The sequence below is a fragment of the Arvicanthis niloticus genome, chromosome 3 (genome assembly GCF_011762505.2).
Source record: "Arvicanthis niloticus isolate mArvNil1 chromosome 3, mArvNil1.pat.X, whole genome shotgun sequence".
NCBI classification, from domain to species: Eukaryota; Metazoa; Chordata; class Mammalia; order Rodentia; family Muridae; genus Arvicanthis; species Arvicanthis niloticus.
Window position 1 is genome coordinate 40,808,746 of NC_047660.1, and position 144,179 is coordinate 40,952,924.

The 144,179-nt window shown below is 41.0% G+C and overlaps 4 protein-coding genes and 2 pseudogenes across 14 annotated transcripts in view; 2 read left to right on the forward strand and 4 right to left on the reverse strand.

The window, feature by feature from the left end:
• Positions 1-7,680: 7,680 nt before the first annotated feature.
• Positions 7,681-12,276, reverse strand: Kbtbd7 (kelch repeat and BTB domain containing 7). Its single transcript, XM_034498854.2, has one exon. The coding sequence runs from the start codon at positions 11,940-11,942 to the stop codon at positions 9,870-9,872; it is 2,073 nt and encodes a 690-aa protein (XP_034354745.1). The 5' UTR covers positions 11,943-12,276; the 3' UTR covers positions 7,681-9,869.
• Positions 12,277-13,026: 750 nt separating this feature from the next.
• LOC143441667 (fibrinogen-like protein 1 pseudogene) lies at positions 13,027-16,441 on the reverse strand (annotated as a pseudogene).
• Positions 16,442-16,678: 237 nt separating this feature from the next.
• Positions 16,679-47,982, reverse strand: Mtrf1 (mitochondrial translation release factor 1). 8 transcript variants are annotated; one of them, XM_034498214.2, is made up of 11 exons: positions 42,356-42,620; positions 40,046-40,134; positions 38,134-38,559; positions 37,210-37,301; positions 35,486-35,567; positions 35,192-35,299; positions 31,204-31,376; positions 29,824-29,941; positions 25,767-25,903; positions 21,440-21,538; positions 16,679-17,040 (listed from the first exon to the last, which is right to left on the reverse strand). In XM_034498214.2, the coding sequence occupies exons 3-11, from the start codon at positions 38,549-38,551 to the stop codon at positions 16,927-16,929; spliced, it is 1,341 nt and encodes a 446-aa protein (XP_034354105.1). In that variant the 5' UTR covers positions 38,552-38,559; positions 40,046-40,134; positions 42,356-42,620; the 3' UTR covers positions 16,679-16,926. The 8 variants fall into 8 exon arrangements, with proteins under 8 accessions (XP_034354105.1, XP_076786800.1, XP_076786801.1 ...); XM_076930685.1 differs by having other exon boundaries at positions 40,046-40,188; XM_076930686.1 differs by having other exon boundaries at positions 42,318-42,620.
• Positions 47,983-48,027: 45 nt separating this feature from the next.
• Naa16 (N-alpha-acetyltransferase 16, NatA auxiliary subunit) lies at positions 48,028-104,216 on the forward strand. 4 transcript variants are annotated; one of them, XR_004606436.2, is made up of 21 exons: positions 48,028-48,223; positions 52,392-52,476; positions 54,462-54,566; positions 55,881-56,038; positions 57,714-57,848; positions 61,056-61,209; positions 63,741-63,860; positions 68,655-68,750; positions 71,332-71,438; positions 79,832-79,904; positions 82,971-83,140; positions 83,443-83,595; positions 86,741-86,869; positions 87,418-87,559; positions 93,655-93,868; positions 95,478-95,671; positions 97,884-97,992; positions 98,838-98,936; positions 99,229-99,372; positions 102,425-102,522; positions 103,027-104,216. XR_004606436.2 is itself a non-coding variant. In XM_034498209.2 (20 exons), exons 1-20 carry the CDS (start codon positions 48,170-48,172, stop codon positions 103,222-103,224), a joined length of 2,595 nt encoding a protein of 864 aa, XP_034354100.1. In that variant the 5' UTR covers positions 48,028-48,169; the 3' UTR covers positions 103,225-104,216. The 4 variants fall into 4 exon arrangements, 2 of the variants coding, with proteins under 2 accessions (XP_034354100.1, XP_034354102.1); XM_034498209.2 differs by lacking the exon at positions 87,418-87,559; XR_013109249.1 differs by lacking the exons at positions 93,655-93,868; positions 97,884-97,992; positions 98,838-98,936; ... (1 more) ...; positions 102,425-102,522; positions 103,027-104,216 and having other exon boundaries at positions 95,478-95,611.
• On the reverse strand, positions 67,228-67,644 carry LOC117705107 (6-pyruvoyl tetrahydrobiopterin synthase pseudogene; annotated as a pseudogene).
• Positions 104,217-139,904: 35,688 nt separating the features above from the next.
• Positions 139,905-144,179, forward strand: part of Rgcc (regulator of cell cycle) — a 13,107-nt gene continuing 8,832 nt past the window's right edge. The window contains exons 1-2 of the mRNA XM_034499208.2: positions 139,905-140,082; positions 140,626-140,811. Coding sequence (XP_034355099.1) covers positions 140,034-140,082; positions 140,626-140,811 — 235 coding nt within the window. The 5' untranslated portion in view covers positions 139,905-140,033. The remainder of the gene's footprint in view (positions 140,083-140,625; positions 140,812-144,179) is intronic.

The following is a 144,179-nucleotide window of genomic DNA, read 5'->3' on the forward strand; positions in this document are numbered from 1 at the left end:
AGCTATCATCTCATCACTTCATCTGAGGAAATAAAAGTGACATTTATATTTACACTTACACTCAGATGTGGAGGGAATGAAGCATACAACATGCCCTTGTTAACAAATATGGTGATGATTAAGTTTCTCCCTTAGGATACTGGTCTTGAAATCACAATGTAGCTAAGAATAACCTTAAACTTCTTACCCTCTTACCTCTAACTCCCAAGTGCTGGGATTACAGACATGCACCACTATGCCTTATATATGTGATAGTGGGGATCAAATCCAGAGTTTCATGAAGCAATGCAAATGGGTTATATCTTCAGTCTCTTAATGATCTTTTTAAAGGGGAAAAATTGCACTTGTTTTCCACTTTTTTTTTTTTTAAGCTGAAAGAGAGATACAATTCCAGAGAACATGATTTATCCATGAAAATGCAAAAACCTGAGCTCACGGACAATCTCATGGGAAAGAATCATTCTTCAAATCCCCAACTGCTCATTCTGGACTGAATGCAAAGAAAAGGGGTCCTTTGATACAGAATATTGGCCTCTGTTTTAATAACAACATTCAGGAAAGAAACTTTGTCCTTCGTTTCTCATGGGACCTTATTTCAAAATATACAGTTAGATCCAGGTCACTTTCAGCTCTCAGATCTGCTCCTGTCCCATTAAGCCCACAACTACTTAATCCACTGAGGAGGAAATCATGTCACTGGTTAATAATAGCGTTTTAGTTACTTTTCTATTGTGATAAAACACTATGACAAGAAGCAACTCAGAAAAGGAAGTTTTTATTTGGGCTTATGGTTCCAGAGGGACAAGGGCTAAGAAGCATGGCAGCAAGTAAGCCTGGTGGCTAGAACAGCAGGCTGAGTGCTCACATCTTCAATGGCAAGTATGAAGCAGAGAAACCAAACTGAGAGATGAGGTTATAAATTCTCAAAGTTCACTTCCCCTACCCCTGTGACATACTTCTTCTAGCAAGGTCACACTTTCTAAACCTACCCAAGCAGCATCACCAAAGTGGGGACCAAGTATTCAAATGCCTGTGAGTATGGGAGATATTTTATCATTCAAAGCAACATGATCAACATCCCTTTAATCTGAACTTTTAATTTGTACATTGTCAACACATTCAGGACAGGGTCACTAATAAAATGAAATGGTGTCAAGTCTCTACTTAAAAATTTTTCAAGGAGGGGCTGGAGAGAGAGCTCAGTAATTAAGAGCACGTGTTGCTCTTGCAGAACACCTGGCTTTGATTCCCAGCACCCACATGGCAGCTCACAAGACCTGTAGCTCCAGTTCCAGGGGACCCAACACCTTCTTCTAGCCTCCAAGAGCACTAAACAAAAACATGATACACATATATACATATACATGCAGGCAAAAATTAATATACAGAATACAAGTTTTATACATTTTTAATTAAGTTTTAATTGTATCATTTCCTATCTTCCCTTTCCTCCCTCCAATTCCTCCCATGTTCCTTACTCTCAAACTGAAGAAGCTTCTTCTTCCTCATTGTTGTTTTACACACACACAACACACACACACACACACACACACACAAATATATATATCCTGCTCAATCTGGTCAGGCAGTGGTGGTACATGCCTTTAATCCCAGCACTTGGGAGGCAGAGGCAGGCAGATTTCTGAGTTCGAGGCCAGCCTGGTCTAAAGAGTGAGTTCCAGGACAGCCAGGGCTACACAGAGAAACCCTGTCTCAAAAAACCAAAACCAACCAACCAACCAAACAAACAATCCTGCTGAATCTGTTTGTATATGGCTTCAGGGATAACCACTTTATGTATCGGACTATCTTCCCGCTCAGCGACTGTGCTGTATAAGAGGTAGGCAGAGTGAGGTGAGAAGGAGGAGAGGAGAGGAAGGGGAGGAGATAAAGAAGGTGGGAGGAGAGAGAGAAGGAGGAGAGACAAATGGTGTCAGATAGCTGAGTGTCTCTAGCAGAGGTAGTTATTAATATCAAGGTTAGGTAATTGGGTTTACAATTCTAACTGTGTGTGCGCATCTTGTTAATTGAGCATTTCCAAATATATAAATATTGGATAATCTTTAAGCATTAAGAGTCTTCATTCTACCAGGTACTGCGGGCATGGTGGGTATTGTCCAGCTTTGTGGATGGACAGCATGGTGGATTGGCAGAGCTAGACACCATGCTGGCATCTCGTGGGTGTCAGGACCAGGGTTTCTAGATAGCCGGAGCTGCAGTCCAGAGCCGGAGTCTCAGGAAAATGGCAACTGTCTGGGAACAGCCTGGATTGAGCACCGACATTTAAATATTACCCACAACTGTGAAGTGGCATTCACATGTTGGCAGTAACCAACCACTGTCTAACTGGACTGAAAGCTCACTCAATAAGGAAACCTAGCAAACTTCCCAGAGCTTGTGAGGTCATCCATCTTAGAAAAGACTAATTCCTAACCTCATTCTAAATCTTATCCTTCTACCCACAGATGAGTGGGGCTATCACCCCTTATCAAAATAAATTTAAATTTTTGGTTTTTGTTTGTTTTGTTTTCTAAGACAGGGTTTCTCTGTGTAGCCCTGGCTGTCCTGGAACATCCTCTGTAGACCAGGCTGGCCTCAACTCAGAAATCAGCCTGTCTCTGCCTTCCAAGTGCTAGGATTAAAGTGTGCACCACCACTGTCCAGTTTGAAAACTTAATGAGTAGGGGAATATAGCTCAGAGGTAGAACATGATTGGCATTTGCAAGACCTTGGGTTCAAGACCCAGTGTCCCTTCCAATCTTAATGAGAATCAAGTATGGTAACACGTGCCTGGAACCCTAGCACTTAAGCGACAAAGGCAGGAAGATCAGAGTTCAAAGCCAGCCTGGGTCACAGGACAAGACTGGATCTCAAAAATCCAAATAAATAGACAAACAAAACCCTGCAAAACCCCTCAATGAATTCATACTGTGTAGAAAAAAATTTTAAACTCATTAGTGGTATAAAAGGTTTCAAAATTTGATGCCAACCAATTTTTCTTGCTTGGTCCCAAGTTGGAAGACATCCCAAGATAATTCTCCCTTTCTAGAATCAAATTACATCAAAATATATGCTATTTCCTTGTTTGACACTTTACAAACACCTACTCAACCCAGAAAGGAAACTGATGACCAAAGTAAGATACCACTAACCACCAATTAAATGAACGTAAGGAATTTATTGGGGGTTACCTACAGAATCATGGATAACTCAAGGCAACCTCTGTATGGTTGACAACTCACAAAAGCTGGAATCCTGGAGTCTGGCATTCTCTGCAGGATTTGCAGCCATCCTAATGTGACAGAGTCGCCTCTCTTCAGTGGTATTGTTGTGCCAAGAAGCATTGTGAACCCCAAAGACCACCAAGGAGCCGACTCTGATGCAATTGCACTACAGTCTTTATTAACAAGTTCGAGTTTGGGTTACATTGCCATCTCTGACAGTAGACTGAGAGGATGTAATTCCGAGCTCTCAGCAGGACAAGGCTTTATAGGAAATGGCCAGCAAGCAAGGGAGTTTCAGTCTGGTAGGCATCTAGTTGTATGACTATCGTAAGCTTCCATCCCAAGATGGAGTAGGTTCTCAGTATTTACTGCTTATATAGTCTTGGGAAGTGAGTGACCTTGTAAATCTGGTTAAGTTTTTGTGTCTTGAGACTTGTGTGTTATTTCCCAAGTCTTAAGGAGCCTCCCTTTAGAACTTCCCAAGTCCTAAGAGTTATTTATGTATATGGGTGTTTTGTCTTGCAAGTATCTCTCTGATCATGTTTCAGTTAGGGGGAAGTTGCTACACAGCACTTCTGTATAGCAAAACCCATCTCTGGAACTCTACTGCTTCTGCATTAACCTGGTAGGACAGGAATGATGACTTTTAATTTCATTGAGGTTATCTCTTCATCTATCCATCTCTCTTAACATTTCCTATCTCCATCCATCTCCAATGACCAGAATTAGCTATTGAAAGTACTAAGCAGTCAGAATTCTTATTTCAAGAGATAGATAACTCTGCCTATTTCCACTGAGGTTTAAAAGATGGTGTAATGTGGGTCTCAGGAGTCTTAGCACTGTCTGAAATGCCCTTCTGATGAAGTCTATTCTGACAGAAGATTTGTTAGAGACTGTTACTTACATTCCATTATTACTCCTCAGAATTTTACAAGAAACCTCTAAGTTTTAACTAAGTAGACACTGACTTGGAATAAAGACTACCTCTCCCAAGCTATTTGACTAGCTCTCCTTACAGCTATGATAACCATGCCATTTAGATATAATCAATGCTATGTTACCAAAAGGGATGTGTGCATTCCTTATAGGGACAATTTATGCATTCCTTTTCCACTTCCTCTCTTCTTGGTGGCCAGGATATGGACCACCTTGAGCCACATGGAACCAATTATCAGCCTAAGGACTGACGAGGAAAACTGATAATCCTGAGTTGGGTAGATCAGTATCCAAAGAGCACAACTTTTACATAAAGTTTCTTTCTTTCCTTCTTTTGAGACAGGTTCTCTCTATGTAACCTCAGCTATCCTGGAACTTGCTATATAGACCAGGCTGGCTTTGAACTTGTAGAAATCTGCCTGACTCTGATTTTTTTTTCTTTTGATTTTTTCGAGACAGGATTTCTCTGTGTAGTCCTGGCTGTCCTGGAACTCACTCTGTAGACCAGGCTGGCCTCGAACTCAGAAATCTGCCTGCCTCTGCCTCCACCTCCCAAGTGCTGGGATTAAAGGCGTGCGCCACCACTGCCTGGCCTGGCTCTGATTTCTTGAGTGCTAGAATTAAATGTCATCGTGCCTGGCAGAAAATGTCCTATTTAATTAAACAAATACAGAATTTCTGCATATACAAGTGCACTTGGACCTTAATTCTTTCTTATCAGGAGAGGAAGCATGGCTTCCCTTGGCTTGCTCAACTTGCTTTCTTATAGAACCCAGGACTATTAGCCCAGGGATGGCACCACTCAAAATGGGCCCTTCCTCCTTGATCACTAATTGAGAAAATGCCTTACAGCTGGATCTCATGGAGGCATTTTCCTCAAGGGAGGCGACTTTCTCTGTGATAACTCTTTCGAGACAGGGTTTCTCTGTGTAACCCTGGCTGTCCTGGAACTTGCTCTGTAGAGCAGGCTGGCCTTGAACTCAGAAATCCACCTGCCTCTGCCTCCTAAATGCTGGGATTAAAGGTGTGCCACCACTGCCTGGCTCAACCCTTACTTTCTAATTCATCCCCAAGATCTAAATAACTTTAAAAGTCCCAAAGTCTTTAAAAATTCTTACATATTAAAATTTCAATCCCTTTAAAATATCCAATCTCTTTTGAAATTCAGAGTCTTTTAATTGTGGGCTCCACTACACCACTTTCTTACTTCAAGAGGGAAAACTATCAAGGCATGATCAATTCCAAAATCAAGCTCTAACTGTCCAAAGTCTGAGTGTCTGAGATCCATCCACTCAAGATCTTCTGGGCTCCTCCAAGGGCTTGGATGACTTCTCCAGCTCTGCCCTTTGTAGCACATAGCTTATCTTCTAAGCTCCAGCTGCCTGTACTCCACTGCTACTGCTGTTCTTGGTGGTCATCTCATGGTACTGGCATCTCCAAAACACTGCTGTCTTCTGTTGAAACATTGCTCTCTTCATGGTGCCAAGCCTCAACTCTTTTACATAACTCCTTCAGTTCTAGGCCATCAAGTGCAACTAAAGCTGCACCTTCACCAATGGCCTTCCATGGCCTCTCACAGTGCCGAGCCTCAGCTGCTCTTCATGACCCCTTCATGCCTTCAAAACCAGTACCACCTGGGTGACTCTTACACATTACCAAGACCTGCTGCAGCACGGATACAATCCTTGGCTATCTCTGGAACATAGCTTCTTTGTGCTCTCAGAAAACACTTCCCAGAAGATTTCACCTCAATGATGCTGGTCTCTTATCACTAATTTCTTAGCTCCAGTTGACCAGCATCAATAGTCTCAGGAATGCAGAAGTTTCGCTTTAGTTCTGGTATCTTGTTAATCACAGCTGATTCTCCAGTTCCAGCTAACCAAAACCACAGAATCTTCACAATCAAAACAGCAACAGCCCTGATAAGAGTCTTTAATCTTCCCTCTGAAATTTCACAAGCCAGGCCTCCACCATTTGCACTGTTCTCAACGTTATCTTCCAGAACATCCCACAGAGCTCTTAACACCCAATGGCTCTTCTAGCTCAAATTTCTAAAGTCCTTCCACAGTCCTCCCCAAGACATGATTGTCACAGGAATACCCACCCCACTGTGCTGGTACCAATTGTCTTAGTGTTTTACTGCTGTGAACAGACACCATGACCAAGACAACTTATATAAGGACAACATTTGATTGGAGCTTGCTTACAGGTTCAGAGGTTTAGTCCATTATCATCAAGGCTGGAATTTGGCTGCATCCAGGCAGGCATGGTGCAGGAGGAGCTGAGAGTTTATCTTCATCTGAAGGCTGCTAGAATACCTACTTCCAGAAAGCTAGGAAGTCCACCCCCACAATGACACACCTACTCTAACAGGGCCACACATTCTAATAGTGACACTCCCTGGACCCTGAACCAAGCATATACAAACCATTACAAGTGTCCTTTTCTGATGACCTGTTTTCCTTTTTTTTTTTTTTTTTTTTTGGTTTTTCGAGACAGGGTTGACCTGTTTTCCTAATTATGAAAATTATTACTCTTTATGCTTATAATACAATATGTAGTCACAACATCAGCAACAAGAAACAACTGAATCATAAATTTGCTTTATGATCTAAAACATACATGGGCTTCTTATGCAATAACTCTATTTCTTACACTTATACAGTGCTTATGTGTCAAAGCCTTCATAAAAAGCTCATTTGAGATCAAATCATTTGCATTTAAAAACGAAGTCCAAATTTCAGACGTCAAGTTTGCCTTTGTTCTGAGATTGCTATCATTTTCTCATTTCTTTCAGAAATAAAGGTCATTTTTCCTGTTTTAGGAATGACATCATGATGCATTTTACTTAAATATTTGAGCCTGTGTGAAATGCTAATTCTTCTTTGTAGAGGTGTTGCTGTCATTCTGTCTTTCTCAGAAGCAGGTGTCCTTATACTCTTGAAATTATGAAAAGATAAACATACAATTCCATAGGGAATGACTCAGTTCTTACCATATTCTCAAGTACAATTTAGGTCCAAAACAGAAAAAAGTTTTTCAACTACAAGAGATAGAAGGTAACTCACAACTTTTTAAGTTATTTAAGTTTAAGTTATTTGCTAAGTCAGTCTCCTATCATTTTGAAAACAATACTTTATATTGCCTTATCTTTGGTTGTGGCAGGGTCTCAACTGTAGCTCAGGCTAGCCTGAGAAACTTGCAATCCTCCTGCCTTAGCCTCCCCAGTGCTAGGTTAAGTGTTCTACCACCATGCCTAGCTTCAACTTACCCAGCATTTGAAGTAATTTAGGTTCTCAGAACTTCAAACTATAGGTACATAGACAGAAAAGTAGATGTATTTCTAAATCTTATAAATGGCAGCACTGGAAATGACAGTACCCCGAGCACTTACTGATTAACTGGCAAAGTCAGCATGGGAGAATTCTTGTTGAGAAAAATTCAATATTGCTATACCTATATCACTGACCAGGCAATAGTTTTATATACTTAACTAAATAAAACATAAAGCCAGAAAGTCTCCAGTTTAAAACCAGCTTTATTTGGAACAAGCAACATACAAATCATTTATCTATAAAATAATAGCATCTATTCTCTAATTCACAAATGTTTCACAAAATCAAAATCTTTTCCAAGAAAATGTGACAATAAGCCAGGATATTACTAATATTTAGCCTAAGCTTTAACTCAAGAGTTGAGAATGATGAACTTGACAATTTGACTTTTATACATCAGTTGCAGACCTTAACTGTACAGATCAATAATCTGGTTGTAGTAAGCAATGCCAAGTTTCCACCTTACAAAACAAAAAGCTATCAACAGAAGTTAATGGGGAAGAAAAAGCCTCCAAACAGGGGAAAATAACTTTCTAAATAAAGAGTAGTTCTTATAACATTCCCCAGTATAAATGGAAATGAATTTAGACTTGAAAGCCTGACTACACTTTAGAAGTCAGCAGGCTCTAACAGGAATATTGTTGAGCTGACCTTACACTCTTCAGCCAGCCAATCAAAATGATGAATAACACACTATCCGTGGCATTTTGTTTTGTTTCTATCATTTTATTTTTCATGTCTTTTCATTAAAAAAGTCACTTCCCCATCTTGGACCAGATTCTTTCCTCTACCAGAGTGTAAAAACATTAGTATTTTGCAACTAGAGAATAAAGGGGAATTTGCATGGTATTGAATAAAGACAGAGGAAGAGTATAGAAAACTTTATATAGCATGAAACATCTGTTTATGTACACCATTTGTCATGTATATGAATTATGACAACCATATGTATTAATAAACCTTCAAACGGTAAGCACCTATAACGTAATGACTGTTTTGTGTAGTTTACTACTTCTGGACTTTCTTTTACATATAGTAACTGAGACAGAAACTAGAGAGTAACTTACAGAGAAATATAAATTGGATACAGATACCATAATAAAATGGCTGAGTATACCGATTAGGGAAAGAACCGAAGAAACATACTTTAACTACTGGCCCCAAATGCCACCCACCATCCACTTAAGTTCCTTAACAGTCAACTTTTAATACAAAAATATCTTCAAGCTGAAAATCAAGAACATTTATAGTAACTTTAAAAACTGACAATATTTCAATACTACACAAAACAGTTCTATACACAGCTTGAAGTTTTAAAATTCTTTGCTGGCACTTGAGTTGATAAAACAGTATAACTACTGATCTCAATAAAATACTGCCTTTAGCTTATACATATTTTCAAAACCAGTATTACTTCATAACATTAAAGAATAAATCACTTTCTGCTGATAAAGCCTCTAAAATGAATACTAAAACTATATAGCTAAAATATTTTAGAGAAGCAGACATTTTAAGACAGTGCATGACCAATGATGAAAAATTTACATTATTTAATCATGTCCAGTGAAGAAAAATGCCGTTCTTCTGAGACAACAAAGCATTTAACATGTACAGATCAAAACTGTGAATTTATAAAGCAAATTACCTCTCTCATTTTTTGGTTTAGAAAGGTGCTTAAATAATTGATGACACTACTAGAGTGGTTCTTTTTTCAAGAAATAGGTCATATTTACCACATTCATATTTTTAAATTTTAAAGTAAAAACTTAAATTCTTTGGAAACAGTGGAATCCTGATTTTTTAAATTTTCTGTGACTTTGTAAGTCCACTGAACACATTATCAATATAGAATCACTACTTAGTAACCTGAATATTTTTTTCTTTGTAGAAAGGAAGGAGCGCATACTAGATTTTTAACAAACTATAACTGAGGACACTAAAAATTTACTTTAAAATGTGATCTTTCATCATTCTGAAGGAAATGAACACCTTCAAAATACAATTCTCAGTCCAGTTTTTCTAATAACAAACAAGACCTCATAGCACTAGGCAAAATTTAACTAAAACTAGAAAAATCAAATATAAACATACTAATTAACAGCAAAACAAAATCCACTAAACACCTTAATCAATTTATGTAGTTCACTATGCACATTTTAATCATGGACTTTTTGCACAGCAAATTATGAAATAAGCTGATTTCAGGGACTGTATGAATTTTGCATATTGTATTACTATTCAAATTGCTACCCTTTCTAAACCAAATCTCCAGTCCTAATCAACTTTGTCTTTTCAGGAAAAGGGGTATCATTTTAAGATACATTCCATACAGTAGAAACAACATCTTATTGTCTCGAAATATTTACAAAGAACCCTACTGATCTGGTGCATTTCGCTGAGGTGCAACCTGTACCCAGACTTCATCATCAGAAAAAGAACTTGAACTTCCTGACTCAGAGTCCAGTTCACTGAATCCATCTAAGTCCCATTCAGTGCTAGACTCACTCCTTGCATCATCTTCCTCAGTGATGAAACTCTGACCAGGCTCAAGACAGGAAGGATAAACTCGAGCACACAGGCAAATAAACCCAGAGTCAAACTGCAAAAGGCCTAACATGGTACCTATATTAATCCATTGGTCTTCCCTAGTATCATATTCATATACTGTCACACGGTTCTTTTTCCACTGTGGGGTGGTAGAAGTAATGAGCAGCAACTTTTGGTCATGATTGACAATCTGGTAGTTGTGGGTTTCTGAGTCCAGTGGAATATTACTAATCCGCCTCCACTCTCCTCGAGCTGGGTTGTAGACCTTCATGACTGGGATGTCACAGATACAATAGATTTCATCTTTGAAGACACAGGCTTCTTGAAAGTCACTTCGCTTAAGAGATGCGCAATTCAGCCACATATTATGGCTAGGATCATAGCAGAGCATGCGCTTACTGTTGACAGCGTAAAGATAATTCTGAACCACTATTAGTTCAAATGAATAAAAGGAATGCGGTACAGGAGCCACCAACGCCCACTGGTTCCTCTGAACACTGTAGCATTCCACTTCCTTCAATTTAACTCCAGTAATCGGGTCTCGCCCACCCAAGATGTAAATGTAGCCATTCAGATATGCCACATCCATCCCCTCTCTGCACAGCAATCGGTCTGCCAGTTGATGCCAACTATTTTGGGCTGGTTTATACACCCATAGGTCTTTCCTAGGTTGGGCAGCAAGATAGATGTCATGGTCTGGAGAGACACAAACGGCTGAAGATGTAATGGTCTTAGTGTGTGCCAGGCTAGTCAAAGGAGACGGCATTGTGTAAATATCTCCCGAATAAGGGTCATAACAGAGAAATGGATCTCGGGGGTGTCCAAAAAAAATTACCATCTCTTTGGCACACATACCCAATCTTTGGGGTGGATTTTCTGCTACTGATACAACAGAGCTACTGGTGCTGCTGCTGTTGCTGCTATTGTTGCTACTGCTGCTGTGGCTGCTATTTGGCTTGGACACCACTGACTTGTACAACCTATCACCAAATCGCAGCTGCAGGAGGGCCCCTTCAATAATATCCAGGCAGTATTTCTTCACAATAGGCTTGGTCAGCAGCCCTCCCAAGTAGTCCTGATCTTCTGCAGGGAAGTGTGCCCAACGAATACACTTAAAGACTTCCGCTGCACTGGGGCCACGCTCTTTCGGAGCAGCCTCCAGCCACTGCACCGCCACATGACACACAGTCTTCTCACTCTCCACATCCAGACTGTCCAGACGCAGGACGGCCAGCAGCTGGGCCAGGGTCAGATCTGCCAGCGTCTCCTCCAGAATGGAACCCATCCTGCTGAGCTGCTTGAAGTTGTGGGCTATGAAGGACTGGGCCTGAGATCGCAGCTTGTGGTGGTCAAAGGCATCGGCAAACTTGAGGATGGCAGTGCAGTTGGTCAGGTCGAGCCGGCGAGCCAGGAAGGAAGCACAGGCTTCACGCACGTACTCCAGCTGGAGCATATCCGAGGCCGCGTACAGGCGCTGCACGTTGGCCTCACTGAGCGACACGCGACCAGTGTAGCAGTAGTCCACCAAGACCTCGAAGGACTCGGCATCCACGTCGTGGATGGTCACGCTGGCCTGCTGGCTCTCGTACATGCCCCCTGTGAACATGCTCTTGAAGTAGGGGCAAGCCGCCGCCAGCACGTTGCGGTTGCACGAGAAGAGGCGCCCCGTGCCGGGCCCACTGCCAGGCGTCACCACCTCGATGGTCACATCGCACAGCAGCCGCGCGTCGTAGAAAGACTTGAGCTGTGCCAGCAGGGCTGCAGAATGGGCCGTGTCCTTTAATTCCTCCGGGCCCGTGAAAAACGCCGACACCGAGGGCTTGGAAATCCTCTTGGGCCGCCTCCCGCCGCGGGGACTGGCGAGGCGGCGAGAGCGCGGGGCGTCTTCCCGGGACTGCATGGTGGCGATGGCGGCGGGGCGCCGAGGGCGAGAACGGCTGCAGACGCCCGGCTCCTCCTCACGCCTCCCTCGCCGACGCCGACTCAGCGGCGTCCCAGAACAGACTCCGCTCGCGGCCGCGATTACTCAGCTGGGCCTTCGCCGCGGTGCCGCCTCCCTTTATCGCGTAACCCGCGCCTGACTCACCGTTTCCCTTCGCGCCCTTTCTCCCGTCAGCTCACCCTCACACGACCCTGGGATCCAGCCACAGGAGCAGCTTCTGCCGCGCTGGCGAGACGGGTAGATGCCCGGACGAACTACTCTTCCCAGGTTGCCTTTCGCGCGCCTCGATGCATGATGGGATCCTCGGGCTCGCGGGTCCATATAAATAGGTCGAAGCCACTTTGCATCTTGGGAGTTGTAGTTGACGTAACCTCTTAATCTTTTGTTTTATTGAGGTAGAAAACGTTTAGTATCCTGAATTTGATACTTTAGGTTTCAGCCTTGTACAGTGGCATACGCCTTTAATCCCAGAACCGAGGAGGCTGAGGCAGGAAGGTTTCTAAGAGTTTAAGGACAGTTTGGTCTACATAGTGAGTTCCAGGACAGTTTGAGCTCTGTAGAGAGAACCCCATCTCACAAAAAAAAAAAAAAAAAAAAAAAAAAAAAAAAAAAAAAAAAAGGCTTTCAAGTCCAGAGTAAAAGTACCCAGTCTATTATTTGACTGTATGACTTCCACTTGAAAACTTTATATAATTTGAAAACTGAGGACAATAGTATTTTAGTTTGTGTGGAGACCGAATGGTATGTCCAATTTACAGAGGTCTTTATTTTTATTAGAATAATTATTAAAGTGATAGACTGTCTTTAAAATACAAACTCAATCATTATTGTTTTACTTATTCTATTATAGATATACACCCACTAATTTGAAATCATGAGCCATTAAAAAAAACTCTTTAGCCGGGCGGTGGTGGCACACGCCTTTAATCCCAGCATTTGGGAGGCAGAGGCAGGCGGATTTCTGAGTTTGAGGCCAGCCTGGTCTACAGAGTGAGTTCCAGGACAGCCAGGGCTACACAGAGAAACCCTGTCTCGAAAAACCAAAAAAAACAAACAAACAAACAAACAAACAAAAAACTCTTTAAATGTCAGCAAATAACTTCTGATTTTTTTTTAATTTGCTGTTTAAATGGAATATATACACACACATATTCGGGATTTCCTCCTCTTTTCCTTTCTCTTCCTCCTCCTCCTCCTCCTCTTCTTATCCTCTTGTGGTGAGGAGACAGGGCTTCTCTGTACAGCCCTGGCTGTCCTGGATCCACCTGCCTCTGCCTACCAGGTGTTTAGGATTAAAGGCATTGCTGAGATTAAAGGTGGTAGCACATGCCTTTAATCCCAGCACTTAGAAGGCAGAAGCAGGGCAATCTCATTTCATTGAGACCAGCCTGCTCTACAGAGGAGTTCCAAAAGAGCCAGGGCTACACAAAGAGAACCCCTGTCTCAAAACAAACAACCCTGTCCCCAGAAAACCCCCCAAAGATATGTAGATTCATTAGGAAGTATTGAACAACTTATTTGAGGACCTAAGAAGAGCATTTATGGATGCCCTTCAAGTTTGTAGACTAGGTTTAAACAAATAGGTGATTTGTTTCTTCATTATTACAGTTTGAATAGGAAATGTCATGTAAATACTTATGTATTGGTGAGTTTGGTTGTCAGCTAATGGGCTTTTGATACGTGACTAGATCCCAAGAGCTCACCACTATGCAACTGATGGATCTTTTCTAAAAGTTTAATTAATTTGAAATTTTTTTTTTTACCATTGCCATGAGTGTATTATTCAGAATCGTATTTTTCAAATATTTAAAACTAAGATTAATTACAGAAAGGAGATCCCAATGGGAAAAACTAAATGATATTTGGAATAAAACCACTTAGCCTAATTTTCACAACTACAGATTTCAAGGAATACCACCACCTATGCCAGGTGTACCAGACAACACCATTATTTGAAATAATGTGTTGGAACCATGATAGTGTACACCGATCAAGTTTGAAGAGTGACACCTGTTAGACCACCAGCCAGATTGCTCTTCCTCAGCACAATTCCCTTTGTACTTGTCGTTATCTCTGTCCCATGTGTTGAACTTCATTCTTTGTGCCCACCACTGCACTTCAGGGTGAAAAGTTCCCAACAGGGAGTCTCCAGCTGTGCCAGAATATTCTCCAATATTCAGTTCATAAGGAGACTTTTTATCGTCACCTTTAAAACTTTCGTATTGTGTGAAGCGGCTGTTTTTCTCAAAGTCTGTTAGGCTGATTTTTAAAGTGTAGTCTCCTTGCATAGTCAGCAAGTTAATGTCTTTGTTACCCAGCCAGTATTCACCGAATTTTTTGGACAAAGTTTCCAAAGCCATTTTTATAGTCATTCCAACCCCTGTTAAAGTTCTCGCTGCCATCTCTGAATTACAGTCCATACTCCTCCATCAGACATGTCACAATAAACAGAGAATTCTGCCAGGTTTTGAAGAGGTTTGATTTTGTAAAATCCACTCTGCTTAAATCTGTGATTGTAAATCTCTGAACAATCTGCATAATGCCTCTTGCTTCCAAGGTCAATGAAATTGTTCTCCTATCCTTTATCCAGGAACTGGACTTCCTTCTCATGCAAAAGTTGTGCAATCATGGTCTGTTGTTGTTTGACCTGGGTCTCAAGCTGGTGCACCTGAGCGCCGAGCCTCACCTGCTCCTGCAAACAGTTCTCATTCTCAAGGGCCCAGCTTTCCCTTCCCATTATCAGGGCAATGGTGATGAGGACGAGGCTGCAAATCTTCCCCATTCTTCCCACTCTGAGAGAGTGCAGTGGTTCCTCTAGGATGGCTCAGGATATGGTGTCTCCACAGGAGCAGACCAGCTAGGTGTCTGCCCCAGCCAAAAGGACCAGGCGCTTAATTTGAAATTTTATTACACTTGAAAGAGTTAAAAAATTTTAAACCTTCCACAGATGGAGTCAAGAGTGCAAATCAGCTTGTTCTGCGCTCTGGGTTTTAGGAAACTAGCTATCCACAAGACAAAATAGATGATAGATTGAATAGGGTTTGAGCTGGGAGTTCAAGTTAGCGTGCCTGTGCACCCTGGATACCAGTAACTTGGCTGATTATGTATAGGCTCTTAGAGAATAGCCTGTTCCTTGTACCCTGTCACAAACTGAATAATGGTCTGGGACTTATCACAGGTGCTCTCCAATAGCCCTCCTTTACTCCCCCTGGGTTGTGGTTTCCTCCCTGAGTTGTGGTTTTGGGCTTTAGAGTCTCTATGTCTCCAAAGCCCCGGGGTCAGACCCCACTGCCCCTGCGTGGGTCATGGGTCTTGACCTCAGTATACTGATTAAAATATGCCTCTTGCTGATCGCATCAAGTTCAGTGTCTTGTGGGTTACTGGGGTGGCCGTGAGTTCCCGAGGCTTGGGTGAGGTCCTCCATTCGTGGGGGCCTTATACACTTACTTATGTTGTGTGAGAGTATGTGACACATGTGAAGGTTAGAGGATAATTTAATGGAGTCTGGGTTTTCCTTCCACCATGTAGGTTCTGGTGATCAAACTCAGTCCTTGAGGCTTGTTAGCAAACAAGCACTTTTCCCAGCTAAGCCATCTCACCCACCCTCCAGGTTAAATGTGAGAAACCAGGAGCATATAGCAATGCAATGCAAAAGAGAGTCTTTTCAACAAATTGTTTTGAAACAACTAGGTCAAAGTCAACAGTGTTAATTGACTCCCTTCTGTAAACTCTAAAAAAAAAAAAACAAAAACAAAACAAAAAAAAAAAAAAAAAAAAAAAACAAGATAAATCTTAGCCCTAAAGAGAAGACTAAAAACTGCAAAGCTGCCAGGTATGGTGGACCGCCTTTAATCCTAGCACTAGAGGGGCAGAGGCAGGGGCAGGCGGATCTCTGTGACTTCAAGGCCAGCCTGGTCTACATAGGGATTTTCAGGACAGACAGGGCCTGTCTGGAAACAGACAGACAAAAACTACAAAGCTTCTAATTGGGGCTGGAGTTCTTGGGAGACATACACAACATTTTAATAAAACAATAAAAACACAAAGTGACAATCAACCAATTCCCAAGCTTCTGCTCTTCCAGTGTGGTGAAATAAGTGTAAATGTAAGCACTGGGGAAATATCGGGTTCCATACTGTATGTATACTGGCAAATAAAAACATGCAAAGATGTCCAAGTCATTCATTATCAGGCAAATGCAAATTCAATTCACAAGATTTCACCACACACTCACTAGAGTATCTAAAAACATTTTTTGTTGTTGTTGTTTTTTCGAGACAGGGTTTCTCCGTGTAGCCCTGGCTGTCCTGGAACTCACTCTGTAGGCCAGGCTGGCCTCGAACTCAGAAATCCTCCTGCCTCTGCCTCCCAAGTGCTGGGATTAAAGGTGTGCGCCACCACTGCTAGCTGAGTATCTAAAAATTAAAAGGATAAACAATGCTTAATGTCTTTTGGTCATTAATTGCCATGAGAGTTTCAGTGAGTCCACTCTCCCTCAGTTGAAGCATGCCCAGTGAGTGAGCTCCTGGCAAGCATCCCGTCTGTTTCAAATATTTAGTAACTATCAATTTGTCCTGAACCTGTCATGTAATTTTTTTTAAATGTGATTTTATATAAGCTCAGCATGGTGACTCATAGACTCCCTTTGGAAGAAAATGCTTATGATTTTTAAAAGGCCTAAAAGAAACAGTTGATTCATCTTATACAATTCTCAATATTTTATTTTGATGTTACAAGCTTATTTTCTATTTGGAGAGCTGGATTATTTACTGAGACTTAAAATAAACCTCTATGTCAAGAAATTTTTCTTTTATCGAAATGATTTCTATAAAAACCCTGTAGATACATCTAGACTTTATGAATATTCATTACAATTTCCACACCTGTTTGTTTCTTGATCAAAGCCCACTTCATTTATATAACAATAAATAATAAACCACGTTTATTTCACTGATTGAAGGCTTTCATCCAAAAATTCAGCTATGGCCTCTTCATCGGCTGATTGAAGCAGTCTCTCAATGAGCTGATCCAGGCACTTCTCACCACGTAAAAATTCCTGATAAAAAAAGGAGTTATTATGACACCTGACTATACAGCTTGGATGTCAGGTGTTTCCCAAAAACATACATGCATGAATACATGTGAAACATCCATATACATAAATCTAAAAATTTTAATTGGACAGCCAAGGGCTGTGATACGGCGATGCATGCCATGAAGACCCGAGTGCAGATCCTTAGGTCCCACGTAAAAGAAAACACACACACACACACACACACACACACACACACACTCTCACTCACACACATTTGTAACCACAGAGCAGGGTGTGTGTGGTTAGACATAAGCAGATTTCTAAGGTTCACTTTGGCTAGGCCGTCTAGTCAATTGGTGAGCTCCCAGGTCATAGAAAAGACCTTGTCTCAACAGAGGTGGAACCTGACACTGACTTGTATCCATGTGCACATACATGTAAACAGTCATACAAATATGTCTACACACATGTGCACATACAATAAGTGAAAAAGAAATAAAAAAAACCGGAAAATGTACAAGTCTTGGATTATTGCAATGGCTCAGCTGGTAAAACGCTTTCCTTGTGAGTATGAAGACTGAGCTTGACCTCCAGAACCTGTAAAAATCTCAGTGTGGTGACATCCACGTGTAACCTACACTGGGGAGCAGAGACAGGCAGATCCCTGTGCTTCACTGGCTAACCAGTCTATTATAATTTCTGAGTTCTGGGCCAGTAAGAGACCTTGACTCTAAAAGCAAGGTGAATGGAGTCTAAAGACATCAGAGGCTGATCCCTGGCCTCGAAGTGAGCATTCCAGACACAGATACAATCTAGCAGTCCAGTGTAACTGCAAACTATTTTGTAATGGTAAAGGTTCAAGTCTCTTTAGTTAACAACCTCCTTTATCTTTTCTATCTTTTTTCTTCTTTCTGTTTTTTGTTTTGAGCAGGTTTGTAGCACAAGCTGGCCTAGTACTCCTTAAGTGGCAGAGAGTGACCTTGAACTTCTAATCCTCCTGCCTTCACTTCCCAAACAATTTGCTTTTAAATGGTTCAAAAGCCAAACAGATGGATATAGAGAAGGAATGGAGGGATAAACAGAAGGCACATTCACTGCTCAGCCCTGACATAGGCTGAGTAGTATTCACTGCAAACAGTATATATGTCTGAACAAACTCAAAAATAAAGTTGAGACAAACAATTCTCCAAATACTAACCCTGGGGAAGGTTGCTTCCTTTAGACTTCCCTGTCATTTCCCTCTCTCAGTTCCTCTCTGCAAAATGACTAAAAGGGTTTCTTCAAGTATCTTTCTTCAAGTATCTTTCCCGTGTAGAAGTTTGTATACTAGACTTGGGATTAGTGAATCCACACGTTCTATTTTAGAAATAATCAAACTTGGCTTAGTGGATATATGTTGAGGTGGCACATGGAACTCTAAACACTGAGAGCTGTCATGTGCTTGTGTTTAGTCTCTCTTGAGGATTCTTAAAGTTGAAAGTTAAGGAAATGTACACATCTTTCTCTTTAATTAAAGGAATGGGAGTGTCTTAATATATATTTATTCTGGAGGTGCCAGCATAGTGCAAAACATCAATCAAATCCCAAAATAGGAAGAACAAGCACTATGATTCAATCTTAGAATTAATATTTAGCTGGAGAGATGGCTCAGAAGTTAACAGTACTGGCTGTTCTTCCAGAGGTCCTGAGTTCAATTCCCAGCAACCACACAGTGGTTCACAACCATATATAATGGGATCTGATGCCTTCTTCTGTCATTCAGACATACAAGCAGAGGACTCATACATAAATAAAAATTAAAAAGTTTCACACAACTAATACATGCTATACACCTACTTATTAAAAGCAAACATACCTGGAGCTCCAATTATTATGGCACTGCCACTTGGATTTCATTTGGGGAACTGATGTAAAAGTATTATGATTACTGATGATCAACAGTAATCATAATACCTTGGGAGTTGGTTTGGATCACCCAGGGAGTTGTAGTTATATAAAGATTAAAGGGTTTATATAAAGATTCTAGTGCTGAACTGTCAGAAGCTAACAAGCTAGTGTCAGAGTGAGACAAGTAAGCAACCAGCATAGACTAATGCAGACAGTGAAAACACTAAGGAGAAGGCAAGGGCTGAAAGGACCTGTTAACAGGAGAGTGGCAGCTGGAAAAGACTGAGTCTTTAAAAGAAATGGGTATTCTCCGAGTACAGGGCTGTTCAAATGACTAAATGTGGAGGGGGGAGAGGGGGAGAAAGAAAGAGAGAGAGGAAGGGAGGGAGGAAGGGAGGGAGGGAGGGAGGGAGGGAGGGAGGGAGGGAGAGAGAGAGAGAGAGAGAGAGAGAGAGAGAGAGAGAGAGAGAGAGAGAGAGAGACACGAAGTACAGTCACAGCTCGGGCCAGGGCAACGTTCCAATTGGCAGCCTGGACTACAGAGTGAGGAGCTATCTCAAAGAAGGGCTTAAGAGCCAGCTTCAGCGGAACTCTAAGTCCCCTGGGTGCTCTCCGAAGTGCTGGAGCATTGGGGTCTGCTGCTGCTCCCCGGAACTGAGACTGCGTGCCGTGCGCCTCGGAAATGAGTGTGAGGCATTGACATCGTGACTATGCACTCTTCTCCTTGTGCTCCTTCTCCCTGCCCCCCCCCCGACTCTGCAAGCTGAGAAATGTGCCTTCTGACCTCTTCTCACAGTTCATAGTTCAGGGTTAGCCACCAAGAAGTGGGCACAACTCTACCTCTAGTTTAGAAATCTTGGGAGGCACTCCTTGGGGGCTGCGGCTTGTTCAGCTGCCTGAGCCAAACAAATCAATTGTTGTCAGGGTCATGATCATGCCCAGGCGCAGCTGCTCCATCAGGAATTATGTGGATGAAGTCAGAGCAAGCTGGAGTTACTGAAAGGGGTGGAGAGCCAGGCAGAAGAGCCCCTACATGTTCACTTTCCCCCAGCCTACCCTCTACTCTGTCTGCCAGCTGCCACTCTCCTGCCGAGGTCCTTACGCCTTCTCCATTCTCTTCTGGATCATTTCTAAGCTACTGGCTCCTGTCAATCTCTTTGCTATCTTTCCTTCTGACCCTGGCCATGGTGTGTTTTTTACTTTTTGGTTTGAGACAGGCCTTGCTATCAGGCTGCCCTCTAATTCATGGTGATTCTCTTCCCTCGGCCTCTGAAGTCCTGAAAAACAGCTGAAAAAATATGATACACTTGAAACAATATTGCCAAATATCTTTGCTTACTATTGTGTTTTATCTACGGAAAGAGAAGTTAACAAACATTTGCTCCATCTACCAGGTTGGTGGCTCTCCCTTGTAACCCAAGGAATCAGAACATAAGGCCAGAGCATTACTCTGAGTTCCAGGCTAGCCTGAGCTACAAGGGTAAAACCCTATCTTAAACAAACACAAGAACAACAGTAAATTTTTTTTCTCATTTGAAGGTCATATGCAAGATAGTTGTGCGCCACAAGATGACAGAGGAAGTGGAGTAAGATACACAAAACTTTATAAATATAAAAAACTGGACCTCTCTCTTGTAAAACCAAGACTAGTTTTGGGTACAAAGTGGACAGAATCAAAATTATGAGGCTTTAGTTTTTCCACTGGGTTTCTTTGCTGATGTATTAATGTTAGTAGTCCTAGCTAGAAGGATTTTAGGTAATGCTGTTCAAGCAATGTTTACAGGATATTTTCTCCAACAGCTTGGCTATACCGCTTACATAAAAAGAAGATACATTAGTTGGGTGTGACGCTTCATGGCTTCACTCCCAACATGTGGAGACGTGGAGGCAGAGACAGGGAGATCTCTCTATGAAGCTAGCCAGGGCTACATAATCAGGGGAAAAAAAGAGCAAACAAACAAATCAACAAGCGCGCGCGCGCATGCGCGCGCACACACACGCGCACACACACACACACACACACATTGTAATAGGTCTAATTCTATGATGGTGATGCCCTGGGTGTTTTAACCATGTATAATTCTCTATCTTACAGATGGAACCTGCAACAATAAAGAAATAGTACTTCTGGAATTAAGTAATCAATAAAGTGACTTTGACTTAATAAAAGATAATGCCATCCTAGAGGGCTTCACCTAATCAGATGTACCCTTAAAAAGGCCTAGCCATTCCTGCAAGAAAGGATTAAAGGTGGGGAGAAGGTGTTTGGAGGGAGCCATTCGTGAAGCAACTTGTAGCTACATTTAAGGCTAAGAGCAGCTTCTACCTGACTTATGTGTTTTGTGTGTATGTGTATGTATGTGTGTGTGTACATGTGTGACATGGTGCATGTGTGATCAGAGGACAACTTGCATTGGTTTCCTGCCTTCCATCCTTTGGATCCTGGGAATGTACTCTTAGTCAATAATCTCTCCAGCCCCTGACTATATTTCTAATGAAGCAAAGGTACATAAAACATAGTCAGTAATATTACCTTAATGTCACGAACTTCATATGCTATCCTGTGGTCAGTGACTCTATCCTGGGTGAAATTATATGTCCGAATTCTCTCTGACTGGGCTCTTGTTCCCACCTGTCTCATAACAAAAAGAAATTTGTACTTTTAATTTTAAAATAAAAAATTATAACATTTATAAAATCTTAATAAATCCTTATGTGAGGCCAAATCTTTTAAGTTCAGACTCCATTTTAGAGAACCTGACCTAAGTTTGAACTCAAGTAAACTAACAGGCTGGTACCTAGCATTGGTTTCCACTATTCTCTAAGCTAATCCCCAACAAGACCAGTGTTTCCAGGTTACACCCTCAACAAGACCAGAGTCTCCAGGTTATTCCCCCAACAAACCTTCACCTGCAGGTTACAAGCTCACCCACCCCCTGCCTAACAACCACCAATGCAGAGGGGAACAGAAATTAAGTTTATGATAAGGATCTCAGCACCAGCCAATTATGTTAAAGGCCACAGTAGCTTTCCAATGAAATGCTTGCACACGTACTCCCTGCTTGCTGCTTACCATGAAGCCTTGCCCCATGGACATTCGGGGCTCCCCGACCCGAAATCCATCCTGCATGAAGCTGGTGCATTGGAGGAGCCTGAGCTAACTCAAATAGAATAAAGACTCTGCTGTGAGTTGCATCAGATTGGCTCCTGTCTGTTTTGGGGGGAATCACTAACATTTCCCTGGCACTACACTTACACTTGATTTTCCTGTTTGAAGGGATTAAGTATCTATTTTAAAAAAAAAAAAAACAAAACCTTATATCCACAGAGCAAGACAAGAATGGGTAGGAGGTAATCTTAAGACTTCAGGTTTGGGGTTGGGGAAGGAACTTAGGGGTGAATGCATGCTAACCCAGCAAAGGTTCCATCCCCAGCCCACCAGACAAGTAACCAAACACCTGTGGAGAGTTGATCTGTGAAATAAGAACAAATGCCTCTTTGATGGTTCAAGTTCCTTTTTTTTTAACATTTAAAAAAATTTCCTATCCTTTTTAGAGTTGTTTTTTTTTTTTTTTTTTTTTTTTTTTTTTTTTTTTTTTTTTAAATATATTGTGTCTCTGTGTAGCTTAAGGTAGCCTCACAGCAACTCTCCTGTCTCAGCCTCCCAACTACAGGCAGTACAGACGTGAGGCCCATGCCTGGCATGTTCCTTTTTTCCCAGGTAGGAACCCTGAATTCATTGATTTAACAAGCACTTGCTAGGCTTGATGCAGACCATGCAGACAGGGGAGAGAGCACTTTCCGTTCAGTCTGCCGTCTGGATGCCCGTTTCTAGCTGGTTTCTTAGTGTGTCCTGGCTGCATTTCTACTATCACCTTCTCATACACTTCTACAAAACTACAGACTAACGTTGTATGTTCCTGCTACGTGAGCGGGCTTGCCCCATCTTCCCAAGGCATCTCTCTGAGAAGCTTCCTGCTGTCTGCTAAGAGCACGCACTTAAACTCAGCATTCCAGGTTCTTAACATGAGCAGCCTCCCAAACGTTATTTCTGAGAACCACATGAACCTTTACAATACCACGTGTTATAGCATGCCGATTTCACGTTATCTAGTTTATTTGAAGGGATGCCCTTTCTTAACATGTATGTCTCTACCACCCTAGCCCAGTAACTGAAATATGTGTCCTCCCCTCAGCCTTGAGCAGGCCTGAAAGACCTTGTCTACCACAATAGACCAAATAATAGGACCTAAGTGGAGTTACCCACGTTGGCTGCACGTACAACCTGCTAGCTACAGGAACTTAGAATAAACTGCCCGCTGAGCTTACCTCAAGACATCTCTGGCTATGACTAAGGATGGGTTCCCCAACCCATCTCAGGCTGAAACAAGAAGGGGTTCAGTGCTGGGGCTTTCTCTTTAAATTAAGAGCTGAACATTAAAACTTCAAGCCTTGATCAGAGAACCTTGTCTTGGCTTCATCTTTCTCTGGACCTCCGTCCCTTTCTTCATTTCCAGCCCTCCTTTCAGGAAAACCTGGTTGGTTCGTGGCCACAGGCAGATTCAGAAATATGTTCTCTGACTCCTTTAAACTTACAATGTGGACTCTCCGTCACAATCACCACATGTGATGGTTACTGGCATGCTCAGTCTGCTCCTGGCCATGAGATGGTTACTGACATGCTCAGTCTACTCCTGCCCCTAACGATAGTTCCATACACAGCACTCTCTCAATTGCTTCATTTTTAAGATGAAAGAAATGTGTCTTTGGATCTGCCCTTCCTCCCCATCCTCCACGGCCTCCAGCTCCCTTGTTCTTTCTCCATGTCCTCACTATACAGCACAGGTTGATCTGCAGCTGCCAATCCTCTCACCTCAGCCTCCAAATACTGACTCTTTTTCTTAAAGCCTGAGGCAAATGGCATGAAACCAAACATCTGATCAGGAGAATTTTGAAGAATTACAGATTTCTAAGCTCAATCATAGACATATGAACAAGGGACTGTGTGTTCTGAAACAGTCTCTCCGCTATCACTTCTGCCAGCTCAGTTTAGAAAGCACCATATTAAGACTCCAGTCTAGACCAGTTGGATCGGAATCCAGTCTGCAAAACTTTCTGGGTGATGAGGGAACCAGGGTTGACCACTGGGCACTGCATAAAGACTACTGTATGACTGACTGATGAAAAAGTTTCCAAACAGTAGAAATTGCTATTAAACAGGCAAACAAGGTAGTCAGAGGTCTTTCTGGCCACACAAATGAGACCTAATATACAATCTATCCCTTTACTTTTATTGTAATGAGGGCAAAGAAAGAAAGACAAACAGGGAAAGGGTTCCTATCATGGTGAACACAAGGATTAATATTTAAAAGACTGTTGTTGTTTTTCAAGGCAGGTTTCTCTGTGTAACAGTGCTGGCTATCCTAGAACTCACTTTGTTGGCCAGGCTGCTCTTGAACTCAAAGCCCCACCTGCCTCTGTCTCCAGAGTGCTGGGGTTAAAGGCGTGTGTCACCACAGTCTAACTAATATATTTTATACATAACATAGTTTTTTGAAATAGGGTCTCACTAGGTAGACAACACTGGCCTAGAACTCATCTCGATCCACCTGCCTTGGCCTCCTGACTGCTGAGATAAAAGCTGTAAGCTACCACACCCAGCTTTGCACACTATATTCAATACTATTGTTGAAGTCTAGATCCCTGACCTGGTTCACTGGTATTACTTCTTAGAAATAACTATAGTCATTTTGCTTCAGGCCTGCCAACCATCCCATATTGTTGACACAAAAAGGAAGCAGATACAGAAAACAATTTGGTTCTGAGCAAGGTCAAACTGACTCCGTTTCTGCAATGCTCAGAGCTTTGTTATATTTTGAGAGCTTCTCTCCTTAGAAAATTGCCCAGCTGCAGCCTTCACTCAAGGCCAAGCAAGATAGGGGTCAGGTTGAACGGTTATGTGTAACTTACTAAAGAAACGTGGAAAAAAGACAGACTACCCTACAATGCCACTCCCCCGCCCAATACCTGCGTATGAGCTCATTGTGGTTTTTCTGGGTTTTGCCTTTATAAGCTGGCCCTGAGAAATAGTCAGGTCATAGCTTCAGTTCCCAAAGTCTGAGCTATGTCCCTGATTGACCAGTCTTGAGGGCATGTGTTCAATAAACTATCTCTGTCTGATTAAGATCAGTGTTCGTATGGTTTGTGGAGTGACTCCTGGACCCCAACAACTATAAATATATATCCAGAAAAATTCAAGAAGTACCAAAGGGCACGAAGTGAAATGACACTCTCTCCTTTATTCTTTATCCCCAGACTCCAGCAGCAATCTCCTTCCCTTCTTCCAGGAATGCCGTTTAAGTTTGATTCATACTGAGTCGTAATAAAAACCACAGGCCTTTAAGTATCTAAAACACTTCAAGTTTCAAGAGATCATTTTTTTTTATCTTAAAACCAAATTTCCTGCCAGGCACAGTGGCTCACACCTTTAATCCCAGCACTTGGGAGGCAGAGTTCGAGGACAGCTGAGTCTAGTTCCAGGACAGCCAGGGCTACACAGAGAAAACCTGTCAGGAAAAGCAAAACAAAACAAAACAAAACCAAAACAACCAATTTCAGTTTAAGACATTAAAACATAAACACTGCAAGAAAACAAGTAGGAAATACTTCTGTTTATTCATTTACTCCTTTGGAAACTGGCCTGAATGCAATCAACAACCCTGTAGGCTCCTGGCACTTAAACATTCCTTGCTTACAAAAACAGCATGTCCTATGTTCTAGTGACGTGTATTCACGTGAGGACAGGCACTGCATCTGAACATGACTTTCCTACAGCATTGCAACTGCTCCACTTGTCTTACCTGAAGTCTTCTAGCACTCTGCTGCTGACACCTGTCTTTCTCGATTATTTGTTGGTAGAGTCTGGCTTTCAACACACGCAAAGCTATTTCTTTATTTTTCAGCTGTGATCGTTCTTGTTGGCACTCTACTACGAGTCCTGAAAAACAAGCAGAAGTAACTGTCACCTATCATTTCCGCAGGCCCAGTAAAGACGAAATGAGGAACATTTATTCATTGTGTGTGACTGGGTCTCAGTAGCTCTGGTTGGCCTTGAACTCACAATCTGCCTCTGCCTCAGAAGTGCTGGAATTAAAGATATGGGACACCACACCTGGCTGGGGAACATCGTAAGGTGAAAGATTAACAGGGAATTGGACAGAAGACAAGCAACAGTTTAGATTTAGCACAATTTAGAAATTGTTGGTAATAGCTCGAGGTGCCTACTTAGATTCTGACGTCTAAACCGAGATAGTTCACCATTTTCCTTTTCTTCTTTCAAGGTACTCACTATAGAGTCTTATCTAGCCTGGGGCTCACTATGTTTACCAGGCTGGCCTGTAACTCACAGAGAGCTTCTGCCTCCTCTGCCTCTCTGCCTCTGTCTCTACCTCTGCCAACTAAGTGAGGGGTTAAAAATGTGTGTCCGTCTATCTTGTACCTCACTGGTACAATTAGGAATAATTATGCTCTAACTGTATTTTGAGAGAAAAGTTCTACTTTAACAGGAAGAGTGATATGTAGGAGGAGCTAAGTGGGAAGGAGTACTGAGAGGAAGAGGTGGAACAAGGAGAGAAGATGAATAAGAGGAGAAGCTAGGTGATGAGAGAGAGAAAGAGAGAGGGGGCATGGAGGCAGATGTTCACATGTCTCCACCAGTCAAAGATAGTTTTTATATCTAGGTTGGGTATTGGGTTACGCTTCTGATTGAGCATTACCAAACTTATAAATCCTTTGATTAACATTTTTAAAAAATTGTATAAAAGCAAAAAGGAAAGGGAGGGGCATGGGACAGGGGTGTTCTAGGGAGGGGAAATGTGGAAAGGGGATGGCATCTTAAATGTAAATAAAATATAAAATAAAAAAATAAATTAAAAAAATAAAAATATATAAAAAAAATGTGTGTCCGTAAGCTGGTGACCCCTACATCAGCCTCTCAAGTGCTAGGCTTACAGGAGTGCGCTGTGAGGTGTGACTCTGAGCTACTTCAGGTTGGAAGGCTGAGGCAGCAGCTAGTCATATTTACTCTTGTTCTCTGAACATTTCCTCTCTTTTTGTTGTTGTTGTTGTTGTTGTTCATCCAGGTATTTTTCCAAGAGCAATCTGCTACAGAGTGCTGACCTCACCTCTGTTCTACACAGGGAGCACTTGTTCTTTCCTCTTTCAGACACAAATACACAAAAGGAGGGCTGATGTTGACAATACTCCTTTATGTAAGGCCAGGGATGTAGCTCAGTGGCAGAGCATCCGCCAAGCCAGCAGGAGTGAAACTTGGGCTTCCATCTTTAGCTGGAGCCATCTTGCTCCATGCTTGCCAGTTATTTCATACTGTCGCTGTAACAGGCCTGCCTGTCATCGACACACAGACGTGACCTGGCTCAAGGACACGCTGACCACATACCCGGTTGTGTTTTACTTGTTCTGAATGTTCTGTATAAGGTTCGCTAATCTTATGAGATCTCACAAAGCTTTACATGGAACTCATCAAACCAAAGGTCAAGTGTATCTGTACCCGATTAATGTTGCTGTCTGGTCCTGTTGGTGGCCAGAGCTCTTTGCTACCCCAGTGTTCTGGTTCCCAAATGAAAGACGTACACACGCAGCCTTTATATTATGACACGCCTCAAACAGCTCAATGGCTGGACCACTTCCTCACTCCACATGGCCAGTCCGCTTCCCTCCAATATTCCTGAGTTATTGCTTACTAAAATCTATATTCCATCTTTGCTGCCCTACACCCAGTCGGTGCCTTTTTGGAGCATGATCCCCGGGCTCCTACATGATGGCTATATTCTCTGTCCAGCACCTCTCAGGTGTTGTGTCTCTCCTCTCCTTATCCTAGCATGGTAGATCTCTCTCTTCTTTCCTCGGTCCCTTGCAAAGGAATCCTAAAAGTCCTGCCTCTGTCTCTCTGCCCAGCCATTAGCCACCGGCAACTTTATTTACTAATCAAAACTAACTGGGAGCAGGGTTCCCTCAGTGTCTTACCCAGATTAACATAACACAAAGCAGCATTAGACTCAACCCACAACAGTTAATATGAACTGTTGTGTCTAAAAGGACTTGGGTCAGAGCTGACCACTGGGCAGCCCTTCCTGTACCTACACATGAGCTCACTGTGGTTTTTGTGGCTGACTCTGAAGAATGCTACTGATAAGCCAAAAAGTTAGTTATAATAGTCATGCTCTGTCATCTGAATGTTCTGAAATTCCCCTGTTCACCACCCATTTACCACCACCCTTATCTTACTCAAGACCAATCAGCTTAAAGGGTAGCTGATAATACTCTGCCTAGTAAGCCAACGGCTCCCCTCCTTGCCTTTAAACCTTTGAATCTGGTTTTTCCTATAAAAAGTCTACTCTGAGCAGACTAAGGCTGTAATTAGTCCTTTTTTGCAATCCTAGCTGTCCAGTATTACGGTGTGCATGCAATTAATTATTCTTGCTTAACTGAGGTCAGTGTTTGGTTTGAGTGTTGCTTTCTGAACCCCAACAAGTATTACTTCCACCACCCAACTCTGTACCACCACCAACAAACAAGACAGTGCACTGCCCATGTGGTCAGAGGCCTTTGCCTTAGAGGCAGATGGGAGACACCCGACGTAGGTGCTAAGAACTACACTCCAGTATGTGATGTTGACTTAACTGCAGCTGTTTCTCCAGTCCTGGCATAACATTTGATATGTACCTGCTGATCAATCATGAGGACCAGAGTTTGAATCCTAGTAGCCACATAACAAGTCTTTGCAAACACTTATAAAGTCCAGCTCTTTGGGATCAATCTCCTTCCAGCCTCCATGCATGCAGAGGCTTGCACACATGCAAACACTCATACAGACACACATACACAGACACACACAGAAACATACACATAAACACACACACACAATTATTTGTTTAGGAATTTTAAAAGAAATGAAAATACAAAAAGAAAAATTGTTTTAGTCTGCAAAGTGACCACATAATGAGTTGGGCAATGAGAGTCTGCATGTACAACGGCTGTCCTATAAAATCTCACTGCCTACTAAGACTTATCTTTTCAATCATTTATAATTTTCACCCAGTGATAAAACTGTGTAATAATACATTCCTCAGAATGTACCACTATTGTGAAACAATGTATGTAAAAGCACCTGAACAAATTAAAAAAAAATAATCTTAATAATCTTACAATTTATCAAGGTAACAGAGTGTCCTGGTATTCAGGACACCACTAAAGCAGCAGAGCCTCGTGGCACTGGCAGTTCATCTGCAAGATACAAGGGATCCACAGCAATGGCATGTCTGCTGTATCTCTGTTCCGCTTGGAACTGGACTAGAGCACCACTCCTGGAGCAGCGGGCATCCAGTATAATCAAATACCTTTCCTGCACAGACATGCTTAGCACCTGCACCCTTCAAGAGGGGAACTGTTTCTAAACAGAAGAGAAACTAGACACCACTGGCTCATCAGAGCCACAGTGCCATGGCCATCTGTGGAGATTTGAATGAGAATGGCCTCCATCAGCTCAGATATTTGAATGCTTGGTCCTCAGTTGGCAGAACTGTTTGGAAAGGATTAGGAGGTGTGGCCTGATCACAGGGGAGGCTTGTCACTGAGAGTGGGCTTGAAGATTTCAAAGGCCACACCATTCAGTTAGCTCTTTCTGCCTTGTGCTTGTAGATGAAGACACAAGCTCTCAGCTACTGCTCCAGTACCTTGCCTGTCTGCTGCCATGTTCCCTGCCACAATGGTTATGGACTCTAACGTTCTGGAACCATGAGTCCCAAATCAAACGTTTCCTTTTATAAGCTGCCTTGGTCACAGTGTCCTATCACAGCAATAGAAAGTAACTAAGACAGAAGCAAAGGCCTTGCTCACCTGTGGGGATATGGACCAGCCTCACAGCGCTGTCTGTGGTGTTAACATGCTGCCCACCTGCTCCTTTGGCTCGAAATGTGTCTACTCGAAGATCCCTGGGATCCACTTTCACATCTACCTAGGACAAAAAAATATATAGCATGAGTAAATTCACAATCCCACAAACACTTTATTCTGAGATTTTTCAAATAAACTATTTACATAAACCATGAATTGAAAAAAAAAATAATAATACCAAAGAACCTACTTCCACCCACACCCCACTCTCAGCTGACTCAGGGTTTCTTTGTGTAATTCTGGCTGTTCTGGACCTCATTCTATAAATCAGGCTGGCCTCAAACTCAAAGAACCCAAAGAGCCACCTGCCTCTGCCTCCCAAGTACTGGGATTAAAGGCGCGCGCCACCACCGCCCAGCTAGCTAAACAACCCATTTCAATGAGATACTATTTTACTTTGGGGGTGATGAGACTTGAACTCAGGGCAGTATGCATGCTAGGCAAATATTCTACCTTTGAATTTCACCCCACTTAAAGGATGCAGCTTTTAAGCATGGACTTAGAATAGCATGCGATCACTGAATTATATAATCTTTGAAGAGTTTCACCATTGATTATCTCATTGATTATCTAGACCATAAAAATGTCTATAATGCACATTATTGATTGGCAATGTCACCGGATCTGTTAGAAAGTCACTAAGATCTCTTTGTATCCCTTGCCACATGCACAGTGAGACATGCGAGCTGCTCCACATTCTCACGTCCTTGGCCACAGTCAGATAGGGTGACATTCTCCATTCTTGTTTCAGCTCTCACAGACAACCACAGCTGGATCGGGTGGGTGGGGCAGTGTAGGATGAAGGAGCTTTGACTTGGGGTTACTTATGCAGGGCTTTAACCTCAGTGGAGTAGCCTCAGGCTGATCACTTCTTCTGAGACGTGTTTTCTCTCTTACACAGCAAAGGAAACAATCTAGCAGGTGGGTTGTTTTGAGATTTAAGACTCTAATCTACATGAACTATGTATATATGTATAAGTGGGTCAATTCTGAACTACTGAGGAAACCCCTAATCACTGCTCCTAAGCGTAAGTGGTCTCTCTCCTCTTCCTCCTTCCCACTGTGTGTGTGCCTTTATTGCTGGGTCACATTTTAACTCCTTGAATTTTGAATTTTATTTGAGAAGGGGATCTGGGGCTGGAGAGATGGCTCAGAGGTTAGGGGCACTGGTTGCTCTCCCAAAGGTCCTGAGTTCAATTCCCAGCAACCACATGGTGGCTCACAACCATCTATAAAGGGATCTTGTGCCCTCTTTTGGCATGCAGATGTACATGTAGACAGAACATACAAATAAATAAGCTAACCACGTCATGGGGAAGTTACCTCATCTGGCTGTGGAAGGACAATAACTGCCATTGTCCCCGTGTGAATACGTTGCATCCGTGATGACAGGCCCACCTCTGGGATCCGTTGAACCCGATGGATCCCACCTTCATACTTCAAATGCTTATAGACACTGTCGCCAGCAATTCGAGCAGCTGCATGATGCAGTCCCCCTAGGGAAAAGGAGTCAGAAATACTAGTGCAATCTACTTTGAAAAAGATTAGGCTTGTCTGTCAGTATAGCACATAAAATGGGAACCCAAGATATATAAGCTATATTATCCCAATACAGAATATAATAATATATAAAATAAAACAAATCAAGAATATTACTTATGGTCATCTCTGGGAAGGTAACAGTGCATTTTATATTTTACTTCTTGGACTATTTATTTATTTATTTATTTATTCATAGATAAGTTCTTGCTATGTAGTCCAGGCTGGCCTTGAACTCACGATTCTGTTTCAGTGTCTCGAACGCTGGGGTTTGAGACAAGCTGCATGTAACATCTGACTTGTACTTTTTGGATTCCAACTTTTCTATAAGGAACTTTTATTTTGTAATAATAAGAAAAATACCATTAGAAAAAAGGAATACTGGGACATTTTCTGCATTGAATTACCTGCAAATTTTGTGCCATACATCAGAAGAGGCTCAATAACACAATTTCATACTATTGAATATCTTTTAGCCTGAGTTTCAAGAATTAAAAGTTAATTCTGATCTGTGGTATGGAAAGATTGTTACACACACACACACACACACACACACACACACACATTAGTGGTTAGGCTTCAGCTTTTTATCTAATAGGTTTTTAAAACATCTTCATGATATAAGAAGTTATAAAGTAGCCAATGAGATGTCTCAGCAGAAAAAGGCACCTCCTGCCAAGCCTGAAGACCTAAATTCTAAGTTCTGAAAGTTGTCCCTTGACCTCTACATGGACCCCATAATGTGCCCCTCCTCCCAAAATAAATGAATAAATAAATGTAAAAGAGGTAAACAACTCCATGAATAGACAGAGATATAGCACAAGATTCAAATATGTAATTCAATGACTGCCTGTTCCCATGTTCCTCCCCCAGGTCTTTTCAGTCACGACCCTTTCCCTTCCCTATGAGGGTCCTAGTCTGAGTTCTGTTGCTGCGATAAAACACTCTGAAAGAAAAACAGCTTAGGGGAAAATGGGTTTACTTTAGCTCATAACTCCACATGACAGTCCGTCATTGCAGAGAAGTGTAGGAAGAAGCTTGGAGTAGCTGATTGCATCGACAGTCAAGCAGAGAGGAAAACAAACACACACATGGCCACTGTTCAGCTGGCTTTCTCTATTCTTCTACAGTCCAAGGCCTAAAACTAGGGGATGGTGCTACCCACCTTCATGGAGGGGCTTCCTACACCAGCTAAGGTACTCAAGAGAATCACCTACACACAAGCCTACAGGCTGGTCTAGTCTAGAGAGTCCCTCATTGAGACTTTCTTACCAGATGATTCTAGGACGTGTCAAGTTGACACTTACCATTATAGTGAGTCAGCACATGGTCACTTTTACTACCTTCTTTGTCATGACCATATTTACCTGAAAGTCCTCCTTAGACACTATAGAGCACTCTTTTCTGTTTAAAAACAATGAATAGCTCAGAGGCAAAGCTCATGCCTTGCCATGCAAAAGGTCTTCTGTGCAATGCCCATCACTCCCAGTTCCAGGGGATATGTCCTTTAAGTCTCTTAAGTTCTTCATTCATTTCTCGAATTCCTATATATTATTGAGGAACTACATGGCAGTTGACCTACAGAAGTCCCAGCAATCCTGTTTACTGACTTCATACTCGTATGTGTGTGTACATGTGTGTACATGTGTGTGTGTGTGTGTTTATTTTTATTTTTGAATTTTGTGTTCATTAGTATTTTGTCTGCATGTATGTTTGTGTGTCATATCCCCTGGAACTTGAGTTATAGACAGTTGTGAGCTGCCATGTGGGTGCTGGGAATTAGACCCAGATCTGGAAGAATAGCTAGTGCTCTTAACTACTGAGCTATCTTTCCAGCCCAACTGCATACTCTTGCCACAAACCAAGCTGTTCTACTGCTGAGATTTGGCGGTGGAGTCCAGAGACTGGATCATCTGCCAGGTATGGTGGCACACGCCTTTAACCCCAACACTTGGGAGGCAGAGGCAAGTGGGCTTCTATGAGTCAAAGGTCAGCCTAGTCTATATAGAGAGTTCCAGGCCAGCCAAAGCTACACAGCTACAACTTGATTACCAATGGCACAGTTACATAGGAAAGGCTAGCTAAATGTTTGATCGGGTCCTTTACTAGTCTTGCCAGTATAACAGTACTTTAAAAGAATACAATGAGTTAGGTCCCTTTAACCATCTGAAAAGAATCAATTATTTTTAATTAATTAATAGTGCATGTATAGAGTGATCATACAAAGAGACTGATGTGGAGGTCAGAGGAACCCTTCCTGGAGTAGGTTCTAACTACCTCAGGCCTCCAGGCCTGTGCAGCCAGTGCCTTTACAGATGAAGAAGCTGATATGCATTAGTAGACAGGTATAAAAAATGTGACGGTTGCAGTCCATGCATTAAGGTCGTACTATAAAAGATACCCAAGAACTAAAACAGAGTGAAGCCACGACATTAAATTTCCTATCTCAACTTCACTATTTCCTTTGCCAGGAGTGGTAGCACACACCTTTAATCTCAGCACTCCAGAGGGACAGACAGTTCAATCTTTATGAATTTGAGGCCAGCCTGGTCTACATAGTGAGTTCTAGGATAGCCAGGGCTATGTAGTGAGAACTTAAAAAAGCTGAAAGAAAGAAGGAAGGACGAAAAGAAAGCAAGCAAGAAAGAATGAAAATTATCCCCTGCCCCATGTTCTTTACTTCCTGCTGAATACAAACATTTGACTTTATATAAACTGGAGAATCCTGTATAAATTAATGGAGCCAGTATCAGGCTGAGTTTCATTCACATTCCTTTCTTCCCAGCCATATGCAATCAGCTAGCTTACATAACTCACCTATGCTGCGGTTCCCTTATTTGCAAACCACCACAACCACCACCTATGTCTGTATTACACAGGTGAAAGAGCAGCTATTCATACTGATTACCTGACCAACGCCATATAAAGGAATAGCACACGTTTTTCAGTTCATCTAGTTATCAAGAGATTTTTGCAGGGGAAAATAGAAGCCTATTTAGAGCATTAAATTACAATGTTGTATTTAGCTGTGAGACTAAGATCACCCACTGGCCCCTCTGGACCAATATGCCAGCATCTGGAAGGAAAGGCTACCAAAGATCCCTGCTACCTAAATTTCAAAAGATGGCTGAAGAGCTGAGATCCCCAGAGGAAGGCAGTGAAGGTGTACTGCTGGACTGGCCAGTCGGGACCAGCCTTAGTTTACAATGCGGCATACTGAGTTCCCTCTGCTCTTTACCTGATCAATCCTTTTACCCGACTCTGATTTCCTAGTTTATCATTAATTACCCCTCATCTCTCACGGCATAGTACTGTGTTACCCAGCAGACAGAACCTATGGGTCATCTTCTGAATGTATTTTATTAGTACTATTATTTTTAAAATTTAAAAATCTTGTGTATATGGGTGTTTTGCCTGTCTGTCTGTCTGTCTGAATATTACATGCATGCCTGGTGCCTTCAGAGGCCAGAAGAGGCCTGGGACTGGAGTTACAGATGTAAATCTCCATTAGGTGCTGAGAGTTGAACCTGATCCTTATTTCCTGAGTAGAAGAACAACTACTGCCCTCAGCCACCGCCCCATCTCTCCAGCCCATTATAAGGTTTTGTTAGTTTTCGTTTTTGTATACTTTCAAGTTTTAATTTATTCATTATTTATCTTCTATTGAGATAGGATCTCACTTTGTAGCTCTGCCTAGGCTAGAATTGAATATATAGACCAGGCTAGCCTCAAACTCACAGGGCTTTGTCTGAGGCTGCCTCCATATGCTTACCATAATCTGCTGGTGTGTAATTCAGCAGCTCAAATTTCCAGTGCTTATAGTATGAATAATTCTGGTACATATCAAATATCTCTCGGGTAAATTGCTGGCAGATATCACCTATAAGAGAACACACAAACTATTCAGTAAGCGCAACTATTAAAGCACGCCACCCTTAGGCGTGAGCACTCAGGGTGAGCTTTTCCTAAACTAAACACTCGCAGTGGGCTTCTCAAGGGACGGCGATGTCAAACCAACACAAAACTCAGTTTTCAAAGCTCTTTTACAATCCATTGACCTTCTGACCTCCAGTAGTCCTTCCAGATGTCACTTCCAGAATAACATCACTCTGGTCACACGTCTCCTTAGGCACTAAGTGCTCCAAAAGCTGGAAGAGAAGGAAAACACAATCGCTGGTGTATTTACTTCCCTTGGTATAATATTACTTGAAATTAAGTCAAAGCCCTCAAAACAGTTTTTTGAAGTCAGTAATTAACAAAACCATGTAATATCCCAGAGAGCCTTAAAACCATATCCTAAGAAATCTAATTAGATGGTCAGTTCATATGAGAATGTAGATACTTATCTGAGATTTTTCTGCAATGTTATCACATTATCTTAATTTTCTAAAATGAAGTTAACTATGATCAAAGTCCAGACTTGCATTCAACTTTGTTCAGATTTTGTCTCTTAAAATTAGCTCTACACAGTGGCATCTTTCATCTGATGAATGAAGCCAGTCTTTGGAAATCTTCATTTGTTCCAAATGACTTTTGACATATAATTATAGACTCTCCCCTGCCATAAGTGACGGTCAGCACTATACCATACCTTGCATTCTTGGTGAGGTCATTCTGTCTAAAGACTATACTGAGGGGACTCAAAGTAAGATTCAAATAGCTTCTCTCACATGACAGAAAAAAAAAGGGTGGGGGTTCGTAGGTCCCTAATAAAGTTTTAGGAAACAACTAAAAGGTCTTTTGAATCAAACTAAAAACATACACGTTCTGAGTCTCCTCCCAACCACCGCTTCTCTGAAACACTCCAGTCTGTGGGAGAGAAAGCTAGACTAATGTCAGATAGGTTTTGCCTTTGGTGCACTAGGGTCACATCTCTACTCATCCTTCTAAGTCCTCAAAAGCCCCTCTCTAAATCCCACAGTAAGAAAGCTGAAGGGACAATGATGATTCCAACAGAAATAAATGGGGTATACAGTGCTATGGTCTTCATTGTCTTTAAAAACAAACCACCTACTGAACTAAAATTTTTGTGGAATTTGCCCTTCCATATCTAAGTTGCCAGCTAAAGCTGACATCCTCCCATGAAGCCTGAGAGTCCCCAGCATGCCAAAGACTTATTAGTTCTAATTAAAGACCTGCAGTAACCAGCTGCCTCTACCCTTAGGATTCATTCCGTTGTATTCAGCACGCAAGTTTTCAATCTAATACAACCACCAGGAACCTACCAATCCCTTCTCACTCTTAAAACCATCTGACTTGTCCTCATGGTGACTACATTTCCTTTTAAAGTTTTACTCATTTATTTTTATTTCTGTGGGGGTCCTCACTGAGCGCGCGCGCACACACACACGCGCGCACACACACACACACACACACACACACACGTGCAACATGGGGAGGTCAGAGGACAACTGAAGGGAGCTAGTTCTCGCCTGTCACCTTGCGTGACGCATTGGAATTCAGGTTGTAGAACAGGTGTGTATAGCATCACCTCTATCTGCAGAGCCATCTTCCTGGTCCCCTAACTTTCCTAACTACAGGATCATGTCTGCTTGTCTACCAAGTCAATAGATTCAGCTATGGTTTTTTCCTTCCTCTGGAGTCCTGTTCATTGACATCTCAGTTTCTCTGCCAATTATCCTTCAGCAAATTGTACTAAGTATAGCTCAATTACTTGTTGGGATAAAAGAACTGCTGGGGCAGTTATCTTGAACATCAAACCGTATTCTAGGAAGAATACTAGTCCTTCAAGTTAGCACTAGTGAGATCAGTCTTCTGCCCAGAACATACCTCACTATACAGTCTGTGGATCTTCTGATCAATGATTTGCCTTTCTTCTGACACAAGTTCTTGCAACTGCTTTTCGTCTTGTTTATTTAGACCTAAAACCAGCAATAGGGATAATAGTACACTCTTTAAAATTCTTACAGAGAAAGTATTAACTACCTCATCAATGTCTACAAAGTTTTTCATTTGTTTTGAGACAAGAGTCCTACTATGTACTCCAGGCTGGCCTTGACCTCCTTGCCTTCCAGTCTCAGTCTCCTAAGAGCCTGTCTGTGGGGAACCTGACAATGCTGTGGCTGGTGAGAAGCAAGCAGTGAGAGGCAAGAAGGAAGTCCTGGCCAGCGCGACTTAGTCAGCCAGGCTGGCTCCAACTTCTGGAGTCCAACACCAAGCCAGCCATAATTAAGTACAATACCATCTTACCATCTTGGAAAACAGTTTCCTGGTAACAATTACCCAACTAACCCATGTACACAATAAAGCTTAAGGTGTGACTTCATGAATGTGGTCTCTACCATGAAGATGGGTTCTATACCTTAAGGGGCTAGGATCTGGTATGGTCTCTTACTGAGATCATGTAGAGGTCACCAGGCTGTAAAGTGCACGTAACACATATACTCTCTGACATTACTCCCTTCGATGGAAGAGGAACCATCGTTCTGTATTCCTGTATGTACAACAGCACTCAGTAAATTAAAACCTATGATGATATCAAGTCTCCTAGAGTCTACCTAAACCTCTAGGTAAGTACTGTGAAGAGCCTGGACTCTTAGCAGACCCTTAGTAAAGAAAACTCCTTAAACACTGAGTGAGGACACAGCCCTCTTCTTACCAGAACTGAGCTTATTATCTGTAGGCTTTTAAAAAATCAGAGTTCAAAGTTTCATCAATTCAACACTTATACACACACACATATCCTTTACCTACTTTTACACATTGACTCCAGTTCTTCAATGGCTTGTTCAGCCTCCTGAATTTCTTGATAAACAGCTGCAAGTGGTGCCAACTCAGCATGCCTTCTGTGTAAGGCCCTTCGGTCTCCTTCATTCTCAGAGATACCCTGCAAACACTGGTCAAGGGTTTGGTACTCTTTATTCAGGTCTTCCATATACTTCTGTAGGCCTTTATGTTTCCAAAGCTTCCTTGTATCTTGATGACAGTAGCCTCTGGACCAACTCTTATTTAAGAGCTGATGGAGAACGTGAGTCTTGTTTTGTCTAAAATTCCGCAGCCTTGTATCAAGGCTTATCTGTCTAAATTGCTGACAGTAGAGGAAGACATATCTCTGGGGGTATGCACTGAGAGACAGATTCCGAAAAAGCCAAATACACAGGTGATGACTCATCTCCACAGCTGTAATGTAAGATATGAGAAAATCAATTCTAAAGATACATGGAGTTTCAGAGAAACTTTTAGCTCATAGCCTCATCTAGCTCCAAAGATGGTCAATAACTCAGAGATACATACATACACACACACATACATACATACATACACACACAGATATACATATATGTGCACACACACATACACACACATATATATATAGTTTTATAGGTTTTTAGTTTTTAAAAATTTATTTATTTATTCATTTATTTATAGCCAGAGTTCCATTATTTATCTCTGGCTATCCTAGAACTCACTCTGTAGACCAAGATGGCCATGAACTCAGAGATCCGCCTGCCTCTGCTTCCCAAATGGTAGAATTAAGGGAAGTGACACCAGGCTGAACCCACAAAGAAAATCCTAAATAATAGTATATTAAAACAAGTGAGGGGCTAGCGAAATAGCCCAGAGAATAAAAGTACCTTCAGGTAATTCTAACATCCAACATCAACCTCTGGCATTGCTGTTGTCGTTGTCTTTGTCTCTTTCCTTCTCCTTTCTTTTTTCTTTTCTGAGACAGGGTTTTACTGTGTAGCCCTGGCTGTCCTAGAATTCACACTGTAGACCAGGCTGGTCTCAAACTCAAAGAGATCTTCTTGCCCCTGCCTTATACGTGCTGGGATCAAAGGTGTGCGCTGCCACCACCTGGCTGATATAAAGAAAACTGATCCTTGAAAGCTGTTGACCTGCAAACCCCCACATGCACACAAAATAATTTTGTTGAAAAAAAAGCCATAAGTTATAAGTGTGTAGGAGCATGACTAACCAATACAGCACTAGAAGGGGTTAAGGTGGTTCTAACTTTACATGAGTATATAAATATACACTTACAAGCTATAAAACATGCCTTTAATCCCAGCACTTGGAAGGTAGAGGCAGGCAGATAACTCTGAGTTCGAGGTCAGTCTGGTCTACAAAGCAAGTCCAGGACAGCCAGGGCTGACACAGAGAATCCTGACTTGGACAACAAACAAACAAACAGCTATAAAATAATAATGCATCTTTAGGTGGTTCATAGTCATATATTTATGAAAGTTCAAGGAAAATATTAACATCTCAACTATTATCTAGTCTAATTGACAAAAGGGTCTTCCTACATAGCTCAGGCTGGCTTCAAACTGGGGGCCTCCTGCTTCAGCCTTCCAAATGCTGAATCCCAAATGTACATCAACATGTCTGGATAAACTTAAATGAGCAATTTTATTGTATTTATTCATTTATTTCTAAATTATTATTATTATTGAGAATGTGAGAGACAGGGTGTATATTGTGTGTGTGTGTGTGTGTGTGTGTGTGTGTGAGAGAGAGAGAGAGAGAGAGAGAGAGAGAGAGAGAGAGAGAAATTAGGGACTGTCCCCTGGCCTTACGCATGCTAAGTAAGCACTTTGTTTTAATTTCAGGGCATTCAGAAGCCAAAGAAAATTAGGTAACTTAATCACAAGTATTTACTCACTAGATAGAGGCAGAGTTTGTATTATAACAGCTTGTCTATTCCAAGATCAGTGCTTCTCTCTCAAGGATGTTTCTCTTTTAGCCAAGAATCTAAAGGAAGAGATCCTCAAATATTAAAAGACCAAGTTAACATACCAGGAGGACCTGGTGGGGAAAAAAAAAAAAAAAAAGGACAATGATGATATTTTAATAACTGAACAAAAAAACCAGATTACAAAGCAGGATAATCTCTGGTTGTTTTTTTGTTTGTTTGTTTGTTTTGTTTTTTTTTGTTGTTGTTGCTTTGTTTTGTTTTGGTTTTGCTTTTTCGAGACAGGGTTTCTCTGTGTAGCCCAGGCTGTCCTGGAACTCACTCTGTAGACCAGGCTGGCCTCAAACTCAGAAATCCACCTGCCTCTGCCTCCCAAGTGCTGGGAGCAAAGGCGTGAGCCACCACTGCCTGAGTTTTGTTTTGTTTTTTGTTTTTGTCTTTTTTTCCCTAATTCTACAATATGTGGGGAAAAGCAGATAAAGGATACTGTCTTAGTTACTGTTCTATTGCTATGAGGAGACACCATGATCTAGGCAACTTATAAAAAGAAGCACTTAGTTGAGGCTTGCTTACAGTTTCAGGTTAGTCCATGGGTATCGTGCTGGTAAGTGTGGTAACAAGCAGAGTGCTGGAACAGTAGCTGAGAGCTCACCTCTGAGCTCTAAGTTGTAGACAGAGACTGGGCCTGGCATGTGCTCTTGAAACCTCAAAGCCAAGAAGGCCACACTTCCTAATCCTTCCAAAACAGTTCCACTAACTGGGGCCAAAACACTCAAATATATAAGCCGATGGGGGGGGGGGTGTTATTCTCATTCAAACCATCACACATTTTAAAAGAAGACAAAAGAAACACATCAAAATGGTGTAACTAAGTTCATTCCTTACTTACTTGTGAAATTACAGAAAACTTTTAAGTTTTCCTACTTTTCCATGCCTTTAAAACAGTACACATTATTCTCATATTTAACAATTACATAATATTATCAAGCTGGAGAAATTTTGACAGTTAAAAAAGTACTTGCTGCTCTTGCAGAGGACCAAGGCCAGCACCTGCACAGTGGTTCACAAATTATCTCTAACTCCAGTTCCAGGAGACTGATCTAACACCCTCTTCTTGCTTCCTGGGCACCAAGCATGTATATGATATACATACATACATACATGCAGTTAGTTACCCAAACACATACAAAAATATTTTTTAAAAGTGACAGATGAGGTGAAATTGGCTATGTACAATAATTATCTGTTCTTCCCTCAGATAAGGGCAAACAATAGTATGACTTTACTGGGCAAGAGAGGGAAAATGTTTTGCCTCCTGATTAAAAAGGGAAATAAGAGTCAAAATGTAACAGAATGTGGTTCAGTGGCAGTTCAGCTGCCCAACATGCTCAAGGCCTATGGTTTGACCCTTAGCACAACAAATTACCTGAAGCAGCCTTTACTGCAACTATTGTTTGTTGCTGTGCCTGGCAACACATTCATATATAAACCCCTTTGGTCTTGCTAAATCTAATTTAGCATTATCATTTTAAAATTTAAATATCCAGAAGACTCCCACCTGGCAGTGGTGGCCCAGGCCTTTAATCCCAGCACTTGGGAGGCAGAGGCAGGCGGATTTCTGAGTTTGAGTTCCAGGATAGCCAGGGCTACACAGAGAAACTCTGTCTCAAAAAACAAACAAACAAAAAAACCCAAAACAAAACAAAATTCAGAAGACTCAGCGTATCTTGGTTTCTATTATTAAATTTCACGTTACAAGACACAACTGAAATTGGACTGTGAAAGAATTCACGGATGCCCAGCAACCACACATTTAATACTCCAGAAGTTTCTGTGCATCTTTATATGTAACCCTGAGTACATCAAGAGTTTTCATTTGACGTTGGAAAGAATAAAAGGATGGCAGATTTTAATAATAATAGCTCTGGCTAAAATTTCCATTTTAGAAACAGCTGTGAAATGAGTAATTATCAAGGTCAGAAATCGTAGTTATTTTCTGAAGTTACCTAAACCTAGAAAGAGCAAGGCTTCAACATCACCCCCACAACCCAGTATTACTCGACATTTTTAGAGCAATTCTTAGTTTCTGGCGTGTTAAAAGTGACACTAAATGGGCATCAGGCACAGAATGTGAAAACCATATTGAGCAAGTCAGTATTATGAATTCTATACGGAAGTAACAAAAGTGAGCAGTGGGAAAATTTAAAAAGCCCTCTTACAGCTAAGAAAGAATTGTAAATACCTAATTAAAAGAAGAAAAATTAGGTTCTCGTTTCTTACTGATAAATGAGCCTTCTGTGCCCCCAACATTTCAGCGCAAGGTACTGCAAGCATGATCATTTCCAGGCTACTGCTTCCGGGTTATGGTTTGTTCCTGGCTCCTCCTCCATTTTGACGCTTCTTAAAGAGTAGTAAGGGTCCTTAGATGTCCGTAAGGGTAAACAAGAATGAAAAGATGAAGCAGGGAGGATACTGCTATGGAAGGACCACGCACGGAACTTATTTGGAGCTGACTCCCATGAGCCGTGAAGTCCAAAGGGAGCGGATCACCCCTCTCCTGTTGCCCTAAAGGAGGAATCCTGGGAGTTGTAGTTTATCCTTCCCCAGGCTTTTTTTGTTGTTGTTGTTGTTGTTCGCACCCCAAGCCCCTTTGCTCTATCTTTCTTCCTAAAGTTTTTCAGTTTCTTGAAAACCTAGAAGACAGACTTTTTCTTAATTTACATATCACAAGAATTTCTTTACGTGTTACCAACCCTTAAAGCAGTATTTTCTAAGTTACTGTTTTCTCCCAGTTCAGGAGGTTAAAACTAGAGACTCATGCATGCTAGACAAGAACTCTACCATTGAGCTATAGCCACAGACTTGGTGGTTTGTCTTTTTTTTAGATTTATTTGTTTATTATATATGAGTACACTGTAGCTGTCTTCAGACACCCCAGAAGAGGGCATCAGATCTCAATACAGATGGTTGGGAGCCACCATGTGGTTGCTGGGATTTGAACTCAGGACCTCTGGAAATGTAGTCAGTGCTCTTAACCACTGAGCCATCTCTCCAGCCCGTGGTTTGTCTTTTTAAACGGGACCTTTTTTTTCCCAATCATTAAAATTTTTAGAAGATTCTGAATTGTAATTGTCACACTTTCAGCCAGTATTGTTTAAAACAGTGACTAAAGAAAACTATAATTTTGTATTTTAAAAAATCATAACAGGTCCCAAAAGATAGGTAACTATATATATACAAATTAAAAAATTTTAAGATAGTGTTGCTTACATGTGTGTTTAGAGACACAAGACCCTGTCTCAAAAACAAACAAACAAACAAAAAACAAGGCAAGAAAAGCAAAGAAAAAAGTCCAATCAATTGTAAAGACATGCAAACATAGTAGGATATAGTTCTTGGCTGTCACATTTACAGGTAATACGGTTTCTTTATGCTTCAATTTTCCCTTTGAAAGAGAAGATAAATATATCTCATCTCTGGCTTTAGTAGATACTTTCTTAAATCGTGAGCACACACACAAAACATAGAAATTAGAAGTGTGATTAAACCTGTAATCCCAGCATTCAGGTGGCGGGGGTGGGGGGTGGGGGGTGGGGCTTTCACAAGTTCGAGGCAGCCTGGGCTACATAGTGAGTTACAAAACCAGCCAAGACTACATAGCAAGACCTTGTACAAGACAAAAAAAAAAGGGGGGGGCAGTAAAAACGGTGGAAGGAGAGGAAAAGATAGAAACCATCATGCAACAAAATAATATTTAACATTTACTAGTATGCACTCCAAGATAGTTACTTCTACCTACTGCATACTAGTCACTAGTTTAAATGCTTTAAATCTATTAATTCGTGTATTTCCATAGCAATCTTAAAAAGCCATTTGCAGAAGAGAAAACTAAAGCATGAGGCATCTAGAGAGGCAAGCATGATAGCTCACACCTGAAGCACTACACTCAGGAGCTGAGATAGGAGGCTAGTGGCCATCCTGGGCTACAGAGTACTAGACCAACCTGGGCAACAGTGAGGACCTGTCTCAAAAAACTCAAGCCCACTTGAATACATAAAAAACTTAAGAATTCCTGCCAGGAATTGCGGGGCAGATCACGTTTGGGAAGTAGAGGCAGGAGACTCAGAAGTTCAGTCATCGTTAGCTGTATTGTGAGTTCAAGGCCACCATGCAGTGTGTGAAACTCTGTCTCAAAAAACAAAATTAAGGGCTAGAGAGGTGACTCGCTGCTTAAGAGCACTTATTGCTCTTCCAGGGCACCAGAGTTCAGTTCCCAGGACCCACAATAGGTGGTTTACAACTGCATCCAAGTCCAGCTCCAGAGGATCCAATGTTTTGGGCCTCTACAAACACCCATACTCACATATACCCCCCCTCCCATTCAAAAATAATAAAAATATTTATTTTAGTGTGTCTGTACACTCAAATGGAAGTCAGAGGAAAACCTGTGAGAGTCAGTTAGAAAATTGCCATGCAAAACAGACATGTGAACACACGGTGAGAAAGTAACCACCTATAAGCTAACAGGCAAAACTCACCTTGTTATCTTAATCTTGGGCTTCCTAGCCTTCAAACTGTGAGGAATTTGAACCACCAGTCTATGGTATTTTGTTATGAAAGCTTGACTAGACTGATGAATATGTTAACATTTTAAAAATAAAAAAATAATTTGTATGTCCTTTGTGTTATCTCTCAACATAAAAAGAATCCTGAAGCCAACTTATACTTAGTTTATACAAGTACAGTTTTTTATTTGCCAAGTTTTTAAACAAAACAAAGTAGCATGTACATGCTAATTAATACAGAAAGAGATCTACACTATGTAATTGAAAAGGCACATTTATTTAGTCGGTATTTGAGGTAGTCTCTGGTAGACCATGCTGTCCCCGCACTTGCTATTGTAACCAATAGTGACCCTGAACTTCTGTTCCTCCTGCATCTACCCACCAAAGATCTGGGTTTACAATCATGTGTCCCAGTCCCCGTCTTGAAAGAGTATATTTAAAATCTTGCAAACTATTCCCTATCAGCTCTGCTACTGCTGGAGAGATGGATCAGTCCTTATGAGCACTTGATGTTCTTACAGAAAACAGGCTGCAGTCTTCCAGGGACTCTGATGCCCTCTTCTGTCTTCCATGGGCACTGCACATACTAGACATGGAGAGATGGCAGTAAAACACTCAAACACTCAAAACTTTTTAAAAATGTGTTACAAGGTGTGGTGGCACATGCCTTTTGTCCCAGTACCTGGGAGGCAGAGGCAGGTAGATCTCAGTGAGTTTGAGGGCAGCCTGGTCTGTAGAGCAAATTCCAGGAGAGCCAGGGCTAAAAGGAGAAACCCTGCCTCTAAAAACCAAACCAAACCAAATCAAACCAAACCACCACTACTACCACCACCACCAAAATCCACAAACCAACCAACCAAACAAACAAACAAAAACCCCAAACCTCAAACAAAACAAAAAAGGAAATAATTTCTTCGTGGTTGTCAAAGTTTCAGTTACTGGACATTTTGTTTTGGGACCTTAGGCAAGGCAGAACATGTTAAGTGTGTTCACCTTGTAAGAACTGAGAAACAAAACTGAGAAGAGGTGACAGCACTCTAAATTGTCTTAATTTCTTTTCTATTGCTGTGAAGAGACACCATGACCATGGCAACCTTTAGAAAAAGAACCATTAATTGGGGATTTGCTTATAGTTTCAGAGGGTGAGTCCTTGTTGGGGAGGATGGCCGCAGATAGGCAGGCATGGTGACAGAGCAGTAGCTGGGAGCTTACATGTTGAGGCAATTAATATGAGGTAGAGTGGAGCTTACTGGGAATGACAGGGTATTTTGAAACCTCAAAGCTTCTCCTCCTTACCCCCAGTGACAGTAACACGCTTCCTCCAACAAGACTGCACCTCCTAATCCTTCCCCAACACTTCCATCAGCTGGGACCAAGCATTCAAACATGTGAGCCCATAGAAGTATTCTTATTCAAACCACCACAGCTGACTTCTCAGCAACCTTTAATCGCATGGTTAAATGGGTTGTGGGAATAATAACAAACTCCTCGATTTTACTGTGCCAGCTGGTTATATAAAATAGGTATGTGGTTATGCTGTTATTTTACTGAATGTGTGATTCTAAAGGAGGTACAGCTCGTCTAATGTGCCAGGAGGAAATGTTTAGCTGGAAATCCCAGATGCCCCCAGTCAGGATTTGGCTTTCCTTGTGAGAAACGCTGCATTTTGATGTACATAGCATTTTCTTTTTAATTTTGGCTTTTAAATGACTAGGCATTAAATTTATATAACCCTGCTGTAAAGCAGATCACAATGATGTTATTATAACTCCATTTCCTGTTCAAAGGTAGAAATAAGTTTTGTCCCAGACAAAGCAGGAAGGCAGTAATAAAATAACAGCTGCGGGTTCCTTTAGGCTTTCTGTTTGTGCAGACATTATATCTTTTATATAGACTAAGATTTGGGCTTGGACCTGCCAGCAGCACAGCTAGTGGAGGTTCTTGTTTTGAATTCTTGCCCTCCTGTCTTACCCCACCATAGCCTAAACAACTAAGGTGTGTGTGTGTGTGTGGGAGAGAGAGAGAGAGAGAGAGAGAGAGAGAGAGAGAGAGAGAGAGAGAGAGAGGTGAGAAGGAGGGAGGAGGGGAGAGAGAGGGGGGAGGGGGGAGAGAGAAAGCATGTATAGGTGTATCTGTGTGTGAATGTGTGTGGAGGCCACCTTAATGTTAGCAATGGAGAGCAACCTTAAATGTTAATAACCCAGGAGCTGTCCACTATGGTTTTTGAGACAGGGTCTTTTACTAGGACAGAGTTCACCAGATAGGTTGGGCTAGCCTGGAGGGATTTGTTCCCAGCGTTTGACTGCTGAGTCATCTCTTCAGCCCCCACATCCTCCCCCTGCCCCCAGCTTCTTCTTCTTTTTTTAAACAAACAAACAAAACCTAAACAAATGAACAAAAACAAAATGTAGTTTCAGGCCAAGTAGTGGTGGTGCAAGCCTTTAATCCCAGCACTTGGGAGTCAGAAGGCAGGCTCGGATCTCCAAAAGTTTGAGGCCAGCCTGGTCTACAGAGCAAGTTTCAGGACAGCCAAGGCTACACAGAGAAGTCCTGTCTCAAACAAACAAACAAACACAAATACAAACAAACCCTCTCAAAGGGGGTGTGTGTCCCTGTGTGTGTGCGGGTTCGGATGAGCACATGTTGGTGTATCTGTGTGTGCATGTCTGTGGGGGTGAAGTTCACCTAAAATCAAACATTGCATCCTTCAATGTGGTATCTCACATAGAATTATTCCTTACAGTTATCTCTGTCAAGTGATTGACAAGGGCAACCCCTGTCTTGAATCACCTTCCAAGTTGAGCAGTGGTGATGCTCGCCTTTGATCCTAGCACTAGGGAGGCAGAGGTAGGCAGATCTCTGAGTTTGAGGCTAGCCTGGTCTACATAGTGAGTTTCAGGACAGCCAAGGGTACACAGAGAAACCCTGTCTCTGAAAAACAAAACAAAAGGGTTCTGGAGAATGAACTCAGGCTTACAGGCTAAAACCACCGAAATTATTGCTGAAAATGTCGTCGTCTCTCTCTCTCTCTCTCTTTTTTTTTTTTTTTTTTTTTTTTTGGTTTTTCGAGACAGGGTTTCTCTGTGTAGCCCTGGCTGTCTCTAAGTTCGAGGCCAGCCTGGTCTACAGAGTGAGTTCCAGGACAGCCAGGGCTACAGAGAAACCCTGTCTAAAAAAAAAAAAAGTTAACTCGGAAAAACTTCTCACCATGTAGTGAAGAAGCCTAATAACCAGCGTGAGATATCAGCGTTCAGAGATGGGGTACGTGAATGAGCTGGAGCACAGGAGCCATAGCACAGCACCGACCTGGCGACCTCCCCAGGGAGAAGATTCTCGTCTTTCTTTCGGTCGTGAGACTGCGCATGCGCACCGCATGGGGGCGGGCCCTGGTCGCCATCTTGGCGCGCGGGGGCTTCCCTCCCGGGCCGCCCACTGGAGTGCGCTGTGTTCCGCTTCCCGTGGCATCCCGCTGAGGTAGCCTGCGGCCGGGTACTGGCTGGTCCGTCCAGCAGGCCTCCCCATCGCCGTGATGTCCTGCGTGCAGCTGCCCGCCAAGGAGAGTGCCCTCTTCAAGCGCGTGCTGGTGAGCGGCGGCCTGCCCGACCTCCGCGCGCTTTCTTTACCTCGGAGCCGGGCTCTCCTCCGGCTGCTTCTCCTTCCGTCCCCCGCAGCTCTCCTCCTCCTCCTCCTCCTCCTCCTTCTTCTTCTTCTTCTTCTTCTTCTTCTTCTTCTTCTTCTTCTTCTTCTCTCTCTCTCTCTCTCTCTCTCCCTCCCTCCCTCCCTCCCTCCCTCCCTCCCTCCCTCTCTCTCTCTCTCTCTCTCTCTCTCTCTCTCTCTCTCTCTCTCTCCCCCCCCCCCCCCGCTGGCGCTCCCTCCCAGACTCTGTTGCGTGCTGGGCTGGCCCCACTGCGGGAGCTTTCCAGAAACTTCCCTGGCTAAGCCGCTGGGACCCCGGTGTTGTCTGCGGCGCTAGGCGCAGCGCGTCCCTCCCGTCCGCCCCTCAGGGTTTTAAAGCTGCTTCGGGTCCAGGCTGGGCCAACCACCGCTGCTTGGGGGTGCGGGGGAAATGGAGCCTGCGGTCCTAGGGAGCCCATGCCTGTGAGCGGGAGAGTTTGCATGTGTGTGGTGACCCCGTTTTGGAAGTGTCTTGCCAGAAACTTGTAACTCGTTCTTGTGATGTGATGAAAGCTACAGGCTGGCTTTGCGCTTGGGATCATTTACGTGGCTTTGAAGCAAGCCTAAATATAATAACAACAACAGCAGGAGCAGCAAATTGCCTTGGTCATGTCAGACCCTTGCCAAGCTAAAAGTGGTTCGGTTTTACGTTTTTAAATTTTACTTAAGACAGGCTCACTCTGTAGCCCGGGCTAGCCCTGGATCTCTCTATGCATACAAGCTAGCCTAGATTTTAGAGGTGCTCTTTTTGCGTCTCGAGTGCTGGGATAAAGGCATTTGCCATTATGCCCAGACAAGGTTTCTCTGGGATGTGTGCCTGCATATCTGTCGCCTTGGCACCTTTACCGTTTTCCAGGTTATATATCCTTTCAGAGGGGAGAGAGGTGACAATCTTCTCAGTATGTCCTGGGGCTCTAAGATTAAGAGTTAGTAGCTGTATTTTCTAGGCTGCCTTTTTAATTTGAAAATGTGGTACTTGCAGGGTAAGCTTTTAGATTTCAGGGTGAGTTTATATTGAGAGCACATGGCTGCATGGCAGTTAGCTGTTGGTGAGTTTGACTGTAAGTAAAACACTGATCATAGAGTACTTCATTGCCGTCACCTGACAGTTACAGTAGTAGTTCTGGTTCCAGCCAATGGAAACTTGAGAATGTTAACAATGGTAACAGGGGTATGTGTCTCAGGTTGGCCAGAGCTTTTGCCTAGAGAGTGCTGGGATTACAGTTGTGCCACATCTAGCCTTGGGATGAATATTTCAAATCTTAGTTTGATACAGTTAGTAGAGAAGCATGCTTGGCAAATAAATGACAAAAGTGTTCACTCTTTTGGTAACTGTCGCTGATCAGATCAGTATTATTTAAAGAGCACTTGATACTTTTCCTCAGTAGTTCCTTTTGCTTTTCCACTGTCCTTGTTATTTGTCAAGTGAACCTCTATAGTCAAACTTAAGACCTTTAAAAAAATTTTTTTATTACATTTATTTGTGTGCATGGTGTTTGTGCAGAGCCCAGAGGACAGCTTCCAGGACTCAGTTGTCTCCTCCCATGGTCAAACTCAGGTGCAAAGCACCCTTACTAACTGACCCATTACACTGGCCCTGATTTACTTATTTATTTTATTTTATTTATTTATTTATTTATGGTCTGTTCCCCCCTCCCCCCCAAACAGGGTTTCTCTGTGTAGCCCTGGCTGTCCTGGAACTCTGAAGACCAGGAACTCAGAAATCCGCCTGCCTCTGCCTCCCAAGTGCTGGGATTAAAGGCATGCACCACCACTGCCCGGCTGGTTTCTTTTTGAGACTAGGTTTCAGAGTCTCAGTATAGCCCACAGTGGGTTGTATAATCTAGACTAGCCTAAAACTCATGGCAGTCCTTTTGTCTCAGCTTCTAAGGACTGGGATTGATGGATTGTAGGGAATGAGCCACCAGGCTAGGCCACATTTAATATATTCATAGGGTTCAGTATTTTTTCTGCTACTTTTGTCTTCTACCCATTTAGTAATCTTCCCAGAGCCAATCAAGAAAATTCAATTTAAATATATTTTAATGAAGACTTTAAAATTATCACCTCCACATCCAAATTATGCTGCAAGAATTAGCTGTGCCCTTGGTGCCATTTTGCTTTGAATTTAGGAGGATGGTTTTATTGAACAACTCTTGATTACTTGTCTAATGTAAGGAAGCCTAGACAAGAATTCATCCTCGGGCTGGAGAGATGACTGCCTATTCCAGAGGTCCTGAGTTCAATTCCTAGTAACCACATGGTGGCTCACAACCATCTGTAATGGAGCCCAATGCCCTCTTCTGGTGTGTCTGAAAACAGCTACAGTGAACTCATAAATAAAATAAATAAATCTTAAAAAAAAAAAATCATTCTCCTAGAGGTCACAGGATGGTTCTGAAGATAGATAGTAAATAAATAAGAATGTCAGAGACAGTAGAGTCGTAGCACCGTGTAGCAGATGAAACAGAGTATAGATAGGCAGAGGGTAGGAGGCTGGCAGAGTTACCTAGCATGGTTAGATAGGTGAAGAGTGGCTTAGATCATAAGGAACAGCCAAGGAAAGATTGGAGGAAGACTACTTTAGTTAAAAGGAGTATAGTATAGAGGTCCTAAAGTGGGGGGAGAGCTTGAGTACTGAGAGAAGGGACACCTAGTCTGAACAGTATAATTGATGAGAAAGTGAGGAGGAACTTGACTTCTGTGATTTGGGAGTAAAGATGCCTTTTATGCTAGTGTTAGATGAGTGATAGTCTTTGTACCTGGACCACAGTTTGCAGCAAAGGTGTTTCTGTGTTTAGAGGTTCACTTTTCCACATTAGTAAAGCAATTTAATAATACTACTCTAAAGGAATTTTTATAAGAACTAAATAAAATAAAGACAAGAGAAGTGCTGGCAAGTTTGTAGAGAAAATGGAACCTTTGCACGTTGCTTTTGGTAATGGAAGTCAGTACTGCCAATACAGAAAACAGTATAGTGGGGCAGTGACATGGCTTAGCAGGTAAAGTGCTTGGACCAGAGTTCAATCCCTGGAGCCTGTGGAAAGGTAGAGAAAGAGAACCAACGCTATAAATTGTCGTATGATCTGTATGTATATACACACACACTCTTTCTCTCTCTCTCTCTTTCTCTTTCCCTCCCCACCCCCCAACAAAAAAACTGGAAGGAAGCCAGGCAGTGGTGGCGCACACCTTTGATCCCAGCACTTGGGAGGCAGAGGAAGGCAGATTACTGAGTTTGAGGCCAGCCTGGTCTACACAGTGAGTTTCAGGACAGCCAGGGCTACACAGAGAAACCCTGTCTTGAGCCCTGCCCCCCCCCAAAAAAAAACAAACAAACTGGAGAGAGTTTCTCAAAACAAACAAAATCAAACTAAAACAAAAATACCCATAGAATTACCATATGATCCTGCTATCCCACTGTTGGGGATATCCAGAGGAACTGAGATCAGTATGTTGATGAGCCAGCTGTAGTGTTTCTTGCAGCACTATTTATCATTATTCATGATAGCCAATACATGAAAGCAATCTAAATGTTCTTCAGCTGATAAATGGATAAAACAGTGTGGCTCATACAGTAAAGTAGTAATCAGCCATAGAAAGAATGAAAATTTAATATTTTCAGCAACATGGATGAAATTAGACATCATGTTAAGTGAAATAAGCCAGCATAGACAGATACTTCAGGGACTCGAAGGCTCACGTGTAACCAAAAAAAGTTGATACCAGAAAAGTAGAACAGAGGTTAGCAGAGGTGGATGAGAATGACTGCAGGAAGGGACTGGGGAAAGTCAGTCAGTGGGTACTAAGTCACAGTTATATGGTTTTAAAATTTATTCTGTGTCTATGTTGGTTGATGATTATGCATTTATTGAGTTTATTCTTTATGTATTTAGCTCTTATAATAGTGGAAATGCTATATATCAAAGCATATATAACTGCACTTAATGCTGTGATTAATATAAACAGAAGAGCATGTCATCACGTTTTAGACTTTGGATCTTGGATTTAAATTTTATATGATATAATGAAAACTGCTTCATTATTTTATAAAATAACCTGCTGTTTCTTTTTAGAAATGTTACGAACAGAAGCAGTACAAAAATGGCCTCAAGTTTTGCAAAATGATTCTTTCGAACCCGAAATTTGCTGACCATGGAGGTAATGTCTCATCTGTTGCAATGTTGCTTTGGGAGAACATAACTCTAAAACCAGGCAGGATTTTTGATAGTGAAGGAGTCCTCAGATTCAAAGGCTGTGGCTCTATGCATCAGTGTTTAGCATTTTTTGCTTATGTTTCAGGTGAATCTTATGCTGAGCTAGTTTCATGCTCTAGTGTATGCAGTGCCTTTACTTTTAGTTGAGGAGGTAGATGAGAGACAGTTGGATGAGGTAATGTGCATGTTAACATCCCCCTTCAGAAGTGCTTCAGATATCAGATGAGTTCAGATTTTGGATTCATTGTTTAGATTACCAGTTCTACACACCAATTGGAAAAAAACTTGAAATTCTAGTTTCCAGTCTTGGATCATTTAGTACTTGGGGCTTCTGGACTAGGGATGCTCAGTCCATAGGTCAGATTTCTTTCATCTGTCATTCTGACTAGACTCGGATTTCTTACTTCAGTTTCTTGTATATAAAAGTAGGCTGTGGTTTGTAGTATAGAATAGTGTGACGATAAAGACACACATTTTATTCTTCGATGTTGTTTTATGTATTTTGTTTGTTTGGTGCGTGCGAGCGCACGTGTGTGCCAGTTGCAATCATCCCAGAGTACATGTGTGGAGATCCAAGAACAATTTCAGAGAATTGGTTCTCTTCTAGAATGTGGGTCCCATGGGTTGAACTCAGGTTGTCGGGCTTGGTATCAAGTGTTTATTCACTGAGCTGTGAGCGTAGCCAGCTCCTGTTTGCCTCATCTTTATATAAATATGTTACCATTGCTTCATAATTAGGTTGTTAAGGGTTTTTAAAAAATTGTTCCTAATAAAGTCTACATTTTTTTTCATCATTTTTACTAGTTGGGATTGTTTGTTGAAAAGATCAGATTGGTCTTGGAAAATTATGGTCCATAACATTACATAGCTAATTAAGTCCTCTTAGACTTTGACAACTTTTAAGACCACTTAATTAGGAAAATAGGCTGATACTGTTCACTTTTCTAAAACTGTTAATCTTTGAAGGAAATGTAAGTTTTCTTTTTTTTTTTGTTTTTTTTGTTTTTTGTTTTTGTTTTTCGAGACAGGGTTTCTCTGTATAGCCCTGGCTGTCCTGGAACTCATTCTGTAGACCAGGCTGGCCTCAAACTCAGAAATCGCCTGTCTCTGCCTCCCAAGTGCTGGGATTAAAGGCGTGCACCACCACGCCCAGTGAAATATAAGTTTTCAATTTTATGAAGTTTAGAAAATGAAACTTACATGGGTTCTGGATATGTGAATTCAGGTCTTTGCACTTGCTCACCACACTAAGTATTGCCCCACCCCACTGAAACCAATTCTAACCTATCATAATCTAAAGTTTTTATTTTTTAAACAAACAAACAAAAAAATAGGTTATGATTGGTTAGAGTTGGTCTCAGTGGAGTGGGGCAATACTTGGTAGGCAGTGTGCTTCTGAACAGTTGCAGAGACCTGCATTCACATATTCAGAACCCATGTAAAAGCCAAGTATAGGGATCTGTAATTCCAGTGCCTCTACAGTGAGCTCTGAGGTGGAGATGGGAGAATCCCTGGAAGCTCAAGAAGATTGGGATGCCTGCTTTGTTATTTTTCAGAGGATAATATAAATAAATCCCTTCATATAGAGTCTTCTAAAAGGTAGAACTCTTTAGTCTAAGGCATTTTAAAATAGGACTTAGGTTAAAGAAAATCTGTTCAATATTGAGTATAGTGATAATGATTACAATCTATATACTTACGTAGTCAGTCTTTCTGTGAGGCATAAATTAGATTATGATTGGTTAAAATTGGTTTCAGTGGGGTGGGGAGACGCTTCAAGCCAATATATGGCTTTATCTTTTGCACCTTTTGTGATGAAGATAAAAGCCCTGGGTAAAGTAGTTACTACTTTAGATCTCAGGTACTAACAGAGTGCTAGGAGAGCAACTCGAATCTTTGATTTGTAAACACATTAAAATTATTTTTCAGAGACTTTGGCTATGAAAGGATTAACATTGAACTGTTTGGGAAAAAGAGAAGAAGCATATGAATTTGTTCGTAAAGGACTTCGCAGTGACGTCAGGAGTCATGTCTGTATCCTTTTGCCATAGTTTCGTGCCTTTGTTTTCATTTATGTGTCTTTTCTAATTCAAAATTTACAACTTTTGTGTGAAACATTGAAATCTTAGGAATTTTAATGAAGTCTATGTATCTACCCATTACTTATCATCAGTAATTAGCAGTGTTCTGTTTCTTAATCCTTTTTGGAGTATTTTAAAGAAAATCGTCGTAGAGAAGCAGCCCAGCTCTTTGCTTCAACATCCATGAACTGATTGATGATAGTTCCCTATTTCAGAAAATGAATTTTAGTTTTTTAATCTATATAAACATTTGTGTTTCTTGAATTTTCTTTTAGAAGTTTTAGAGGAAATTTTAAATTTAGAAGAAGCCTATTTTAAAACAAGTTTAGCTGGGTCTGTAGCTCAGTAGTAGAGCGATTGCCCAGTGTGTGTAAGGCATCCTGGGTTTATAGCCCCTGGCACTGCAAAACCAGCAGACGAAAACCAGATTTTATTTTGTGTCAGGAAAAACTGGTTCTTTAGCTTGAATTCTATTGTTAGAGACATACCTGTTACTTTACTGAATCTTTACGGTATTTTTCATTTGCTAGTATTTAACATGTAAACCAATAAGAAAAACTTTAAAGAAGGATTGTTGAAATTTTTTAAAATTTCCCATGTTTGTGTTTGGTCTTTTAACACAGTACCCTTGTATATGTGGCATCCAATTCATTTAGCAGATGGCTAGTATTTGCCATACATAGTCTGCATATTTTCACATACTTAACTTAGTGGTCTTTCAAAATACTAAATGATTATCTTCTTACCCCAGAGTTTACTTTACAGTGTAGAGAAAGAAAGTGTATGGTAGTTTTGGGGGTTTGGCATAAGATAAACTAAGAGAATAAAACTCAATTTTGTGTCTTTTAATATCACTAGTGAATTAAATAGTGGATATATTACTTAGAATTGAATAATATCTAAACTTATTTTAGAAAATAATGACAATCTTTATATAAGTGAATTTTGAGATTGTTTGGTAACAAAAGCAAGGAAATTGAATGTAGGAAAATGTTACAAATTTTTGCCAAGATTCTTCTAAAAGTTACCTATAAATATTGCGGAAAATTTCAAGCATATACAAAATGGGAGAAATTGGATGTTGAGTTCACTGTGTCCCAGTCACCCAGCTGGAATAGTCAAGGCTTGGCTGTTTGTATGTTTGCCTCTTTCTAATTGTCCTTTCCCTTAGATCCCAGATCACTGTGAAACAAATTCCAGATGAAATACTTTTATTGCATAGTATATCGTCATATGTGTGGATGTCTGTGTTTCCTTAACTTGATAGGTTGGCATGTATACGGCCTCCTGCAACGTTCTGATAAGAAGTATGATGACGCTATTAAGTGCTATCGAAATGCCCTCAAATTAGATAAAGATAATTTGCAGATCTTGAGGGATCTCTCTCTATTGCAGATTCAGATGAGAGATCTTGAAGGTTATCGAGTAAGTAGTCTTAAATGTACTTTTTCTTTTTTAAAAGATTTATTTATTTACATGAGTATGCTGTAGCTATCTTTAGATACACCAGAAGGGGGCACCAGATGGTTGTGAGCCACCATGTGGTTGCTGGGAATTGAACTCAGGATCTCTGGAAGAGCAGTCAGTGTTCTTAACCACTTAAGCCATCTCTCCAGCGCCCTTAAATGTACTTTTTAAATACAGGGGTTTATTTGTTTGTTTATTGAGTAATGGGATTGAAGGTGTGTGGCACAACACTTGGCATAAAGATTAAATTTTTAATAGCACATGAATTCAGAATGAGGTAAGCCTAAGGCAAGATGTTATACCCACTAGGACTGTCCTATGATAATAATTACAGAGTTTCATACTTGAGTATTAAATTGAGATAGCTCAATGGGTAAAGACACTTGCCACCTAGCTTGATGACCTGAGTAGCATCCCTGGGACTTAAACTGTGGAAGGAGAGAACAGATGTCTGAAAGTTATCTTCTCCTTCCACATATGTACTGTGGCACATATACATTCACTTATGCATGCACATGCACACACACACACACACACAATTTTAAAAAATGATTATCTTTGGTATAAAAATATTATGCTAATACATTGTTTTAGCCTTCTTGCTAAACTGAAAATATATTTGACATTCAGCTTTTACTGAAATCTGAAGATTACTTAGCTTTTTTATTAAGTTAGTAAGCAAGTAAAGTTACTTAAGTTAGTTAAGTAAGTAAATAATATGGAAAGGATTGCCATGAGAACAGTTGTTTTTAAAGATCATTTTTCTGTTTAGTTATGTGTATGGTGTTGTGTCTGTCTGTCCATAGGTGTTTAGGAGGCTACAAGAGGGCATTGGATGCCATAGAACTAACATTGTAGGCAGTTGTGAGTTGCCCAGTGTGGGTCCTGGGAACTGAACTTGGGCCCACATTAGTATTGTATTTGCCAGAGAGAAAAACTGACCCATACTTTAATGAAGGAGTGACAGAGAAGCAAGAGTGAAAGTAAGATAAAACGATGTCACTTGATGTTCTGTGAGAAGGGACCACACATGGCTAAGAGAACCTACCCGAAAGGATGGCCTCCTTTGGCACCACTTGCAACCATGGAACAGTCGGCTAAGTTAAATAGACATTTTCTAGACTCAGTTTGTTGAAAACACTGAAAAAGAAATGAGTTACTCTGGGGAGGTAGGGTCTTTGTAGAGAAGTTGGATTTCTGCTAAACAAAAATAACCTTGGTTTTTCTAGGGTATCCATGGAAGAATTCTGATATTTTGTTCATAATACAGAAATTTAACTGCTTCATATTAGCAGTGGGCATTTCCACTGGAAGAGCCCCATAGTGTTTCCCCTGTATCCATCTTGTATTTGAGAACACTACAACAATGTAAATAAGTTAATTTCATATAATTTTTAAAAAATCTAGTATAATCAAAAGCTATCCTAATTTTGTAACAGCCTCATAGCAAGGACTTTTATGCACAGAGACTTAATTTAGATTAGAAATGTGAAGCACATTTTTATCATAGTTTAGAACTGATACTTGTTGATTGAATTAATTACAATGTTATTAAAGACTACTAAAATTCAGATGAAATGTAAACATGTTAATAAATAAAGAACTTAAAAAGAGAAAAAAATTTCTTTCCTAGGAGACAAGATACCAGCTTCTTCAGTTGCGCCCGGCACAGCGTGCTTCCTGGATCGGATATGCCATCGCCTACCATTTGCTGAGAGATTATGACACAGCGCTAAAACTATTAGAAGAATTTAGACAAACGCAACAAGTAAGAACTTTAACACTTTTTCCTACTATTGCAGACTAAAATAGTTGAATTTTACCTTTAAAATTTTCTTAGAAATCCATGAAAAAATTGAAAAACATTTTAAAATAATTAGGAAAAGTTTAAAATGTAGAATTCCCAGTATAAAATAAACTAATTTTTAAATTTTATGGACAATAATCTGACCATTATTCTGATAGATAAAGAAATAAAATATGATGACTGGTAATGGAGCTTAGGAAGAGTGCTTGTCTTGTAGGTTGTATTATGGGTGCACAGCCCTGGTCGATCCTCAGAACTAAAAATAGTAAAATGAAAAGAATTGGGAGTTGGGGAATTACTTCTATGATATATATTACTTTATTTAGTTGGGAATATAGAAATGTTATGTGTGTTTTTGTTTTATTTAAAATATCTAGACTACTAAACCTGTTTTATAAAAATACAAAGCATATTAACTCATTTAACTGTGTTAACACTTTCTATAATTGTTAAAGGTTTTACTTAAAAAATAAAATATATAGTATTTTAAAATATATAGTATAGTATATAGTAGCTTAAGTTTTTTCCTGTACCTTTCCAGAGGTAACCACTAATCTGAAATTCGTATAGAGATGTCTTTTTGTATGTATGCCATGCTTAAGTATATAAAAGATACAGATGTGTTTATATACTTAAGAATTTACATGAGAGGTTTTATTTGCTCGTTTGTTATTAAGGAAGGGTCTCATAGTTTCGTGCTGGCTGGCCTTGAACTCAAGATCCTCTAAGCTTACCTTTCTTGGTGCTGGGGTTATAGGCATGTATCACTGTTTCTAGCCTAATAGTTTTTATTTTTTTTTATTTGTGATTGTATAAATGTGTGTTGTGAGTGGGTGGCTGTGTGTGTGTGTCTGTGTATGTAGTTAAAAGAAAACCCCCAGTAGTCAGTGAGGAAGGGTCCTCCCCACCCCTTTCTCACTCTTGCTCCGCCCCCCTTCGATCCAGGCCCCCACTTTCTCCAGCCCAAAGGGTTTGTTTTTTTGTTTTAATTTATTTTATGTAAGTACATTGTAGCTTGTCTTCAGACACCCATATAAGGCCATTAGATCTCATTACGGATGGTTGTGAGACACCATGTGGTTGCTGGGATTTGAACTCATGGCCTCCAGAAGAGCAGTCCAGTGCTATACTAATTTATTCACCAGCATTGTTATATGAATTTTGTTTCTCTGTATCATGCTGACACATTGTGCCAGTTATTTATTGTTTTTTACATCTGGGAATAAAAAGGCTTTGCTAAGTTCTCTTGATTTTTTTTTTTTTTCTTTTTAAATATTTCTTTGTATTTGTGCAACATATGGATAGTTAGAGGATAATAACTTGGAGAAGTTAGTTCACTCCTTCTACCATATAGTTCCCGGGAACTGATCTTAGGTTGTAAAGCACTCCCTACCTGCTTAGCTAACTCCCCGGCCCAATTGTGTCTTCCTGATTATTAATGAAGCTTAGGGATACTAGATGTCTTCTTTTCCTTTCTTGTTGCTGTGATAAAACATCCTAACCAAAGTAACTTAGAGGAGAAAGGTTTTCTTTTAAGCTCACAATTCCAGGTTGCAGTCATATCAGGGAAGTCAAGGCGGAAAGAACTTGAGTATCCAGTGACATCCATAGTCAAGAGCCAAGAGAAGGAATGTGTGCATTTACGTCTTTGGCTAGTTTTCTTTTCTCTTATATAGAGCAGGTTCCCAAGCCCAGGGAAAGGAGATCCTCTCATAACAGTTGAGATGATGATCTCCCACAGAAATGCCCACAGGCTAATGTGATAGACAATCCCTCATTGAGACTCTCTCCCCAGATGATTCTAGAATGTGTCAAGTTGGCAACCATCATCTCAGGGTATGGTGGCATATGCTTTTCATTCAGCAAGGCATAGGCAGGCAGATCTACATACAGACTAGCCTGGTCTATATAGTGACCCTGTCTCAAAACAAAACAAAATTACCACCAACAGAAAACACACACACACACACACACACACACACACACACACACACCAATCCTGGGCAAAGGGATATTGGTCTATAGAGGTTTTTGTTGTTTTGTGTTTGATACCTATGTCTACTTTTGGTATCAGGATAATACTGATCTCTGGGTATAAGTTTTAAAGTATTTCTTCCTGTTCCATTTTGAAACACTCTGTGAGGGATTTAGATTAATTCTATAAACATTTGGTAGAATGCACTTGTGCTGCCATCTAGTCTTGGTCTTTGTGGGATGTTTATTATGAATTTATTTTCTATTGCTCTTCAGATTTTTTTATATCTTCAGTCAGTTTTTTTTTTAATAAAGATTTATTTTATGTGTATGAACACACTGTAGCTATCTTCAGACACACCAGCAGAGGGTATCAGATCCTGTTACAGATGGTTGTGAGCCACCATGTGGTTGCTGGGAATTGAACTCAGGACCTCTGGAAAAGCAGTCAGTGCTCTTAACCACTGAGCCATCTCTCCAGCCCCTTCAGTCAGTTTTATAAAAGCTTTTATTTAGTTCATTTTATCTTAGTTTTTTCCTCATTTAATTTTCTGTGATACTCTCTTTTAATCTTTCTTTGCGTTTTTCTTTCTTTCTTCTTTGTCATTGTCATCTTCCTTCTTTTTTTTTTTATCTCAGGTGAACCATGCCTACACCATTCAACAAGAGGGTTTATAACACTGCCCCAAATCTTCTTGTCCTCTTGTGCAATATAAAGGCCAGGAAGAGTAACTCCTTTGGTTCTCCTTAATCTTAATATGTAATTTAGACAGAGGTGTCCAAGGCAGCTTTCTCCTCCCTCCCTCCTGTCTCTGAATTCTCTTGGGTCTCCTTCTTCAGGCATTGGATTACAGTTGTGTGTGCTGATACTACTCTGCTATGCCCTGTTTCATAGTATTTTTCTTGAAGAAACTTTGTTTAAAACTTTTGCTAAATTCTGTTATTGGTTGTTTTTTCTTTAAATTTTGGCAGGTTCCTTCAGATGTCTGTCACCCACTTTTATATTTAGATTTAAGATCTGTTTCTGTTCACTTGGCCTTATGAACCTGTTTATAGTCTAAAGATCGAATTAATCATTTGCTAACCTATTTTTAACTGCTTCTGGATTAAATTTGCAAATGAATCCTGAGTTAAAATTAAAGATCTGTAATTTATATAATTGCACAAATAAGATGATTTGTTGTTTTCTTCTAGGTTCCTCCCAACAAAATAGCTTATGAATATAGCGAGCTGTTACTGTATCAGAATCAAGTTATGAGAGAGGCAAATCTATTTCAGGAATCTTTGGAACACATAGAAACATACGAGAAGCTGATAAGTGATAAACTTTTGGTGGAAGAAATTAAGGGTAAGTTGATTTGGTTTTGTTGTTGTTGTTGTTGTTATTGTTTTGATTTTTTTTAATGGCCTTTTAATTTTTGTCCTAACACTTAAGTCACCCTGTGTATTTGGTGGCTGTCTAAGCACTTGGTTACTAAACCATTATTGATTTAAGCACCATGACATTCTTTTGATGATTTAGTGCTGAGGAGCTGCTGTCTTCTTGCTAATGTGTAACATTTTCTGACTTCGGTTTTTATTTATTTTATGTATATGAATGTTTTGCCTTGTGTGTGTGTGTGTGTGTGTGTGTGTGTGTGTGTGTGTGTATGTGTGTATGACTGGTGCCTTCAGAAACTAAAAGAAGGTGTTTGGTCCTCTGAAATAGGAGGTTTTTTTGATGGTTGTAAGCTTCCATGTGGGTGCTAGAAATTGAACCCAGGTCCTCTTGAAGAGTAGTCTTCTCTTAACCACTGAGCCCATCTCTTCTCCAGCCTCTAGTTGTTTTTGTATGCTTAAGATTTTTTTGTTTTTACTATTTTTAACTGTGTAGATGTGTGTGTGTGTGTGTGTGTGTCTATATGTGGATATAATAGGTGAGTGCAGCTGTCAGGGATGCAAGGGTATTGGATCCCCTGAAGCTGCAGTTACAGATGGTTGTAAGCTGCTCAGTTTGAGTGCTGGTACTAAACTCAAATTCTCTGCAAGAGCAATGCATGTTCTTAAGCACCTAGCCAGCTTTCTAATACCTAGCTATGTAATAATTTATTTATAGTGAATATTAGTATCAGTATTAGTGACATCACTTTTTCAAATTATCAATAAAATATGATTATTCTTTTTTTTCTTATTCTGCCTGTAATTGATGGAAACAAAGTAAAAGGCAATTATTTTTTCTTCTTGGTGTGTTATTGCAATTTTGTGATTAAATCTTAATATTTTCAGGCAGCTGTTTCTGGCTTTCTTTGTCTTACCATATTAATAAAGAATGCAATTATTACAAAATAAGTATGATATATGACATTGGTTTTATTAAAAAAAAATCTTGTAAATAAATTCTTTTTTTTTTTTTTTTTTTCGAGACAGGGTTTCTCTGTATAGCCCTGGCTGTCCTGGAACTCACTCTGTAGACCAGGCTGGCCTCGAACTCAGAAATCCGCCTGCCTCTGCCTCCCAAGTGCTGGGATTAAAGGCACACGCCACCACCACCCGGCCCACCACCACCCGGCGTAAATAGCTTCATTACCACATTCATTCATATGTTGGTAGCAAAGACTTGGGGAGATCTAATCTTAAATAAAATAGCCAGTTCTCAATATGGCTAATAGAGGTGGTGGGCTGTGTTATTTTTTTCCAGTGAACTTTGTAGACCCATTTAATATTCCAATATTTATGTCATTTGTAATCATTAGTTCACTAAGATCCTTTCAAAAATTGTAAACGTTAGTGGATTTTCACTTAATTGATATGTATATGCACTTGTTTGTCCTGTGTATCCTTACACTATTTGCTTCATGGTGGTAGCAGATAACAGATGTTTATGGGAGTGAAAATATGCTGTTGTCAGTTATATATGGGATAAGCAGGATGATGATTAGATTGGGCAAAATATAGTTGTGCAGGGATTAAAGCATGTTTACTGTTTGTCTGTCACCCAACAGTTACGTCTGCCCATTTTGTATCAGGCCTAACTACTTGCTCAAGTTCACAAAGTTAGTATGTGTGATGTAATTATACTTAGTTTAATTTTAATTTGGAAATTGATCATATAAAATGGAAAAATAATATGAATAAATGATATGCCATCGACCTCAGTATGATGAATGTTAAATAATATCACAGAGATAATTCCAAAGCCTTGGTTTTTTAAAATTGGTTCCTTGGGGAATGGGAACTATCGGGAATAGGAATGTGTGGTATCTTCATTTTAAAAAAGCCTCTTTTATGTTAGTTTAAGTGTACTTCCCAGTGTGTCTGAGGGCTTTTAGAGCCTTATTTTCCAGACCGGCTTGCAATTTTTGTAAATTAGTAAAAAGAATTTGAACCTAAAAAATAACGCACTTGTCAACATGGCTTATGTGGTTTCTTGCTGTGAAATAATGTTTAGTTAGATAATTGTGCTAAGTTAACTTAAACAATTTTAATGATCTAGAAAAGAAACCAAGAGAATGAATAGTTACTTAATATAGGACCTGATCAAGGAAGACACATTTAAATTTTACAGTAATAAGGTTGGCATATTTCATTTGGATGATTTGCCAATTGGATTTTACTGCTTTGCTTTAGTTATCTCCAGAAGGCCATAAAATATGTATAATAAAAAGATACCTTTTTTTTTTTACTAAGAAGTTAATATATGTATATATATTTAGGGAATGGGAAGGAGTAAAAAATGAAAGTGGTTCATTTCTGAAGACAAACTATATATTAATATATAGCATGCCCTAATGGAAGCACACGGAATTTCCTAAAATATCTGTTTACTAATAATGCTTAGAGAATTCTCTTGGGTCAGAAAAGTAATGTTTAAGTAAAATGTATCTTTAAACTTAATTTTAGGAGAAATACTGTTGAAATTGGGAAGACTAAAAGAAGCGAGTGAAGTATTCAAAAACTTGATTGATTGGAATGCAGAAAATTGGTGTTATTATGAAGGCTTGGAAAAGGCATTGCAACTCCGTATGTAATGATTTTTCTTCACTTCCTTAACTAGCTTTTGAAGTGTGATAAAATGAAAGCTATACTAATCTTTAAGAATAGATAATTTTAGCATTACCAGTTGTTTTTCCATGTAGTAAAGTTGCAGCTTATATGTGGGCATGAAAATTAACTAAAATGTTTATACTTAAATAATGCTAATAGATGCTTTTAGATTTCCTTTACTCATTTAAAATCTTTTTTTTTTTAAATTTATATTAGGGTCTGTATTACTCAGGGCCTCTCGAGGAATCAAACTGTTAGAATGAATATAATAAATCCATTTATGTAAAAATGGATTTATTAGAGCGGCTTCCAGGCTGTGGTCCAGCTGTTGCACAATGGTTGTCTCCTGATAGAAAATCCAGGAATCCAATAATTGTTTATTCCATGAGGCTGGATGTCTCAGCTGAGCTTCTTTGGTGTACATTAGAATCCTGAAGAAACAGACTCTGAACTTGCCAACGAGGATAAGGGTTATTTAAAATTTTAACAAACAAGAGTCCAGCATGGTGATACATGTCTATAATCCTAGGAAGCTAAAATAGGAGACTTACTAGTTCAAGGGCAGCCTGAGCTATGCATTAAGACCCTGTTTCAGAAACAAATACAGGCCTGGAACAAGGACTCAGTGTATAAAGTGTTTGCTGAGGAAGTGTGAGGGCCTGAGGTCAGATATCCAGAGCTCATCTAGACTTAGTAATAATGCCCGTTATCTCTGGAAGCCTGGGGGCCAGGTAGTCTGGTGTATGCAGCAGTGAACAATAGACCCTGTCTCAAACAAGGTAGAAGGCGAGGACCGACATAAGAGATTATCCTCTTGCCTCTTACACATACCATGCCATGCACATGCCTGCACTTATACATATGAACATGTATAGACATACATATAAACTCATCATACATACACACAAAACACAGAAAAGCTAACTAGAGAGATGAGTATTTCCTTTCTGGAAAATGGCATGATTAATATTATTATATCACTAAAGATCTGTTATCTTAGACTTACTCACTGAGGTTATATAGTATAGAAGGGCAATATAAAAATATAAAAATCCTTCTCTTACTGTCAAGCCAAGTCAGTTTGTAAAGAATAAAAAAATGTATCTTGAAATTAGCTGTGACAATTTTGAGAACTTCTGAGATTGTTATTCCAAATTTAATCTAAAATTTGTAGAATTAAATGTTGATAGGAGCAGTTTCTATTCCTAAAATCATAGATAAAATTTTATTTTATTTTATTTTATTTTATTGAGACAATGTCTTGTAGCTTAGGCTGGCTTTGAACTTGGTATATAACCGAGATTGACCTTGAGCTCTATTCTTCTATCTCAAGTTCTAGGATTATAGGCACATACCTTCAGGCCCAACTTAAAATGGTTTTTTGTTTACAGAAAGTATGTCTGAAATAGTTACAACATTTTTAAATTTTTATTTAAATACATTTTTTTAGGAAAATGATTAAAATTAAAATACTGACTAAATATTGTTTGAAAAAAAAACAAGGCAAAAGTTTCATGTATTCAGGTTGGGAATGTCAAATAACTCTGACTTTTATCTTTAAATGCCTAGTTATTAACTAATGCCTAGTCACTAGACAAAAACAAGCAAGGTTTATTTTGGCCCACTGTAAGCATGGGGGTGGGACAGTGAAGTGGTTAGTGACAGGAAGCAGAGGTGATTTATATGGGTACTCAGCTTGCTTTCACCTTCTCTCTAATTCTATCCTTGGCTCCCAACCCATGATATGGTGCTACTCATATTCTCTGAATCTTCCCTTGTCTGTTTAACCTCTTTGGATGCTCTCGAAGTCAGACCCAGAGGTTTCTTTTAGGTGGTTCCAAATCTATTCAGTGAAGGTTAACTACCACACTGACATAGCAATTAATAATAAAGTCCTTAAATGTTTTAGTAAAATAAGTGTATCATAGTTCACATTTTAAGGTGCTTGATAGTATAAAATACTGCTTTTAATATGTTTTCCTATGTTTTTAGATTCCTTCATATTCCCCCTCCCCCCCCCCGCCCCATGGTAACTTCTGTAGTTCCAACTTCTTACTTCAAGTAGGGTGTTAAAATAGTAATATCTTAATACTAATATAACTACATAATATATTTTAGATAAAGGTCCTTAATGTTCTATGAAATTTCTAACAGAAATTTTGTTAACAGAATATGAAAAAAATATTTTTCAGAGCTCCCCATTTTAAAAATCCAACCATCTTGGTACTCCAAAACGTAGTGCAGGGGAGACATGAGTCTACACATTACCTCTTTAAACTATTTAAATCTTATCAAATTACCTCTTCAAGTATAATCTTTTATAATCTTGATACAAATAGCTCATTTACTGTTTGCACTTACCAAGGATTGATTGATTGTTTGTTTGTTCAGAAACAGTATCTTCAGTACAGCCTTAGCTGTATTGGAACTCCTGTGTAAACCAAGGCTAGCTGTGAAGTCAGAGATAACCTACCTGCTCCTGCCTCCCTAGTACTGGGATTAAAGGAATATGCCACCATGCCTGGGACTATGGGTTCTTCTTTTTTGTTTTTTTAGATAACAAAAATGGATTTATTTTACCTTTACATAATTTCACATCAAAATACTTTGCTCAGATGAAATAATTTTTAAAATTTATTTTATTTTTTTTTGTTAAATGTAGGAATGCTTTGTCTGCATGTGTACCTGCATGCCAGAAGAGGGCGTCAGACCCCGTTACAGATGTGAGCCACCGTGTGGGTGCTGGGGATTGAACTCAGGACCTCAGGAAGAGCAGCCAGTGTTCTTAACTGCTGAGCCATCTCTCCAACCCAAGATAAAACAAATTTTAATCTCTAAATAAAAGATCCTCTAAATGACCTTGAGAAGACTGGAATGCACTTCAGGAGTAGGGTGTGTGAGGCCCTGGCTTCAATCCTCAGTTCTCCTCTACTTTCTCACCAAGAATGCATTCAGAATACACTGCAAATTTGATTTTTTAAAAATATTACCTTACATTATTTTAATGCTCAGGTACTCCAGGACACAACGTGTTGGAGACACAAGTATATGATGATTGCTGTGTACTCTGAAAGAACAAAGCTTCTTCAAGTATGAAAAGAAGTCGGGGGCTAGAGAATGGCTCAGAGGTTTAGAGCACTGTCTGCTCTTCTAGAAATCCCGAGTTCAATTCCCAGGAAACACATGGTGGCTCATAACCATATATATGAGATCTGGTACCTTCTTCTGGCCTGCAGATATACATGCAGGCAGAATGCTATATACATAATAAATAAATAAATCTTTTAAAGAAAAAAGAAAAGAAATTAGCCTGTCTATAGTAGTAAACCTAAGATTTATTCTCCTATAAGACTATGATGTTGTTGTCAGGTTCATATACTTTTCCTTTATAAAGAGCTCCAACTGGAAGAAGTTTCTGGAGGTTTTCCCAGATATAGACAGCTACATTTTCTATTGTTCTTACATCATCTGCAAAGTATGGCACTTCCAGATCTAGGTTCTTGTGATCTAGGGGCTTCATGATGGCCTCCTCCATGTATTCTTTGAGGTTGGTTAAATTTATAACCATTTCCTGTAACAGGATCAGTTTCCCTTCTACTGTCACCAAAACTTTATAGTTGTGCTCATGGCCATTTGGGTTGTTGCCATTTCCCAAACACTTTCAAGTTCTCTTCATTGCTTAGAGATGGGCTGTGTAGCCGGTGAAGGACATGAGGCGGGACAGTTGAGTGCGGCGACAAAAGCCACCTGTCGTGCCCATGGTCTTCAGCCCAAAGACCCACCCACTATAGGTTATTTTTTTAAAATTGCATTTTTTGATTTGAATTATAATATACTTAAAACTTTATAGCTTAAATAGATTTAAGTTTTCCTTAAAACATTACTATAGGTAGTATGATTGCTTACACAGGATAGTATCTTTGTAGATTATGCTGGAATTACACTGTTACTATTCTGGATATAATAAGTCATTCTTGTGTGGATTTTCTTTATGCTACTAAAAAATAAATGATTCTTGGATGGAATTTATCACATTTGTTAGGTTATTTGGGAGAAATAGTTGACACTTTAAAGAATCTATTCTTTTTTTGTTGTTGTTTTAGACTGATTTATATTTTATTTATGTGCATGAATGTTTACATGTATGTGTGTACCTGGTGCTCAGAGACACCAGATGAGGGTGCTAGAATTTCTGGATTACAATTACAGACACAATGTAGGTGCTGGGAATTAAACCCAGGTACCTCAAACCAAGAGAATCAAGTACTGTTAATGGTTGAGTTCCTCTCTTGCCTCTAAAGAATCTCTTTTAATAAGATTTTTTGTTTTGTTTCATACAGAGTTTCATTGAAGCTTTTAAGTATCAAAGAAATTGAGAAATATAGTTCATTTTTAAACTAAAACATTTATGACCACGATCCTAAAACTGTTACTTAAGCTTAATAGGTATTGTAGATTTTTGGGGGGAAGCCCCATTAGTTTATAAAATGATTTTCTTTTTTATGGTTTGGAAGCTAAGGAGTAGAAGAGAAATGCAGCATCTTTGTATGACTTGATGTAAGTGATTCAGTTGAGTGGTATTTAGAGTCTGTAGTCAAGAAAAGATGGTTGGGTTTCTCGTGGAGATTTGGTATCAGAGGATAATTTTAAGATGTGGCACATGCATTTAATCCTAGTACTTGAGAGGTAGAGGCAATGTTTGTCTTAAAGTTCATTACTGTTTTAAATAAAAGTTCTGATACTATAATCTCACATTTTTACTGATACTAGGTTCTTTAGACGAGAGGCTTCAGATTTATGAAGAGATCAGTAAGCAGCACCCCAGAGCAGTTTCACCAAGAAGATTACCACTGAATTTTGTCCCAGGTAATACTAGGTTATCTTTGTAATGTTAATTTGAAATTAATGGGTACCATTAGTGTTTTTAAGTTTTTTTTTTCTCTCTTTTGGAGTTTATGTCTGTTTGTCTGTTGTCTAAGTAACTTTGATTCTCCTGATTAATTGTTGTCTCTGAGGCTTACTGCCTTCATCTGCTAATGTAGTCCTAGTCATGGAAGCTTCCAGCCATCATAGTATCTTATCTAGGCCTCGAATGTCTCAGTGTCTGAGACTTACTGCTGAATAATCTCACCCTTTCAAGTTCTTAGTCAGGTAGGCTGTTTTGTAAAGCAGACATGTAGTAGTAAATAGTCTGATTTTCTTCTTAAAGTGATTATTATAAGCCAACTAGGAAAAAGAGATAATTGTAAAATGAATAAGTGCCTTTGTCACTGACTACCAAGTTAACCTGTTACTATGCTACACTTATTTGAGCCATACCGTAATGCTTTTGGTACTACTTGGTGTAATCTTGGTTTACATGCACAAACTGGGTGTAGTGGACTTAGCCCAAGAGCTTACACAAAGTAGAGTCATGCATACTTTAAGCAACTGCCTCTTGCTGTTTACCATAATATTGTTAATTTCTCTGTATGCCTAAGGAAGTGCTGGGAAGATAGGATAGAACTATTTTTGGTTTTAAGGGAAGTGCAGATCTAATTGTAAATGTTAATGTTAGTTTGTGGCTTTTAAAAGATGAATGCATAGGGTTTAATCAGAGATTAGAAATCTGAAAATAGTATAATAAAGGTTTTTTTTTTTTTTTTTTTTTTTTACTTTCTTGATTACTTAATGATATTGCTTATGTACATTTTACTTAGTATAGTTAGCTTAACCAAATAAGCAGTCTAGTCTATTGGTTTTGGATTGCTGGGATTCATTGTGCAGTTTTGTTATTCATAAAGAAACCTAGCAAAACATTTAAATGATATATTGGCATATGATACCTTGTAAAAAAGTGTAACTCGTGTGTGTGTGTGTGTGTGTGTGTGTTAGATGGGTGTGGGGTGGGGTTGTCTGTGTATATATGCTGCAGTGTACGTGTGGAGATCAACTTGTTGGAGTTGGTTCTCTCCTTCCACTGTATGGATTCCAAACATGGAACTTGGGTTATTAGGCTTGGCAACAAGTATGAGCAATCTTGCTGACCCATGTGTTTGTCTTTTAATGAATGAGTAAGTTCAAGTCTTACTGTCATTATGTTTATATAACTTCATTTAGAAGTAGGTTTCTTTCAATATTCTCTCTTCCTCCTCTCAGTTCCATTTCCTCCCTTTCACCATCATCTTCATTTTCCTTCTTCCCCCCTCCCCTCCCTCTCTCTCTCTCTCTCTCTCTCTCTCTCTCTCTCTCTCTCTCTCTCTCTCTCTCTTTCTTTCTTTTTTCAAGACAGGGTTTCTCTGTGTAGCCCTGGCTGTCCTGGAACTCACTTTGTAGACCAGGCTGACCTCGAACTCAGAAATCCGCCTGCCTCTGCCTCCCAAGTGCTGGGATTAAAGGCGTGCGCCACCACCGCCCAGCTTGTCCTTCTCTTCTTGATGGGTCTCGAACATCCCAATCTGGTCTCCAGCTATCTAAGGATGGCTGTGAATATCTGATTCTTTGTCCTCCACCTCCCTAGTACTGGGATTAGAGTCATTCGCCACCACAGCCTGTTTATTGTGGTGCTAGGGATAGAATTTAAGGCCTTTGTGCATACAAGGGATGCTCTTACCAACTAAGCAACATTTCTATCCCCTTTTAAGGTTTCTGCTTACAAAAAAAGTGACACAGTCTGCTTCTATCACAGCAGGAGGATGTTAGGAGGATATTAAGGTTGGTGGGAGCCAACCTGAGATACAGAAAGCTTCAGTTTCATAAAACAACCAAAGATACAAAAAAATTTTTGTTACAGGTAGTAGCAATAACAGGAAATGTACTTGTTTGATGTTGCAAGTAGGGTGTTTATTACTTCATAGCCTTAGTTCTGTCTAACATGTAACATTCTTTTAGTGTCATGCTTATTCTCTAGAAGATGTTCTCTGTTGGTAAATATTTTTAAATTTTTGTTATAATCACTGCTATATCACCAGTTCCTGAAGGTACTAGGGGTGTAGTAGGATGCCTGATACATGATTGTGGAATGAACAGATGTTGAAATTAGTGATACCACTTTAGCGTTTAAGAAGATAATTTGGCTATTTCTTGAATGTAGTGCCTGTCATAGAATATGTGGCAGACGCCATATCCGTTGTCTTCAGGAGTTTGGACCAAGTCTATGTTAGGGAGAGAATAGGGAGAGATTAGGAAGACTACTTGCTCTTGTGATTATAGTCAAGTAGTCAGTAAATTATACTTAAGACTGGATAATCATTTCCTCTACCTGTTTCTGAAGTAATCCTTGAAGATACTTTGAATGGAAATTAGGGGAAATGTCAACTGAAACATTGCTATTATGCTTTCTTATGTGACAAGAGTGCTGACTTTAGGGGGTTAAATCTGGTTGCAGAATAATTTTTCTGAAGGAGCTTTATCTGTTCAGTTCAGTCAGTTAAGAATTGACTCAACCACAGTTTGCTTTTATTTCTAGGTAAAAAATTTCGAGAACTCATGGATAAGTTCTTGAGACCAAACTTTACCAAAGGCTGTCCACCTCTGTTCACTACTTTAAAATCTTTGTATTGTAATGCAGAAAAGGTAAGTTTGTTTTTATTCAGTTTTGCTATTACAAGATGATTTCTATAAACTATGTTATGATTTAATTATTTTCTCTATTATACCAAGTTTTCCTTTTTATCATCTATATCAAATAATTGTACCTGATATATCAATCCTATATACCGAAAGTATAATAGTATAAGTGGTAACAAAGGAATTACTGTGCTGTAAAGTTTAGAGAAAAGAAAAGTATTTTCAAAATACTGAGATATGCTGAGCAATGGTGGCATACCATTTTTATATATTTATATATTTTTTATATAGGGAGGCGGAGGTAGGCAGATCTCTGAGTTCAGGGCCATCCTGGTCTATAGAGCTAGCTCTGGGTCAGCTAGTACTACTACACAAAGAAATCCTGTCCCAAAAAACAAAAAAAAAGAAAAATGATACACAGCTTGATGTGATGGAACCCACTTGTAATCCTAGCCCTTGATAGGCTGAGGCAGGAGAATTGTCAAGAATATGAAGCCAGCTTGAGTTTCACAGTAAATTCCAGGTCTGTCTGGGCTACCTAGTGAGACCTGCTCTCTAACAAACAAACAATATATTATTAGAACTTTATATTTAGATATTCATAAGTCATTATATATTTCATAGTGTAGGGGTTTTGTTTTTTTTCAGTTTGTAATCATATTAAAGTTAGCATGGGTAGTTGAATTTATATAACAGTAAAATACCATTAGGTCAGTGGAATAGGAGTAACTAGTTTTATTTAATAGGTTAAATCTTAATAGGAAGGTATAATAGTGTTATGAGTTAGGGGAATAGGTCAGTCATCAATATAGAACTTGCTGTACAAGCATCCATGTAAAAAGTGGGCATGTACTTAAAATCCAGTACTGGGGAGATGGAGATTCCTGGGGCTTATTGGCCAAGTGGTCTTGCATAAGTAACTAGTCCCAGGTTTCAAACAGCAGGACACATGCCCAAACATCACACACACACACACACACACACCCCTACACCTACCTACCTCTCCTAAATCCACCTGGTTGGTTCTAGACTCTAAATTTTGCATTTTTTCCATGACATTGATAAAGCAATAAGAAAACATTAAAGTTTCCTCCTAGTGCTCCTGGGGGGTGGGGGACCTATCTAAAGGTAATAAGGCAGAATGACAGGAAGATATCATATGTCTTGTTCTGGCTCTCGTTCCTGTACACCTTCATACTCAGATGCATATACCACACATAGCACACGCCTCACACACAAAATGAGCTTTCAATATATAACAAATGAATGGGCTGATTTTTATATATTACATATTACCTACTTGATAATGAAGTGGGTTCCTATGAGAAAAACTTAAATTTTAAATTATTTTTGTGTGTATAAAGTGTGAGTACAGGTATGCACATGCCAGGACACCCTTGTGAAAGTGAAAGGACAACTTTTGGGAGTTGATTGTCTTTTTATCATGAGTTCAAAGGCATCGAACTTGGGACATCAAACTTGTGAGACAAGTCCAGACCTACTGAGCTGTCTTAAGAGTTCCAAATTGTCATTTTTGATTAAAAAAAAAATTTTTTTTTTGATGCAGTCGCAACTGTGTAGTTCTGGCTGTCCTGGAACTCACTGTGTAGACCAGATTGACCTTGAACTCACTGAGATCCTTCCACCTCTGCCTCCTGAGAGCTGAAATTAAAGGCCTGCTCACCACATCCAGTTAGTTAGTTGTACTTCTGTTTTGTCCTTTTGTTACTTAAAATTGGTTCAGATAGTCTGCTGTACTTCAGAACTGTATGATAAATTTTATTTAAAATCTGTGTTTAGAGGCTGGCACGATGGTTCAGCAGGTTAATGGTTGTTGCCAACAAGCCTAATGACCCAGGTTTGATCCCTGGGACACACATGATGGAGTAAGAGGAGACTCTTGGCGGCTTTCCAGATAATCTCCACGTGTGCAATGATGTTCTTGGCTGGGGAAGGGAATACCAGTATTCATACACACACAAATAAAAAATAAACATGAAAAAAATCTATGCTAGCTACAGTGTTTAACCAGTCAGTAGATGGCAGTGTAAGTTAATCAAAAATAAAAATAATTGCCACATACTTAAAACAATTTGAACACTAAATTTCTAAGCCTGAAAGATATTTTAAGTTGCAAGTATTCTACGAAAGATTGGTGGGATGTCTGCTACTTTTAATTTTATCAGTGGTTCTCAAACTCTTGTATATGTTTTAACTGGAAGCCATGTTAAACAGAGAGAACCAAACTTTCTAATTCTGTATGAATTGTCTAAAATGTACATCTTGGGGGCTAGACAGACGTCTCAGTGGTTAAGAGCAATGGCTGTTCTTGCAGAAGACCTGGGTTTGGTTCCTTTCTAGTACCTATGTAGTAGCCTACTGCAGTTCCAAGGGAACTAATACTTCTGGTCCCTGTGGTAAGCATGTGATACACACACACACACACACACACACACACACACACAGAGCCAAAACACCCCCCTTTTTGTTGTTCTTTGTTTTGTTTGTTTTTGGGACAGGGTTTCTTTAGCCCTGGCTCTCCTGGAGTTACCTCTATAGATCAGGTTGGTCTCAAACTCTGAGATCACCTGTCTCTGCTTCCTGGGTGCTGGAATTAAAGTGTAGGTCACAATGCCTGGCTCAGACAAAAATTCTTTTACATAAAATAAGTATTTTTTAAAATGTACATCTTGGGCTGGAGAGATGGCTCAGCAGTTAAGAGCAGTCTTAACTCTTGCATGTCCTGAGGTTTTGTTTTTTTTTTTTTTTATTGTTTTGGGTTTTTTTGTTTGTTTGTTTTTTTAATTTTATTTTATATTTTATTTACATTTAAGATGCCATTCCCTTTCCTCCTTTCCCCTCCCTAGAAAACCCCTGTCCCATGCCCCCCCTTTCCTTTTTGCTTTTATACAATTTTTTTTAAATGTTAATCAAAGGATTTATAAGTTTGGTAATGCTCAATCAGAAGCATAACCCAATACCCAACCTAGATATAAAAACTATCTTTGACTGGTGGAGACACACGAACATCTGCCTCCATGCCCCCTCTCTCTTTTTCTCTCTCATCACCTAGCTTCTCCTCTCCATCTTCTCTCCTTACTCCATCTCTTCCTCTCAGTACTCCTTCCCACTTAGCTCCTCCTACATATCGCTCTTCCTGTTAAAGTAAAACTTTTCTCTCAAAATACAATTAGAGCATACTTATTCCTAATTGTACCAGTGAGGTACAAGATAGTCCTAATACCCAGTCCATCATTTTGTTGACTAACCAAAACCTCTGTCATCTCTTCTAACTAAAACACTTACTTTGATCCTGGTTTTTTTTTTTTGGCTTTAGAATGAATGTCAGCTGATAACCATCTACTCAGATCTTTTCTCTCAAAGTAAATAGCCAGGATTGGCTATGAGACTATAATGCCTGGCTCAGACAAAATTCTTTTACATAAAGTAAATATTTTTTAAAATGTACATCTTGGGCTGGAGAGATGGCTCAGCAGTTAAGAGCAGTCTTAACTCTTGCAGGTCCTGAGTTCAATTCCCCCAGCAACCACATGGTGGCTTACAACCATTTATAATGGGTTCTGATGCCTTCTTTTGGCATGCAGCTTTACATGCAGATATACAACCATATACATTAAATAAATAAATAAATAAATAAGTGAGTAAATATTTCTGGATTTCACCTTCAGAACTGTTCCTTTGAAAACAAAATAATTCCATTAATTTCCAGATCATGAGTTTGTTTATTTGCTTGCTCATCCATCCATCCATCCATCCATCCATCCATCCATCCATCCATCTGTTCGTCTGTCTCAGATAGAATCTCACTAAGTAGCTCTGAAAGACACAGAAATCTACTTGCTTCTACTTCTTCAGTGCTGAGATTAAAGATATGTGCCACTACACCCAGCCAGCCTCGTGAGTTTATTTCATCTTCAACATTTTTTTGAAAAATAAATGATGATAAAGTTGAGAGCTAGCTTTTATTTATTTTACTGATAGAAAAATGCAGATAATTATGGAGTACAGTGTGCCAGTTCTGTACTTGTATACAATATCTAGTGACTGGATAGGGTAGTTAACATCTCTGGCTCCTTAAATAAATCACTTGTGTTAGGAAATTTGGAATGCCTGTCTTGTAGTTTTAGAAAAAAAAATATAATAAATTGTTAGGAACTATAGTCCTAACTATCAGGGAATCTTGAACTTTTTCACTTGTGACTCCCCTTTTTGCCTGAGGAGTTTTTATTGACCCTTGAGTTTATAAGTATATAAAGTGTGTAGATCAAATATTTACTGATAATAAGCCATGATGACATTTATTTTAAAACACCTCTTTGACCATATATAGTTATGTTGTTTATTTAAAATTAGAGCAAATTTGCATGCTAATGGTGGGTGTGCTTATCTGTTTTTCCTAAAGGGTTAAATCTTGACTACACATTTCATACTGCAGGACATAGAACACAGTTCTTTTAACAGTTTATTGTGATGTGTGTGAGCATGCACATGCCATGGCGTGCATATAGAGGTTTGAGAGTAGCTTTTGTGTTAGTCCTTACCTTTCACCTTGTTTGAGAACGTGTCTTATCTTTGTTATTGGCAGTATATACTGTGTTAGCTGGCCAGTGAGATGCTGGGGATACTTCTGCTCCTGTCTCCCATGTCATCATAGAGCATTTAGATAATAGGGACATTCTATTCGGCCCAGCTTTCGTGTGAATTCTAGGAATTAAGTGGCCAGAGGTTTACCTCCTGAGCCATCTCCTTAGCTTACCTTCGGCCATTTTTCACAGTTGATTGATATTTTGGTTTTATATTTGTCAGTGCTGAGAATACTGTTCTATAAAGGGCAAAATGACAGAAGCATATTTATGGCTTTTTAGAAATATTTGGAAATTCTGTCCTAATCTCAAGCCAAAATTCATTAAATTATTTTTTTAAGATCTATTTATTTTTATGTATATGGTTGCTTTGTCTGAATGTATATATGTGAAACACATGCATAGTCATTCTCAGAGAGGCCAGAAGAGAACATCAGATCCCTGAAACTGGAGTTAAGAGCTGCCTTAATTGGAGCTGTGAGCTGCCTGAACCAGTGCTTGGGACTGAACTCAGGAAAAGCAGCCAGTGCTCTTCACTCCTGAATCATCTCTCCACCCCCATTGAATCTTTTTGTTGTTGTTGTTGTTAATGAAACTCATGCCAGAAACAGAAACTCAGAACAGAAAATTTTGTATATATGAAAATACTGGCCGGGCGGTGGTGGCGCACGCCTTTAATCCCAGCACTTGGGAGGCAGAGGCAGGCGGATTTCTGAGTTTGAGGCCAGCCTGGTCTACAGAGTGAGTTCCAGGTCAGCCAAGGCTACACAGAGAAACCCTGTCTCGAAAAAACAAACAAACAAACAAAAAAATACTGTAATTGATAGCATAGTTTTCTTGAGTTTAAGCCAAGGTGTTTTAAGTAGCGTTTGTTGCAGTTGTGTAGTGTGATGAAGTTAGCAGTGCGAAGTGTTTTTGTTGCATCGTGCCAGAAATGCCTAGTATTCACCGTGTGTCTATTATTATTATTATTATTATTATTATTATTATTATTATTATTATTGTTTTGATCGTTGCACATTCAACAACCTTTAAATATTACCAAACACTTTGAGTCTCCCACATTAGTGATCCCAGAGACTACAGTACACAGTTTAGTAAGTGTTAGAGCAGTAGACTATACTCTTCTTGTCTGTTTCAATAACTGCTACATCTTCCTGTCTGTATTCAGTGCCTGTTATATCAACTTTCTCTCCTCCCTCACTCCTCTGGACCTCTAGTGAAAATAATTCTACTCCCATGAAGTCAACTTTTTAGATTTCACATCAGAGACCTACCTCTTGTCTTTCAAGACACGAACTTACTGTGTAGCATATGTGGGTCTCAAGTTTACCACCCTCCTGAGGGCCTAGATTAGGTTTGCATGCACAAACACTCCCCAGCCTCAAAGGCTCTTTCAAATAGTTGTTCAGTGGGACATAGTGCAGCTTTCTTGTAATCCCAGCAGTTGGAAGGATTTAAAGGAAAAATTGCTTTGACTTTGAGGCCAGGGCTATGTCGTGAGTTCCTGGCCCTCTAGTCCTGTATATCTAGACTCTATTAAAAACAAACCAAAACAGAGTTATTTAAAATACTGTTTTAAACTAAACCTTCTTTGTCTTTAAAGAATTACTTTAGCCAGTTTCTACTAATACCATGTTTTCACTAGGTATTCTTGACTGTGTTTTTGGTTTGTTTTTTTATTTCATTTTATTTTATTTTTTATGTGCTGGTGTTTTGCTTGCATGCATGTATGTGTACTATGTGTATGTAGTACTCTCAGAGGCCTGAAAAAGGGAACCAGATCCCCTGGAACTAGAGTTATGGACAGTTGTATAGTAAGCCTGAGAAGTGTTTTATTTTGGCTTCCCTCTCACCCCTTTTTGGTAAAGGAAGGGCAGTGGAATTTTTAACCAGTGATATGATTCATGGTTTCATGAATGCTATTCTGTGACTTTTCATGGTACAGATTAATTTAGATTCAAAATAAAGACAATTAAATTATTCTGTCTTTTTCTCTTAAGTGGAATGCATGTAGAAGGTTCCCTTCACAGCCATATCTACCAAAACCTGCTCAGGATTTTGTGATGCATGGTCTAGTCTTCACTGGCAGGAAATGTGTAAATAGTACATTTTTATTAGTTAATAAAAGGGGCTTGAGGAAAGAAAATAAATTTAATTGCCTTGAAAATCAAAATATTTCCAATCTTCATAAAATAATAAACTGCTTTAGACCTTGTTTTAGCAGTAGATAAGGAAATTGGAAGAAAAGACCTCTAATTGTATTAAGCACAGATTCTACTTTCTGTTTTTTGCCAGAGTTAACAATAGTAAACAAAATAATATAGTCATTTAAAAACATTTAGTTTGTATGTGAAGTTTGTACATGTTCCTGTAAGTTTGTGCACCTGTGCATGCAGGTGCATGAACGTGTGTGTACATGTGTTTTCCTCAGTTACTCTCTGTTTTATTCTTTGAGACACAGACTCTAGCTGAACCTGGAGCTCATTGGTGTGGCTAGGCTGCTAGCCAATGAGTTCAGGGATCCTCCTGTCTCCACCTCATCAGTTTGGTGGTTACAGATGTGAACTGTGCTGCTATTGCCAGCTTTTATAAGAATGTTGGGGTTTGAATTCGGCTTTTCATGCTTATGTGACAAGCATTTTGCTGACTAAGCTATCATTTTTAATGTGTAAACTTTTTAAAACATCTTTTAAAATTATTTTTAAGATTTATTTATTTTATGTATATGAGTACACTGTCACTGTCCTCAGACACACCACAAGAAGAGGGCATCTGATCCCATTACGGATGGTTGTGAACCACCATGTGGTTGCTGGGAGTTGAACTAGGACCTCTGGAAGAGCAATCAGTGCTCTTAACTACTGAGCCATCTCTCTAGCCCATATGTAAATTTTAAACTTTTGGTCATTTCACTTTTTTTGTAAGTAGTGGCATTTTATAAAATCTAAACATTTTTATAGTGGTTTCTAAGTTTACAGACCAAAACAGGGAAACAAAGATAATGTAATTGTTCATGTAAGTGTAGTAATTTGTCTTCAATAATGTCAGGATTCTGGAATTGAGGACCTAGTTCACTAGTAGATGCTTTGAAGACCTTGGGTTCACTTTGAAGGCCCAAGGTAGATTTGATCCTCAGTTCTGGTGTTGGGGCAAGGGGAATGGCACCAAAACCAAACAAACAAACTAAAAAACTTCAGGCTTTTTCTTGAGATGAGAACTTATGAAGGTGTTTTGCTTTTTTTCTCTCTAAAACCATTAATAAAGACAGCAGTGCTCTGCTCTCCCCTCCCCCCCCAAGTCTTCTAAATGTAAGATTGGGAGATTGGAGAAAATAGTATTTTGATGCCTATAGTTTAGTCAACGTGTGGTTTTGAAATGTATTGTTGTAGGCTATAGAGATGGTTTCGTGATTAACAACACTTGCTGTTTGTTCTAAGGACTTGAGTTTGGTTCCTAGCATACATGTCACACAGTTCAAAGGAAGCACAGATTCTACTTTCTGTTCTTTACTGGGATTAACAATAGTAAACAAAATACAATCATTTAAAAATATGTTCTTTTTGTGTATGTAGTGTTTGTACATATCCCTGTGAATTTGTCTTGACTCTAGTTTCTGAAATTGGGTGCCCTCTTTCAATCTTTCCAAGTATCTGCACACAGATCTCATACACACAGATTGACACATAGCAATAAAAGTAAAAGGTAAATTGTTGTTTCAATCAAATTAGTCCACAAATAAAAATGCCTTCAGTGAAGCATTTTTAAATTTTAAAAAATATGTTTCTTTAACAGGTTTCAATAATCCAGGAACTTGTTACTAATTATGAAGCTTCTCTTAAAATGAATGGCTTTTTTAGCCCTTATGGTAAGTTTAACCAAGACTAAATTGAAATTTTATTGCTCATTTCAATCTAATTTTAATCACAAAACTATTTTACATTTACTATGTGTGTGCTACATACATGACTATTGACTAGCTTTGAATTAGTGAATGAAAGAATTTTTAGTGTTATTTAATTTAAAATTTCCATAATTTTTTTGCCTGGGAGTTAGCCTTAGTTAACAAGGAAAACAGACTTAAGAGGTTGACTAGCTTGTCCAAGATTGAGTATTTAGTTGAATTAGAGCCTTTTTTCTTGAGTCCTTAAACTATCTACTTTTCTATTTTTTATTATTTATTTTTATTTATTTTCTATTTTTTATCTTTTATTAATTTTAATCATGTTTGATTTGCCTCTTTGATTCTCTGTGGAGACATAAGTAAATGAAGACAGTTTAGAAAATCCTATAGAATGCTTAAGGTGTGGGACAATTTCTTTAGGTTCTTCATGTGTCTTTTTTCACATCACACTTGGAATTTGGAGTTTTTTGTTTCTTGATTTCTGAATTAAAAAAAAAAAAAAGTTTTCCCTGCATGCGTGGTGTTCCATGGAGCGCATTGGATCCCTTGAAACTGGAGTTTCAGACAGTTGTGAGCTGCCATGTGGATGTTGGGACTTGAACCAGGGTTCCCTGGAAGAGCAGCAAGTGCTCTAAATTCCTACCTCCAAACCATCACTTTCAAGTATTTTAAGACAAAGTCCGAACATTATTTTACCTGTAAAGACCTTAGTGTGCATCTTTGTTTAAAACACACAAAATTAACCTCATATGTAATACCTGTCCACATCTATATTTTCTCCCACTGTCCAAAATTGATGTTTAATTGGTTTATTTTAATCTAGATTTAGTTAAGGCCTATGGTTTACATTTGGTGGGTTTTGTGTACTTTTAATATATTGTATGATTTCTCCTTTCTTTAAGATAAAATGCCTTTTGTCAAAAGCTCATTTGTTTTATAGACTTTCTCATTGTTTTTTTACTTTCTCATGTATTTGGCTGATTTCTTTCTCTTGGTATCATAGTCCTTTACTGTTGTTTTTATTTCATGATTAATAGATAGTAGGTTAATAGATTTCTGTTTGAATACTTCACAGATAGTGCCTTGTGTTGGAGGTTGTATCATATCAGAAAGCTTGTGGCATTCCCATTATCTCTGATGCTGGGTTTCTTATCAGGCAGATGTGCCTGTTATGAAGTTCCTCTGATTAAGAATTTAGGCAGTCAGAGGATCCCTTATTTCATTCTGACTCCCCATTTATTAGCTGGGCAGGGCAGGCTATCGGTTGAACTGAGGGCCTTATTTATGCTAGACAAGTGATATGCCACTGACTTATAACCCCAGTTCTGAATTTATTTTATTTTAGTTTAGTTTTTTGGTTTTTCAAGACAGGGTTTCTTGTATAGCCCTGGCTGTCCTGGAACTCACGCTGTAGACCAGGCTGGCCTCGAACTCAGAAATCCACCTGCCTCTGCCTCCCAAGTGCTGGGATTAAAAGCGTGCACCACCACTGTTTGGCTCCTGAATTTATTTTAAGAAACCTTCCTTTATATACTTTGGTCTCCTGAACTAGATAGCATATGTGAAAGATAAATATTTGATTTTTTTTGTTCTTATTTGCATTTTTCCTACTTAATTTTCTATTGCCATGACAAAACACCACGACCAAGGCAAATTCTAAAACAATACAGAAACAACAAACATTTATTATGGGTTTATGGGGAATGTCATAGGCTTTGAAACCTTAAAGTCAGGTTCTCTAATGAGGTCACACTTCCTAATTCTCTCAAATAGTTTTAACAACTGAGGATCAAATATTCAAATATATGAATGTTTAGGACCCATTCTCATTCAGACCACTACAGCTTTCTAATTTATGCTTTAATGTGTTTACATTATTGTCTTGTCATTTGATTAGTTGGACACATATACTAGGAGACCTTCTGTTGAGATAATACTGGTAAATTCACCCTTGTCTCACTGTAAACATATCTGCCATTCTGCAGGCCATTTTGATTGCTTATTTAATACAGAATAAGGAACAGGATAGAGCTCAGATAATGTATGTTATATGGCTGCTTTTGTTAGTAGACTTTGGGCTGTGTACCCTAATCTTGGATTTCTGTCATATCAAGGATTTTTTTTTTTTTTTAAATCTCATGGGGTATATTCTTTGAGTCATACTCTTTTTCACTTCACCATATTCTTCACCAGAGCCAGGATGCTCTGGCTGTGTTAAAGCTTGTACTATATATCTTAGGGTTTTACTGCTATGAACAGACACCATGACCAAGGCAACTCTTAAGAGGACATTTAATTGGGGCTGGCTTACAGGTTCAGAGGTTCAGTCCATTATCATCAAGATGTGAGCATGGCAGTATCCAGGCAGGATGAGCTGAGAATTCCACATCTTCATCGGAGGGCTGCTAGGAGCAGACTGTCTTCCAGGCAGTTAGGACAAGGGTATTAAATATTAAAGCCCATGTCCACAGTGACACACATATTCCAACAAGGCCACACTTCCTAATAGTGCCATTCCCTGGGCCAAGCACAAACCTTCACACTATTCTAGTTGAGACAATTAGATACTCATGTGGTAACTTTTGTAAACTTGGAACACATTCCGCTGCTTCTCTTGTCTATTTGCTAGGAGCATATGTTTTACACATGTGGGCATTGTGTAATGTGGCAGTTCTTGCTTCTGCCGAAGTCATGTAATGATAGGTAGGTAGGTTCTTCTCCAAGTTACTTTTTTTTTTTTTTCCTGATTCACTGTATTTTGCTTTCAGCAAGAATTAGATATTTTTTTTTCTCTAGTACTGTTTATTTGGAAGTAGTTAGGGGTCAGAAGTCTCTTAAACTACAATTTTATTTCTCTGAATGGCTGTTACCTTTTGAACTTGATGTTACAGACTCATACCTCTTTCTATTGAGACTGATCATTTTTGCTAAGCTTTTGCTCTTAATAATAGCAATTGATTTCATTCTGAATTGGGGAGAGAAAACTTAGCATTTCTTCCTATAACAATTGTAATATTTGTTTGGTTGTAGATAATGGGGAAAAGGAACCCCCGACAACTCTAATTTGGGTCCAATATTTCCTGGCACAGCATTTTGATAAACTTGGACAGTATTTTCTGGCTTTGGAATATATTAATGCTGTGATTGCTAGCACTCCGACTCTAATAGAATTATTCTACATGAAAGCAAAAATTTACAAGGTAAATTTTTAATCTTGATTTTCAAATAGTTGGAATTGGGTCATTTTTTAAAAAATGACTTGAGGCAGCAGTAACTTCTAGGATTCGTTGGCAGTTTTTTCTATATTCTAATAATCCTAAAGAATTCTTTATTGTGTAACCAGTGTTAGCCATTTGGTTCAGTTCTTAGTGAAATCATAATGAACTAGTTTGACAAAATCATGTCAGACTTGGAACCCATTTTTATACATTGTTTTCCATTTCCATTACACTTCTTTTCTCTTGCTCATAAATGGTTTTTCCTAACGCCTCCTCTCCTACAGCATATGGGTGATCTCAAAGGAGCTGCACAGTGGATGGATGAAGCACAGTCTTTGGACACAGCCGATAGATTCATCAATTCCAAATGTGCCAAATACTTGCTTCGAGCAAATATGATAAAAGAAGCAGAGGAAATGTGCTCCAGGTTCACAAGGGTAGGGAATGACATGTAATTGCCTGAAGTAGGAAAATTGAAGTTCTGTGATTTAAGTTTGTCATTAAATTCTTAAGAATACCTATTCTTAAAAATCCCATTAATCTATGTTCTAACTATGGCTTCTTACTTTGATGTTTTTGTGTGTGCTCCTGGCTGCAAAATTCAGTTTATGCTGGGTATGGTGGTGCATACCTGTAATCCCAGCATGCAGGAGGCAGAAGCAGGCCGAATCTTTATGAATTCAAGGCCAGGCTGGTTTTCATAGTGAGATCTAGGGTTGCATAATGACACCCTGCTTTAAAATAAATAATCTTTAAAAACTTAGTTTATATCTCAAATTTGTCTCCTTTTTACTGTATGATTTCTCTTTCATTTTCTATTAAGTCATCTTCAGAATTGCTCATATTTCTTTCTGTGTGTGACAATTTTAAATTTAAGTTATCTGTAATTGTTTGGCTAAATATTTGTCCTATATTTTCCTCCCTTATTATCCCTTCTGTTATATTTTAATAGATAAGATATTTGGTTTTGATTAAAAATATAGGCTAATAGAACAGAAGGCCTACAAATAGATTCAGATATATTTGGAAACTTGATATGTAGCCATAAGTACTTTTAAAAATAAAGATGAAGGGGGTATATACATCAGTTTCAGATGGACTAGAGAGCTAACTATAGAAAACAGACTCTTCAGGTATTTGTCAGGATACAGCAGGAGTCTGTTGAGGCTACAGAATGTTCTTCATGCTTGAAGGGGAAGCATTCTTTATTTTCCAAAGGAGCAAGACATCATAGATAAGGGGAAAAACGTTTTTCATTCTTTTTAGGTTTTTGTCTTAGGATTATATTGCTTTGACAAGACACCATGATTATGGCAGCTATTATAAAGGAAAGCATTTAATTTAGTTCAGAGGTTTAGTCCATTGTCATCATACTTTGAGCAAATATGATAAAAGAAGCAGAGGAAGTGTGCTCCAGGTTCACAAGGATAGGGAACAACGTAAGTATGTAATTGCTTGAAGTAGGAAAATTGAAGTTTCCAACACCCGTGTTAGGTGACTCACAACTCCTTGGATGCCTCTGGCCTTCTCAGACACCTGTACACCTATGATTAAAAATAAAATAAATCTCTAAAAGAAAAAAAAAAGAAATCCTAAGAATTCACTGAAACAAATGTCTAATAAACACTAAGTGAGACATTGATACCTAGTAAGAAAACTATATTTACAAGTTAAAGATCTGAATTTTTAAGTTAAGACTTTGAGATGAATAATGTCATCTCAAAGATAGACATTACATAGCAAGCAGAGGGCTCAGTGTTGGATGACAGTAAGGAACTGCAGTGTCCTGTGGGGCTGAGGTAGCATTGGTATTGCCCCCATCCTGTAGAAATGGTAACTAGATTCTAATTGTGTTTTGATACTTAGGAAAATCCTTATAATTTAGAAGCTACAGACTAGCATTGCTTATTGTCAAATAATGCTTCTACTTAGAAAAATACAATACGCTGGGCAGTGGTGGTGCACGCCTTTAATCCCAGCACTTGGGAGGCAGAGACAGGCGGATTTCTGAGTTTGAGGCCAGCCTGGTCTACAGAGTGAGTTCCAGGACAGCCAGGGCTATACAGAGAAACCCTGTCTCAAAAAAACAAAAACAACAACAAAAAAGTAATTCTGTATGGTAAACTTTTTACAATGAAATAATTGTTTTGTGAAGATACAGTCATCAGAAAATGGAAAAAAAATAGCTATAAATGAGAAATAAGATATCTCTTAGGTCTTTCAAAATCTGGAGTAGTATATTTTTAGACTTTTTTTTTTTTGAGACAGGTTCTTGCTGTATAAGCTCATGGTAGCCGTACACTGCCATGTTCTTGCCTTCACCTCCTAAGCATAGGGAAGTTTTAGACTTTTAATGAATTCCAAGATTTGAGCTGATAGTTGAAAATGAGCTAAAAGGGGACCAAAGACTGAAAATGTTTTTATAAATATACTTTGGTTATCGTTCTTGAAATCACACAAATATGTTTAAAATAAATATATTCCAACTGATGATAAAAATATGATGCCCTATATTGAAGCTAAGAATGTGTGTTTATATATTTATATATACTATACATCTACATACATGTGTATATATATGTGTACATACACATGTATGTATATGTATAGATATATAATACATATATGTATAGATATATAATACACACATATATATAATATATACACACACGTATATAATTATATATTATAAAGTTCTAAATACTTACCTTTAAGCCTGAACTAACAAATACTTGTAACAAATCCAGGGATCTGTCTCTGTTCGTCTGTCTCATTATTGTGCCTCAGGCTGGTTTTGAACTCAGAATCCTCCTGCCTCAGTCTCCTAGGTGCTGGGCTGATAGGCATGCACCACCATGCCTAGGGTTGCTTGGTTTTAATAGCATGTGGCTGAGGAGATCTAGAGAAGTAAAAGACTTGTTATGAAACCCCAGGTGCATGAACAAAGAAATAGCTTAGCCCACAGGAGGGAGGGTGGGAAACAGGTCTGAGAAGTGTAACAGCATCAGATCTTTGCAGTAGTAACCGTGAGTCAGCAAGAAACTGTTAAAAAGCAGAAAGAGAGCAAGAGTGAAAGAAGATGCTATTGTTTTAAATAGTTAAAAATAACAGCTTTAATGCTTAAAAATCGTCTTAGTAATCTGGAGTCTGTTCTGTAAAAGTAGTGAACACTCCAGTGGAGCTCAGTAAGTAAAACCACTGAGAAGGGCTGCAGAGACGAATCAGTGAGGAAGGTACTTTCTGCCAGGACCTGCAAGTAGACCTTTAAGACTCAAAGGTGAAAGAAAAGCATTGGCTCCCCCAGATTGTCCTCTGACCTTGCTGTGCTGTGCTGTGCCTTGTATGTATATACATATACCAACATACGAAATAAGTTAATACGTTGTTAAAAATATCACAAGCCTTAATGTCACTCATGCTTATTGCTAGTTATTGGCATCATAGTACTTGTGGTCATAGTTGGGAAAGAAAAGGTGACTTTTTCTTGTCAGGATTTGAACCCAAGGCTTTAAATTTAAATGTACTTTTTAAAAATGTGTTTTATTGCTTGCTACTTTATATTTATGCAAATTTCCATTTTAGGAAGGAACATCTGCCATGGAAAATCTAAATGAAATGCAGTGTATGTGGTTTGAGACGGAGTGCATTTCTGCCTATCAGCGCCTGGGGAGATACGGGGATGCCTTGAAAAAATGCCATGAAGTAGAAAGGGTGAGTTGTTAGGGTGTGGATTCTAGTTTCATCTGTAAGTGACAAGAAAAACAGGTACAAGTCTGCACTGGATCGTCTGCCTCTTCTGACTGACTTTGACAGCTTCATTTGAAAACAGTTCTTTAGTATCATGAGCAGTGTGGAGTAAATGATTACTTTTTTGATGCTTTTGAGATATTTATTCTTTTTCTGAAGAGAAAAAGAAAACAATTAATTTAGTAAAAGCAGTTTGTGCTATCATTGACATACATTCACAGTTTCTCTTCCCTGATCCGGCCATTAATTTTTCATCAGCAGCCTAAGAGGACGCAGAGCTGGTGGCAACCTCTTTCCCCTTAAGCGTCAGGATCTGGTCCACAGTCAGCCTCTCTCCAGTTCATCTTCCCAGGATGTTTGTTTTCACGTTTGGTACCCTGTACATCAAATGGCCATTCCAGGCTTATTTTATTACTTGCTTTTAGAATTGTTTGTGTGATATGCCTTAGTGAGGGCACTTTTCTTTTCCTTTGTGTGAATTTTTGTTTTCCTGTTCTTTGTCATCTCTGAAGCACTCTCCTTCTACATGGACCACAGGAGGAAAGGAGCCGCAAATGCACCCCTGAGGCAGTCCTCAGCAGCCCTCAGTTGTGGGGCACTCGGCACCACTCTTCCCCTGCTGACGCAGTATAAAACCACAGGCGTCGTAGTCAGGTGAGCCTGATGTCTGCACCGTAGCAGTCACTTTGGCCTTCTTCCCACATGAAACTCCTGAGGGTACCCAGAAGAAGGCTTTGTCTTAGGGGGTGGCTTTCGATGGGAATTGGAAATAGGATTATACCAGAACCTTTATAGAAATCACTGAAGTTTGCTTTGTTTTTTTGTTTTTCTTGTCCTTTAAACTTATGTTTCTAGGGGAAAGACTTCTCATTTTCTCTTTGAGAATTATAAGCCTCTTGGATTGTATGTTAAATATTCAAACATAGTTTAAATCAGGTACCTATTTCTGTGGTGAAATTGTAGGACCAAATTAGGACTGGTGGTGCAGGCCAGAACTCAGGGGGATCATAAGTTTGAAACTAGCATGAGTTGCAAATGGTACTCAAGGTCAACCTAGGTGACATAGACTGTGTCACAACGAAAAAGGGACAAAAGATGGATTGGTGTATTAATGTGCTTGTTGTACAAGCCTAGTGACTTGAATTCAGGTCCCTGGGATCCCTAACACCTGAAAATGGTGGTGTGTGTCTGTAACCCCAGGACTCCTGTGCTGAGTTGGGAAGTGGAGATGAAGTAGAGACAGGAGAATCCTGTGGAACTTGTGGACCAGCTAGCCTGAAGTACACAGACAGCAAGAGAGGCCCTTATAAAACAAGGTGTAGGGGCCGGAGAGATGTCTGCCTTAGCAAGAGCACTTGCTCTTGCAGAGGACCGGTGTTTGAGTCCCCGTGCCCACATGGTGGTTTATAAGTATTCCTCACTCTAATTCCAGGGTGTCTGGTGCCATCTTCTCACCTTCATGAACTCCACACATGCACATGGTCCACGGGCATACACGCAGGCAAAACACACATACACATAAAATAGATACATGGGAAAGAACCAGCAAAAAAAAAAAGGAAGTGGAATGTGAGAACTCAGTTTACCCTCTTACTCCCACGTATGTGTCATGGTATATACATGCCGTCATATACAAATGTGAACACACACCATAACACAAGAAAGAACAAAAGCTAGCAGCAAAAAATACTGCATATCAGTACTTTGTGTCAGTGTTCTCTAGTGTCTGCCAGTTAAGAAGTTCCCTGCTTGTTAAAGACATTTCATGTTCCCCATTGTTAGTGGGAGGGGACTCTTCATTAAGCATTTACAGATTAGCACTTTGATCAGGATCTAGTTTGCAACTAGAAACATACTCATGTTTCTGTAGAAGTTTAATTTAGATATATGTAGGATTGTTACTGTTGGAAGCTTTGTGACTTAAGTCCCATTCTTCTTAATTCCTGTCTTGCTTTATTGTTGTAATTATTTAAAAAGTGGCCTCTGGTCAGGCCGACTATCTAAGCTGTGGCGTCTCTGCCTAGCTCGGCTGCCATGTTGTTTGGCCAGAAACCACGTGCGCGCTGCAGCTAGAAACAGCCAGCCAGAAACATCAGCCCTGCCACCCATGAGACACCAGCGTAGGAGATGGCTCTGCCAGTCTTCCACGCTGCCTCTGCAAGGCTGGGCATTGCCCAGACTATCCCGCCAACCACGTGGGCATAGTAGAAAAATGAGACAATAATGTTTAGATTAGCCAAAGGCTTTATATATTTGGTAATGATCAATAACAAGATGCCCTTGTTACAATCAGAAGTGTAACCCAATACCCAACCTAAATATACCAACTACCTTTGACTGCTAGAGACAAGCGAACATCAGCCTCCATGTCCCCCCTCTCCGTCTCACCCTTCCTCCTCCCTTACTCCTCCTCTTCCTCTCCTTACTCCTCCCACCTTAGCTCCTACTACACTTTATGATTTCCAGTATTTCATAGATTGCCATATTATGTTAACTATATCTTCTGTTACTGTGTATCATTAAGTTTATAGTGAATTTGGCTGAGTAACATGAATGAAATTCTTAAGTCTTATAAGACTTCTAGTTCACAAAATAATTTAATTGGAAGAAAGTATATTTGAAGGAAAGGGTTACATTAATTACCAGAGATTAAAATTTAGAAATCAACCCCCTCTGGTCATGTGGCATAATTATTTTTATTTAAAAATAAACTATCTTTATTCAGAGTTTGCTATTGGCATTTCACTCTATGAAGAATCTAAAACATAAGACAAGTGCCACTTCTAATGTCACTTATAATGATTATATTAATACTAAAAAAAGTTTAACTCATAAATAATGTGTATATTTTACATATATGTAGAAATGTGTTTAGTTTAAATAAGTACATTAAATACTTAATGACTGATTGCTAATAAAATTAATACATTGAAAGAATATTAATGTCATTGGAAAGATTTAAGAGTATAAATTTCAGGCTTGGGTTCTAGGGAGATGGCTTAGTGGTTAAAGTACCTGTTGTACATGCATGAGGTCTGAGTTCAGATATCCAGCACTGATACAAAACCAAACAAATTGCAAAAACCAGGCATAGAGGCACACATCTGAGGGCACAAGACAGACAGACCCTTAGGGCTTCCTAGCTAGGTGATCTAGCTGAAAATAGGAAGCTCCAGGGTCAGTGAGTGGCCTTGTCTCAACAGCTAAAGGGGGTGGGGGAGGGCAGTTGAAAATATCCTGCCTTTCAACATCTCTGCAGGAACCCACAGAGAAAATTGTACGTACACACACACACACACACACACACACACACACACACACACACACGGCACTTGCCTTGCTAGCATGAGGTCATGAGTTTGGATCTTCTGAATCCATGGAAAAAGTATGGTAGAATGATGTGCTTCTATAGGTGGATCCGTGGAAGCTCCTGGGTCTGCTAGTCTGATCAACATTGCACATTTCTGACCAGTGAGAAACCCTGTGTCAATCACAGGCACCTGAGAATAGACATCTGAGGTGGTTGTTCTCTGACCTTCTATGCATACATCATGTACGCCTGCATCCTCAAGAATGCCCAATGCCCACATGTGCACATACAAAAGTATAAAATTCAAAGATGATTTTTTTTTTTTCTGGAGACAGGGTTTCACTATTCATGCATTCCTGACTCTCATGTAGACCATATGTAGATGACCATGTTGGCCTCAAACTAAGAAATCCCACTGCCTCTGCCTCTTGAGTGCTGAGGTTAAAGGTGTGCACCACCACACCCATCTTTCAAACATGATTTATAACTATTTCATAAGTGACTTTATACCTGGCTTATATTTTAATAAATAAATACAGATCACAGTTAAAATTTTGCATTTTATCTTTTAAATAAAAGTAAAGCTAAGAATAAGGAACAGGCCTTTCTGCTTTGACAATTTCAATCAAGACCTCTCATTAAAAGCAGTTTCAGCTTTCACATGCTGTTGTGGCTTCTTAGAAGTTGGAATTGAAATTTTAGTATTCTGGAATGGTTTATAGTACCTTTTCTGTTTTCATTTTGGCCTTCTCAGTGGATTTTAAAATTACCTGTAAAGGTCATGTGGTCTAGTCCAATCTGATGTTTAAGTTTTTTAAAACAAAACAGCTGTCTTCAAAGTGCTAATTATAAACTTGTGTTCACAGCAACATTCTAAATTATTTTTCTTTTTCTAAATACTGACTGGGATCTCTTTTTAGTATACTGGCTTATATTTGGGTCAGGGCAATATATAGTGCATATAATATATTATTTCTTAATGTTTATTCACTCTAGGATTTCTGGCAGAGTAAGACATGTTGCATCTTTTTAAGTTCTCACAGGCTTTATAATCAGATTTTTTTTAGAGGAAAAGGGTTTTTTCTTTCTTTCTATCTATCCATCCATCCATCCATCCATTCATCCATCCTCTCATGCAGTACATCTGATTGCAGTTTCCCTCCCTCCACTCTTACCAGTCATGTCCCCTCCCCATTTCACAATTTTTAAGAATGGACATTTTGTTCTTTTCTCTAAGTTCTTAATTGTCTCAGCCAAGGATTCAGAGACATGATAGACCGTGGAGTGGCTAGAAGAGAGCATCATACAGTTCCTGAATTAAGCCGGAGTCTGGAGTTGTGATGGAGCTTTTCCTAATTCCTTGTTGACTAGTCTTAAGTCAAGCCTAGTTTTTTGTTTGTTTTGTTTTGTTGAGAGAGGGTCTTGCTGTGTAGTCCGTGCTACCTTCAAAGTTCATAGTCAAGCCTAATTTTGACCATCTCCCAACAGTGGCTGCCAGGCAGGGGGAGAAAGGGGTTAAGGTTATGTATTTAGTTGCTTATGTAGTATTCTGCAGTACCCTTGTTTATTCCAAAGCAAAATATCAACAAACCATAGCTGTAGTATTCTACTTTCTCTGATTTATCTAGCATTTAATTTTATTTTTTTTAAACAATCAAAAGCTATATGGAGTAAGTAAACACCCAGGTTTGTCTGTGGTCGAGTGGTTCCAAGACACAGTGTTTTCAATGAAAAAACTGGGAAGACTTCTGGTAAACGGGGCTGAGTTAGTCACCCAGTTTATGGAAGACATCAACTGGAGAGAGGCAGCCTGTGGGCTATTACTGATAAAGAGGTGGATTAAGTGTTTGTGGTTTCCAGATTCCTTCTGAATTGTGACTTAAAATCCATGTCTACTGATATTTCTAGGAATATATTTTGAAGCATGTTATCACTCCCTCATGTGTTTCTCAGCTTAAATAATGTTGTGCAGTCCCTTAGATGTTTCCATCTCACTGTGTCTCATGACGCAGCATTGCTCTTTCCGTTAGCCAACTGTGTTGGATTTCAGTATGTTTCTCTTAAGTAAGCCTGGTTCACATTAAGGAAAAGCACTAACACCATTATGAAATATGTTAGCCTTTGATTTTTAAAATATAAATTGATTACTTAACTAATTTGTCTCTGAAAATTTAATTTTCAAATATATCATTAAAACATGATTTTCTAATAAGTGAACTAATATGAAATGTTTTTTTTTTTTCTTGTTGCTTGTCCTCTGTGTTATACATTTATTTTTAGAATTCTTTTCTTAAACTCTTAGGTATTTAATGTGATTCTGTGTATATATAGCATGTTTCTAATTACCAAGATAACTAAAAATATCAAGTGGTTAGGAATGATTGTTATAATGTGTCCTCTACATAGTTACTAGACCGCCCTTCAGTATCCCTCCTCCCCCGAGGGACTGTCAAACACTTTACTTTTTATTTGGTTTCTGGAGAAACCAATGTGGAGTGAGGAAGCCGATGTACAAATATATGTAGGGGAGAAAACTAAATTATAAAATTGTCTTGTGTACATATTGGAGGTGAATTTTCTTCATTTCATGAAAGCAATTACTACTTAAGCTTTGAAGTTGGGGTTGGTAAATCCTTTGGAAATTAGATGAAAGTGCCGAGCTTACTTCTTAGAAGAAGTTACTATTTTTGTTATTACTAAGACTTAAGATTTAAGAATTTATGGAATATGCATATGTTAATGGAGCTTCTTCACTGAGAAGAAGTTATAATGCTGTCTTTGTAATAGCACTTTACTAATGAGAGTAAGCTTTAAAGTGTGCTGCTTGGTCAGTCACCATAAGGAGCTGCTCTATGGATGATTCCTGCCTTAGATTACACAATTAAGGCGCTCGGGAAGCAGAGGCTCCAGCCTGCTGAGCTCCTTCCGTCCAGTTGGTAGGTACTGTGCTGTGTGTTACACTCTGTAGGAAGGAGACTCAACGATGGCGAGTCTTGCCCGCACAGCAACTCAGGGAGGAGTAGGCGAGTCAGATTTGTAAACAGTTAGTATGAATTTGTATGCAGTTAGTTTCAGAGTTGTGTTTAGTTCTGACTTGCTGGTTTTTATTGGAGTACAAAGGTAAATTACATCAACATAACCAATTTCCAGGGTTAAAGATAACCTAATACTTCTTGTCAACATAGAGTTTCATCACAAATTACAGGGTCAGGAAATAGGGTGGATTATGATTATAGAAGAGCCTGTTAAGTTGAGATCAGCTGTGTTCCGAGTTTTGCAGCTGTAAGAATGACACTGTAAGTTGAATGCATCTGGGTGAAACTGCCTTTATTGTTCTGGAGGCTTTTTTTATAGTTTTTCTTTTTTATATAGTTTTCTTTTAAAAAGTAAAAGTTATTGACATAAATGTAAGGGATAATCTTGTGGTTTTGTTTTTAAGCATTTTCTTGAGATAACCGATGATCAGTTTGACTTCCATACATACTGCATGAGAAAGATGACCCTCCGTGCTTATGTTGACCTCTTGAGATTAGAAGATACTCTGAGAAGACATACTTTTTATTTCAAGGCTGCTAGATCAGCAATTGAAATATATTTGAAATTACATGATAACCCTTTAACCAATGACAGCAAACAACAAGACATAGATTCAGGTAATGAAAAGATTTAAAAAGAGTACTAAACTTGAGAATATTATCAGATATTAACGTATTACTTAGAAAAGTGTATCAACACATGCTTAAAGAGAAATAATCATACACTATATATGAGATCAAATTGTTGTCTCACTCCAAATGTTTGTATAACTAAAATAACAATAAAAGACATGTTGTCAAATGGATATGAAGACCGTATCGGCTAACTGATACATTAGGAAAAAGCCAGAGAAATTTCAAATAAACTTCCTGTTTATTTGAGGGGCTGATGTTCTTTAGCTAATACATTTCCACCAACTGAATGAGAGGACTTGTATATGTCCTCCTAACCCCAGTCTTAATGCCCAGCTGCCCTCAAATTCTTGATGTTTCTGCCTCAGCCTCCATATAGGTAACATCAAACACTGTCTTTTTTGGTTTTGTTTTTAGTAACATCAGTTAAGAAAGAATATAAATGTCTATGTACTACTTTATTTTCATTAAATGGTAATTAAAGAAAAGGCTTTTGAGGGCTGGTGAAATGGCTCAGCAGAGAAACTCTTGCCGCATAAGCCTCATGGTTTGAGTTTGATGCCTGGAATCCCTGTAAAGGAAAGGGCCGATTCCAATCCTCTGACCTTCGTACATGCAGGAGGCTATGCACCCCCAATCTCAACCTCCTCTCTACCACTACTCCTACAGACATACTAATAAATGTTTTAATTAAAACATTTTTATAATTACATATAATTAAATTTATATATAATTAAATAATTACATAATGTTAAAAGCTTTGAGTTCCTCAGGAAAAATGCATGTTCTTACAGCTTGTGGTATTTGCTTTACTGAAAGTAAGATTACCTTCATTGCTTGTCAGTCACTGGAGTGCCAGGGTCCACACATCGGTCCAGTATGTAGTAGATAGGAAATTCGTGTTTCATTACATACATTCTCTCTCACTGTTGGAACATCCCAAGAGCATAATTGGTACAAGTTTTAACAACTTGAAACTGAGGGGGATAAAGTGATTTGCCTGTTATCTGTTGTGTGGAGACTGTATTTGTTTCCTGTTGTTGTCATTAACTATGGTGGCAAAGGGAAAGGGCTTATTTTAACTCACAATTCCAGGTTAGGTTAATAGCAGGGAAGACAAAGGCAGCAGGAACTTAAAACAGCTGGTCATAGCCACAGTCAAAAGCAGAGAGAGAATGTACACACAGTACTCAGCTCTTTCTCCTCTTTAATCAATGTGGGATCCAAACCCAGGAAAGAGTGCCACTAACTTCCCACGTCACTTAACATAATTAAGACAGTCTTCCACAGATATGCCCACAAGCCAACCTAATCTAGACAGGCTCGTGATTCTCAATTGTTTCAAGCTGACACATAAAATTATCACATAGGCAGGACTTAGTTGAAATTGCTTTTAGTTATTAATGCAACCAACTTTTATTGACTGCCTTTTGTATGCCATGTTTTGGATAGTCAAAAACATGCTTTCTAAAACCTTTTCCATAGTTACCTCCCATTACCTCCCAAAAGAAAGCTATATTAGTAGTGTATATTATAAAAAAGACAAAAAATGAAAACTGACAGTCACATGTTTTGCACATTTGAATATTTACAGAAAACCTGTCAGCCAAAGAACTGAAGAAAATGCTTAGCAAGCAAAGAAGAGCTCAGAAAAAGGCTAAGGTAGAAGAAGAGAGAAAGCACACAGAAAGGGAGCGTCAACAGAGAAATCAAAAGAAAAAAAGAGAAGAAGAAGAAGAAGTCACCAGTGGTCATAGGGAAGAATTTGTTCCTGAAAAACTAGAAAAGGTGAGTTTATGGTAAAATTTATGCTATTTGATTCTGTTCTGGCTATAATGTATTTCAATGCTTAAATAAAAAAGAAGCTACTTGCAATATTTTAAGTCATATAAGAGCCACTGTGGTAATATGCAATGTCCAAAATATGCAAAAATTTGGCTAATGCTAATTATATATAGAAATATTGTAGGCCAGAGTAGGGGTCCTCTAAAGGTATGTTCTAATTCCTAGAATGTGTGTACATGGCAAAGGGAAATTAGGGCAGCAAGTGGAATTTAAAGTTACAATAAATGATCTTAAGATGAAAACTTTGAAGCAGGTTTTTTGCTTGTATATATTATGGCTTCCTGACTGGGTGAATGAATGGGTCACTGTCTGCTTTTTGTGCTCTTTTCCTCCTCCTCCTCCTTCTTCTTCTTCTTCTTCTTCTTCTTCTTCTTCTTCTTCTTCTTCTTCTTCTCCTTCTCCTTCTCCTTCTCCTTCTCCTTCTCCTTCTCCTTCTCCTTCTCCTTCTCCTTCTCCTTCTCCTTCTCCTTCTCCTTCTCCTTCTCCTTCTCCTTCTCCTTCTCCTTCTCCTTCTTCTTCTTTTTTTTTTCAATTCAAATGTGTTATTTTTGTTTTATCTTACTATATTTTATTTTATTATTATCCCTTAGAAGCCTGTTTATTTTCTAATGAGAGGAAGGGGGTTGGATCTAGATAGAGTGGAGATGAAGAGGAACTGGGAGGAGAGAGGGTGGAGGTGGGTCTGTAATCAGGATATATTATGTGAGGGGGGAAAATCTTTTCAATAAAAAGGAGAGGGGGCAGTTGAGATTGGTGTGAAATGTCCATATGGCCCAGCCTGGTCAGACAGGAAAAGCAGACAAGGACAGGGCGGTGTGCTATGTGAATGTGCAGTGTGCTGTGAGAATGACTTAATTGTGGTTGCTGCCTTTTAAAGTAGAAAGAGGGCTATGGCCAAGGAATGTGGGCCACCTTTAGAAGTAGAAAAGGCCGGGAATTGGATTCTTTTCTAGAACCAATGAAACAGAATGCAGTCCTTCTGACTATTTTAAGCCCAATGAACAGACCAGTGTGGGGCTTATAATCTATAAAACTGAAAGGAGTTTTTAAAAGACACCCGGTTTTTGGAATTTGTAGCAGCAGTATGAAGTCTAGAATCATGGGTTTAATCTGTCTTACTCTATAAATGGTTGTGGTGGTTTGAATGCTTGGCCCAGGGAATGGCACTATTAGGAGGCCTTGTTGGAGGAAGTTGTCCCTGTGGGGGTGGGGCCTTGAGGCTCTAATGCTCAGGTTCCACCCAGTGTGGAATGAGAGTCTCCTGGCTGCCTTTTGATCAAGATGCAGAATTCTTGGCTCCTCTAGCACCATGTCTGCCTGGATACTGCCATGCTTCCCACCATGGTAGTAGACTGAACTTCTGAAACTATAAACCAGCCCCAATTAAATGTTTTATGTGTAAGAGTTGCTCTGGTCTCTTTCTAGCCGTAAAACCCAAACCAAGACAATGGTCTAGCTCTAAAAACAGTACCTCATCCCTAAGATCTTGTCAAAATGTTAGTAGTTATTTTGGGACCAGATTTACAGGAACTTTTAACTTTGATTCACTCATTACAAATCTAATAAATATTTAATTTTTTGCATTACATTTTTTTCCACTTATGATGTTTTCCTACTTATTTTTGACATTTGTAATATATAAGGTATTACCAGTATTTGGTGTATAATTTTATAAATTCTGTAGAATAATTTCAGATAGTTTTTGATTTGTATAAAACTACCCTGATTTTATAGTTATAAAAATAATGGAGCTATTTCTATTTTGAAAACTATTGGTCATGTAACTTTAAAAAAAAGATTCATTCTATTATTTATGTGTGTGTGTATGTATGTATGTATGTATGTATGTATGGAATGAGGTGACTTATGGAGCCCGGTAGACAGCATTAGATCTCCTGGAGCTGGAGTCACAGTAGTTGTGAGCTACCTGCTGGGGTGCTGGAGCTGGGTCCTCATGACAGCTGAGCCATCTCCCCATCCCCTGACCATGAACTTTGAATTGATTTATAGGTGATAATTTTTAAATGTTTCATGTTTGTTTGGCTATATAAGAAAGTATAAAAATAATTATATATCTGTATATGTAGACTTGGGGAATTTGGCTTGTGTTACCTGCTTTTTAAGTACAAAAGTTTTCCTTTCTGCTTCAAAATAGGTTGACAATCCATTAGAAGAAGCCATCAAGTTCCTCACTCCTCTAAAAACCCTTGTTGCTGATAACATTTATACCCACCTGCTGGCCTTTGAAATATATTTTAGAAAAGGTAACACATTGTTTTGAATTGAGGTTTGTATGTGTCTGTTAATTGTTGTTTTGTTTTTCATGATACAGGAGGCTGAACCCTTGGCCTCACATATGCTGGGCATGAGCTTTTTAACCTTTATAATGTTGACTCTGTTAGATACTAAATTTGTGATTTAGATCTATTTTTGGTTTTTAGAGCTTTATTTCAACCTTCCACAAAGGTTCAATTCTCTTTCACTTTCCTGCTCAAAAATTTGTTGGGCAACATATTAAAATATTATAATAAAGTTTAGTGTGAGAATAGTGTGAACCACCATACAGATTGTTTACATGTGCTAGCTGGTTCTATGTCAACACAGACTGAAGTCATTTGGGAGGAGGGAGTCTCACATGAGAAAATACCCTCACCAGGCTAGCCTGTGGGCATTTTCTTGATTGATCTGGAAGAGTTCCTCTCACTGTGGGCAGTGCTACCTACAGACTGGTATAAGAAAGCAGGCAAGCAAACCATGAGCAACCCAGTAAGCAGAGTTCCTCCATGGCTTCTTCCTCAATTTCAGCCTTGGGATTCCTGTCGTGAGATCTTCCCTTGACTTCCCTGGATGATGAACTTCCAGCTGTAGGATGAACTAACCCCTTTCCTCCCCAAGTTGCATATGTTTTATCACATCACAGCCTAATTGTTTCATGTATGTGAAACAATTTTTAAAATTTTTCTTCAGAAAGCAAAAAATTACCTTGGATAATGCAAATTAATTTTACATTTTTTTCATGTATTTTTTAAAATTAAGTTCTTAAATTGAATTTAAGTGACGATAACACAAATACTCATGCTGCATTTTTTGTTTTGTTTTTCTGGCACAGGGAAGTTTTTGCTAATGTTGCAGTCTGTTAAACGCGCCTTCGCCATTGACAGTAATAATCCTTGGTTGCATGAATGCTTGATTAAATTTTCTAAATCTGGTAAGTAAAAGGAGGAGATACTATGTGCATGCAACTATGAGAAGCAAATATAAGCCATTTTCCATTTAGCAGGACAGGGATGAGACTGCAGAGATCTAGCCAAACCAAACATTTGCCTGATACTTAAATGGTGGTATACCTGGAATTAAACAGTGAGGTATATAATTAGTGTGGTTTTGACTGGGCTATTTATGTTCCCATTAAGCTTAACACCCTAAATATAAAAATCTTTCAGTTGGTCCCCCCTTCAAGTACAGACAAAAAACAAATCCAAATGTTTTTGTTTTTGTAGTATCTAATCACAGTAATCTTCCAGACATTGTGAGCAAAGTTCTAGATCAAGAAATGAAGAAGATATTTGTCAGCAAAGATTTGCACAGCTTTAATGAGGATTTTCTCAAACACAATGCTACCTCTCTTCAGCATCTACTTGCAGGTTTGTATTTGAAAAGTATTCAGTCTAATTTCCAAAGAAAAAAAGAGAATAGCACGGGACCATTTCTAGGTTTTAATTGATCAGAGTGTTCTTGTTAAAAAGGAGACTAGAGTAAGCAGCACTTTGGATATGGTTTGCACAGTCACTTAGGAAAGTAATTTGTCTATCTTATTAAAAGTTACACATCAGGGGCTGGAGAGATGGTTCGGCAATTAAGAGTACTGCTGCTCTTGCAGAGGACCCCAGTTTAGTTTTCAGAGCCCCACAACCATCCTTAACTCCAGTTCCACCAGGGGGATCTAGTGCTCTCTTCTGACTTCTGTGTGCACCAAACACACACACACACACACACTCTCACACACAGAGCACATACACATAAAATACAAATACAAATATTTTTTACAAAAGTTGCACATTATCCATGTCTTTTGATTCTGTAGTCATACTTTTGTAAGTAACTTAATCCAACTACCACTGAGGAGTGGTAGTTTTCACCTGTGATCCCTGGGACTCCAGATGCTGATGCAGGAGGAGGATAAGTTTGAGGCCAGCCTTACTCAGCTATATACACAGACCCTGGCTCAAATCAGATTATTCCAAGCAAAGAAAGCTTTCAATGCAAACGTATCTACTGAGATGTATGTAAATTTGGGGGAAAGAGAACGAACTAAAATGTATGTTCAGATACGGGAAACAGTAGTAAATGGTAGAATGGAATGCCAGCCAGTCATCCAAAGCAGTGTTTGTTTAAGCGATTTATAGTAACAGTGAGTAACAGCTTTTTTGTTGTTGTTGTTTGTTTTGTTTGTTTTGAGATAAGGTCTCATGTAGCCCAGGCTAGCTTTGAACCTAGTATGTAGCTGAGTTTGGGCTTAATCTTCCTGCTGTGATCTGAGTTCTGGGATTACTCCTACCTGGTTATAACTAACTCTTAGAATATGTATGCAGACATTAGCAAACAATAAATCTCAACTGTATAAAAATATGCCTGGGAAAAAGGCTGAAAGTTTGTACCGAAACTTTAGCATTGACTTTGGATTATGAGTAAATTTTTTTCTCAAATCTTTATTGATCTTACACTTTTTGGGTGTTTTTTTGCTTGTTTTTGTTTTGATGGATTGTTTACTATTTTGGTTGGCCTCTTAAAGCCACGGATAACCTAGAACTTCTTCTTACTGCTTTTTCATCCTGAGTACTGAGATTATAGCTGTGTGCCACCACATCCAGTTTTATGCAGTGCTGGAGATTGAGCCCAGGCCTCATGCAGATTAGGCAAGCATTCTACCAACCGGGCTACATTCCTAGCCTTGCTTTATGTGCTTTTTGTCTTGAAAAGTTATTTGTATCCTGTCTTGTTATGGAAAGGATTTTAGGCAGCTTACACAAGTACCTAAAATGTCAAAGGCAGCATTAATGAAAACTAGATGAAAGACGATGGAAAAGGAGTTGAAGATAAAATGAAGGACATACCAAAAATAGCTGCTCTACTTTATGCCATAGGTGGATGGATGGATGGATGGATGGATGGATGGATAGATAATTTTAATCTTAACTTTGTTGTTAGAAGTCTCCATTCTGACATATTTGGAAGAAATACTTATATTAATAAAAAATTACATTTCTAGGCAGAAAGAACAGAAGAATTTCTCTTTAAGAACAGGACAGGCTGGAGAGATGGTGTGGCTCTTAGAGCAGATGTGCATTGCTCTTCAGATGCTCTAATGATTTTCAGCATCTCATCAGCAGCTCACAGCCACCTGTTAACTCCAGCTCCTGGGGGAATTCAACACATCTGGCCTCTGTGGCTACCTGTATTCACATGTATAACCCCCCTCACAGAGAAGCACACATATCTTAAAAATAATTTTAAAAAATTAAAGTAATAAGTGAAAGTAATAATTTTTTACCTTCTCTCTCCCCCCCCCCAAACAGGGTTTCTCTGTGTAGCCCTGGCTGTCCTGGAACTCACTCTGTAGACCAGGCTGCCCTCAGACTCAGAAATCCGCCTGTCTCTGCCTCCCAAGTGCTGGGATTAAAGGCGTGCGCCACCACCGCCCGGCAGAAAGTAATTTTTAGAAGACCAGGATAATAGAAAGCATTTCTTTTTAATAATTGTGAGAAATTGTTTTTGAAATATTAAATGAAATTTTAAGGAAAAGGAGAATGTTTACCATATAAGAATAAAACATAAAGTCGAAAGACCATTTTGTAACTATAAGTTAATATTATATAGCATTCTCAACAAATTGCTGCCAACATTGATAGGAACACAGTGGGACCGTGAACATGCACCATATTTATAGGACATGCATGGACTGAGTTTTGTCTTATTTTTAAGTAGCTTTTAAAAATTGCCTTCTTCATTATTATGGAAAAATCTTTCTTTGAGTATATACTTTCATAACAATAATTTGTTCTTTAGATGCTTTACTTTAAGGTACTATGCTGTTTAAAAGTGGCTCTAGCTGAAATGATTGATAGTACAGGATAGCCCTATGTGTTTATATTTTGAATCACATCGTTTCTAAGCACAGAAATTACCAAATTGGGCTTTTTTTTTTTCAGTAAGTGTTTAGTAACTGTGAAGGAAAAACTTTGATAATGTGTTTTGTTTTAAAATTTTTTTAAATGTTATGTGTACTGAGTGTTTACCTGTATCTGTGTTGGTGTGCATGTGTGCAGTGCCTGTGGAGGCCAGGAGTGGGGGTCAGATTCCCTGGAGCTCAAGTTACAGATTGTGAACTGTTCCTAGGTGCTGGGGACTTAACCTGAATCCTCTGTAAGAGAAGCAAGTGCTCTTACCTTCTCTTCTGATAGTTTTGCCATGGTAATTCATAGTCTGTCTCAAAGTAGCTGAAGGGTTCAGTGAGATGTTTCTGAATAGAAAGAAATTGGGAAGAAATGTCACAGTTGGCTGTCTAAAGCTGGTGGGTGCAGCTCTGGCCCACCATTGGTTGATTAAACACTTTGGGCCACATTTGAGTAGTCAGTATAAGTCAGGTAAAATATAAGCCTTAGGAGTTACTCATCTTATAATGTCTTGGAATTTCAGGTGCTAAAATGATGTATTTTCTGGACAAGGCAAGGCAAGAGAAAGCAATTGCTACAGCCACTAGGTTGGATGAAACTATAAAAAATAAAAATGTGAAGGTAAGATTCTTCACAGGTTGACTTATAGGTCTTGCAAGATCTAACAAAGCAAGACATCTATCTCTATCTATCTATCTCTACAACATAGTTTTAAGTGGCTCAGAGAGCTCAGCTTGAATGCAAATCTTACCTCTGTCCATTATTAACCTGTGTGACTTCAGGCAAATTGTGGATGTGGAAGTGATACCTGTTGTATAGTTGAGTTTGAGTTAACTGAAATAACAAAGCATGAAGTAGGTACCTCATCCTCGCTCATCCACAGAGGCATTTTAGTGCTTTTTTACACAGCACTTCACCCTCCTGAGTGCTGGGATCAGAGGGGCCTGTGCCACCATGACCAGCTCAGAGTTAGAGTTTAACATTCTTTATTTGAAATGATTACTTACTGTAGATAGGAAGAAACAACTGTAGTCTTTCTGTGGGGTAAGTTGTGTCTGTTGATTAAAATTATTAGCTGAACTACTTTATCTTTTTACAATTGCTCTTTTCTCCTCGTGTCAATAGACTCTAATAAAGGTCTCTGAGGCACTGCTGGATGGCAGCTTTGGGAACTGTAGGTCCCAGTATGAAGAGTACAGGAAGGCCTGCCATAACTTGTTTCCACTTACACCTGCTTTCCTGCCTGCTGTGAATGAAACCGTCAGTCCCAGCACTCAGCTCAACCACACAGTGGACCACAAGCTCTTGATGAATGAAATTTGAATCTTAGGGGATGTTGCTCCTACAGACTCAAAGCCGAATTCACATCAGGGTTTCTTTTTCACTGTACAGTTTAATACTGGTCTGAAATAAACTATTTAGATAGAAGTTTTAAATGGAATATTGTGTAAGCTTATTTTATGCTATGTCTGGTCTCCAATTTACATAGACATCTGTTATAGTTACTTGTTTATACTTGTTCCGTCTTACACTTCAGAATTATGAGTGTTGCTTCTGTATTATATACTTCAGCTGCTGATTGAGGTATAGACAGCCCTCTTATGCTATTTTCTTTAGGTCCTAGTTTCAGAATCTGTTTTGACCTCTTGTTTATTTGATTATTTTGAAGGGTTAACTGAATGTTAGAAATAGCCATATTTTCCATCTTGGTAGATAATGTGATTTGTTCCCTTTTTATCTTAACTTGTGTGATTATTTCCTTTGTCATAGCCATAAAAATGATACTTTATGGTCGAATAAGAATACACCAGTGTTATGTTGATATTCAGAATGTGAAGACTGGTTTGCCTCTTAATCATGTAAATGTAACTGTTTGTTATATATCTAGTCTTACAGACCATTGTCGAGGAATTTTCTTGATTGAGTTCAATAGAGACTTAGCAAGCAGCTTACCCTGAGATGTTTTCTTCAAGGGAGGGTGATGGGCAGAGTACAGATTAAAACTGCACTGTCTCCCTCAAAACCATTCAGTGAGTTTTTGATCTCTCAGATGAGAACTTAACTATAATTAAACTATGAAATCATAGTGTTGTTGAACAGTGTTGGGGGGAGGCCTTTTTGCCATATCTAATACAGTGGAATCACTCTCAATGTCAGTATGTCTGTAAATCTATCTGATAGAAACCCAGAAAGATTTTTTTATTTAGACAATTTTAATTAAAATGGTTTTCCTTTATTTCTTTAGCTTCATAGTTGTTGAAGAGGGAAAAAAAAAATCACTGTAGACAACGCTACAATAAACTATTTCATACAGAGTTGCTTGTTTATATCTATAATTGTGTGTCCATACTAGAAAAATATTTTTTTGGAAAAATAGAAACTTAATTATCTCAATCTTTTCAAGTTTATAGAAAATGTGACTGTCAGTAACCAACTCCCAGACATGCTTTGGTGCCACAGTAAATAGGGTTCTTTAGTGTTTCAGAAGTATAGAAATAGGGCCAGGTGTTGGGAGCCGACTTTAGTAGAAAGCGGCTAGATCAACTTTGCAGCCATCTGGAACCATATACCCTGATGAAAGACTTGGTTGTCAAAAGCCTATAACAGCTGAAGCACACTCTGATAAATATATTGTTTATCCCACATAGCTTGTTTTGCTGTTTAGTGACCTCAGCTGCATGGTGCACGTGGTAAAGTGTTTTCACCTGTGTTCTTCAACAGGAGCGACTTGGTGAGAGACTTGATCACACCCTGTCTTGTCTCCATTCTTCGAGTCGCTTGCCCCAAAAGCCCCATTTTCTCTCTTGACCAGAGCACTTAGCCCCAAAGCGTTGAGGCAGAGCACGGGCCGCAACAGCCAGGCATGGTGGTACATGTCTTTTATCCCAGCACTTGGAAGACAGGAAGGTGGATCTCTGAATTGGAGGCCAGTCCAGCCAGGGTTACATGGGGAGACACTGATTTTAAATGGATTTGTGTCATCGAATATTCTGGCAAATACATCATCTTACTATCAGCAGGATGGCATTTTCAGAAAGATGCTAGTGACTACACTGGAAACTGCTTTCAACAGCAGCCTTTCAAAGGAATTGGTGTGCAGGGGTGAAGAGACTGAAGAGACTGCTCAGTAGCCAAGAGTACACACAGGCCCAAGTTCCATTCCTCATACCACTCTGGATAGTTTATAACTGTCAAATGGCTCACAGCCTGAGGATTTCACATCTTCTGGCCTCTGTGAGCATTTGCACTCATGCCTAAAACTACACATGGTTAATAAAATTATTTTTAAAAGCTTTTTTTTTTTTTTTGTATTGGGGATAATTTAGTGTTTGAGAGTCCTGGGTATGTGCAGTTGAGATTCGAGTGGTCAATTGTAGGCCCGTACTACATCCTAAACTTCTCATACCCCAGCCAGAGGTGATGTGGGTAGGATGCTAGAGTGCTGTAAGAGAGCTTCATGGACCATCCTGGTGAGGGTTTAGAAAGAAATGCACGGCGGATACCCAGCTGATGAGAGTTCAGAGGAGAACGGTGACTATCAGCAACAGGGCTGGAGGCCTGTGTTGTACTCTGGCAGAGTCTGGCATTCTGCCTGTGGCCTGAAGATTTGGATGAGGCTGAAATCAAAGTAAGAATGGACTAAGTTTAGCAGAGGAAAACTCAAGACAACATAATACTGGGGCTGAGGGATGGTTGTTCCTTGCTGCTTTTAGCTAAGTGTATAAAGAGACTTGATAGTTACAAAGTAGAACAAAATTAGGATAACATGCAGTTTGTTTGTGTGAGTACCAAGTAGTTGCAGTCATTAAAGCTTATCAGTATTGGAGGGACGCTGCTTGCCTTGTATTGGGAAATAAGAAATTTATCTCAGTAAAGGGTCTAGTGGTTTGGATAAAAATGGCTCCCAAAGGCCCATAGGGAATGACACTACTAGGAGACATGGCCTTTAGAGAGGAGGTGTGGCCTTGTTAGAATAGGGTGGCCTTGGAGGAAGTGTGTTAACTGGGGGATGAGCTTTGAGGTCTCAGAAGCTCAAGCCAGGCCCAGTGTCTCTCTCTCTCCTTCCTGCTGCCTGTGGATCCAGATGTGGAACTCTCAGCCACCTCTCCAGCAATGTCTGCCTGCGTGCCACCATGCTTCCCACTAGTGACAATGGACTTCTGAAACTGTGAGCCAGCCCCAGTATAAGAGTTGCTATGATCATGGTGTCTATTCACAGCAATAGAAACCCTAAGATAGACTCCCATCATGTGGCAATATGAGTGTATTTGAAAGACAGAAACAGGTGCTGAAATAGGGCCCTGCTCAAAGGGTCGTCTAGGGAAAGGTTTTCCCAGGCTCAGCTGTGCAGGTACGTGGAAGCTGCAGCAGCTGTGGTCTGTGGGAACCAGCTACTTTGGAACTAGTATCATAGGTTGGCATTGTCTGTATATGGCACTGGTTTTGCCAGTACGAATTGTAAGAGTTACAGGGTCACAGAGGATTCACCAAAGTTTGAGAAAAGCTGATGAAAAGAGCTAGTGAGTAGTGGGGCTAAAGTCCCTGCAGGAAACCCCAAAGCAGGCCAACCTCCAAGTTGTAGACTGATTCTTAGATGTTGGAGACATCAGAAATACAGATGTTGGTTTGCTGGGAGAAAAAAAAAAAAAAAAAAAAAAACACCACCACCACCACCAACAACAACAAAAACTATGGGCTCTCAGTGAAGCTACCCGAAAGGAAGTGATCATGTGTGCTGTGAATGGTAGGTCTGGGTAAATAGCTCTTCAGAGCTTAGGTCGTACTACCATGTGATCCTGTTATCACATAGAGGTGCAGGGTTTCATGTTTTCTCTGCTAGTGTTCAGTCTTGCTCTGGTCCACTATTTCCTTGCTGTGTCTCATTCTTTCCTCTTGGACGAGGATTGTGGACCAGGAATGAATTTATCGGGAGTGTGTATAACTTGTTTTTCCAGTTTACAGAATTTCCAACTAAGAGAATGTTTTTGAATGTCAGAAGATACTTTAGATGTTTGAGCAGTACCGAGACCTTATTAGGACCATGGAGACTTGAAGTTGGACTGAATGTGTCTTAAATTACGGAATTTGCATTATGAAATGAGAGTTGTGGATTGCATGCTATGGTTTGGATCAGGCTTATGTGTATGAGTTCTGGTCCCCAGCTTGTACTATTTTAAAAGCTGAGGAGCCTTTAGGAGTTTGCAGACGTTAAGTCATTAGGCCCTTTGAAGACAATACCCACCTCTGCTGCCTGTATGCCATCTTGTATGTCATCATGAACTCCTCCTCCTCCCATGTTCTCTGCTTTGATGGACTGAGGCCTGTGAAACCATGATCCACAGCAAACCTCTCCTCCCTTAAGTTGTTTTGGTGATGTATTTGGTCACTATGATATAAAAGTAGCTAATACGTCCTATTCATGAGCCTGGGATTTTCCCCAAGCCTGCTAATGGCAAAGCCAAACCAGAAACCAGGGGGTGTGGCATTCCTGCTTGCATGCTTCACTCCCCAGACCCTCACGGGTAGCCAGAGCAAGGAGGTTAGTTGCTTTCTGATTCTGCAGGTTCCAGTTCTCCCTGCCTGTGCCCGGCAGGACCACTTCTGACAGTGCCACTCAGTGTCAAGCATTTGAGACTTTAATGGCTTGATATTGTCAGATTGTTGGCCTGTCCCATCATTTCCCTTTCCTGGTCTTGTAGTTGTTCCAAGCAGCACACAGTGCTGAGTAATTTGCTTAGTCTTGCTAAGCTTTGGTTATAATTTCTACTTCAGATTTTTTTGTGTGTGTGTACATGAATGTAGTAACTGACACATAACTGATGAATAGAGACAGCAGAGGGAGAGAGAGAGAGAGAGAGAGAGAGAGAGAGAGAAAGCAGGCACATGGGTGCCACAGTGCTTTTGTCTTTTGGGTACTGATTCTCTCCTCCCACCATGGGTTCCAGGGATTAAGGTCATGTTGTCAGGCTTGTGCAGCAAGCACTTTTACCTGTGAGTCCCCTTGCCAGTTCTTAATACCAATCCTTCTGCTTCTCCTGACTCAGACTGTGTGTACAGACTCTGTTTATCTCTAAGCATGCCATGCTTTCCTTCTGGTGTACTTTGTTCTCCCGTGCTTCCTGTCTGCGGTGCATTCTCAGGCATTTCTCCCCCAGAAAACCTCTACAACCTGGTCCAACTGAGGAATCCTCAGTTCCTTCATCTCTCCTCCCAGAAACATTTCCTACTGTTTTCTAGTAACTTACGGTTTTCAAATCTATTACTATCTTACCACCCATCACAAAAATAATACCCAGCATTCATTGGGTGTCTTTTGTGCAGCTAGTACAGTGGTCAGCCCTTTGTGCACATTTTCCCAACAGTCCTCTATCAGCAGTTGTGGATCAGGCTGTATGTTAATTGTATGTGATCGATAAAGTCAGAGTAGCAAAGTGAGATCTTTGTGGCTATGAACTCTAGCATCCATTTTTACACTCTGGTCCTAATACAAATTTCCCCTTCCCTGTATGTATTCTGAAAATGCTTGTTGAATGCCTAAATGCTGTGTTTCTCCCTCTCCTTCCATCCTAACTGTAAGTTACTAGATTGAAATTATTTTTGATAGTTAGGAAAATAGATAATAATTTTGTTTCAAATAAAAGAAATAAAGCTAAATAAAAGTTATTAGTATCTGCATCATGCACTGGCAGATATTTTCTTTTTTTTAATTGGGCCATTACTTTTCCATCTTGAAGGTTTTATTTAGTTATTCTAATTTTTTGAAATTATTACATCATTTCCCCCTTCCCTTCCTTTCTCCTAAACCTTCCCATATAACTGTCTTTGCTGTCTTTCAGATCCATAGCCAACTGTATTAATTGTTGTTACATACATATGTGTATATGTACATACCTATATTCTTTTTTAAAAAGAAAATTATTTAGTTACATCCCAAATGCTGACTCCTCCCAGTTCTTCCTCATAAAGTCTCTCCCTTTCTCCCATCCCTTTTTCCTCTGAGAGAGTGCTTCCTTCCCCTGCCCCCCATCCCCTGACACTGGCACATCAAGACTCTGAAGGGTTAGACTTATCCTTTCCCGCTGAGGCCAACAAGGCAGCCCTGTTGGGGAACAGATTCCATTGTCAGGCAACAGCTTTAGGGGCAGTTGTTGGGGGACCCACATGGAGACTGAGCTTCACATGAACAACCCGTACAGCTCTTAGGCTGGTAGTTCAGTCTCAGAGCTCCCAGGAGTTACTAACAGGTTAGTTGACTCCATTGGTCTTCCTGTAGAGTTCCTGTCCCCTCCAGAGCCTTCAATCTTTCCCTCAGCTCTCCCATAAGAGTCCCCGAGCTCTGTCCAATGTTTGGCAGTTGGTATCTTCATTTGTTTCAGTCAGCTGCTGGGTAGAGCCTCTCAGAGGACAACTGTGCTAGGCTCCTGTCTGCAGCATAACAGAGTCTCATTAATGGGTCTCAAGTTTGGCCAGCTATTGGTTGTCCACTTCTCCAGTCTTGTCTCCATCTTTGTTCCTTTATCTCTTTTATACAGGACAAATTTTGGGTCAAAAGTTTTTCTGTGTGAGTTGGTGTCCTTATCCTTCCACTGGGGGGTGCTGTCTGGCTATGGGAGGTGGCCTCTTCAGGCTCCATATCCCCACACTTAGGCTGCTCAGTGAAGGTCATCACATTGACTCATACCTATATTATATCTTAACTACAACCTTCTCAGTCTGTATAATGTTCCATGTATTATGTTTGTAGGGCTGACCATTTGGTATTGTATAACCAATTGTTGTGATCTTCCCTGAGGAAAACTATTTCTCTGACCTTCTGCATTCCTTAGTTGCATGTAATTCTTTATGTAAGAGTGTAGGGTTTTTTTTTTTTTCTTTAAAGGATATTAATGATTATAAGGATTGAAAAAAAAAATTACAAAGTAGAGAGAGACAAATAGGACTGTACAACCTGTGGCAACCCAAGAAGAAACGTTCCAAAGAGAACTCAGTTGAAGACTAAAGAGATTCTGATGTGACACTAATTACAATTGTTAGTCAGTAGTTTACTGGTTAAGGCTCATGGCTTAACCAACTAGAAGACTTGAGAGTCTTATGTTGTAGTAATTGCTTATAAGAAGCACAACAGAAGCTAAAATTTGAAGTAAAAGAACAGAAATAGATAAAGCAGGCTAAGATGGACCAGAACAAAGTAATCCAAACCAAACTTAGGCCGAGCATGACTAGTTTAAAAAGACAAGATGATGTGGCCATCGCTGACTTTCATGTGCTCGCTGTTGCAAAGTATATCAAGTTATTCCAACCATAGGAAGTCAAAAACAGAAAATCCTACATGAACAAAACCCGCCTTTCTCTTCAAGGGAAAAGATAACAATTATCACCAAAGTTCTTTCCATGATCCAAACAGAAAAGAGGGTGGGTGAAATATAATACTGAAAGAACTGAGAGAAAAAGCAGTCTAAAATTTTGTGCCTAGCAAAAGTATCCTTCAGATGTGGCAACTTCAAGGTTCAACCAAACAAGTCTGACTTGGTTCTTAGTTAGATCCATCTTGCTACAGCTGTTAAGCATTCTTAAGAGAGAAGGAAAACTGGGTTGGTTAGAAACAGAAGGGCAGAGTGTTAGAGACAGGATCAACTAAGTCAAAACTGTTCCTTTTCTTTCTTATTTGATTTGTAGAGCTTATCAGAATACACCGGTAGGTTGGATGATTGTAATTTGGGGATTCATGGGATGAGCCATGGAAGTGAGTGAAGGACAGGAGGAGTGGCGAGCTCTGATCCAAGGCACCTGTGTAGCCTAGAATTTAAATGGTAAAGTGATACTTTAAAGTGGACTAAGATCAGTTGTAAAGCTGTATTGATTGCAAACTCCAAGGCAACTACTATTCAAGAAACTTTTATTCAAGAAAATAGAAGTGTAGCTGATAGACCAATGGAGGATTCACAGTGAGAAATGCCGCACTAAAGCCAGAGAAGGTTAAAGGGCAGGGGGCAGGGGAGGGAACAGCAAGATGGATGGAAGGGAGGGAGGGAGGGAAGAAAAGAGACAATAAATAAATCCAATACCATCTAAGAGGAAAAGCATACAAATGACAACACTAAATACAGCTGTCTGACAGTCCTTACTGGCCAGCTGGGGAGCTCTGGCCACATGTGGCTGACCACTGACCATTGAAATAAGACCCATGAGCATGAGAAACTGGTTTTCAATGTTTAATTTTAAATGCAAAGGTTTTTTGTTTGCTTGGTTTCTGTTTGAGACAGTGTGACGGTGTAGCCCTGGCTGCTCTGGAACTCTCCATGTAGACCAGGCTGGCCTTGCACTCACTGACATCCTCCTGCGTCTGCCTCCAAGTGCTGACATGAAAGACCTGCACCATCAAGCCTGACATAAAGACCTTTTTAATATTTATTCACTCTGTGTGTGTGTGTGTGTGTGTGTGTGTGTGTGTGTGTGTGTGTGTGGTGTAGCTTGCAGGAGTCAGTTCTCTCCTCCCATTATGGGTCCTGGAGATAGAATTCATCATCAAACATTTTTCCCAACTGAGCCGTCTTGCTGGCCCCTTCATCTAAGTTCAATAGCCATTGGTGACTAGTGCTAACATTAGGCACTGGTGCCTGTCTAACAGTTCTTCTCAAAAGGGGCTTCATTGCAGTTCCTCTACCAAAAGGGACAGTTTTTTAAACCTTGCAAGATGGCTGTGTGGTCTAGAAGTTGCCTCCTTTCTTGCATCCTGGCTGCAGTGTATTTATCTATCTTGATGCTTGGCTCTCTAACCTGGTCTGTGAAGTGTGAGGCCCTCATTGTGAATAGTATCTCCGAATGCTGCCGATCATCTCCTTCTCCCTTCACCCTTCACCCTTCACCGTGGGAGAGGCATGATCATCATCCTCCTTAGACATGACTCAAAGGAAATAGTTTTCTTAGGACCACATGATGTCTCACCTCTGAGTCTGACCCACCCATTCCTTTCAGCTTTGAACTGCATTCATGCCTGTCATTCTCAGTAACCGTGTAGTATCAGTCTGACCTTGTGTGAGGTCAAGGTCTTGTCTGTCCAATGAGAAAGCCTCCGACAACAGGTCCCAGAAAACCCCATAGAAGGTGCTCATATTTGTTCCCTGACTTCTATCTATGTCTATACACATCATCGATGGTTCTGGACCATAGATTCTGAAACGTTGCCGTTGGGTGGTTAGTTCATTATTTCCCCACTGGAGGGAGGGCAAGCTTTCCAACTCAGTATTATTGACCTGTTTTTGATTTCTTAAGAACGAGCATCTGTCTGGCAGGTTGAGTTAGCTTTTGGTTTTGGTTTTGTTTTTTTGTGGGGGGGTGGGGGGGAACAATTTCATCAGCCCTGGTGTTTGCCATGTATACTTTCCTCTTTGATGGTGTGTAGGTTTCTGATCCAGGAGGTTGCTGGTGGCTGCTCTTGGTAGAGATGAACAAGTCCACGAAGCTTTTACTAAGTGTAAGTCTATTTATTTGCATTAGATGGCAATGTGAGCATGTGTGTGAAAAGACAGTCTTGATCTCAGGGTGAGACAGATGGAGCCTGGCCTCAGGCAGGAGTCTACCCTCCTGGGCTTCTACTCCTTATTGCTAGATTTTCTAGAAAACAGGATTCTGTGATATTTTCAAATATCACAAATGGAAAAAATGGAAAGCTCATTTTGGTTACTTTACTGGTACCATCCCAGAATAAGTCCTACAGGGTAAGATGGAATGGTTTGTTTCTTAACACTCAACCCAGAACACTTCTGTACACAAGTGTGTGAGTATTTTCTTTTTTTCCCACAAAGACCAAGTCCCTGATGCTAGCTGGCTGTCTTATACTTTATTTCAATTCTGACCTTGTCTGCCTGGACTTAGTAGCATCAGCTCCCACAGGTTAAGGGCTCCAGTCCCACAAGATGTCTGAAGTCTAGACACCCAGTGCTTCTGACTGGCTGGAGATCAGAGGTCCGGCCTTCTTCTTCTTCAGTTGGATCGTTTGTTAGAACGGTCCTAGAACTCAGGGAGGCTTGCACTCACCTGTTTCTTATAGAACATTAGAAAGGATGCAGATATTCAGTCCGGTGGGAAGAGGAAGAGAGTAGAGACTCTGCTCTTTCATGAGTTTGGGGTGCTCCACTCAGCACTTCCAGAGGTTTATGGGAACCTAGAAGGCCCCCAACCTGGCTGTAATGGAGAATACATTACATATAGCAGACCTAAAACTGGCCATTAGTAATCAAGCCTATAATTAGGCTGCTCTTCCCCCTGTAGATGGGATGTTCTGGGTCAAACCCCGGCTCTCTAACCCTGTGATTGGTTTTCTCTGACATTAGTCCCAATTTGAGGCTCTCCAGGATCCTCAGCCACCAGTCACCTGATTAGCACGTGGTACCAAAGCATCATGGGGGAGGGGGGAAGGGGTGGGTTTCAACGTTTTTAAGGTGTGGTGGACCAGAAAATGGCACCAGAACCAAAAATTTTTTGTCAGCATTTTGCAATTGATTTAATTAGGAATAATTTTGTGTTATGCATTCATCCCATGTACAGAACACTGCCTGGTATGTAAATATTTGTTGAGTAAGAAATCTCATAATTGAAACATTCATTTGGCTATTTAAAAGATATTTCACAGAATTGTATTTATTTGTTACCTTTTAAATTATTCTTTTGGTTATCATACAAAGTCATAGGTTGGTTTCGTCACATTTTTTGTGCATGCATATCTTTATTTTGTGTTGTTCTTCATCTCTCTTGCCTGCCCCCAGACATGTTTTGATTTCTTCCATACTATACTAATAAAGGGAGCAGTCCATCAGGAAGGTGCAATACTTGTAAATCTGTATATACCAAAACACTGGGACTCCTGGGCTTATAATGCAAACATTAGCGGAGCATAGTGGTGCATGCCTTTGATCCCAGCACAGGCGGAGGGGACCAGGGAGGGGGAAGCAGAAGGACCTCTCTGTTCTACATAGTGAGCTCCATGACAGCCAGTGCAACATAGAAAGATTATAAAGACAAGCTAACAAAAATCGGATACAACTTGGAAAATATAAGCCAGAGCTTTGAGCCTTGCATATAGTCCTTTTAAAAAAAAATGGTGTCTGCATGTTCAGAAGTGAACAAAAGAGAGAAAGAAGGAAAACTCAGACTCCTGTGTAGAAGCAAAGGTGCAAAGACACTGACTCTCTAGTCTCTGGCTTTCTCTCCTGTGCATCCTCTGTAGTGCTTGAAACACAGGGAACTTCTGTTAGTTATTCCTTCATGTAGAGTCTCCTACTTCTCACCAGTGTTGTTGAGATCACAGACAAAGCCCACCTTTTCAATGCATACTGTGAAATGCTCAACCCAGCGTGAGGGTTCTGATTAGTAAGGAGCTCATTGCAAACACGGCTCTGTAGAGCCCTGGGCAGAATTCCAAGTTGTCTTGAGTTGTCTTCAAACATTGGAGGGTGGAGGGGAGCAGAGATGAGGATAGGTGATCAGCTGGCAAGGTGGGAATATTATTCTTGCGATTTGAAAAAAAAAAAGAAAAAAAAAAAAAAGCCTAAACTCAAATTTCTTCGCTTCTCTAGCCACCTCCCCTCAGGTTGCCAGCTTTGTACGCTGCTCCATCCTGTCCACAGGGAATCTAGGTCAGAACAACTTGAGCCTTCCGTCTCCAACTGTTCATTAAACCAAAGTGCTTGTTCTTGTTCAGTGGACATTGCCCAACACTCCTGAACCCTGCCACTGCTTCTGCTGGGGTTTGGCAAAAAAAAAAAAAAAAACGTACCAGGGTGCAGCTTTTTTATTTGCTAGCGTCTATGATGGCTCCTTTTATTTCAGAGAGTCTGTGGTCTCTGGTACGTGTATGAGTGCGAGTGTGTGTGTGTGTGTGTGTGTGTGTGTGTGTGTGTGTGTGCATACAGCATCTGTTTCATAATTTCTCACCCTGAAAAATATAATTGGAAGTGGTGAAGGGAGGAAAGTGTAGAGATCTGATTACACCTGGCTGGGTTGGGAGGGCACAGGGAGAGGAGGTCAGAGCAGGAGCTCAGGGCTGCAAAAGGATGAAGTCCTGAGGCAGGCAGGCTGCAGCATCCACTCTTCTGGAGCTGTCACTTGATGGCTTTGCTTGCCACTTCCCAAGATGTGCATGTTTATATTAAGGGGTAGTACCGACAGGAATGGGGTAATATTTGCTGGATGTCAATTGTGCACATTTTTTAATAAGGGGGGTATCTGATAAGGAGAATGTATTGGCTTTTTAGTATAAAAGTCCAAACAATGTTGGGCTACCTGGATCCTGTAGGAGCCACTCTGGCACACCGCTGGAAAGTATGCCCGGAAGAGAGTGAAAACTTCCACCCCCTTCATAAGGTTGTTCTAGTATCAACAAAATGACATTTTGCAAGTCAGTTGCAGAAAATCAGAGTTAGTGTTGGTTGAAGGACCAAGAGACCTCAAGAATTTCCAAAGGGAAAAGGTCAGAAAAGAGGAGGTGCCACACAGGACACTAATGACAGGGAACATCTGCACTTGGCTGCAACCAAAGAGCTTGGTTTACAGTCTCGGAGCTGGACAGCTGGCAGTGGCTGTTAATTCACTCAGAAGAGGCTGGAGTGGAGAGGGTATGTCAAGACGCACCTGACTTAGTGCAGGGGGCTGGCTCGCACTGGAAAGGGCTGGGAGAGCAGAGGTTTTAACATGAGAACTCAGCAGCAGGCGCATGATGTTTCTCAGCAAAGCTCTGGAGACCAAATCTTTGTCTAAGCAGCATGGCTGGCTGTTTGGTCATTTGTCCATCCATGCATGCAAGTATTTCCCATCCACCACATTTTCATCTACCCAGCTGACATGTATATAATGTCTCTTTCCCTCTGAACCCTAGGAGCTAGGCAGAGGGCAAGATGCTTTCCTGCCTGCCTGCATCCTTTGTGTATGCCTCAGTGTTAGAGCACTTTCTGCCTTGTCACCTGTCCAGGTTTGAATGAAAATGATCCTCATAGGCCCATAGGGGGTGGTGCCATTAGGAGGGGTGGCCTTGTTGGAATAGGTGGGCTTTGCAGGGAATGGGGGGTTGGGTGGCTTTGAAGTCTCAGAAGCTCAAGCCAGGCCCAGTGTCACTCTCTCCCTGCTGCCTGTGGATCCAGATGTAGAACTCTCAGCTTCTCCAGCACCATGTCTGCCTGGGTACCACCATGCTTCCTACCATGTCGGTAATAGTCTAAACCTCTGAACTGTAAGCCAGCCCCAGTTAAATGCTTTTTTCTTTAATGAGAGTTGCTGTGTTCATGGAGTGTAGAGAGAGTATCTTGTGTATTGTATGGATACATCACCTGTCAGTTAAAAAGCCTATGGCCTGTGGCTTAGGCAGGAAATAGAGGTGGGACAATCAGGAGGCATTGAAAGGATTCTGGGATAAAGCCAAATGGGGGAAAATCTGGATGGGAAGACGTGAGGAGAAAGACGAATGGTACCTGAGCACAGGTAACCAGACATGTGGCAGAATGTAGGTTAAAATAATTGGGTTATCTAAGTTATGATCTGTCGGGCTGTGGAAGGGTATTCTGGTTCTTGGGTTGTGGGTGTTTGGCCACGCCCCCAGAACCCAGACCCAGGCCCCTGACATTAGGTCTAATCTCCATTCTAATCTTCAGTCAGTAGGGCACAGGTGGAGGGCGTGATTAACAGGTCCCCACCTCCAGAGATTAAAATATTAATGAGTTATCTAAAGGTGGGGGGCATAGCTAATTAAGTTATTCCCTCTCCTCTTCCCCCTCCCTATAAAAGCCAAGCTCCCCTGGCTTTTGGGGGGAGCACCAACCATCTACACCCATTCACCACGCCATGAACAATAAAAGCTTTGGAAAACTTCTGGACTCCACGTGTCTCCTGGGCCTGCCACCAGGTTCCCAGCCTTTGGAACCCCAAACCTTCCCGATGCAGCCGCCAGCCCACGGCAGCTGCGTGAATGTGGGACCCTCCACCGGCAGTGTGGAAAGCCCTCCCAGGACCCCACTGCCAGACCGCCATGCAACATTGTCCCCGCTACCAGACTCCCCTGCGTTGTTTTTTTCCCACAATGATCTAGTCAGAGAAGAGCCTAGCTATATGTATTTGTAAATATAATTTGAGTCTGAGTTTTATTTTTAGGAGCATTGGGGCTGAGAGGAAGAACCAGCCCAACTTCAACAATGAATCTATTTGTAGTAATAAAACCCTAAGACAGCCTTCCATAGGCTCATATATTTGAATGTTTGGTCCCCAGTTGCTGAAAGACATTCAATGCCACTCCTGGAATTGCAGATTCAGAACCAGATGGTGCTGTACACCTGCAATTCTACCTCTTGAGAGGCAGAAGCAGGAGGGTTACTGTAAGTTTCAGACCAACCTGGGTATCTTAGTTAGGGTTTCAGTTGTTGTAATGAAACACCATGACCAAGTAAAGAAACTTGAGGGGAGGAAAGAGTTAATTTAGTTTATCCTTCCACAGCACTGTTGATTAGAGAAGAAAGTCAGGACAGAAACTCAAACTGGGCAGGATCCTGTAGGCAGGAACTGATGCAGAGGCCATGGAGGGGTGCTGCTTACTGGCTTGCTCTTCATGGCTTGCTCGGCCTGCTTGTAGAACCCAGGACAGCCAGGATGGCCCCACCCACAATAGGCTGGGCCCTCCCACAGCAATCACTGATTAATAAAATGCCTTAAAGCTGGATCTTATGGAGGCATTTTTTAAATTGAGGCTCCATCCTTTCAGACTTTAGCTTGTATCAAGTTGATATAATATTATCCAGCACACTAGGCTATGTAATGTACCAAGACTCTGGTGTGTGTGTGTGTGTGTGTGTGTGTGTGTGTGTGTGTGTGTGTGAGCATTCCAAGAAAATACCAACAAGTAAACTTTAGGCTAAAATTAGTGAAAAAAGAGGATCATCTCATATAATTAAGGGAACAGTCCATTGGGGAACCTCAGCTTCAAAAAACCTCATCTAGCCTCATAAAACAAACACAACTGCATGTAAAGGCGCAGATGGACCCAGCACTATAACAGCAGGAAACTTCAGTATCCCACTCTCAGCACTTGTAGGCCATCACAACAAAACCAAACAGAAATGTCTGAGTTAGAAGACATCACAGAGCAAATGGACCTAACAGACGTCTACAGGACATTCCATCCAAACACTGCAGAATACATATGCTCTTGACTGGGGATGCGATGCACTGGGAATGTCAAGTCCCTGCCTTGACTTCCCTACTTGAGTCACTGTAACCTGGAGGAGCTATAAGCTGAACAAACCCTTTCTCCTTTAAGTGGCTGTTTATCAGAATGTTTTATCACGGCCAGAAAATGGAAACCAGGAGAAGGTTCTTAGTCCATCTTGTGCTGCTGTAGCAGAACTCGAGAGGATGGATAATCTATAAAGAATAAAATGTATTTCTTACTGGTCCGAATGCTGAGAAGTACAAGATAAGGAGTTGCCAGTTCCTGTGAGGGCCCCTGTTTTCCATTACCTTGTGTTGGGAGGCAGACTGAGATGAGAAGAAATGGTGAGGGGGTCGGGTGTGTGTGTGGGGGGGGGACGAGGGAATAGAGTTGATTTTATTTACAATTTAGTTATTTTGTGTTGGAGGCAATCTGGCTGTGTTGTTCAGGCTGGTATTGGGTTCTGAGCTCCAGGTCGGTCTTTTCTGCCTCAGCCTCTGGAGTAGCTGGAAGTACAAAACCCTGCCACTTTGTCAGCCTTGATTTTATAAGATACCCACTTGGTGTATTAGTAAGGGCAGAGTTCTCGCAGCCCCCTCCTACCCCCTTTTTAGGTTGGATCTGTGGCCTTGTGCATGTTAGTCAAGTGTTCTGATACTAACGTATATCTTGGGCCCTCTCATTCTTCATTACAGAGTTTTCTTTTAACCGGGTGTCTTAGTTACTTTTCTATTGCTGTAAAGAAACACCATGATCAAGCTGGGTGTGGTGGTGCGTGACTTTAATTCCAGCACTTGGGAGGCAGAGGCAGGCAGATCTTTTTGAGTTCAAGGCCAGCATGGCCTACAAAGTGAATTTTAGGACAGCCAGGGCTACACAGAGAAACCCTGTCTCTAACTCCTCCCCCTAAAAGAAACACCATGATCAAGGCAATTTATTACAATAAAAGCTTTTAGCTGGGGACTTGGTTTCAGAGGGTGAATTCATGGTCATAGCGGGGAGTGTGGCAGGCAGGCAGGCAGGCAGGTTGCAGCTGTAGCTAAGTACTCACATCTGATCCACAAGTAGGAGGTAGAGAGAATGCTAACGGAAATGGCCTGGGATTTTGAAACCTCAAAGTCTACCTCCCCCACCCCCTGGTGACATACCTCCTCCAAGAAGACCCATGCCTCCAAATCCTACCCAAACAGTCTTACCTACTGGGGAGGAAGCATTCAAACATATGAGTTTACGGGGTTGTCTTAGTTAGGGTTTTATTGGCTTGAACAGACACAGTGACCAAGGCAACTCTTATAAAGGAAAACACTTCATTGGGGCTGGATTACTGTTTCAAAGATTTAGTCTATTACTTTCATGGCCTCTGGTGGTGGTGGCATGCAAGCAGACATGCTGCTGGAGAAGGGGCTGAGAGTTCTGCATCTTGATACAAAGGCAGCAAGGAGAGACTGTGTGTCAGACTGGGTGTGGCTTGAGCATAGGAGACCTCAAAGCCCACCCACAGAGTGACACACTTCTGCCAACAAGGCCACACCTACTCCAACAAGACCACACCTCCTAATAGTGGCACTCCTTATGGGCCAAGCATTCAAACACATGAGTCTATGGGGACCATTCCTATTCAAACGCCCACAGGGACCACTGTCATTCAAACCTCACATTAAGCAACTCCATTTCTAGAGAGATGAGATTTCATCTTCACACAGTTGTTCACAACAGCACTATTTGTAGCAACCAAAGGGAAAGGAAAGAAAAATTTCCAACAGTGGCTGAGTAGATCAGTAAGTTGTGCACATCTCTACCATGGGATGCTAGCTGGCAGTGAAAAGCTGAGGTGCTGGCACGTTCTCCAGAATGGATAAACCTTGAAGACTCAAAGGAAAGAAGTGCCAACTTGTCTAATTCCAGGCTAGGAAATGTCCAGAAGAGACAAACCATAGAGACAGAGTCAACCGATGACCCTTGAGAGCTGAGTATGTGTGCATGGGGACAGGATGGGGAGGGGGTATGTGTGCATGGGGACAGGATGGGGAGGGGGTATGTGTGCATGGGGACAGGATGGGGAGGGGGTATGTGTGCATGGGGACAGGATGGGGAGGGGGTATGTGTGCATGGGGACATGATGGGGATGGGATATGTGTGCATGGGGACAGGATGGAGAGGGGATGTCAATGGAGTGGACTTTCCTCTACAGACTTGAAATGTTCCTAAACTAAATGTTCCTAAAGATGGGCCAGCAAGAAGGCTCAGCAGGTGAAGGTGCTTGTCACCAAGTGTGAAAATTAATGTAGAAAGAGAAGGTGGCCTGAGTTGGATCCTTGGAACCCACATAGTTAAAGTAGAGAACTTACCCCTGCAAATTATTCTCTGAGGACCTCATGCATGCTGTGGTGCAAAGCACACACACAGACACACACACACACACACACAGACACACACACACAGACACACACAGACACATAGACACACACACAGACACACAGAGATACACAGACACACACACACAGACACACACAGACACATAGACACACACACAGACACACAGAGATACACAGACACACACACAGACACACACAGATACACAGACACACACACAGACACACACAGATACACAGACACACACACAGATACACACACAGAGAGACACAGACACACACACACACACAGAGAAAATTAATATAGAAAGAGAAAGAAAGGGAAATATCATAAAATGAGTGAAATTGCTATGACGTTTAGCCAATCCAGTGATTTAAGAAAGAGGATTCGAGCTGTAAAGGCCATGCGTGTGCTTCACGAAGACGGTACAGAAATACCCCACACGCCAAGAATCGGACTGGAGGCTGGCTCCTCAGGGAGCCTCCAGCACCTTTGGAGACAAACTGTCTACACTCATCTATGCCCGTGACATTCTCCGCTGTGTTACTCATGGCCACAAATACACCAATCCCGTTTGGGCCTAGACCAGTAGTTGTGCTACTCAATCTGTTTAAAACGTCTAAGTGCAGAATATAGCCTATGATGTGCGAGGCAGAGATGCCAATGGATGCCAAAGAACTTCAAAATGCACACGGGACACGGCCTGGAAGGAAAGAGGGGGACTAATGTCATGAGGGGGTGTGTGAGGTACTTCTCTCTCAAAACTGATCCTGCCGCACAGAGACAGTGCAGGCTAGCCACACATCCTCCATGAGCAGTCTGCTCAGAGCCCTTTGAAGTCAATACCAGCATCTTTTGGGGTGGTCACAGTTTATTCCCTCGATAACATACTATTTCGAAAGAATGGATTCAGCATAAGAGTTAGTGTATTTGGGTTTCTACATAAAAGAAACATGTCTGAGACCAGGGATGAGTGCGTGTGCGTGTGCACGTGCGCGTGCGCATGTGCGCGTGCGCGTGCGTGTGTGTGTGTGTGTGTGTGTGTGTGTGTGTGTGCGTGCGTGCGTGCGTGTGTGTGTGTGTGTGTGTGTGCGTGTGTGTGTGTGTGTGTGTGTAGTGCAGCTTAGGTGTAGAGCTATGGTCTCCCATGTGAGCCCTGGGGTCCAACTGAAAACAAAAGAACAAAATGGACAAAAAAAACCCCACAAAAATATTGAAAGCAGTAAGAATCTAGGTTATGGAATCCAGCTTTCCTGGAGTGTCTGTGGGGGAGTCCTCTCCCTTGAAAACTATTTATCTGCTCTCTAAAATAATTTTAAGGTGCCTCCTACACTTTTCAATGTAAGTCCGTAGTTCCTAGGCCTGGTGGTGTCGAGAGCGGAATCCACCTCTAGGTGGAGACAGGCCCTTGTCTCTTATCTTAAGGGTTAATGCAGATCATGGACCTGACTGGCTAGGGGCCCATAAGAAGATAGCTCATCTTAGACAAGGTGCCTTTTCTGCCCAGACTCACTTCCCCACCCCCACCTGAAGTGCAAACCCGGACCAACAGTGTAGCTCCTACAGCCAGCAAAGCAGCCGGGAGGGTCCGGGATCTGTCCCTGTCTGATGGCTGACATAGAACACAGAACTATTTGTTTTTCTTTTCTCTAGTAGGACCAGGACATAAGTATGCTTTAAAACTCCCTAACACAGACGCCCACCTCCTGCTGCTAGGGGCCCCGCCCGTGTGTGGCTGCCTGCCTCCAGGTTGTTGACCTCCAGGCTGCTTTATCTCAAATAGCTTGACTGATTTTCTTCTTTCCTTCCTTCCAGGCAGCCGGGAGACTCATAGCTTGCCTGCCCGAGGGTTCTCCCAGACTCTAAAAACTGACCTCAGACTTCTGTGTGTTCATGGGTAGGTGGTGGGGAGGAGACTTCTGTTTGTATCCCTACTTCTATTAATGAAACTAAGAAGCCCAAGAGGGGGAACTTGATTACCCAAGTATCATATGACCATGGATGGCCAACACCCACCCTCCCAGACACTGGCCACACTCTGTCCTACTTTTAAATTCTTTAATTAGCAAAACACCCGTGTACAGAAAATAAAAATACAACTTAAAATATTAACTAAAAAAAAAACCAAAAACCCATGGTTCCAGGCCAACCTGGGCTATATAATAAGACCCTGTCAATCAAGAGTCAGAGAGAGAGAGAGAGAGAGAGAGAGAGAGAGAGAGAGAGAGAGAGAGAGAGAGAGAGATATCTCCATTATCCTTATTCCCTTATATAATAGAATGTGCTAACTCCGCCTATCACCCATTTAAAAGAAAGAAAAAAAAAAAAAAAGCAGTCACTCTGCTGACCGGGACATAATTTTTCCTTTAAACTTTCTCTTCCATACCAAACTCGCTGTTTTGTTTTTGATCAAGGAGGTTTCATAATTCTCTAGTACCCAAAACCCTATGTAAATTAAAATTAGAACAATGTATACTTGCAAAGACTACCAGGCTGTAAGCAAGTTAAAATAAATTACCTGTGTTAAATGTTTTCATAAATGACTAACATAAAAGGAAATTTGTATAAGGCTTTCTAACTCGTAGTCCATGAATCCCATGACAAATCCTACATACTAATGGATATCATTTGTTTCTCTCTACTTCACACACACACACACACACACACACACACACACACGTATATGTATATATAACCAATATATAGTGTTTAAGTGTAAGAAAGTGCACATGAGCGGTAGGTGGTGTCCGTTTGTTAGATTGTGGTAACTGATTCACCACTTACAACACTGTTATACTCACAAGCACTTGTAAGACCCTTTGCCGTCTGTCTATACTATATTGTACAGACCCTGGCAGAGCAATCAACACCATCAGGTCTTTGAAGTTCTCAGTCCTTCTTTCTTTTTTTGTTTTGCTAAAAATCATGTTGATCTTTCATGGCACGCGATAGTAACTAGTAGTTCGGTAAAACCGTGAGGGGCAACAAAGCTGAGTTGGCCTGTGCTGACCGCTCCGTGTCCTCCCTCCATAGGATGCCATGTGGGAGAGGCCAGGCTCAGTCCCCAGAGAACAGCCCTCCCGTGAAGGTTGATGGGCTTCTGGGGGTAAATCGCTCCGTTCCTGGCCTTTCGTGCCCTGAAGTGTAGGCTATACCAGCTCCCAGAATTCCCTTTTTTAATGCCTTCAGTTAATGTTTACATATTACTAAAAATCATCCATATTGCTGTGGGCAGTCGTTCATTTTCTCTGCTGTACATTATTTCACACAGTGAATATATCACAATTTATTACTCTAGTCTCCTACATAATAAGGTTCGGTTTTCACCTTTCACATAGTAGGTCTTTTCTTTTGTGGTTCTTTTCTGACACACATTTGGGGTCTTAGTCCATGTGTGCCTTGGTGGAGCCCTCCTGTAAGTCCTGTACTCAGAAGGATTTCTGTGAGTTCAAGATCACCTGATCTACATACTGAGATCCCATCTCCAAACAAGGGGACAATAAAAATGTACCTGTTAGAAGAAAACAGGATACTTTAAAAACATAATTTCTAACCCTTGCCTTCCTCTGGTCCTCCCCCTTTTCTCCATCTCCCCCCTCTTTCTTCCTCCCCCTCCCTCCCTTCTCCTATCACTATTTTTTATAGTTTAAGATGAAGCAAGCAACTAGAGAAACTAACCACAAACACAACATCTACCCAACTCAGAAAAAGTACTAGATCTAAAGGGAGTTAGAATCTTTGTCGGTTTTTTTGTTCTTGGTTTTTCGCCTCCTGAGGTCTAACCAGGAGAGTGCTCCACTCCTGAGCTGGTCCCCAGCTCAGTCAATGTATTCAAGTGTATTCTCTGTTTATCCCACCACCATGCACATCACTGGCACCCAACACTAGTTAACAAGCCGATTGATTCACTATACTGGATTTTTTTTGTATGCCTAACTCTGATTTCTTTTCCATGGAGAACAGATGAGAACTGACATGCTTTTAAGACATTAAACAACATAGAAGACATTTTTCTGCCTCTGGGTTTTGTGTCCTGTTGGCTCTGAGAATAAAGCAGCCACTTGCAGGAAGAGATGGGGGTTAATCTGAAAGACATGCATAGCTATGTAAAGCCCAGAGGCTTACAGCTGAAAACTGTGCTTACTGGGAATGCACAGAGCAAAATGGACTGGAAGAGGATGGGGTGCTGACAGATCATCACAGTGCTGGCCTGGTAGCAGCTCCATGGGCCTTTAGATTGTTTTAATCTGTTAATGTATACATTATATTTATTGATTTTGAGGGGGTGTGTGGTTTTGAGACAAAGTCTGTATTCTATAGCCCAGGCTTGCCCCAAACTCCTGGCATTCCTCCAACCTCAGTCCGCCTCCAGTCCAGAGGTTTCACGCTTTCTACCATCAAATCCTACCACAGTGGACTCTTTGTTTTTATCCAGTGTTCAGGTTAGAACCCAGAGCCTTGCATGCTCTGGGCAAGTACCGTGCGTCTGCGCCACATCCCAGCTCTGAACACGATTTTATACAACAGGTGCCACATTTCGAGGTGGCACCTTGAGAACACTGATTTGGGTGATGATCCAGAAAGTAGTGGCTTTTGTTGCATCAGACTCTTTTGTGTTATTAATATATTATGATTTTTGTAGATTGGTCAGGAAGAGAATACGAAATAAAAATGGATGGCAGGACAGTACTCCCTTATGCTGTCTGCTCAGGGCTGGAACAGAGTTGGAAGAACCCTCACTGATCTAGGCAGAAATTCACACAAGAACTTCACATTTTGTATTTTCTTCAACTTAGAAATGTAACCTCTACAAATATATTCTTGAGCTGGTGAGAGATCTCAGGGGATAAGGATACTTGTCGCCAAGGCTGACGACCTGAATTGGACCCTAGAACTCGAATTTCGGAAGGAGAGAACAGATTCCACAAAGTTGCCTTCTGACATCAAAACACACACACACACACACACACACACACGTAAAATAGCTTTAAAAAGAAAAATCTGGAATGAGTTTAGATATATAAATCTTAGAAGTACTTTGCTGAAGTATGGCTTTTTAAATAGTAAACATGGGGGAAATAAAAGTATTAAAAAGTAGGGTATTTTTTTTTTTTTTTTTACCCATTTTCACTTAGCCATTTTGTATTTGGTGCTCTTTCTTTATGCAGACATCTACTAAAATGAAGAGAAACGCTGTTTAGTGGCATGGAAACTGATCATGTGGGTATGCATCATAAACAGAACGGTATTCAGGGTGACCAAGGAATGCCTGAAGGTAACAAGCCTGAGCTGGACCTCCAGAGAGGAGGGGAGCACGGCACTGAGAGGGCCACAGAAAGCCAGGAGGGGTGACTGTGACAGCAACAGTGAGCAGGGCACTGGAAAACAAAAGGCAAAAAACCTGAGGGAAGATATAAGCATGTGTCGACTCTAAGAAAGTAAGGCAGGAAGAATATCAGAAACAGACTATAGAAAAACATCCAGCACAAAGCAGGAAGCCAGCTGCTGCTGCAGCTGGGGAAGAATTGGTCCGCCAAAGAGCATGTCTGATGAGAGTCAATGTTCAGAAAAACATGTTACATCTAAGCATCCGTTGTGATCTAAGCACCTACAGGTGCCAGACACGGTAGATATATTTGGTGTATTCGTCTCCATAAGCTGCTTGGAAAGGCCAGAGGTCAAGGTCACATGTCTTTGTAACTACACTCTGACCTGCCTTAGGGCAAAGCTGGCTTGGCACAGCAAGGAAGAAATCGTTGGGAAAAACAGTCTCCAGCAATTCTGAACTGGATCCAGGCAGTGTGGGGACAGCCCAGTCAAGTACGTTGTTGTACTACTGATGCCTTATCAACGTCTCAAACAACAATAACACACTCACAACAATAACATACACACAGACACACACAGCAATGTTGTGGGCCATCTGTAAAGGCAAATTGCACACATTGAATATAAGTCTGTGTAAATGACAGAATGCAAGGTGGTCTGTGCCATCAGAGTGTGCTGTTTATGTGCCCTTGTGTGGGAGGACTGGAGGTGACTGTTCAACACCTGTTGACGAACAATGAACCTATAACAAGCTTTTGTGCTTATTATGACTTGATTAGCAAAATAATATTTTCTTCTTATAAGTATTTTGAGCAGTTAGCAGTCCCTTAATCATGTAAATAAAAAAAAAAAAAAAAAAAAAAAAAAAAAAAAAAAAAAACCCAAACCACTGGCCTGGGGTGTAACTGCCTGACGTAGCATTTACCTAGCATGAATGACACCCTTGGCTGGTTCCCAGAATTGCATACAAATTAAATTTCCTAACATAGTTATATATGACACGCCTTTAGTCATAGCATTCTGAAGGCAGAGGCAGGTGGATCTCTGTGTGTTTTTTAGGCCAGCCTGGTCTACAGAGTGAGTTCTAACTGAGCAGAGCTATACAGTAAGACCCTGTCTGAGAAGCAAACAACAGAACAAATGAAATCGTTTAAGTAAGAAATTCTTACCAACATTTTCAAACACTTGATTAACATAGTAACTAGTTCAATAGATAAGCAAAAGGAAAAGTATTCAAAGAGCCGCTTGTCCATGCTTTTCTGCCTAGCTCCTTTGGCTTCTACTAGTTTCGAGATTCATCTATACTGTGACATGTATCAGTAAATCGTTCTCTCTCTTGTTGAAATTCGCTTATTTGTCCCTGCTCATAGACTTTGGGCTGGTTTCCAGCCTGGGAGCTCTTATGAATCAAACCGTTCTTAGCTAGCCAGGCCTCGCTAGGTCCTAGGTATCTTGTTCTCATTCGGGTCCTTGTGTGCTAGCAGGTGAGTGTGGGGAAAGTAGCAGTCTTTGTCCTGGCTGTGTTTCTGCTTCTTCCCCCCTATAGCTGCAGTGATCTTACAGATTCTAAAAGTGAAAATCCCAAATCAGGTCAGACCTTCTGCGGTTTCAAGATCTCTGTCGCAGACTGGCTGGTTCCAGGTTTGAGAGCTCAGCTTAAACTGTGTCTTTTAGTCAGGGAAACAGAACCATGGGGCCACAGCTGGGTGCCTAGGAAACTCAAGTCCCACTCTGTTTTATCCACAGGAGTTCTTAGACCCACTTTCTCATGGGATCTAGCTTGCCATGGGAGCGAGCGTTGCCAAACTCACCTCCCCGCTGCTGCATGTTAATGTGGCTCATTTGGTCTTCTTTTATGGCGCTTGGAACCTAACACAAGCATCTACTATTGTTACATCTCCAGCATCTCCAGCCTCTTTTTTCGGCTTGCTTTTTAACCGAAGACATACTGTACCATGAATATTTATTACGGTGAATTGTCTTAACTTTTTAGTCTCAGGTTTTTTTTTTTTTTTTTTTTTTTCTTTTTGGGCCTCAGGAAATAGAGAATGCAGTACCCCTCCCCTTTAGGCTGCTTGCCTAGTTTATGGTTTCGGAACAGTGCATTTTGGTTGGTGACAGTGCACTGCTGGTGTTGACTGACTTCTGGCCCCCTCTCCGCTGTGCTCTTCCACTCACAGCTGGGGCTGTTTAGTCTTATCTGCTTTGGGGACAGTTCCTGCATTTTTGGAGTGGTTTCACTAACTTGTGGGTTTTCCATGCATGTTCACTTATTGATTATGTGGGTTGTAAGTGAACTACACTTCCCAAGCCAACACATCAAAAGAGACCTAAGCATCCTTATATATCAATAGCTGTAATGGCGTTTTGCAATTGCCTTTCTGTGCATTGTATATTCATTTTTTTCTCTTCTGAGTATTAGGATAAGTGCCCTGATAAGACTTTTCCAGTTGACTTACTGTTTCTACCTATAGTTTGTAAGTTGTGCCCACTGAAGATATATTAGAAATGGAGAGTCTGTCTGTCTGTCTTTTGTTGTTGTTGTTGTTTAGTTTTTCAAGGCAGCTGTTTCTCTGTGTGTCCCTGGCTGTCCTGAAAGCTTGCTCTGTAGATCACATTGGCCTCGAACTGAACTGGAGATCTGCCTGCCTCTGCCTCTGGAGTACAGGGATTAAGGGCATGAGCCACCAAGCCCGGCCAGAAATGCAGTCTTAAGTCCCAAGTCAGATTTAGCAAACCTGCTAAATTTAGAACTCTGGAGATAGGCCAGGTGGTGTGTCTCTACACTTGTAGTTTTTACTGATGCTCACTTGAGTTTGAGAACCTCAGTGGGAGCTTCCTCTGGGTTGCTACCTACAATCACCCTCTTTTGTATGTGCAATGTGTGTGTGGTGTGTGTGTGTGTGTGTGTAACCACGTATGTACACACTTGGCATGTGCAAGCGAACCTGGAAGCCAGAGGTTGATGTCAGGTGTACCTCCTCCATCATCCTCCACTTTATTGACTGAGTCCGGGTCTCACGCAGAACCCAGAGGTCAGGAATTACTCTGAGCTAGCAAGCCAGCCTTCCCAGAAGATCCACCTTGCTTTGCTGAGGGTTCTGAAGATCCAGCCTCTGGTCCTCAGGCTTCTGTGGCAGACACTTTGTCCATGGCTTCTTCTCGCTAGCAGTCACATCAAGCTTTTTTTTTTTTTTTTTTTTTTTTTTTTTAAGTATCATTGCTTTCTGGGAACAGTACAATACTCTAGATTAAAAGTGATCTCTTTCCTCCCTGAGACATTTAATGGGTTTCTCTTCTCCACAGTGTCTTCTTTAGAGAAGCTAGAGAATGATATCTCAGTGCCAGTGACACATATGCAGGGGACAATCCTAGGGACAGCTCCAGAGAGAGAGCACGTCTGCAGCCCCTACCCAGTTTACCCATGTTACTCTCAGCGTTCCTTGTGTGTGGGGTTGAATGCAGCTTTAACACTCTCTGTGTTGACCACCAGCACCTTCCTGCCACTGTTTCTTTTCCAAGCGAAATTACCTAAACTACTCTCAGTGTTTAGGACACTGTTAAGTTAGATTGCATTTCCTTCTGCAGAGGTCATTCTTTTGAAGAGCAGACCAGGGGAGCTTTGCAGTGAATCAATCTCTCTCTCTCTCTCTCTCTCTCTCTCTCTCTCTCTCTCTCTCTCTCTTGCACAGTGTGATAGAATTGGGGGTGGGAACTGTATGCTCCCACACTCTGGGAACCCCTGCAGCCAATCTGTTTCTTATTACTGAGATCTCTGCGTTGCTTAGTTTTCATTGTAATTATATGATCATCTTGAAGTTTTCTCTATTGAGGGATTCTGAAACAGGATGTTCCTCAGGAGGGAATTTTGCATTCTTTTCAGCCCTCCACCTCACCCCCCTCCCCCAGCATCCCTGCAATGCCAGGCTCATGCTTTACCACTGACCTACATTCCAGATCACCACAATATGGTTGTTATCGTTGTTTCTTTTGTTTTAGAGACAGGGTCTAACTGGGTAGCACCCGCTTGCCTGAAGCTCACCTCCTGACTTTGACTCCTGGCTTCTGGGGATTACAGGCCAATGCCACCATGCCTGGCTACATTCTTCTCTCTACACAAAGTGCTACTGGCCTGGCAGCCTGGTTCCTGTGTGTCCACCTAATGATTTCCACTCATGTGACTGTCTGTGTCAGGAATGTGCGTGGCAACAATTTATTCATTCCTGACTTAGTTAAGGTTACTATCGCTGTGGGGACACCATGGAGAGCAAAGGGTTTATTTGGCTCTCACGTCCACATCCATAGATGTGGCAGAAATTCCAACAGGGCAGGAACCCAGAGGCAGGAGCTAAAGCAGAGGCCATGGAGGGCGTTGCTTACTAACTCACTTATCATGGCTTCCTCAGCCGGCTTTCTTATAAAATCCAAGTCCACCTGCCCAGGGATGGCACCACCCACAATGGCGGGGTCCTCCCCAGCAGTCACTAATTAAGAAAATGTCTTACAGCTGGATCTTATGGAGGCATTTCCTCAATTAAGTTTCCCTTTTTTTTAGATAACTCTAGCTTTATGTCAAGTTGACGGGAAACTAGCCAGGGACATTCAAGAAATGAAAATTTAGTATTTATCCTGGGCCAGACAGGGTAAAAAATACCACACACACACACACACACACACACACACACACACAACACACACACACACACACACACACACACACACACACACACGACTGATTTGGATTGCAAATAATATACTACCTCACAGGGTAAAAAAATACCACACACACACACACACACACACACGACTGATTTGGATTGCAAATAATATACTACCTCACAGGGTAAAAAAATACCACACACACACACACACACACACACACACGACTGATTTGGATTGCAAATAATATACTACCTCACAGGGTAAAAAAATACCACACACACACACACACACACACACACGACTGATTTGAATTGCAAATAATATGCTGCCTCATTTATTTCTGGCATTTGAAATTTATTTTTCCCTCTGAAACATTAGGATACTACTTCCAGAATAGCACCCCTAGTAGGTTTAAAGTCACGTCTGTCTACTTTTCAGGAGTTTTATTTGTGACTGAACTATTAAGAAACCTTTCACCTGTAGTCAAGTGGGATAGGTGAAATTCTGAAGGGGTTGTAGTTGTAGGTATGGTGAGGTGAGGACAGCTGGAGAGAGAAGTCGGACAGATCCTGTGTTGGGGCAACTCCTGCAGTCAGCTCTCTTTTCTTTTGGTTTCCCAGAGAGTGGCAGCAGAAAGTTGGAGAGCCCACCTTTGGGCATCTCTGGCTTGAAGGCCGCCCAAGAAGTGCTATGTACTGTTTGGTGGCACACAACTATCATATCAGCATATAGGAAGGAGGCTGAGACAGAGGGCATGTGTTTGAGGGTAGCCTCATGTAGCAAGACACTGTCAAAAGAGGGCAGAGATGGAGATGGCTCAGCAGTTAAGAGCACTAGCTGCTCTTCCAGAGGACCTAGTTTTAATTCCTATTACCTACTTAGCAACTCACAACTGCCTGTAATCCAGTTCCAAGTGATGTGACACACTCACACAGACATATATGCAAGCAAAACACCAATGCACATAATAAATAAATCATTAAAAAAAAACTAGCCACAAACCTGTCATATGATCCAGTCTTTCTACCCTTAGACTTATTCAAGAAAAGCAGATGCCCCTAGCTGCATACTGGCTTTATTGGTAATAGATCAAACTAGTAACAACCCGGATGCCCATCAACAATTGAGTAAGTGAACCACAGTGGATCCATATGGTGGAGAAAGATCCATCAATAAAATGGAATCACTCAGCAACATGGGTAAGTCTCAACATAATTATAGAAAAGTCCACATGATCAGTTCCACTTACATAATGAGTTGAAGGTGACAAAGTGAAGTAGGGTTGCAGGGGTGTCTGGGGAATGAAGGAGGTTAAGATGGGGTCACAATAGGCAGAGAATGAAATCTGTTTGTGTCTATGTTCAATATCTTGTAAGTGTATGTCATTAATGTTTGTTCATTTCTGACCCTCTACATTTGTGCAGCTAATTGTATGTAAACTGTACTGAGAGATAATTATGAAAAAAAATCACAGTAATGTCTTTTTCTGTCTTTAAAAATTCTCTTGTGGTGGGCACAGTGGCACGGGCCTGTGATCCCAGCACTTGGGAGGTGGTAGCTGAAGAAATAGGGGTTCAAGACCAGCCTGGACCGAGAGCAAACTGACTAGGGCGGTGGGGAGCTCAGCGGCAGATACCTAGCACGCACAAGGCCCTGGGTTTGATACCCAGCACTATGAAAAAGACACCACTACCTCCTTAAAACCAACAAGCGGGAGAGTCAAGGGTCTGTCTGATAGTTGTATTAAGGGCTAGGATTGTTTCTGAAGACTGTTGGGGGCACCAGCTTGCCCTTCCAGAAATCTGTGTGTGTTTCTGGAATTTTATAACTATAATTAGAGAAATGTTGTCTGTGGCTGGAAGATGGTGGTTTTTGAGTCTGTGATGAAGGGTGTGTGCTTACTGTTAGAAGGGGAACAGAAAGGCACCGAAGATCCTCATAGTGTGGAAAAGTAACTGCAGGGCCACGCCTGCTTCCAAGAATATATTTTACACCCCGTCAAGTGCACACTAATTCTAAGTCTAATGGATTGTTTTTTTTTGGTTTTGTTTTTTTTGTTTGTTTGTTTGTTTTTGTTTTTGTTTTTCTTTTTAAACGATTTATTTATTTTATGTATACAACTACACCATTGCTCTCTTCAAACACACCAGAAGAGGGCATCAGACCCCATTACAGATGGTTGTGAGACACTATGTGGTTGCTGGGAATTGAACTTGGGACTTCTGGAAGAACAGTCAGTGCTCTTAACCACTGAGCCATCATCTCTCCAGCCCTGTTTTGTTTGTTTGTTTGGTTGGTTGGTTGGTTTGGTTTTTGGTTTTTGTATACTATATTGAACACACAAATGGAGACACAGAACATTTCCTAAAAGTTCCCTTGGTCCCCTTTTACTATGATGTGCTATCCCTGTAGGCTCAGGTCTCTACTGATTCTTTTTGTCCATATTTGAACCTAGATTCCTGCAGATGGAGTCATATGGAGTACAGTCTTGTCAGCCTTCCTGCTCCTGCTGTGACAAGTGACCACACAAATACATATCTTACAACTTTTGCGTTAGAAGTCCAGCAAGGAACTAGGTGTGGCAATGCACTCCTAAAATCCTGGCACTCAGGAGGCAGAAGAGAGAAGGCTGAATCCGGGTAGTCTAAGCTGCTGCACTATAAAGCAAAACAAAAGCATAAAAGAAATCATCCAAGGTTTTGCTGGGCCGGAGTCAATGTGCTGGCAAAGTTGCATTCTCTTCTAGATCCCTAACAGGGAAACTGTCTTTCTGCCTTTTCTAACTTGAGGCACACCCTGCCCCCACCGCTGCCCCCACCCCTGTCCCCACCCCTGCCCCCACTCCTGCCCCCACCGTGACATTTCTTGGCCCATGACTCCTTCTCTAGTCTTTAAAATTAGCAGCGACACATCCTTCATCCCTATCCTCCACATCCACATCCCCCCTTGGCCATAGCCAGGAGACATTCTCGGCTATTAGAGATTCATGTTATCAGACTGGGCTCTGTCTGGCTTCGATATGCTGTTCCCCGTAGACCTGTATATTGTTCCTAATGTGGTGATGTTGGGAGGTGGTGTGATCTTGAAGACGTGAGGTTTAGTGGGAAGTAGTTAGATCACTGGAGACCCAGTCCTAGGAAGGGACTAATGTAGTTCTCTGGTGAGAAACTCTGGTTTCTTCCCAAGATGAATTATTATAAAAAAAAATAATAAACAAGCAAAAAAAAAAAAAAACCCCAGCATTTTAATGACTTTGACTCTCAATGTTATCTCTCTCAAATAATTTCACACCGCAATGCTATCTGCATGGTGTGATATAGCAAGGACTCTCATCAGATGTTTAAACTATAAAGCTGGCCGATGGTGGGCTTCTAGCTTCCAAGGTTGTGAGCTAAATACCCACCTTTTACTTGTAAGGTACTTAGAGACCAGGTATTTTATTACAGTCACAGAAAATGAATTAATGCAGGCTGTCTTACTATGCAGGGTTTCTATGACTGTGAAGAGACACTGTGGAGACTCTTATAACAGAAAACATTTAATTGGGGCTGGCTTATACTTTCAGAGGTTCAGTTCACTGTCCTCATGTCAGGAAGAAGCTGAGAACTCTACATTGGGACCGCAGGCAGCAGAAAGAGACCGAAAAAAAGCACACTAGGTCTGGCTTGAGACCTCAAAGTCTGTGACACACTTCCTCCAACAAAACCACTCGAACTCCATCAAGGCCACACCTCCTAATAGTGCCACTCTCTGTGAGTCTATGGGGACCATTTTCTTTCAAACCAGCACACAGGCTCACTCAGATGATCCACAATTATCTCCCGTTGCAAGAGCTCCCGCCTCTATCATAGGTGACCATTTGCCATGCACTAGCTGGTGCATCCACTCAGGATGATGGGGGTACAGACCTTTGAGGGGCACAGGTGACGCTTCTCAGCTTCACCCACCTTGTTGTGGTGTCCCCCTGCTGAGCAGCGTTCTGTGGTATTGCATGCTTTTGTGTTCATGCCTTTGAAGGGTGTCCAGGCTGTTAGCAACCAAAGCTATTACAAATAAAAGACTTATTCTTACCTTGTATTCTGTTTCATTTGTAGAACTGCTAGCTCATGAGAAGATGGGAAGCTAGACTTTATGTGCTCATGGGTCACTAACATCTCTTCTTTTGTGAGGTATATCTTCAAGAGTCTTGGCCATTACATTTTTGTTGGGTTGTCATTTTATTATGAATTTGTAGAAGTCACATACATTCAGTGCACCTGAATGTGTATATGAGTAGGGTTCTTCCTGCTTACATTTGTTTTCTTTTCTTTTGTGTGTGTGTGTGTGTGTGTGTGTGTGTGTGTGTGATTTGTCTTTGGTCAGCAGCCATCTTTAATTTAATCTGATCTCTTAATTTAAAAAACCATAGTGCCTTCCAGATATAGTAGCACATCGTACAGCCCCAGCACCTGGAGAGTGGAGATGAGGCTGGAGGATTCCAAGCCATCTTAGACTACAAAGGGAGAGGCCGTTCAGGTCAAGACAGCTGGAGAAATAGCTCAGTGGTCGAGTACTTGCCTAGCATGTGTGAGAGCCTAGGTTTGATCACCAGTACTGAATAAAAGAAGGGGAAAATTTGCTTTTGCACCATGTCTGAAATCACTGAGTCGAGAATATGCTCCTGTTTCCTACTGAAAGCATCTTAGTTTTAGCTCATCCGCTGTAGGTCTATATTCTATTTCAAATCAGCTTTTTTGGGTCTGGTCTGTGGTAGACAGTTATGCCAATATCATTATCAAAAGGACTTTTCTCATTGTATTGTTACTTCTTAGAAGCCACGTTACCAAATGTGTTTGTAGCCATTTGAGGATTCTATCCTGTTCCAATGGATCATCTACTTAGTCTTTTATTTTGAAACAAAGTATCACTGGTTTCAAAGGCAGTACCCAAGCTGACCTTGAGTTGCCTCAGCCTCCTGCACTACCATCCTTTGCCAAATTAGTCTTTTTTTTCCCCTGTAGTGCTGGGACGTGTGCGCTGGGACGTGTGCAAGTGGCCTACTGTTAAGCTACATCTAAAACCAGCTTTCTTCGTCCTAGCTTTGTATCATGTATTGACTCTGTGATTTTCATTAACGGAGGCCCCTTTGGGGTTTATTTCACTGGCTTGGGTTAAATTGTGTCATGCTCTAAGATTTGCTCAAGTACCTATGGATGTAACCTACTTGGAAATAGGATTTTTGGAGATGAGATGGAGATAGGATAAGGCCATCCAAAGTTACGGCAAGCCTAATCCGGGTAAGGTAGTAGTTGCTATGCGTTTTGTTTTGTTTTGTTTTGTTTTGTTTTGTTTTTCGAGACAGGGTTTCTCTGTGTAGTCCTGGCTGTCCTGGAACTCACTCTGTAGACCAGGCTGGCCTCTAACTCAGAAATCCACCTGCCTCTGCCTCCCAAGTGCTGGAACTAAAGGCGTGCGCCACCACTGCCCGGCTAGTTGCTATCCTTAAAAGAAGAGATCCAAGCAGACATACAGGGGATATCATGTGACAACCAGAAGATCAGGGTGACGCACTAACAAGCATGAGACACTGAAGATGACCTGCACACCCCCAGGATCTGAGCAGAGGCCTGGAGCAGATCCTCCCTGCGGGCCTTCAGAGGAAGCTGGCCCAGGTAGCATGTGATCACAGGTTTGCAGTCTCGAGAGCTCTGGGAGAGAATGCACATCTGTGTTCTAACTTACCCAGCAGCTCAGCTATGAGCAGATGCTGAAATGTGACTCAAACTAGCCTAAGGAAGAATCCGATTCTTAGTTACAGGACCAGAGCTGCCAGGAGTGTTATTTTGTCTTTTTTATTTTTTTCTCAGAGCTGAGGACCAAACCCAGGGCCTTGTGCTTGCTAGGCAATCGCTCTACCACTGAGCTAAATCCCCCACCCCCAGGAGTGTTATTTATTTGATACAGGAGGCATTAAGGCTAAAGTTGAATTGTAAAGATCAGAACATACCCCTCCCCTATAGGAGCTAACACAAGATGGCAATTTCAGTTTACTTATTCAATCTTGAGGCTCGAATCCAGAATCCCACATGCCTGGCACATGTTTAACACATGCTTGGCACATGCTTAACACGTGCTTGGCACATGCTTAACACATACGTAGCTCATGTTTGTCCTCTGAGCTACATCTCCAGGCCTTGACGTTTTATTTTATTTTTCTCCTGTAAATGTTGGTTACCCAGGGTTGGTTAACATAATTGCTTTATGACATCAGAGACCCAAGACATTTTTTTCTATTCCAAGATATTTCTGCTGCCATTCTAGGAAGGTGACCTCTACCTCATGGCTAAGATCCAGCTTCACAGCTGCCTGTCATCCTGGAGGAGAAAGTCAGGTGAGGGGGACTTACCCAGGAGGCTACATAGGATATCTCTGTCTGCTGCCTGAAATGTAGTCATATCACCAATTTTAACTCAAGATAGACTGGAAATATACTATTTCAGGAATACATGAGTCTACTTGTTTATTTACAGATTCAACTAGAAGCTTCTTCCATGGAGTATTTGTGGAGGAATATCAAGTGCAGAAGTCCTATGAGTAATTGCAGATAAGACATTTAAGGGGAGGAAAATCAGTTCTGAAAGTAAAAACAAAATTAAAGTGAATGAATTTTAGTTATACATTTTGAGGGAGGAGGGTGAGATAGCTGAGAGAAAGTAAAGCCCGAGAGGAAAGGATCCAGGAGAGGCAGGCAGGGAGCCATGATAACCCAGAGGGTTCAGAAAGACGAGGCCCTTAGGTGATGCTCTGGACAAGTTTCAAGAAAAGAGTGGCCCAGCAGTGTGCAGAGAAGAGGCGGCTCTGGTTTGAATATGTCAGACCTTGGGGTGGTCTGAACATTGTAATCTAATTGCAAATATGATCCTGCCAAACAGCGGGGCCTTTGTGAACTGGCGGTCACCAGAATAGAGCTCTCCCAGATGGAATTAGGGATTATCAAAGGGCTTGAAGTGGAGGCCATTTGCTCTCTTTCCTTCCTGTGACCAACCAGCAAGCCCTCACCAATCAATCAGCAAGCCCTCACCAATCAATCAGCAAGCCCTCACCAATCAATCAGCAAGCCCTCACCAATCAGCACTGGGAGTCTTGACCTTGGGCTTCAGAACACTGGGGAAGAAATTTCTGTGGTTCACAAATTACCTAGCCTGTGATATTTTTATTAGAAGACAGCAAAGTAGACCAAGGGAGAGACTGGTTAAAATAAAGACCATGTCTTCACAGCACTGACTTTCCTGCTGGAAATCAAAGATTGCATCAAGTCTTTTTGTCTTGAGGCCGTTGCATCCAGTGACTTCTGAAACTTGGAAGTTAGGTGAATCTCAGTGAGGAGGTGAAGGACACAGCTCCCCATCCCTCCCGAGGGACAGGTCACACCTGAACACTGAGGTCACCTACTATCTCTGTCACCACTGTCAGGTGGGTGGGGGCCATAAAAGGCCCTAGGATATGGAGCCCAGCCAGAAGGCTCTGGAGATGAAGGGTTTAAACCTTCACTTGGTTGTAGGGAAACAATCAAGGTCTTGTGCAGCACTGAGAGCCTTGCACCGAGATGTGTACTCCCAGGATGGGCTGGGAGCAACCCACCGGCCCACCAGCTGGACCGTGGACTGTGAACTGTGCTCCATGAACGTACTAACTGAACATGTAAATGGCACCTTTTTGGCTGCACCAAACTGACTGCTGCTGTTGGCCGTGGGTGCCATGGGCCAATCAAAAGCAGTGCTTTGGGAGAGAGAAGAAAGGGGGTGAGGAGGGGGTGGGGAGCTGGTGAAAGAGGAGGCGCCTTGCCCGGGGCTTCTGGGACTTTATCTGCTCTGGGCCTTAGTGCCTGCCTGATGGCTTAGTTCTTCTCTACCCTAGGGAGTCAGGGTGTGGCTAACCTCAAAGTGGCGCTGAAAAGAGACAGGCCTACCTTCTATTAAACCACTAAGGGGTATAGGCAAGTTACTTAGCTGCCTGACACCGTTTTTCACACCTGCCAACCATTGGCATTGATTATACTATTCAGGGTGACTGTGGGGAGCGACCTGGTGCATGCCACATTCTGACACGGAGGAGGCCTGGAGTCACCAGGGGAAGATGTCCTCACATAACACTGTCCAAAGATTCTGGGGTGATGGCCGTTGATCACTTGAAAGTGTCTACAGTAGTTATTCAATTTCGATTGTTTTACATTTATTTATGGAAAGTATTATTTTTTTCAGGTCTGAGGATGAGCCTTCAAACTCAGGGCTCACCGGTGCTAGGCAACCACTTTATCACTAAAGCATATTCCCAGCCATCACTTAACCCCTTACTTTATATTAATTAATTGTGTGTGTGTGTGTGTGCAAGTGTGTCATGTGCAGGTATGCACACAGGTATGTGCCTGTCAAGGTCAGTGATCAACTTCAAATGTAATTGATTCCTCAGGCACTGCCCACCTCCATTTTTAAGATACAGCTTTTCATTGGCTTAAAGTAGGCTTTGGGATAGGCTGGGGTTCTCCAGGGATTTGCCAGCCTCTGCCTCTCAGGGCTGGGATTATAAATGGGTGTCCATCCAGTTTGGATTTTTTAAAATATGGATTTTGGGGTTTGAACTCAGATCTTCATGCGTGCACAGGAAGCCCTTTACAGGCAGGATTGTGCTATGTAGTTTATTTCCACAGTGTATCCTCAAATCTCCATTCTCTTGCCTAGACCCCCCCCCCCCCATCCTCCTTAGGGCTCGGACTAGAAGCACAGGCCATCAGGTGGCCTCTTATTGTACTTTTAAATAACTACCTGGTGCAAAGGGCAGATGGTCACCTGAGGCAGGAATTATACTGGGCTGAGCTGAGTATGGATGCTCAATCATATGGCCCCTGTACCAGAATGTGGTGCTCTACATTCTGAGATCATCTAAATCGAAGACTGCATTCACCGTAACACCGTGAGTTACGGCCCTCAGCTGTCCACTCTGTCCGCACACCATCTTGTAAATTCCTTGACAAAAATCAGACGGAGACTGGTTCCTCGCACAACCTACTGAGGCCCTCCGTTCCTTTATTTTCTGCAGCAAGCAAGGAGGCTCTGCACTTGCAGTTCCAGTTCATACATGAGGAAACTGAGGTTCAAGGAGGCTCCGCCAGAAGGCGGGAAACAGGGCAAACTCTTGGAGAACTCTGATGCCCGCAAAGACACTTCCTTGGGTCGGGTTGTCAGGGTGGTAGAGAAAGCGGCGGGTAAATATTTGGGGCGGTAACCCGGGCTCCGGTGACACCAGTCGTCACTGCGGTTCTCCGGAGGGCCAGCGCGTGGCTAGGGCGGTGCCGTGGGTAGGGGGTGGGGGGAACAGGGGCGTCCCCTAGGTCGTCTGGGACTTACTCAGCGGCCCCGCCCCACCCCGCCCCTGCCCGTGGCTATAAGACTGTGTAGCTGGCGGGTGGCGGCGCAGGCGAGTAGCTAGCGCTCAGGCTCGGCAAGGAGCAAGGCAGAGCCACGCGAGCGGACAGCAGCGCAGGCGGCAGCCACCAGGGCCAACACTTCGCAGCATCTCTGCTACGCGTGTCAACAACCTCTCCATGAAGCCGCCCTCGGCGCAGAGCAGCCCCGCGGCGGCGGCAGCCGCAGGTGAGTGCCTGTTTGGGGGTATCCCCTCCATCTCTGCGCCCCGAGCTCGAAGTCAGGGACTGCGTCCACGTTAAGCTACACTCAGCTCCGGGGCTCCTGAGAGCCGGAGCCTGCAGGTAGGGACGAGAGAACAGAGGTCGCTAAGGTCTCCCTCCACTGCCCACCCTTCTACCCTCCATCGCCCTGGCATCCGGTCCTCGAATCGCTCGTCCGATGCAGGTTTAGCTTGGTTTCCCACGAGGGACAAGGAATCCGAGCCTGGACACGTAACGGGTGCTTGCTGACTCAGACTCCCCGCCGCCACGCGCTCCAGGGAGCGAGCGTGGGCACAAGTTGGAAAGCGCGTGGGGTGGGCTAGGTGACTTTCAGCTCCACCCATGGAGGCCGCTTCTCGTCTGTGTCTGGTGACAGGCGCGTTAGAGGGTGATTTTTGAGGTTACGAAGTAACTGACTGCGTGGCTGTCACTGGCAAAGGCAGAGGGAAGTTAGCCATTCTAGGGAACGCTGGCCGCCTCTCCAGATCCCCTCTGTGCCCTCCCCCAGCCCCGGCCATGGACTCGGCGGCCGCGGCAGACCTGACGGACGTGCTGTGCGAGTTCGACGCGGTGCTGGCCGACTTCGCGTCGCCCTTCCACGAGCGCCACTTCCACTATGAGGAGCACCTGGAGCGCATGAAGCGGCGCAGCAGCGCCAGCGTCAGTGACAGCAGCGGCTTCAGCGACTCCGAGAGTAAGTGAAGCTCTCTTGAAGTCAGTAACCCCTGGGCTCAGGCTTCCCAGAGCTCTAGAGTCACCTGGGTTATCTGTAAACTGAGGCACGGTGTCTGGGGGAAACTCAGACCCGAGGATCTGCACCGGCTCACCTGGAGAGTTGACTTTTCTGAGTCTTTAGCCCAAGGTGTGCGGGGGTGGGGGTGGGTGTGGGGGTGGGGGGGTGGGTCATTAAGGCATTCTTGGGGGGGGGGGTAAAGAGGCATGGGGGTGGGTTCTTAAAGAGCTGCGGGTCTACCTATCATGGCAGGTGTGTATCATGGGGCCCGAGGGTTGTGCAGTCAGCCAGGACTCCTGGGTGTCCAGCCAGGCCTTCCAAACAGTTTTCCCGCCTTTCTCCTCATTCTTCATTTTTTATTTTATTGAGATCTTCCCAAGATGATCTATGTAGCTGAGGATGACCTAGAACTTCTGATCCTCCTCCATCCTTGGGCTTCAGGGTGCTGGCATTACAGCGGAGTGCCACCACATTTAGGCACATTAGTTTAGGCAATGCTTAGGGTCAGACCTAGGGCTTCTTGCACGCTAGGCAAACACTAGACCAACAGTACCCTCCCTTTCCTTTTCTAAAATGAGTGTTGGGGGACTTGGGGACACGGGTGAGCACAATAATGAAACATTTGTGAAACCCAAATGATTTCATAAGCTGCTGTTTTTGGAATGTTTGAAATAACTTCGTTCACTTTCTGCTGGGCTCTTTCGACACTCCAGGCCCTTTTGAAACAATCTCCCGCTGGGCTGCTGAGTTCAAGTACTGGGTTTCAGGCATGCTTGCCCTCCAGGATACCCAGAGTGGTTCATCCTAGTAACCTTTTCCACAATTCCTCTGCCCTAATAACCTTGGTAGAAAGAAGGGGGAGGGGGCAGGAGGGAGGGAGGGAGGGAGGGAGGGAGGGAGGGAGGGAGGAATAGTTTTCACTAACTCAAGTGACCTGCAAGAACAGTAAATTCGGTGACTTTTTATTATTACATAATTGTTTTCAAATCTTGGCTTATTCACTGTGTTTTTCAATGTGAACTTTAAATTCTGTTTGTTCATGTGCCCTTGGTCCCTAGATACAGGCTCAGATATCACCAACTGTGTTGCCCCCGATTCTGGGAGTAGAAGTCATGTTGCTTTGAAATCTAGAAAGTTCTTCCTTTGTAACTGGGTGAAGATTCTGAGCCTGAGCTGTCCTAAGAAGGGCTACTGTTTGACATCCTGGTCAGGATTTGAATCTGAAACCCGAGCTCCAGTTTGATTTTCCTTAGCTGCCTGCAGAAGCCTTACTTTGGACTGTCTCCATAGCTGTGATGTAACTTGAACGTATCTCCTTCCACTGGCTCAAGGAACAAAGTTTTCATCTCATTGTGTATAAATTCTTTTCTCCACAGAAGAGAAGGGCTAGGTCTGTCCCTGCTGCTCTGTAGTCAAGGACAGCTCCTTGCTAAGCCACAGCCTCAGTCTAGAGTAGACTCTGAACCTGTGCAGGGACAGTGGACAGCACCCACAAGTTCTGCCAGGAGGGGTTTTGGATCCAGGGTGTGTTTTTAGGAGTCTTAAAAAGAGAATTCGCTACAGACAGTTTCTTAACAGTTTGGGAGAGAGTTGATAGAATTTGCAGTTTTCTTAGGTATATCTCTGCGTATTGTTGTTAACTTAAGCCTTTACTGTGGTGGTTATAGAAGTAACAAGAAGGATCTAAGAAAGCATAGATGACCTTGGTCTTTGCTGTCAATGTGGTTTGTTCCCTGCATGCTTAGAAATCATCTTGGTGGGATTTGTGTGCATCTAAGTAATGCTTTCTTAAGGACACGTAATATGTATGTCTAAATTATCTCCAGGAGTGGAGTGCAGACATTCCCAATAATCGTCTGTTTGTTTGGTGGAAGTGAATGTCTGGAAGAGGTGCAGCCCACTGAAACTTAGCTCTCCTGAGAGGGCCAATCAGGTTTATCATGGCGGCTGCAGCAGCTAGTTTACTGTTAGCAAGCCCTCACTGGGGTTGCTATGATTGTAACATGTTAGATCTTGTTATCAGCCATCTCTGGCTGTTCTTTGAATGTTATCACACAAAATCTTTACCACAGACCTACAAGTTAGGCACTTTTATCTTCATTTAGTTTTGTTGATAAAATAACAGAACTCAGGCTGGCCATCTACGGCCTTGCTCTGTCTTCACGTAAGGTTGGCTAACATGTGAGCCAGAACTTGGGAGTAGCCTGCGTTCCCTCAAGCTCAGATCATGCATCTTTTTATATATGAAATTGCAGGTCCTCTTCAAGGCTTTCAGGATCAAAGGTCTGTGGACCTAGGTGATGAATATTCCTGATTTTTGAAAAATACCTTTTTTTTTCCAACACCCCCCCCCCAAAACAAACAAACAAACAAACAAACAAAAAAAAAAAAAAAAAAAAAACCAGGTTGCGGGACTGGAACGATGACTCAGAGGTTAGAGACAGGTCTTGCTTTTCAAAAGGACCCGGCGTTTTCAAAAGGGCTCACAACTGCCCTGCCTGGAACTCTAGCTCCAGGGGATCTGACACCTTTGGCCTCCAAGGGCACCACGCAAACACATAGACACACATTCACACTGGGGCTAAGTGGAAGTGGGTTTTTAAAAGGGCTGTGTCTCTCCCATAGCAGTCTGTGAGGAACAAGTTTAAGACCCTCAGTAAAAGGCCAGTGCAGCTGGGAACTAGAAAAGTAGTCTTCAGGCTCGAGCCTTTGGGGTGCTGTAGAAGTTGAATATCTTGGGGTTTATTTATTTATTGAGGTTATTTCAAGTCGGGGTCTTACTAGGTAGCTCTGGCTATCCTGGAACTCACTATATAAACCAGGCTGGCCTCAGACTCACAGAGATCCAAGAGATAAGATTAAAGGTGTGTATGCACCACCACACCTAGCTCTTTTTCAGTATTTTTTTTTTTAGCTTTGAAAGTACAGCATGAGTCTTTAATAAAGAAGTTTAATAAAACTTCCACACATTCTATCCCAAATTTTAACCCATATCTTAATTATATGCTTTTACTGGTTGACTTTGTAAATGGTTGTTTTATTATTATTATTATTATTATTATTATTATTGATTTAAACCTTTAAAGATGAAACTAAGGTGTGATTCTTATATATTGGGGTTCCACATAAGTCACCCCATGACTTATGTTTAGTAGGAAAGGTCTGAGGTCTACTGTCTGTGCTGTAGCTGATGAGATTGTAGATGTTTGGGGAGAATAAGGAACTGGGTGGGTTCTTCAGCATAGCAAGACTTAGAACATCTACATAGTTTTGCTTAGAATATTCTGGTCTGGCCCTGAGAGGAGACCTTAGGGATCCTCAAAACCAGT

Bases quoted from the DNA above. Each gene is read 5' to 3' on its own strand.
- Kbtbd7 (XM_034498854.2), bottom strand. From the start codon at position 11,942: ATGCAGTCCCGGGAAGACGCCCCGCGCTCTCGCCGCCTCGCCAGTCCC.
- Mtrf1 (XM_034498215.2), bottom strand. From the start codon at position 38,551: ATGAGTCATCACCTGTGTATTTGGCTTTTTCGGAATCTGTCTCTCAGT. The intron at 35,300-35,485 runs GTCAGAAGGTCA...GTTCTCTTATAG, and splicing joins ATCTGGAAGGACTACTGGAG to GTGATATCTGCCAGCAATTT. The intron at 29,942-31,203 runs GTAACTTCCCCA...TTTTTGTCCTAG, and splicing joins TCCTTCCACAGCCAGATGAG to GTAGATGTGAAAGTGGATCC.
- Naa16 (XM_034498209.2), top strand. From the start codon at position 48,170: ATGTCCTGCGTGCAGCTGCCCGCCAAGGAGAGTGCCCTCTTCAAGCGC. The intron at 79,905-82,970 runs GTAAGTTTAACC...GTTTGGTTGTAG, and splicing joins TGGCTTTTTTAGCCCTTATG to ATAATGGGGAAAAGGAACCC. The intron at 99,373-102,424 runs GTTTGTATTTGA...TTGGAATTTCAG, and splicing joins TCTTCAGCATCTACTTGCAG to GTGCTAAAATGATGTATTTT.